We start from the raw sequence: 144,179 nt of genomic DNA, 5'->3' as shown, positions 1-144,179 counted from the left end.
AGAGTTAGGATGAAACTCCACAACTAGAAAATTCCATCCAATCCCATCCCACTTGTCTCAAAAGTCCCCAATTGGCACACTACTGCAGGGACCTTGTGTAAAAGGTATAACAGCCATTTATTTCTGCTTTCCCTCTAATTCCTACAGGCATCATTCCCTGGAGTGTGTGCCTGGTTACCAGCTCTCTGCTGCCGTGCTGGCAGCTGGGACCCCCATCCCCATGGGGTTTACTCTGGGCCCAGTTATTACAGGCTCCCAGATGGATATTACTGTCACCCCAGTTTACTTTGCTCTTTGCAGAAGTCCTTTCCACCTTCAGCTCAAGACTTGGCTCATGTTTGTTGCCAGGACACAAGGGTAAAGACAAGGTCATGTAAATCAGTCATGGTGGTGAAGAAAAAGGAGGCAGACACATGTCACTCCAGCTCTGATGGCAAGCTGGGCATGCAGAAAGACAGTGAGGTTCAGCTCAGATCATAAAAAAGGGGAAAAAAAATAACATATCTCTATGCTGAGAGTTAGCAACTTCATCCTCCTCCTATGAGAGTCTACTGTGACACAATCCCTGGCTGAAGGGTAGATGAGCATATCTGCATCCTAAATTCACTGGAGTAGGTTGTGCATGGAGAGACACCAAGGATGTGATGACAGCAGGACAAATCCAGCTGGCTCTTCCTTCTCAGATCCTCGTAAGAAATGTGTCTTTCCTTGCATATGACAAGTGAAGGCTCCCCTGGCCATCTTCCCTTCTCTCCATCTCATTTCACATGCTCTTCCTCTTTGCAAGTGGAGGAGGCTGGGAGCAGGACAGTGTGAATGGGAAGACTGCCCCTGCAGCTTGCGTCTCCTCTGAACCATAAGTGAAGAGGGGTTGCAATTTCAAGGCAATTCATACACTGTGAATCGTCAAATCCCTATAGTGTGATGAAAGCTGAAGTCCCAGATCTCGTAGGTGCTCTGAAAAATTTCATCCTGTGTTTAACACTGTCCTGGGCCTCCAGAACCATGCATCTGATGAAGCAGTACAGACCCAACTGACACACCACTCTCTTCCTCAGCTTGTATACATATCCCTGCAGAATTCAAGATGACTGCATTTCATCTGAGCCCACATGGGATCACGTGAGTCACTATGTGCAAACCACAAGGACAGAGTAAGAGCCTCTCCAGAGATGTTTCTGGAAGCTTTATGACAACAAGGAAATCTCCAACAGTTTCTGAGGTCGATTCTCCCAGTAACCTTTGAAGAGCCTCTCATTTACATGCTTTAACCTTGTTTATTCAGAGAGGTCATGCAGGGGAAGGCTTGCACAGAGCAACAGCCCACAAAAAAAAAAGAAAAGAAAAAAAAAGGCAGAAAAGACAAGCAGGATGACTCTATCTTGAGATTTCATTAACATTTCCAGTGATAGACCTTCAAGTGCTCTCTCTATATAGCAGATATTTAAACTTATCAGACAATCAAGCCTTCAGGTAAGAGTGCAGCAGCTACAAGCATGGCAAGGCTGCAGAAATATTCAGCTCTTTCTGTAAATTATTGCCCCATTTTCTCACCAGCCTCCCAGCTGACTGGGAGTGTTGCTGCAGTGATATTAGCTAAGCCTGTATGCATTTATTTCATAAACACTGCATAGCCACCAGCAGAACAGGTAGAGCTCTCCAATGACATCATGAGTGGGTTTTGACTCACTAGGGCTAGAGTTATTTGTGGCTCTCCTCAAAATGTTTGCTGATAAACAAGCAAAATAACTGAAACCTTTCTGTTTATTTTCCTTGCTATGTACTGCCAATTAGAGATTAATAGATAATTGCCATCTTTAATGAGATAGTGACTATGAGTGATACTGGTGGTGAGCTTTTGATGGCAGACTGTAAAGGGAAGACCATACACCTATGCTGGGTGAGTTGTGCTACCACAAACCTAAGAAATTAAGAGACCTGTAGGTTTATAATTCATAAGCTGTGAAGAGGTGGAGAAGTGCTTAGCAGATCCTGCTCCATGTAGCCATCAATACACTGCATAGCCAAGTCTAACCAGGGACCCTCAGTACCAGCAGTGATGGTATCTGCTTTCCTCTCTCCATTAGTGCTGCAGGTACAGTCTTCTGGTTTGAAGGGAGAAGTGGCTGCACAGAAGATTTCTTTAATGGCAGAAACACTTCTGCAGCTTTGACTGAAGGACCTGTGCCTAAAGGAGTGGACTTTTTTAACTGCACTTTTGGGCATCTGAACACAATTAAGACTCATTAGTTGTGCCCCAGAGGAACAGCTGCTTGCACACAGCTATTCAGGGCAAAGAGGGCTACGTATGCAGGGGCTAACCTATGGCTAATACACTGCCTCAGCAGGGCAGGAATCACCCTGAATTATTCATCAGTCTGTTCAAGCTGGCCAAAAAAATGTTGGTTTTTTTTTTTGTTATGGATGATTCTGAACCCCCTAAACTAAGCTCATTGTAAGTGAATGTCACCAACTTCTGGTAGGATAAAACAACGGTACTAGGTGGGAAGGGGATTGGAGAAGAAGGAAAGATTGTGGGTTAAGCAAGATAAATGCTCTTCAGCTCTACTTGCAATATAGAGAAATTTTGAAGGAAATGCCCTGCAGCATTGAAAATCTAGTATTGAAAACATAAACACTTTTATTCTAGGCTTTAGGCAGGAAGGGATCTGCGGGGGGTCTTTCGTCCAGCCTCTCACTTAAAGCAGGGTCAGCTTCAGACGTGGCTCAGGAAAGAAAGGCATCTTGAATCCCACCACAACCAAATCAAGAGTATGCTGCTTTGAGTGCAGGGGAGCCTTTTACATGAAAGCAGTATGACTGTATATTCCTATCAAGCATGTTCTCATTTAGCACATGCAACTATTCCCACTAACTTAAGCCCAAGATTGGCTAGCTGGGAGATTTTTTCAGGATAGAGCTGCCTAGCTGCTCTTTTGCTCTTTCCAAAGCAAATGACAGGGAACAGGTTTGGCATAGGAGACAGGTACATTCTCACGTTCATAAAAGGGAAAAGTGATACTACCATCTTTTTTTCTTCTCTCCATCTGCTGAGCAGTTCTTGGTCAAGAATTAAACATATTTTGGAAGCTGAGAGCCTTAATATGTTCCACACATGAGATGACAGGGAAGGCAGCCTTGGCTGAGAGTGTCAGAAGAAATAAATCTATAGCTGTCCCTTTTCAGTAAGCTAATACATTACCTTTGGAAACAGGCTATTTGAGAGCTGGTTGCCATTGATTTCATCTGCAGTTGATTTTGTCTAAGTTATCAGCAGTGATATAATATGCACAGACCCTGTTTGGTGGTCAGAGGGGTTGAGGGCAAACCTAAATTTAAATCCAGCTGTCTGGCATCCTCCTTTGGGAGAAGAGTGTTCCTGATATCACAGGCTGGGGTTTTAATCAATGCTATCGTGCGAAAAGCAGAAAAAGAACCTTAAGGGAGAATTGTTACACTTGTGGAAAGGATGACAGACTATGTGCTGTATGCACTGGGTGACATGTGCCAACCTTGTGCTTAATGGACAGCACTGGTGAGCCTGAGCTCCAGGTCTTACTCATTATTATTAATTTTTCTTTTTACAGAAGGGAGAGGGAAATATTTCCCACACTGGCTCCCTACCATCATGCAGTTCTGACTTATCATGCTCTGCAGCAAGCATGCCAAGATTGGAGGAGTCTTTCTGTTCACTTTCTCTCTCCTCTGCCTGTGGGTGGTCTCCCAGGAGCAGTGGGGATGCAGCAGCTGCTCAGCTACACCAGTGCTGTGCTGACAAACTCAGCACTGCAGCTGGACAGGTTGCTCTGGAGGGGCATACTTCTAGTATCTGGGCTGAATCCCATGTAGTTTGAAACAGGTTTGTCTAGCCTGGTTTGATTTTTTTGGCCCAAAGAGCTGAGACGCAGGTGCATTTGACCAAGGGGTGTTCTTGGTGGGCAGGTGGTTCCCACCAGCTGTTGGAGGTGGCTTAGGAGACATTCAGATCTTTCTGAAAATATCTTGCAGCTCAGAGCAGCCTCCCCTGCCACCCTGTTTTCACACTGTACCCCTGCACAATGGCACTGAGAGTGTAGAAGAGGGCAGCTCTGCTCTGCCTCTGCATGCTGGGTGCGGGAGGTGCAAGGAGCCAGGGAGATGGCTGGCTTCCCCGATGAGCACATCAGTCCTGGGTGGTTGGTGGTACAAACCTGCCACCCTAGCTCAGACTGGCCTGAGCAGCTGGACAAGGGCCCCTTGACTTGCCTTCTGAGCCTTATGCTAGGCAGTCTTCTTCTGAAGAAAGGTAATAACCTGACAACAGTGTGGTTACAAACCAAGGTGTCACTGTTTGCCTAGTTTAAAAGTTGGGGAATGGGCAAATGAAAGCCTTCTGCGCTGGGGTAGGCAACAGCATCAGGAGCAGACACATGCCCGCCAGACCCTGGGTAGTGCCCGCTGCCCTGGACCAGGCTGCCTCTTCTCTCTGAGATGTCAGAAGGACAGCAGAGGCACTCCATCCTCACTGGTGTTGGGTAAACCTGCAGTGAACAGAGTCAAGGGTGAGACATTTATCCAGTGAACCTGTGAGATTTACTCTCTGGGTTTCCCCTCCACCCCTGGTGCAATTGGTCTTGTTGCTGCATCCATATATGAGATGGAATAAGGTTGGACCAGTGTTTCAGATGTTGCTGTTTGTGATCCTAGTTAGGCCCTTTGCAGTCCCCCATCACACACACGTGCATACGCAAGCACACTTTTTGCGTGTGCAAGAATGCATTTGCAGTAAATAACAATGTGTGTCCAGAGAAGGGCAATGAAGCTGGTGAAGGGTCTGGAGCACAGGCCTTATGAGGAGCGGCTGAGGGAACTGGGGTCGTTTAGCCTGAAGAAGAGGAGGCTGAGGGGAGACCTTATTGCTCTCTACAACTACCTGAAAGGAGGTTGTAGTGAGGTGGGTGTTGGTTCTTCTCCCAAGTAGTTAGCGATAGGACAAGAGGAAATGGGCTCAAGCTGCGCCAGGGGAGGTTTAGGTTGGATATTAGGAGAAATGTCTTTACTGAAAGAGTGGTCAAGCATTGGAACAGGCTGCCCAGAGAGGTGGTGGAGTCACCATCCCTGGAGGTGTTCAAAAAACAGGTAGATGTGGCACTTGGGGACATTGTTTAGTAGGCATGGTGGTGTTGGGTTGATGGTTGGACTGATGATCTTAGAGGTCCTTTCCAATCTTAATGATTCCTAGTTTTTACTTTCATTATAAATAATCCAGCCACCAAGCCAGGAAACATGAAATTACTACCCTACCTTAATTGGTTTAGTGGTGGACTTGGTAGTGTTAGGTTAATGGTTGGACATGATGATCTTAAAGGTCTTTTCCAACCTAAACAATTCTGTGGTTCTATGATTCTATGTTTACTTGTCTGTATATCCACAGTGAATTTCAGTACACTCCCCTAGATTCCCTCTCACACCTACCCCGCCAGGATGCTGCTGACCACTTTTAACCAAGCAAAACAGCTGAAGTGTAGAACAGGACACACTGTTCCACTGACCCTAAAATCTGTGCCTGAATAAATTGCATGAATATGACTGTTATACATGACAAAGTGTTCAGATGTTGGGCAGAGAGGTAAATTCATCAAATAAGTTGCTAAAAAAAAACCAACCTTGTTCAGCTCTAATAAGAATCCTAAAACTCTGATATTTCTACTGCCTTCCAAAGAGCTCATATCCTCTGGTTTTGCACACAAGAAATCTTCTGCAGGTGATTTCTACCACAGACTACAACCAGCTGTAGCCTAGCCTTATTTTCTTTTCAAGTTTTAATCAGGAAAGAGTGGAACCAATCCATTGAGTGAAGACTTCTGGTAACATAATTCGTTAACCGAGGTCCTTTGTCTTCTTAAATTCAAAAATGTTACACTTCCTAAGCCCTTAAATGGATACAAAATTAAGTTATCTATCTTTGAGGGCTGTTCTGGTGCTGGCATGCTGGATTTTTCAGAAAGCTTATCTGTAACACCAGGACAATCTGCCACTTAAAATGCAACAGCAGGGATATTTTATTTTCTCATGCTTGGTCTGAAATCAGAGGTGTTCTTAATTAATTTTTAAAATGCTCTTTTAAAAGGCTCTAAAGTAATTAGAAGAATGACAGGTGATGTTCTATATTACCAGTGCCAAATATGATTTGGACAAACTGTCGCTAGAAAATGTCTCTGACAATTCAAAGTCCTCCAAAATCTATTATTAAAACTCTTCGGGCTTTTTCTTTTTCTTTTTTTTTTTTTTTTTTCCCCTTGTCAGCCACAATGCTAAGCATAATGTCAGATCTAGCAAAATACACATTACTGAGGAGGGTTCTGTTGTGTTTTATTCTCTTCTCTGGCATTGGGAACTTCTGGGATATATGGGTTGTAGACAGTGTCACCAGTCACAAAGCAGCATGATTCCTGGGCAATCAATTTCCTCTAGCACAGCTGATCTAAAGTAGTGTATCAGTCTTCCCCCTTGTCTCTCCTATTTCTGTTTCCAGTTTGCAGAGTGATATAGTAAGGCTTTCCAGCCAGTCCAGCATCTCATTGCTCTCAGCTCTGGCATCAGCCCAGGGTCTCATCCAGGTGAGTCTGGAAAATTGCTGAAAGTCTTCTGAAACTTTTGAAACTGTGGTTTCCAAAGGGCATTTTGGATGTTGCGGAAAAAATCTCGATAACCCCAAAAATGGAGGGGAAAAAAAAATGTTTTAGTGTAACACAAAGCAAATGTACATTATTCTTTCAGGCTTTTCTTCATTTAGGGGGTGTGTCCTTGTTTCAAACCTGTCCATTCAGAGCTAAGCATTTTATTCTGGTCTGCAGCCCCGTCTCATAACCTTGAGCCCCAGGACTATTTTCAGACTATGCCTGGAACAAGCAAACCCATTTCCATCCTTTGAACCCCTCCGCCAAATTTTCTTCTTTTTTGGCTGGCATTCTACAAATAACCTCCTACTCTTCCATCATCTCCCAGCTCTCCCTCCAGTTAAGTTCATGCTAATAAACTGAAAAACAAGCAGGGGATGTGGTCCCTGCTCAGCTGTTCTGCAGTGACTGGGTTTTAATTGCTCTGGGTCACCTTTTGCTTTCTATCCCCAGGCCAGGAGTCACAGCAGTTTTAACATAGGGTGCTCTTCTTCTAATAGACTGGATGTTTTCCATCCATACATGTCTTTTCCCCTTCACAAATTCTGACACCAGCTGAGATTTCCACACATCCCCAACTCCACATCAGAGAGGATGCAATTGCTAGCATGCCTCCCCAGTAAAGCTCATACAGGGGTGGCGAGGGAATGCGATCGTGGCCTGGCCCAAGCTACAGCCAACCTATGCTAGGGTCTGCCTTTTGCAAGCTGGAGGGCCACCATGAGCTAGCACCCAGGTGGGCTAGAGCATGGCTTTGTACAAAACCCTCCTGCCTTGGTTTGGTTAGGTGTTGCCAGGGATGGAGCCAGGGTCTTGGTATGACTGGTTCTGTTAAAATATACAACGCAAAAACAGCACCTTAACTGTTTAGCTTTTGGTGGCTGAACCCTGCAGTAATTTGATGACCTTGTGGCAGCAGGGGCTTTATTCCTTTGACGGCACCTCCAGGAGCCAGTGACACTTTTGTGTCACCAGCTTGCTGAGCACATGGGGCACAGCCAGACCAGTGAAGGGCTATACTGGTGGGCTTTGTGTCTCACACTTGGGTGTCTCTCAGGGACACCCCCTTTCATCACCTCAGTGTCATACAGTTGTGTGGTTGCCTTCAGCCCAGGGAAAGTAGATGTCTTCTTGGAGCACTGGAAGTTGCTGCTGCTCACCACCTGCACATGTGGATTGTCCCATGAGGCTGTCCCATGGAGAAGGGTAAGGAATAAGCTTATGAGAGAGTTAGAGAGAGGTTTGCCCTAAAAATAAGTTAGTCATGGAAAGGGGAAGCACAGGGGTGTAGAAGAGGGGTTGAGAGCCCTGGAGGGAGAGAGCTGGAGGGGAGTTGTATGCAGCAGCAGTCCAGGTGGCTGCAGGATGTGAAAATCCTCCCACTGCTCAGATTTGCCTAGCAACTCTTTTCTTGGCTGCCAGCGTTGCTGGTGTTTTGCCATACAGATGCAGCTTCCATCTGATGGGGAACAGAGGAGAAGGGGGTTGTAGGAACACATCCCCACTCTTGGGAGATCTGTGCCTCGTGCCTTGCAAAGAGGCTGCAATGAAGGTGTTGACACAGTGGTTGTCCCTGGCTGCTCATGGTATGGTGTCTGCGACCTTGTAAGTGATGGCTCTTTTACAATCCTGCAATGCTCAGAAGCAAGTGTCAACTAGGAGCCCAGTTTTATGTACTAACAGTGTCCTTCACCATTGTGAACACAGGGATATGGCAGAATGTCATCTGCATAGTTCTCTAGTTATAAACACAAACAGCAAAAACCACTAGCCGTAGAAAAGTGCTGGTGGAACTAAACTGTTTTGACCTTGTTTTATCTCTGGTCACAGCAGGGTTAAAATCTACTTTTTGACCTACTTGCAAATCTTCAGCACTTCTGAGAGTCAAATAGTCTTATACTCTGACCCAATGGCACAAATCCCCCAGTTTTTGTGCCTCATGAGTAATAGGTTAAGTAGTACAGGGTCCTCTCAGAGACTGAATTGTCCTCTTCCCCATGAGGAAAAGTCCTGAATCAGAGACAGAGACAAATCTCTTTGGCAGCAATGGTGACAGGAAAGGATGCTGACACCAGACCCCGAGGTTGGTATTCAAAGACAGCTGTGGGGTAGGTCTAAGAAAAAAAAGGAAAGGCAGCTGCTGGGAAGGGGAGGAGAAGGTCTGGGGTTGTATGGCAGGGCCTGGAGTGGAGTGATGTCTGGTTTACAGGGCTGAGGAGGTGAAAAGTGGGAAGAGAAAAGGTTTGAAAGGGACCCCAGAAGCAGTGCAGTTCATAGGCAATGGGAGATCACAGAAAGGAGCAATGTAGGTGGTTTTGTGTAGGATGAAAGTTTCCATGGGGTGTGTTGGAGGGAATTTGTACCCAGAGTCTCTGGTCCTCTCTTCCCTCTTCAGTTGTGTTTCACTGGAGCTAACAGTGCTTTGACCACAGCCCCAGGCCCTTTCAGCATCTCTTCTTCTCTCCACTCCTTTGATCTGCTTTGCCTGGAGAGCTTTTCCATCTCCTTGTCAACTTGTGCTCTTTGCTCTGTGGTGAAGCTGCCACAAGCCCCAGTGAAATCCTTTCAGGCACGGTGGGTATCTTTTCTGACTGCAGCATTTCCCAACAGATGCAGCATTTGCAAGAGGCAAGCTGAGGAGGCATTTCCAGTCAACAAAGAAGAGAGACAAATGTCAGTGTCAAGGCCTGGGCTGCTCAGCAGCCTCCACACAAAGGGAATTGCAGGGATCTCTCCATCCTGGTCACTTCTGTGGCCCATGTGATGGGCCTAGCTTCATGGACTCCCAGTGCTGGTGGGAAGGGACATCCACTGGTCTCTAGTCCAACCTCTCTCTTGGAGCAGAAATATCACAAAGGTATGAACCTGCTGGTGATTTTGCTCTCCAGTGTCCATAAACAAAGCAATAAACAGTGAAGCAGAGCACCTTGCTGGAGCTCCATGCTGCATGGGCTTCAGTAGCTTCCCTGGGAGGAACATGTGTGAGAAGCAGCACCAACCAGCATTTATGATTTCCCCAGGGAACAGGACAAGAGCAAAGGTGTTTGGAGTCGGACACTCTCTCTTCAACTTCCATCAGCATTATGCACACACACAGTATTCAAGGCAAAGCTGCTATGAGTTTAAAGAGAGCACCAAGCCCCTCTTTCCAAAGTGCACCTCTTTCATCCTTTCACAGGAGGAATTTGACACGTCTCATCAGGAGGCCATAGTTTTGAAAATATGTTGTGCTGAAGGCCTTGTAATATATTACCCTTGTAATATTTTGGACCGAGGACAGAACTTGTGGCCTACAGACCACAACTCAGTCAATGGGGGGAGACACATCTCAGTGAAGCCCATCAGAGCAGCATGATCTACCCTCCAAAATAGTCTCCATGACTGAGAAGGAAAGGGACATCAAACAACAGTTTACTTCTCAGCAGCTTAGCAGCAGATACGCTGAGACATGGATCATCTTCAGACATAAAGTGTCCTTGCAGTTCTGTTTGAATTGCGCCCCCCAAGTTGCTGAAACCAGCTAAAAAGCTTAAAAAAACATGCTTAACTGTTATTTAGCAGAGTTAGCTTCAGCTCAGCAAAGAGTCCCCATGCACCAGCTGAAGGCCGTCCTCTGAGTGCACCATTGATTGCACAAATGCTCTCAGGGAGGCTCTGAAACTTGGCTGGATCCTTCTGTCACGAGAATAAGGTGGGCTAAAATGTAGTCTGCTGGAGACAGTAATGCTCCCCCAGTGGCCAGGCCAAAGTTACACACACAAGGGGATTATTTTCTTGAAAAAGAAGAAAAAAAAACGCAAGCAACCCAGGAAGTTGAAAGAATCAGCCAAGAATTGGAAAAGCTGGTCTGGAAAGAGGCTGAGAAAACGTGACTTTCTTTAACCCAGGAAGGAGGTGAGGGCAGCAAAACATGACCTGCTCATGAAGAGCCCCAAGACCATTGGGACTCGCTTGTGGGCAGAAGTAGCAAGGTAGATGTCAGCAGTTCCCAAGAGGGAGGGAGTTTTATAAAGAGTTCAACAGTTAGTGTTCAGATAACTGGAGGTTTCAAAGCGGTATCAGACTTCTTTCCTTCAGAATATACTGCAAGACAGTCCAAACTCATCTCTTCTTTGTTGAAAACTGTCAGTTTAAGCTTTGTCTTGCTTTATATTCCTGACTGGAACAGCATGCAAATGCAATTCCCAGAGTATTCATTTAAAATACAGTTTTGAAAAGGCAATTTTGTGGTAGATCTATTTTTTATTTTAAGGTTTCCCTTCTCAGGGAAACACAATGTTCCTGAGTACTACCAGAATTACCTAAGAAGCTCTGATAAATTTTTAAATTCAAAATTGCTGAATGCGGCTTCTAGATCATACAGATCTGAAACAGTTATTGTACATGAAAAAGTTTCTGCTTATACTACAAGGAAAGCCTGGCAAAGTATACTACAACCAAGAGACATTTGGATGTAGGGAAGATCACCTTCACCCCACAATGCATTTCTGTCAAAATAGCACTGAATAATTTTACTAAATAGTAAAACCTTTTGGATTTAGTGATCTGGTCTTGAGGAAGCTTATCCATGCTTTCTATCCGGAAGATTTGTAGCAATAGGCCATATATGTCATAATGATTTTGGCATCTATTGATAGCCCTACAACATGACAAATTTAGGAACAGTGAGCCTGCAAAATCTTTCTGTGCATTGCAGCTTTTTGTAGGAAATTGGTCCATTTGTGTTTCTCCATCTTTATGTAGCAGAAAATAGGAAAACTCACTGCAGTTCCTCTCCTCTTTCATCTGTTCAGGGAACCAGACCTCCAAGCAGATAACCTCCAGCTCTGAGCCAGTTTGAGGCACTTTGAAAAGTCATTGCACAAAGAAACTGGATAAGAGAATGGAGGAGTGAAAAGATTGCCATGTGTTAAAAAACCTGCTTGTGAAAGGGACTAGAAATACAGCATGAGCAACTCTTTACAGTGGTTTAATTAGCAAAGGGTTTCTATCTATATATTCTATCTATAATAAGTTTTAAACCTATGTCACATCAAAGAAAGGAAAGAACTGATAAAAGGCTCTCTGAGCTAGCCTGCTCTCTGCTACTGAAACCAGACTATAGCTGGGAGTTATGGTCCCCTGTTTTTTCATTTAAACTGACACCATTTACACTGTTTTTCCATGTGTTATGTACTGTGACTGCCCATGGTGCTCTGTGTGATTACACGTTATGACTATTACGAGCCACCAAACCCTATTACCTGCTGTTGCACGAAGGCAGAGTAACTTCCTCATGTAGTAAAAAATACTGAGAAAAACACATAGTGCACATTTCTGAGAGAATTTCAGAAAGGTTTAAGAGAGCAGGAAGATTTTGTTTAAGGATTTAGCTTTATCTGACAACCAAGCTGTAATATTAAATCCTCCTGAAATCTGCCATCAAAAATTCAAGGCTGGGTATTATTAGAATTGCTAATCTTGGCAATTGTTGAGAGAGGCATGGGAGTTTGACATCTTGCCCTGGTTAAGGGAAAGATACTAATACACAGCTGGTCTAAGAAGCAGGAGAAGCTGTTCTAGTTAACACCATGTGGTATGCATCGTGACCTAAAGAGAAAGAAAGCCTGTTTCCATGTTATATCCAAAAAGCTTGCAGGCTGCCAAAACTGCTTCTGTACAGTTAAATTTAAGGAGTTAAAGGCAAAAATCCAACAATAAAAGTGCAGGGGTTTTCTCTCTTAGTTCCTAGATTAATTCTAAGACAAGCTGTTTCTTTGTGAAGGGCCACATTCATCTGAAAACACATCGGCAATGTCATTGCCTATCTACAGGATGCTGAGGTCTGGGTAATGATTTGAGCCATTTGTTTCTTGCTTCTTCCTATGATAGAGTTTGCACCTGCACTGGCCAGCCCCCAGGGAGCCAAAAGAGAGAATCTGTCCAATAGTCATTGCTTGAGTCAATGTGCAGCTGAGTTTCAGAGGAAGGCTTGGAAGGGAAGCAACAAAGGAGAGGCAGCAATGTTCCTTTTCACCTGCAAGCTGGACCAAACAGTTTTCTTGCTCTCTGGATAGTCAGCATACAGGGAAATTTTCCATTTGCTAAGGAGGTAGGTACATGGTGAGGTGACTAGACTTGCATGTCCTTGTGGGGCAGATCTTGGTGCAGTGCCCCGTCTGCCCACAGGAATAGCATGTGCCTTTGGGCCTTGGATGCTGTCCTTGCCCTGCTTCTCTCCTGCAGCACGCACCTTTGAGCTCACCTGTTCCTCCTAAAGCCATAATACACCCCAAAGCACATCCAAAGGGCTACATGACCCTGATTTTCCTGTGTGTCCATGGGCTGCTTACCATCACCAGCTGCTGTGACAAGGTAAAAGCCATGAGAAGCCCAGCAAGCCCCATCCCTCCTTGTTATTTGTGTCTCTCTCCCCTTGCCTCTCTACAAACCAGCCTTTCATGAGAATGCAGGCCCTGGTCTGCTCCTCTCCACTTGATGCTTCCTTCCCCCACTCCTTTCCAGAGCCCTTTTTCCACTTGAGCACTGTGATTTCTCCTTGCTTAAAAATGTGGCTCAGAGAGCTGTCTCTGTGAGGGTTGGCAGCTGACTGGCACAGCTGCTGGTGGGAGTTGGGCTTGCCTATCACTGAGTAAGACTGATGGGAGCTGCAAAACCCAGTAATCCCATGGCAGATAAGATTAAAAATTTCTCCACCTCCTTTCTACAGCAAGGGCCTTCTCTGTATCACTTTAATGCAACGGCTTTTGAATGTTCTGTATGACTGTAAGGCATTCAGTCCATTATCTGCTATTAAAAAAAAAAAAAAAAAGCAGAGACTGCATTGCTGGCTTTTAATTGCTTAAACAGTTTTCCAGCAGTCAGATCTGGCCTTGGTGCAACTCTTGTTCTGCTTGTGTAAGACCTTCCCACTCTACAGTCATTTCTCACCTCGATTATTTAATGTACCCTTTTTGCTTGTAGTGGATTACATTATCCCAATCCTGCCATAAGAGAAAAATGTTCTTCCTTGCAGTGCTAATTAGCAGCCATGGTTGGCTGCTCCCAGCAGAGTGGACCTTCCTTTGTCTGCAAAAGTCTTAAAACAGTAGAGAAAGTGAAATACTTTGTGTTAAAAAGCTGAAAATTTGCCATGTTAGATTCCCCACCTCTGTGTCTGGCAAGAAGAGCTTAACATGGATGTTTCTGATTGCAGCTGAAAAAGAATTGCTGGCGGCCATTCCTTGCTGTTGCTTTGTTCCATGGGTTTGCAATGGAGGGGCTGGTGGATGGCAGCACATGTGGGAAATGTGAACGGATTATCCATCTGTGGCTCTGGTGGGATGGGAACACCAGTGAGAGGGGGCTGACATCTCCTGTCTGGGAAAGCTCTCCCATACAGCTGATCGGCACTACTTTTGCCACCTTCTGTAATGCACCTTCACAGAGAAGCAGCAGTCATGGTAGTTTCTGTTAAAATGAACAAGGTCCTGTCCTGCCAGAACAAGCTAAAGAAGAGGTTAAACACAGTTTCCCATGGAAAATGAACTCATTGGGATGCTGAAATCTGAGCCTTTATAGGGACATGATGGGTCCAGAGACAACCAAGCCTGTCAATTCCTTCCAAGGGCTGATACAGGCAGGCTTATATGTCACAACAGCAACTTGCACTAGGGTCATATCTGAAGCAATTGTGTTTGTACGTTGTCTGTTATAATCCTCAGTCTCTAAAATGAAGCCTGATTTTTTGTTTGGTTTGGTTTTTTTTTAATATGCTATTGACAAGTCAGCTAACACAAACCACATGAGAGGGTGTCCTGGTTTCGGCTGGGATAGAGTTAATTTTCTTCCTAACAGCAGGCATAGTGCTGTGTTTTGGATTTAGTAGGAGAAGAATGTTGATAACAGGCTGATGTTTTTAGTTGTTGCTGAGTACTGCTTATGCTAGTCAAGGACTTTTTCAGCTTCCCATGCTCTGCCAGGCGCACAAGAAACTGGGAGGGGGCACAGCCAGAATAGTTGATCCAAACTGACCAAAGGGCTATTCCATACCATATGACGTCATGCTCAGTATATAAACTGGGGGGGGTTGGCCGGGGAGCAGCGATCGCTGCTCGGGAACTGTCTGGGTATCGGTCGGCGGGTGGTGAGCAATTGCATTGTGCATCACTTGCTTCGTGTATCATTATTATTATTATCATTATTATACTGTTACTATTAGCATTACTATTTTACTTTATTTCAATTATTAAACTGTTCTTATCTCAGCCCAGGAGTGTTTCTCACTCTTACTCCTCCAATTCTCTCCCCCCATCCCATCGGGGTAGGGGGAGTGAGCGAGCGGCTGCGTGGTGCTTAGTTGCTGGCTGGGGCTAAACCACGACAGTCCTTGGCTAAACCACGACAGAGGGAGTACTTTAATACAATAAGGCCATTCTGATTGCTGCCACATCTCATCAATGACTAGCTGTCCTGCTATTGTGACTCCAATTTCACAGCTCCCATTTGCACTCTCTCTGGTTAATCGCTGCCATTTTTAGCTTGCTGGTGCTAATTGGTAATTTATTGCGGCTCTATCCACAATAGATGGACACTGATTTCATCTCACCACCAATGCTTCTACCCCACTGCCTCTCTGTGATGGACTGGTAAAACTAAAGTCAATGAGAATGAAGTTTGAAGCTGGTTTGAGATCAGAATCATGGCTGTAATTGATTCAGTTTAATTGTGGTGTCTCAGCCTCCCGAAGTCAGTGCTTCCATTCACTGTTACCACCTTAAAGGATGCACAAGGGTGTCCCGCCCCAGCTCTATGGTAGCTACACCTGAGAGACCAAAGTAGCACAGAACTGCAGTCCCCCCCTACAGCTCAGGAAGAGGAGAGCAACTGCCTCACAGCAGACCCACCTGTGTCTATCACCAGCAGAGGCTGCGAGAGGATGCCTAGAGAGACTAGCAGACTAAGAAGAGAGCAGGGACCTGTGCCACTCTCTGACCCTCCATAGGGAAAAAAAACCTGTCCACACCAGAGTCCGGGACCATCAGTGACTATAACAAATGCACTTAGTCCCAGAAAACACATGTCCGAGGCCAGCATCCAAAGGGGTATCAGGCTCTACTACACCTGGAAGTACAAAGAAAAGTGTCATGGCTGTGTGGTTACAGCTGCAATGGCTTGATCATGCAAGCAGAATGAGGCTCTGTAGGGACAGATAATATCTTCTATTAGCTTGAGTGACATCATTGGGGAAAAGACCTTGCATTAGCCACTAATTAACACCTTTTATGTACCTGGTGGCCCTGGAGGCCAGCATACTTGCTTGTCCCCAGCAAAGTTACAGCAGAAGACAGCAGGCCATGGACCTAGAATCATAGAATCATTTAGGTTGGAAAGGACCTTTAAGATCATGAGTCCAACCATTAACCTAACACTGCCAAGTCCACCACTAAACCATGTCCCTAAGCATGACATCTACATGTCTTTTAAATACCTCCAGGGATGGTGACTCAATCACTTCCCTGGGAAGTCTCTTCCAATGCTTGACAACCGGCTCAGTGAAGAAATTTTTCCTAATATCCAACCTAAACCTCTGCTGGCATAACTTGAGGCTGTTTCCTCTTGGCCTATCACTTGCTACTTGGGAGAAGAGACCAACACCCACCTCACTACAACCTCCTTTCAAGTGGCTGTGGAGAGTGATAAGATCTCCCGAGTCATCTTTTCTCCAGGCTAAACAACCCCAGTTCCCTCAGCCGCGCCTCATAAGACTTGTGCTCCAGACCCTTCACCAGCTTCGTTGCCCTTCTTTGGACATGCTCCAGCATGCCTTTCTTGTAGTGAGGGGCTCAAAACAACACAGCACTGCTGCACTTGGAGCATTAGCAGAGGCTGACACTGCCCCTGTGTGCGGTGACACTGAGACCTGGAGGGGCAAAGCTGGGCTGGCCATGTGTCCGTGTGCCACCAAGAATGTACGTGGGCTGCACTGGCTACAGACGGCTGTGGTGTGGCTCATGCAAGTGCGGATTTGCTGCAAGCCCTATCAGCTGTTCTGAGTTAAGAGGAGTGATGGCACAGAGCTGAACCTCATGTGTTTGGGGGCTGTAAATCTCTTACAGGGCCCTAGGAAATGAGGGGGCCAAGGAGGAAGCAAGATCCTGCACTGGAAGAACATTGTGTAAACAAACCTTTCAGCCCCAGACCAAGCCATTTGTGACCCTGCAGCTGCATACTCGTATGTCACAGGGGGAGAGCGCTGTGGGACATGTTCCATGTACCTTGGAGGTCTTAGCAGCGACCTGAGGGCTTCTGGGGAGATGCAATACTTCTCTGCTCACCATCCCACTTCCTTCTGCCACCCAAGGCCCCTCACCTGCATGCTGAGTCCCAGGTAATTCCTGCATCCTCAGTGTGTGCAGGCCTGAGAGGATCACTCTTCCTTATGCATTTTCTGTAGGTAGAAAATTGCTTTTTTTTTGGCAAACCCAGGGGGCTTCTTGGATCATACCGCTCCATATGAGTTTAGCACTCTGTCAAATATGCAATTGGTAAATTAATACAAAATTAATACAAAATTGGTAAATTATTGCAAAATCTTGTGATTTGCAAGAGGAATCTGCACGGGCTCAGTCAGCTCCAAGGAAAGCAAGACTGAAGCCAGTAGCTTAGAGCAAGAGGAGTTACAGCCCTTGCCTAGAAAAGGAGTATACCAGATTCTTCTAGCTCTGATGGGTTGGCAAGCCTCTCCTGCATTGACACCATGATTTCAAAACAGCACACCCAATATGCTGCAGCTGTGTACGTTACAGACAGTGTTTGCAGCTCAGCAAAGATGCACTGAGTAGGCTTCCATCTAACTTCTAGGTGCTCAGCCAAGCACTTACCAGGAGTAAAATTGCAGGCTGGATGCTGACTGTAAATCAGAGTTCAATTGCACCTCTAGGTTCTCAGAAGAGCAACTGGTTGTTTTATGCTGTTAGGTTTTGCTTGGTCTTCAATGCTGCAAGAGCCCAAATTAATGTAAACAATAATAATATCAAGATCTAGCTGCCAACATTAGCTTGTTACTGGTAGAATACTTCCTAGGCCAAAAGGAAAGGAACTGGGACCTGTATTTACCATTGTAAGATCCAGGCTTAAAACATAAAGGAGACTGGATGTAGCAATAGAAGCTATCTCTGTTTCCAACTCAGAGATGTAATTCAGTTAAATTACAGTTTCAGCCCCTTGCCCTTCCTAGAGGTAGTCCACTGGGAGAACTAAAAAAAATCAGCATATTCATCCCTAAGCACAGAAGAATAGCTCCAACAGATGGTGAGCCTGCAGACGGAGAGTGAAAATGTCGAGGAGCCAGGGGAGGGAGGGGAGCAAGCAAGACCCAAGATGAGATGAGCTGGGAGGGCAGTCTGCTGCTGAACTGGCTAGTTACAAGACAAGCCTAGTTATTGCAGCAGATTTATCCCCTGCTAGTGAAGGCATGCAGCTCCCTGCTGCCCAGGAACCTGGGCTTTCTTTTGGATGAGCTGAGCTGGGGGCCTTGGAGGAGCTCCCCCTGTCCCACGCTACTGCACAGCCACAAGCTGGTGGTCTCCACAGCGGGAGCCTCATAGAGGAGATGGTCAGATCCTGCTGCAGGGATCTGCAGCAGTCTGGGCCCCTTATGTTATTTTCCCACTATTTTCCACAACAAAGAAAGAAAATGAGCAAATCCTATGTGGTTTTGTCTCAGTTGGTAATGTTCTCACTCAATAGCATTTCCGAGAGAGAGAGACTGAGCAAGGACCTCTGTCAGTGAATCAGAAAATTAATATCTTCCCCTCTGTATATCTTAAATTTTCATCTTAGCATTTTGCTGTTAGCATTTTTCCATGTTGACAGCTATATTGCTGGAACACTTCTAGTAGATACCTGAGCACTTTGGAAAAACCCTCCTGGCCACATAGCTCTTAAAATATGTCCAACTTTTCTAACTAGTGGAGTGGTTTGTTAAAGTAGATGGAGAATTTCTTTAAAGAGCAGGGAAGGAAATAATAATAATAATAATAATGATTGGGGAAAAAAATCTTGGAATGTGCCAAGGTCAGGCCACCTGATCAAATCTGACCTTAGATAAGACAGAGAAATATCAGGCATTCTAAAAATAATAGAGTTCAAATACCCGGGGCAGTCACTCATTACACCTTTCCTGTAGTTCCCCCTAAGAATGGAAGAAATGTGTGACCCTGAGTTACCTGACACTTAATTTCAAAGCATGCTGAAATCCAGGGGAATCTCTAACTGCCTTCTTAAATGGCCTGATATATTACTCTTGACAGAGGAGTAATTACAATACACAGGTGGCTACTCATCCATGCGTACGGTAGGCTATGCCCAGAGCTCAGGGTCTTTCAGAGCAGAAATTATTCAAATGTCCCTGGAGCCGCTGGGAATGCGTACTCTATGGAAAGTCAATTAAATTTGTTTCCTACATCTTTTGGTCACCCATCAGCAGCCCTAAACTTTAGTAATGTGGAACTTTACAGTCTATGTCATAGCCTCCAAGCAAGGTAGCTTCAGTCTGTCAGCCTCGTGGACACACACATGGGGCAGAGTCCTTGTGCCTCCAGCACAAGGTGGGCTTATGTGTGCTCACCTGCCTCAATATGACTTGTTCCTATCGTGTATAAAATGCACCCTGGCAGCAGAAAGTCTACTGAGATAAATTTCAGATGTGTTGCCCATGGAGCAAATACCTGCCCATCACTATGACACATACTCCCATGTAATATGTAGTGATCTAGATGTGGCTGTGCATGAGGCCACCACTAGCAAAGTGCATCACTGAATGTGATGTCCAGAGTCTCACTGAGAAGCCGAGAAGCTGAGCTTCTCTCTTTCATTAGGAGAAGCAGTGCTGGACCCTTGGCAGCAGCCAGAGAAGCCAAATGACCTATGGTTGCCTAGCAAACATTTCTGCACATCACAGCCTATTTGTACACATTGAGCATGACTGTTTCCAAAGAGATGCCATCTGGAATAAGAACAGGCAACTTCAAGCATGTATTTGAGCATTCAGACAAATTTAGAAAGCAGACAGGAATGTGGAAGTTAACATTCAGATATTTCCTAAGCTTGTATACCTAGAAGCCAAATGATCCAGCTAAACAGATTGTGCCCTATTAGATCAAAATAGTGCATTGACAAAAGCTTAGCCCACAAGATGTCACCTGGATCATTGTTAGGCAGCAGTGTGTCCATTGGCTGTGGATATTCTCCCTGCATTCTTAATAAAAACATTAATGCCTTGCTACCTTCCTTGCCCATCCCAGCTAGATTTCAAGGGAAAAGGGATTAGTTTCATGGGAGGACAAACAGCACGTTGAGACAGTGGGCTCTTTGCATTTGGAGTGGTCTTTTGCCCTGGGGTGCTTCTGTGCTAACACAACACAAGACACAGTGAGGTCCTCATTCACCTCTGGATAACCTAGATAACTAACTATGATAATCTACAAGCTCTTTGAAAACAACAGATACGTGAGCTAAAGTCAAAATCTATTAACCTGATTCTCAAGTAGACTAAAGCCATTTTAAGCCGCTATGGCAATGGAAAGGGCTTCATAATTACAGCAAATTATATTCATAGTAGCGTCAGGGAAATGTTCTTAGACCTTTCTTCATCAAGTTAATTGATGGACATTTAACTTAAGATATTAAACATCATTGCAAAGACTACAATAGATTCTCCTTCCTTGTATATTCACAGCTGCAAACTAAGCTGACGTCTAGTTTTCTCAATTTGTGGACCCTTAGACATTTTCCAGTGCAAGTGCATTTAAGCTTCCTGGCAATGGACTTGTTCTTTTTTGCAGATCTTTCAGAGCTGCCTGGTGCTTACAGGCAGCAAAACACTGCTCTGGTGTGAAAGGGGAAGAGTTGGCAGTCTTGTTCAGAGAGAAAGGCTAAAGAACATAAACTTTTCAAGGACACCTTGCATAGCAGAGGAATGTGGTTTTGGTGTATTTATTCAAATTTATAATGCATTTGTCGTCATGGTACCTAAGCATTACATTAATGGGTTTAAAACAAGAGCAGTGGCCTGAGGCTGTCATTTAAACCTACTCCACAGAGTATGCATTCCCAGTGGCTCCAGGCTCTGAAGGCTGAGGTGGGATGGGGGAGATGGAGCGGTGCACAGAGATTTAGAAATGGCATTAAAAAATCAAGGAGACGCTTTTAAGTCATTCACAGCCAGATGCTGCCCCTCTTTTGCCAAAGCCAGGTTTACTTGCTGCATGCAGTACCATGTGGTCCCCCCTCAAATCTCTAACTCAGTAGAGTAGGCCTAGCCCTCATTGAGCAGTGCCAGGAAGAGACAGACATAAATTGGGATGTATTCTCATGGGAGCACAGGTGGGAACTTCCTTATACCCCATTCCCACTCCAAGTACCCTGTGGCAGTTCAGGATTTGTCAACACAAGCAAACCATTCTAGGCCTCTTTCTACTAAGTTAAAAGAGTGGGAAAAGAAAAAGGAAAGCCTGTCCATGATGGTTTATGGTGCTGCTGTTCCAGGTGAAGAGATGTTTGCATGTATCTATGGTAAGATACAGGCTCCCAGCCAGGGACCTCCAGCACCCCAGCCAGACCAGGTACAAGAGCACAGTGCATCAGCCATGCTTGAAGAAGAGATTTTTCTGAGTGAATTTAGATCTAGGAGAATGAGCTGGCAGCCTCAGATGTCAATGTTCTGCTTTTCTGGGGCTCACATTGCAGCTACTGATTGGAGGCCTGCAAAAATGGCTTGTGCTTCTGTGCAAAGAGTTGTGGCATGGGTCTCTTGGTCCTGGCATTGCTCACCACTGCCTTTGGGTGCCCTGTGTTTGGAGGGGAGGGGCAGACACTACCGTGATGAAGCACAGTGCCATTAGGGCCTTTCACCCATCTTCCTCCCACCCCCCAGCTTGCCCCTTGCTGGGTGTCTCCCCACTTCCTTAGCTTTCCAGTTCTGCTCCTCCTCCACAGCTGGGGCATGGGGCATCATGCAGTGGGACCCGCTTTCCCCACAGCACTTGGCTAGCCAAATGCATCTGCATCACTCATTTCTTTTGCACTGGTCTCAAGAATCTGCTATTGGGTCAAGCAATCCCAAGATGCTGCCGGAAACATTAGCCTTTTCTTCCCCCATTCAGAAAAAAATGTTTCAGCATTTGTATCCCCTGAAGGCTGCATGCACTAAATCCAGTCACCCCATGCCCCTCTTCTCAATAATTGGAGCAGAACAAGCTCTCTTTCCTCATGAAGTACCATGTCCAGCCGCTGGCCAAGTTTTATTGTCCTTCTCTGGATTTTCTCCAGCTTTTCAGCAGCCTTCAAAGAAGCACATATCTGAGCCTGGCACACAAGCTGCTCAGGGCCAGCCTCCTCAGCACAGCTGGTGCACTACTACTGCTCCCTGGCACAGCCAAAGGTGGCAATGTCCCTCTTGACCACAGCATCCCAGCAATGCCCCCTCACCCCTCCTGGTTCTGTGTCCCTCACTAGCAGAGGGACTTGGAAATTAGGTCAAACTTTTTTTTTTCCCTTCTGAAAATGCTTGTGGATCTAAACTGCATAGAAAAAGACTGGAACCAGAGAAAACAGAGCATTTCTATGTGACACAGATTTTAAAAAAGAAGCAGCTCCCCCTCCCCCAATTCCTCCACCTTTCTCCTTTCATGTAAATAAAGTTGTATGTGATCCTTTGATTAATTCGGGTTTGATATGACTGCAGCAATACCTGATATTCTTCATTTGGACTAATGTATTCCATAATCCACAGTCCATTACATTGTTTAGGCAGTGAAACCACAATGTGACTTTTGCACAGCCACACCTTCAAGGCAGTTGAAAGAATTTGGGGGGAGGAATTCATCTTCCAGAAGCAATGTTGAAATGCTGCCTTTTCTTTCCACTTCATAATTAAATTAAGTATTGAAGCATTAGCATTTCCTACATGGTGGAAACTGTCTGTCCAGCCCTAATTAAAATGCACTTCTTTGAATGGGATATACTTACTGTGCAAGTTAACTAAATGGCCCATTGTTTTTATTATGTACTCTATTATCCATTTATATTATACATACATGTATCTGATTATATGTAGTTCTTGGTAGTCTCCTGTTCATCTGAAATTGTTATCAGCATTGATAACACCACTAAATAGCAGTGAGTTATACTCGTCATGTAGCCAGGTTGTAATCCTTTTAGCACAGTCTTTGTGCTTTCTCCTAAACTCTCCACTCCCGCACCAAAGCCCCACAGGCTACAGCATTGCCCACAGCTCAGGCAGCAGGCACCCAGCCCTTTTGAATTTTGGGGTGAAGGTTATTTGTGCCTGCTGGGTGGTGTCTGGGGATAGCAGGGACATTGTTGCACCCCCACTCCTGCTGAGCAGTGGCCAAGTGGCTTCCAGAAGTTTGAGGAGGAAAATAATAAATAGAGTTGAAAAATCTGCCTGAATATCAAAAAAGGCATGTGCTTTGTGTGCCAAGTATGGGTGCCTCTCCTAGTTGACACAACCGAATGCAACGCCTCTGAGTGCTGGCTGCGGCTTTTGCAATAGTAATAAAATGATTCGGTGGTATTAAAAACTTTTGATTAGAGCAGAGGTTTCTCAAGTGTTAATGAACTCTTCTGGAGGAATCTGTTCTGTTCAAAGGTGGAGATGGAGCTTGCTCTGCTTCCTGCCTCCTGTTCAGCCTCCTTGGCTTTCCTAGCAGAATGGGATTCGTGACCCTGAGAATGCTGCAGTGAGGGCTCTGGCAGGAGTGTCCCCACAAGCTTACTGCAGGGAGGGCTCCAGCTTTGCCCTGCAACATCACTGTGTTTGATGTCACATAGAGAAATGTTTTTCTTTCACTTCATTTTTTGCAGAAATTAATTTGTCAAGCTGCAAGGGAAATAGTTGCATTTAATGTGGTAAGCCTCAGGAAGGGGAGCGGTCTTGGGAAATAGGCTCATACTGGGCTTAAATTTCAGCTCTCCCTTAAGAGCCTCTTTAAAAGTCAGCACTGCATTTCAACCCTCTCTCCTGCTCTCCTGCTATACTGCGTTCCAACATTGCTTATGGCAGGGCCCTTCTGCAGTGCAGCATCATGTCTAGGCATGTGATACAGGGCCTGAGCAAGCCCAAGGCACCCTCAGGACAGAGCTTGCCCCATGCTTGCCACCCCTCTCCCACCCCCATAGCATGGTCCTTCTCTCCAGAGGAGAAAAACTTTGTCCATTGAAGTGAGATCTCACTTGGTAGTGTAGGTTAATGGTTGGACTGGATGATCTTAAAGGTCTTTTCCAACCTAAACGATTCTATGATTCTATGATTCAGCCTGGCTTTCTGGCCTCCCTCAGGCAGGAGGAAGGGATGTGGAGCACCCCCAAAAAGCTGAAGATCTGGGCTTGCGGACTTAAATGCCACTGCCCCTCCACAACCCAACAGTATGAGGCATGCCATACCTTCTCCATCCCTCAGTCCCTCCTGCTCCTGTCCTCCACCTAGCTTACTCCTGGACCCACAGCATCCTGGCTGGCACCGCAGCGAAGGGCAGGACTGTGCTCACTGCCTTTGGCTGTGCTGCCTGGCAGAAGTGATTTAACTCAAAGATTGTTTGTTTGTGCTTCTCCTAGGCAGTGTTTGGGATCACAATCAAAAGTGTAGAACTAACGGGGGTGGGGGGGGGGGTGTGGAAATCAACGAGCAGCATTTCAAAATTATAGATTATTTTCTATTTTATTGTTCACATCAGAACCTACATGTCTGTTCTGCTGTGAATACTAATCAGTTTTAATATGAAGCATCAGTCATAGCAAAGATCTGCTACAAAAAATATCTCTGCATGCAGCAACAATTCTTCAATCTTAATGAAGTCTTGCACAGGAAAGCTGTTCCCCTGCTGCCCAGCCAAGAGCAGGGAGGTGGAGGTGAACTCTAGATTGCAAGCCCCAATAAACTGGACTTTTTTACATTCATTGCTGGATCAGGCAGGTGCATGGATGTAGCTAATGGGCTTTCAGCAATCCCTGCTGATTTCGAAAGCCTGGAGAAAAGTCCCTGCATCCCAACACAGGTGTTACTTCTACCTCTGAATATACCTTCCTCAAATATTATTACAATTGTGCAGAAGATGCGTAGTTGGGGGTAAAATCCACTTTGTGCTTGGTGCTATCTAGGCACAGCAGAGAGATGGGCCTTGCCTCAAGGCAGTGGGGTCATTTTAGGTACTTTTGTAGTATAATGTTGCCCAAGTATAATGTGTTCAGAAGGGTCGTAGCTCTCATGACAAAACAAAATGTTCAGGGTTTTTTTGAGGGCACTCATTATATCCTGGGGGCTGAAGGTCCCAGACAAGGAATCCATAAACAGAAAGCCAGTGTTTTCCTCTTTCTCCTCTACTGCTCCTCCTGGTAAGGACTGCTGTACCCTTATACCTACATCAGGGCTGCTTCCAGGGTCAATGCTGGGGAGGGGGCCCTGCAAATCTTTCCACCAAGATGAAAGACACTGATGGGTCTTTATCTCAATGAAATGGTGTTTGCAGCCTTCTTTACCACAGATAGTAGTTGCACAAGAAACCTTTGCGATGGGAAAGAACCTCTCTTTTGAGCAGCCAGCTAAACCTCTTGAAAATGGCACGTGGACACAGGAACTTCTCTTACAGACCTTCTCTTTTTGAAAGGGCATCTCAGGACTGCACTGCTTTTACGGGGAAGAATTTTTTCTCATTTCCAGTTGTAACTTTCCTTGTCCCTATCCTTCCACTGTGCATCCCTGAGATATCCCCCTTCAGACAACTGATGACAGCAGTTCTCTTCCCTAGACAAAAGAAACCCATGATGTGCTCCAGCCCCTTGATCGCCTTAGTTGTCCCTTGCTAGATAAGTCTTATCCTGGAGAACCCAAAACTGTGCACCATATTCCAGGTACAGCCTCAATATGATGTTAAGTGCAGATTTTCTTCTCCTTAGCCAGAACAATCCCAGTACCTGTCCTGCACATTAATGAAACTGCACCAACAAAAGTTGTGGGACAGCAGAGAAATGGGATGGCTCATTGGAACTCATTTTTGTATTTTGATTGGAAACACTTGTTTTCAGTCTTCTAGACAAAGAGCAGATGGGGAATCCAGCAGGGCAAACTTCCAGTTTCCTAATGCAGTGTTGCGTTCCCATCTGGGCTGGAAGGCATGTCCTATGAGGAGTGGCTAAGGACTCTGGGTCTTGTCTAGTTTGGAGAAAAGGAGGCTGAGGGTGACCTCATTGCTCTCTACAGCTTCCTGAGGAGGAGAAGTGGAGAGGGAGATGCTGATCTCTTCTCCCTGGAATCCAGTGAGAGGACATGTGGGAATGGTTCAAAGCTGCACCAGGGGAGGGTTAGACTGGACATTAGGAAGCATTTCTTTACGGAGAGCATGGTCAAGCCCTGGAACAGACTTCCTAGAGAGGTGGTCGATGCCCTGTGCTTGTCAGTGTTTAAGAGGCATTTGGATAATATTCTTTAATAATATGCTTTAACTCTTGGTCAGCCCTGAATTGGTCAAGCAGGTGGACTACATGATCACTGTAGGTCCATTCCAACTGAAATTCTATTCTATTCTATTCTATTCTATTCTATTCTATTCTATTCTATTCTATTCTATTCTATTCTATTCTATTCTACTTTCTCTACAGTGCTAAGGCTTTGGAGACAGGAGAAGCATGTCTGCTGCAAACACCCAGCTATGACTGCTAATTAGCACCTCATAGATCTGCAAGGAAGGTCATTTTTCTTTTGTGAAGAAACTGGGTTAATATGAACTTTTATGAGGAAAAAGGGAGCATTAAATAATTGAGATGAGAAATAGTTGCAGTGTGGTCAGGTCTGAAGTGAGCAGAGCAGCAAAGTGTGGGAGCCATGTGGAGTGAGTTTCTTCATGCAGTTTGAAACACAGAAGAGAAGAGAGATGGTATAGGCAGCCCTGGTTTCTCTCTGAGCTAAAGAAGTTATTGGTTCAGAGAGTACCATGGCCTAAATTAAAGAGATGACTCACCCCTCTCAGTAGTTTTAAAGTATCATTGGGCTTTTTTGGTTTTTTAGAAACCATATTATCAGCTGTGTGTAGTAGGGAGTTGGGTAAGTGTAAGATGAATGTTGCTAAGAAATTCATGCACTAGGTGAAATGAACTTACTGCGGAGAGAAGAAATGAGATAGCCATCCATGAATACTGCACAGCAAACAGCATCACGTACTTTCAGACCCTCTCACACCTTCAATGGATGCATTTTGTAAAGCTCAGTCAGATGGAAAGACTTAATGTTTTTTTTGTTCTCCTCCTCAAGTCACTGTGACAAACTGAATTATCAGTCCTGGGGGCAGCAGATGAAAAATCATCCTGATTCTCTTTCTACCTTTGCTTTTGAAACTACCTGTAGTAGGTGGAAATTCCATTTTCCACTGGCCTATAAGGAGCCTTAATGCCCTATTTGCCCTGAGAGAATGTGGCCTCTCTTCCTGTCAAAAGGAGCTGAGCATAATTTCCTAACCTTTGCTCTTAACCACATGGCCATGGGGTAAAACAGATAAATAGGAAGCCTCTAGAAAAAGAAGTTAAAAAAAAAGATTGCTGTTTGGATAATGGTGGATCACTAAGGTTAATTATAATGCCTCTGTGCAATGGTTTGGAAGGTATCAGAACATGAATGCTATGGCACTGAGCTGTTTAGATAGCAGTGCTTACTTAGTGCAACACCATGTAATTGTTCAAACAAGACACGGTGGCAGGCTGTTCTACAAGAAACTACCTTTATTAAGAAATTGCTTTCATTAGCCGCATTTTCTCTACCACCAAAAGATCAACTCCATTAAACAGCTAATTTCTCTTAGCCCTCTTTGTCAGGTTTGATGGGGGTCAGAAAATATTTCTATCAATCCTCTCTCACCAAATGTTTCACAAAGTCACATCTGTTCTCTTCTGTTCAGTGTTGTTTTATTTGGAGGGTGGTCAGTTAAAAAAAAAAAAAGAAAGAAAAAGCAAAGACTTTAAAATTTTAATCAAAAATCATGCAAGGAAACACTGTTTTGAAATTGTGTTCAAAAATAAATAATTTCTTAGAGGAGCAAGGAAAACTGCAGGACCCGATGAAAGCAGATATGAAGTGATACAACAGGGAAGGAACAGTCCTATCTTCATGTATAAAGTTATAGTTATGGGTTGACAGCTGGCTGTTACTACTTGGGAGGGAGAGACCTGATGGGCATACTAGAAACAAGACATGAAAGTGTCAGCTTAATGCATGGTAGTTGAAAGAACAAATCAAGCATTTGTAAAATTTGTATAAAGAAAGGAATATGAGGAGTGGCTGAGGTCACTTGGTTTGTTCAGCTTGGAGAAGAGAAGGCTGAGGGGTGTCCTCATCACAGTCTACAACTTCCTCAAGGGGGGCAGCAGATGGGGAGGTGATTATCTCCTCTCTCTGGTGACCTGATAGGACACGAGGAAATGGAATGAAGCTGTGTCAGGGGAAGTTCAAATTGGACATTAGGAAAAAGTTCTTCACTGAGAGGGTGGTCAGTCACTGGAACAGATTCCCCACAGAAGTGGTCACAGCACCAAGCCTGTGAGAGTTCAAGGAGCATCTGGATGATGCTCTTAGTTATATGGTGTAGTCCTGTGAAGAGCAGGGAGTTGGACTCAGTGATCCTTATGGGTTCCTTCCAACTCAAGATATTCTATGATTTGATGATTCTAAGACAGAGGTAGAGCAGGTAACAAAATCACTGAGCCTTAGTCATACCAAAATCAGTGGCTGAAATGGGACAAGTCCCTGACTATAAATTTGGCAATTCCTCCAGTGCTATACTGCAGCAAGCAGAGACAAGAACTGAGATGCTCAAGAGACACCCTGTTGCTTGTGATGGGGTTACTTTCCCAAGGCAAGAATGCAGAGGATGAGCTGCCCTGGGGGGAGCTGGGGTCTCACCAGTGCCTCCAATGGGAGCAGGCACTGTAAGAAGAGCAGAAACTGACACTGAGGTACCACCCAAGACCCTGAGCCTTGCCATTTGGGAAGTGATGTACAAGGTTTGCTCCCCAGCTTGCCTCCTGCACTGGCTCCCCTGTGACTCTAAGAAGGCCAAACTGGAAGAAGTGGCTTGGTTTTTTTCTAAGGAACATTTGGTACACCTGCATCTTGGCCAGGTAATCACTTCATTCTCCTTGCTGTCAGCTGAAATGATCTTCTGGTTCTCCAAGAGTTTGTACTGTTCCCCATGAGCAAAGCCAGGATGGAGACGAGGGAGGGAACACTGTTCTGTGCTCCTTGCAATGGAAGCAGGAATGGGCTGTCCCCTTGCACTGATAGCCTGGAAGCAGCCATTTCAGGGTATGGCAGTGTCTTCACTGGGAAAGAGAGGCCTTTCTGTTTAGTTATAGCCTTCCAGCAGTTCTGGTGGGAAGGGACACTGACGGTTTCCAGTCCAACCCCCTGCTGTCACCAGCACTAGGCCCAGACAAATTCTGAAAATCTCCAGGGATGGAGATCCCTGACTCTGATAAGCTGTTCCAGGGCTAAATTAAGAATCCTAGGACAAAGCAAGACTACTGAATTCTTACCTATAACCCAAGGCTGAACTTAGGTGTGCACCGAGAGAGGAAAAATGCCCACCTGTTCTGTCCAGCAGGACTTATTATTAAGATATTTTGGATATTATCTGTCATAGCCTAGAAAAAACCCCACCCCTTGTCTGCCATCGGCTAGGGTTGACTTTGCAGTTCTGGCAAGTTTTACTTGCAGCCAACTTCAGACTGAATTCCAGGTGTCTTTCTACCCTAAGAGCAAAGTAATGCTTAGATGCTGGATTGGATGACATGAGATTTGAGGTTGTGATTTCAGGCTGATTTTAAGAGAGTGTGGATGCAGCTGAACTTGGAGGCATTGTGTCAGCTTAGTACAGCCAGCCCTGCTTGAACATGCTTGCTCTGTCAGGAACCTTTCTCCCTAGAAACTGACACTGCTCCTTCTTGCTTGTGCTTCATATTGCCCCCAAAGCAGGTAGAAAACAGCAGTTCCTACAGAAATTCTGGTTGCTTTTGCGTGGGAAAACAGGGCAGTGTCCCTCTGGGTGTGAACTTCTGTTTGTTACCCAACCATGGACTACCACCTAGATCACTTATGTTGGAAAATCACATGGGTGTTTGGGGTTCTGGGGGAGGTTGCAGGGGGTGGTTTCAGCATGCTGACTCCTGTACCAGCATTTTTCTGACAGTAAAGTGCTCTTGCTGGGCACAGCCAGCCGTGCCTCTCTCAGCTTTCCACAGGGACAGAGGGTTTGCTGGTCTCTGCAGAATTTTTTTTTTTTTATTTTTGTTATTGTGGTGCCCAGAGCTGGGCCAATGAGGCAGGAAAGCTCCTGACTTATTTGAAGGAACCTGTTAGACAAGCATTTCTCTATCTGGGAATGAAACCAGTGTGGAATCTTAACAGCCCACTCGTTCAAAGCAGGGCTATCTGCACTTCAAACTGTTCATGGTGTGGGGAACACTCTGAGCTCCACAGCTCCAGAATATGCCTCTAGCTGGCTTGATAAGATGTGACCAGCAATGTCCCACCCCTAGCTGCTGCTTGGTGTGTACCACTCATCCCAGCCTCCTGGGAAAATGCAACATGTTGTTGATGGCCATGCGGCAGCTGCCAGCCTTGCTGCATTTTCCAATGTACAAGTGGAGGTGGAGCCAAACACCTCTGCACATACCTGTCCAAATTCTAAAAAGTTCTGTGACTCCCCAGTGTTGGTGGGAGGCATCTGGCTGCCTCTGGAGCAGGAATACTTGTGTCCCAAGCTCAGTTTTATGGAGTTATCTGACAATCATTACTATCTGCAGGTTGGTTTGTAGGATAGAAGCCAGCAGGGAGAGGGCATTAAAACATTCTGACAGATGCTAAAACTATGCTGGAGTAGTGTGGCCAGCTAGGACTGGCTGACCCTCCCTACCAAACAAAGATAAAAGTTGCTGAACTAGCTGCGAACTGGCAGTATCGTTTTTATAACTGACCTCCCAACCAAGAAGGGCAAGCTGGGGAAAAACATACTTCCATTCATTCAGGCAGCACTGAATATATTGAAGGAATTTCAGTCTATTAATGGCTTTTGTCATCTGGGAAAGAGGTTGAATTCATGCAACAAATTATTCAGAACAAATTCTTTGCCAGACTCTCATTATGAGCTCTACAAAACAGAGGAGTTGAAACATCAGATACAATTAACTTCATGTTATAAAACCCTTTTGGGATGTAAAGACTAGACCCTGCCAGCCGTACTGTACTTTAAGGGCCTGATTGCTGATGATTTTAATAGGAACCTATGGCTACTCAGCCTGTGTATGTCTGCATGTAGCAAAATCCATGAAAATCCTATGAGATATTGTCCAGGATATGTCTGAGGAACAAAGCAACACCCCAGGCCAATGCAAGCAGAATTCAAGTGTGAGTTTTGAATAGGACTAAGCATTCCTCAGTGTAGTGAAATATCAAGCTCATAAGCATTAGCACTGGAAAGGATTTTCAAAATGTGTTGCAGCTAGCAGGATTTTGCTGAGAGCAAAGGTAGACCAACACCAGTCGTCTTTCCTAATTGGATCCTTAATTACAAGGTCTTTGCTCAATGCAGTTAATAAATCTCTTCAGGACAAGACACTGTGAGAACATGCAGTCTGCTCAGCACAACATGGGGTCTGTGGCCAGAGCAGCAGTCCACAACCTGTAGGGTGAAGAAAGTGCAATTGGTTCATAAGTATCAGAAAGCAACAAATCAGATTCAGCTGACACAAAAATGTCCTATGTCTATGCCATTTCACCAGATTGCTCACAGCAGCTCAGAAAATGTTGATCTTGCCTTTTTTAAAGCACTGCATTGGATTTTTAATGCAAATTTATATTCCTGTCAACTTGTAGTTTTTAGCCCTGTTTCAGCTAAACTTCATTGGCCAATGTGAAATGTATTTTTAACTTTTAGGGACCTCAGTTAAAAACAAAAATAGTAATGGAAATTGTTTCTTTTTCTTAACTGCCAGGGAAATGAAAAAACAATTAGTTGCACAGCTCTGGATAGAAGCAATGGGAGAATAAAGGGAGGATGAGTCCTGCAGCTGAGTAGAAAGTATTTCTTGAAGCATTTTGGAAGGTAAAGTTCATCGTAAGTGCTCAGAGCAAAATACCGTGTATTCCCAAGGAAAATATATGTTGGGCATTTCCAGTATTTATAGCTATCATTTATTCAGAAAGAAGCTTTTAGTGCTCTTAAGGTAAATGCTGATCTTAGAATAATTCCATTTAATTAACCAAACCCGAAACAATGTTTGCATTAGCAACTAGCAAAAGAGAGACTCAGATCACTGTGATTATTCCCTGAAATCTCACACGAAATAAACTTAATAACATCTGTCATGTCTTCGGCTAGAGAAGAAAAAAACATTAAAGGAAAAAAACAAGAGGGAACCTGCTGAGATAGGGGCCTTAGGCATAATTCCTCTAGACTTATTTTCTTTTTTCTAAAAAAGCAACTATAATGATGACCCTTAGAATAACCTACAGTGATGATTCAGATACACAGGCTGTAAACAGCTGGGATCAGATTTTACATCCTCTATACATTGCAATGTGGGACAAATGCTCTGTAAAACACCACTTATAACTACTGTTAATAAACAGCCATCACTTTGCACTTTCAGTGCAGGGCTTGTTCAAGAAATAGCTGAGACCATGGCTGTGATGTAACTGCAGCTAACAGCCTTAGAAAAAGGAAGGTTCCAAAAGGTATTGCTTTGTTTTCTCAAGTATCAGAAGTACCCAACATAGGCAACTCATGGAAATAAGAAGTGGAAGAGCAAGCTAAAATAAGGAGGAGGTCAGTGTGGCTGGGACCAAATGGTGCATCCCCAAGCTCTAATGGAATTTAGGAATAAAATCGGCTGTTAAGAAGGGTCCAGTTGATGCAGCTTTTGCAAATGCAGACTAGGTTTTGCAACCAATAACACTGTGATCATGGCAGCAAAAAACCTGTGCAATTGTCAAACCTAAATTACTTGCACTATGTAAAAGTGAGGAATGTAAGTCTCCCTACATTGGACAGACTGAATGTGGAACTGGGGTTGTCACTTTTCTTGGGAACCAAAGTCCTAAGAAGCAGCTCCTGTGGTTGTGCACGTGGACTGATGTATGTGTGCTGTGTTTGGGCGGATATTGAAAGGAAAGTAGAAATGGAAGCACTGAAATCCATGTTAAGAGGCAGAAGTAGTTTTGGACCAGGATCAAAGTGAATGGAAAGGAAAAAAAAGAAAGGCTCCATGATTGCTGGAGCAGTCAAGAACAGCAAATGTCAAGAATTAGGGTTTTTTTCCTTAATCTCACTGAGATGCCTTTTTCCCTGTGGAAAGTCACTGTGACACTTTTAAACAGGGGTAGGAGGGCAAGGGCATGGAAATTGGGTGACTTTCAATGAGATGCCCTGTGATGTCAGCTGTTTCCTGGGCTGCCTCCTCTCATGATGGCTCTGCTACATTTTAATTGAGTACAGGCCTACCAGGGTCAGGCAAATGACCAAACCAAGGGAACAGATACAAGCATTCTTGCAGAAGCGCCTGGTGTCAGGCACACATTAAAATCAGCAGGACATTTGTTTTAACATCTGCAGAAGTCTTAACTATCACTTCTAGTTGAATCTGGGGGTTTGCTTAATTACACTAAGCAGATTAATGCAGAGATTTGCAGGAGAAAGCGGTTGCTTGCCCTTAACAAGTGAGAGGTGCAGTAAGGACTTCTGTGCAGGTGAGACAGTGGCTGATGAGTTAGTGGGTGCCCCAAGAAACTCACCGGTACCCTTGCAGAATTTGAGGTCCAGCATTTAGCTCCTCAGCATTTGTAATTCTCTGGATGGAGCCAGGTGCCCATATCCACACCTGATGTATAAACCCGCCCTTCAGGTTTTTACACTGGTACAATTAAAATGGAAATTTTAAATTATAGTTCAAACAGGCATGCTTTCCAGCCATTTCCAATCTGTCATAGGGGAAATAACCACAGGAGATGGGATCCGTAGGGATTTGGCCTGGGATAAACTCTGGCTCAATAAAATATATAACAGGAAACAACATTAAAGGAAAATGATTGCCACTGCAAAAATCAATACTCAGGATTTAGCAGGAACAGATTTAATGTTGCCTGTGCGAACTTTATTGTACCTCTCCCCCGCCCCAACAGCTGTGGATTGCAATGTCATGAACTGCTTTTTCCTACAGTGGTAATGTCTCTCTCATGGAGGAAATGTGATTTTTTTTTTTTAATTATCATAGAATCATAGAATCATAGAATCATTTAGGTTGGAAAAGACCTTTAAGATCATCCAGTCCAACCGTTAACCTAACATTACCAAGTCCACCACTAAACCAATTAAGGTAGGGTAGCAATTTCATGTTTCCTGGCTTGGTGGCTGGATTATTTATAATGAAGGTAAAAACTAGGAATCATTAAGATTGGAAAGGACCTCTAAGATCATCAGTCCAATCATCAACCCAACACCACCATGCCTACTAAACCATGTCCCCAAGTGCCACATCTACCTGTTTTTTGAACACTTCCAGGGATGGTGACTCCACCACCTCTCTGGGCAGCCTGTTCCAATGCTTGACCACTCTTTCCGTGAAGAAATTTTTCCTAATTTCCAGCCTAAACCTCCCCTGGCACAGCTTGAGCCCATTTCCTCTTGTCCTATCGCTAACTGCTTGGGAGAAGAGACCAACACCCACCTCACTACAACCTCCTTTCAGGTAGCTGTAGAGAGCGATAAGGTCTCCCCTCAGCCTCCTCTTCTCTAGGCTAAACAATCCCAGTTCCCTCAGCCGCTTCTTGGAAGGCCTGTGCTCCAGCCCCTTCACCAGCTTTGTTGCCCTTCTCTGAATGTGCTCCAGCACCTCAGTGTCTTTCTTGTACTGAGGGGCCCAAAACTGGACACAGGATTCCAGGTGTGGCCTCACTAGCGCCCAGTACAGGGGGACAATCACTTGCCTGCTCCTGCTGGCCACACTATTCCTGATACAAGCCAGGGTGCTGTTGGCCTTCTTGGCCACCTGGGCATAGTATTGCGTAATATTATTAATAATAATTAATAATAATTAATAAATAATAATAAATACTATTAAACTGTAATATATTGTTAATGTGAATTCCTGCCAAGCAGCCTGGATGACAAATGCTGGGAACCTGAGAGTGGCTGTGTAACATTGTTTGTGACACTCAAACTGTAACAGTTTGTGTGCTGTTTAATTTTCTTTGGATGTAGCAGAAAACAGTAAGCAGCATTTGCAATATACAGTACATGGTGCCTGGTGTTACTGAGACAGAGAGAGGACTAATTCTAGACTAGAGCCTGTTGAGATTAGTGCCTTCAAGAAGGGAGTCTGCAAATGACCAAAATATGGCACTGTATCGTGATATCTCATGCACCCTTCATGCAGGGACTACCACAGGATGAGCATCCATGAGAGAGGAGGGTCTGGCAGCGTGGTGGCAACTGGCAGAGGGGCAGGTTGGTGCAGGCAGCTGCTTCCATCTTCTGCACCAAGCCCTAGGAGCACATGGGCTCCCAAGTGACCAGCGCTGGGGCCCAGCAGAGATGGGGATGTCAAGGAAAATGGAAAATTGATCTCAGTGGTGTGACAGCAGGTGTTGCTCGCAGCGTGCTTAGCTCCTGTCTTCAGTCCAGTGCTCACATCTGGTGCAACCATGTTGGTTGGATTCCCAGCTGGCTTTGCTTGGCACACCACTATTCTTATTGGTGAAATTGGGTGGGTTTTACACCAACCATGGACCCCAGCCCCACCTGTGGCCAGGAGGAATGGACCCAGGTTCATTTCACTTGGTCAAGGCACTAACACACAGCTGTTGCCAGCTCACTGAGTAGTTGCTGTTCATCACAGGATTTGCTGGTTGGAAGCCAGGTGGTCTGCACATTCATGTTGGATGCATTGCGTTATCTAGTATGCATGTGTGTGTGTATTATACATACTAAATTGCACAAATGCACAATTGCAATAATATAATAATATATTTATATTATTGTCCTGGTTTTGGCTGGGATGGAGTTAATTTCCTTCCTAGTAGCAGGCATAGTGCTGTGTTTTGGATTTAGCATGAGAATAATGTTGATAACGCACTGATGTTTTTTAGTTGTTGCTAAGTACTGCTTATGCTAGTCAAGGACTTTTCAGCTTCCCGTGCTCTGCCAGGTGCACAAGAAACTGGGAGGGGGCACAGCCAGAATAGTTGATCCAAACTGACCAAAGGGCTATTCCATACCATATGACGTCATGCTCAGTATATAAACTGGGGGGGGTTGGCCGGGGAGCAGTGATGGCTGCTCGGGAACTGGCTGGGTATCGGTCAGTGGGTAGTGAGCAATTGCATTGTGCATCACTTGCTTTGTATATTACTAGTATCATTATTATATTGTTATTATTATCATTACCATTTTACTTTATTTCAATTATTAAACTGTTCTTACCTCAACCCAGGGGTGTTTCTCACTCTTACTCCTCCAATTCTCTCCCCCATCCCATCGGGGTAGGGGGAGTGAGCGAGTGGCTGCGTGGTGCTTAGTTGCTGGCTGGGGCTAAACCACGACAGCGACCTACTGAAGTGACGTGAGCCACAGCCAATCACAAGCCAAACAGGAGGCAACTGTGCTGTCATGGATAAGGCACGCCTCACACGGATGTATCACAGGCAGTTGTCCTCCTTGCATGTGTATAGTCAATGGGGTTTTGCTATTTGCTCTGACTCAGCTGTGGGCTGGAGAGCTGTGTCTGAGCTGGGGCATTCATCATGGAAGGGATATAGGCCTGCTGGAGAGAGTCCCAGGGAAGGCGTGAGGTGGTTTCCAGGTCTGAGGCCTAGGAAATGTGCGCTATGACAGAAAGCAAAAAAAAAGCAGGGCTTGACTTTATTTAACCTATCCTGGAATTTGCCTTCTCTGTCACCAGCTCAACTGGGCTTGCAGTCTGCCCTGGAGACTGCACAGTAGTGATAAGCATAAATATTTTAACATTTCATGTTAATGAAATTGACTACCATGTGCCCTAAAGATAATAGCCATCGAGCTGTCAGTTAGAACATTTTAGGTGCGAACTAATGCATTTTCCCCTGCAGCAGTTTCCCTCTGTGAGAACAGTGATATTATTAAAGTTTGCCCAGAGAGCATTTTAGCAGCTCATTAAACAGAGCTGCATATTTTGTGTAGCATTAAAGTAATTCACTTACTAATTAACTAAATGCATGATAAGACATTTTAACTAATATTGCTTTTCTCGTGCGAGTGCTTTTCATTCATCTCAATTTAGTGTCCTCCTATCTGATAGCATGACAGGGTGGGGGCAGTCTGTGAAGCCACTGCATGCCCCTAACAGGCTTTTCACTTGAGCATGTCCGGTCCTCCTCCAAAGCAACCATTCAGCTCTGCACCAGACTTGCCAGCCTTCTCCCTCTTGTCTCCATCCTACTCATTCCAAATAGCAATGTTGATATTTCTCCACATTTTTCCCTCCTCTTTTGGACTTCTGTGTTTCTCCTCCTGTGTCCATAGGTGCCCTGTAGTCCCTCCCTTCATGCCGCTGCTGCTTCTCTCTTTGTCAAGGGCTGTTTGGGTAGCTTTGCTGCCCTATGGGTCAACCCACGTCCCACAGCGGCTCTACCAGGTGCTTTTGCTCCCTGGTGCTGTTGGATGGCAGAGCTAGAGCTGCTCTCTGCTGTGCAATGGCCTCAGGCACAGGGGAGCTTTGTTGGTGGCCCACATTACTGGGCACCCTGGGACCTGTTGGTATTGTATTTGTCATTCCTTGCTGTTGCGTCAAGAGAGGCTTTGGAAGGTACCCAATTTATCGTTATAAGTCCAGTCACGTTCAGTGCACAGAGCTATCATGATTACGGATTCACAAATAATGTAGGCACCTTTCGTCTAGTCGTGCTGCATGAACTGTCATGGCCACACTTAAAGCATCTGGTTGTGTTCAATGACCACCATCACGCTAGACCAATAAATCAAAGCAATTTATTAAAGCAACAGACACACAGGTTCTTTGGATTACCAGTGATAAATTCACTGACTGCAAGGCACATGCAAATACCAAAGCTTTGGATAGTACAGATGCATCAAAAGACCTAAAGCGACTCTATAGAGGTTTCTAAGTTTCGCGCGGGGGGGGGGGGTGGGGTGGGGGTGCACTTGGTATAACCAAGTGTTAGATTCTTACCCAAAGGCGTCCCGATGGGGGGGAAGAGAGGCTCAGCCCGTCGACTGATCCCAGAGGTCAGAGTAGTACACAATGGTATCTTCCCTAACATCCCCTCTCTCTTAGGCCAATTTATAGTACTTTTACCTTTCAGGTGGAGCTTGAGGGACTCTAGTCATACATACTTTTTTTACGATTGGTGTAAAACTTTCTCGCTTCGTTTTAAAGGTACAGGCTCAGAAAAATTCAGAGCGCAGGCTCAGTGAGGAGTGGTCTCACCTTAGAGGTGGGTAGGTTTTGGGATGGAGGTGTGTTTTGGTATTATAATGATATTATAATGAGCAAAGTTTACCAAAAGGACAGCATTTTGTCAAAATCATGACTGTTTGTTGGCTCAGGGTATCAATTATGCAGCTTATCGGTGCCGTGGTCCTCTTCTGAGTCCTTTATCACAGAGCTTGGCCGTGGTGTCTTCACACCACTCCTCCCTCTGGGCAACTCCCCTTAGAGCCAGTGCACCAGGCTCCCCTGACGTTGCCGACATCCAAGGTTGCAGGCTTAGGGAACTCCCTGTGGGATAGATTCCTGGCATCCAGCCGCATTTCATCTGGACAGCTCCTTCAATGCTGTGCCTTTCTTGAAATTGTAAATCTAAGTCTAATGTCTAAGTCACCTCCAGCAATTACTCCACACTTGCCCTGCTCCGCTGCTGTGCTCAGCTCCTTGAATCCCCAGCATTATAAATGCAATTGCAATGGCCTAGTTATCACATGCACATGCATGGCACAGGACAGGGAGATGCATCTTTGATATCCATCCAGCTCACAGTGCTTGCTGCGGGTGGTCACCAAGACCTACATTGAGAAAAGGAATAGTGAAAAAGTCTTATGCTACATAGCCATGTGTTTTCTGCCCTTATGAGTGAGCAGGTCTGTTCTGAAGCTTTTCCAAGGCTGGGATGGGGTCGGAGAGTCCCCACCTGAGTCCATAACTGGAATCTTTGCAGGTCTTACTTAGTGCATGGCAGGTTTTTGTGCAGCCTGGATCCTGTCATCCAGTGCCAGGAAGGAGCTCCTGCACCCCCCTTCCTCCTTGAGCCAGCATCTGGCCAGATGAGCATTGTAGTGGCTCTTCTGGAGTGGCTATGGCATTCCTTTTGCACCCTGAGGCAGGGTGACCCCAGGGAGACCTCAGGGCTCTCAGCTTGCTCAGGGCAGGTCCTGGTAGTGGGCATCAATGCGGTGCTGCAGCTCCTCTGGCAATGGGAAGCAGCAGGTCTGCTGCAAGGAGACAGCTCTGGGATAGTCTTTTGCTAGGCCAGCAGCTTGCAGACAGTCTATCAGGACACAGAGCCATGGACTGTGGGGTGAGCTAGGCCATTCCTGCAGTCAGGTTTTTGCTGAGCAGCCAGATCTCAGGTGACCCCTTTGCTCAGCACATGGGAAAATCTGTAGCAGATTCAGGGAGGTGCTATATATGCAGAGTTTGCATCCTTGCCCTCGATGGGAAAAAAAAAAGGATTCAGCATTATCTGCAGAGCAGCCACCATGCATCAACGTCATAATTTCACTTCTGTTGTTCATAAATGGTGATATGATTTTGTTTTTCCTAACAAGTAATGCGACATAGGGCATCCACTGAAAAAAATGGGGTACTTTATTACACCACAATGTCTAACATTCCTAAAGATATCTGGGATATTCTGGAACATTTTGGCCTCATCCCAGAGTAATTCAAATAGTTTTCTTTTGTTCACTTCCACCAGTACAGAGCATGTGTGATGTTTGTAAGGGAGATGGAAAACTCCTGGATCAACCCACTTTTCCTTACAAATAGTTTGCTATCGACTAGCATCTCTTCGCCTTGTTAGTACAATGTAGCCTGCAAAGTTCAGTGTTAAATAGAAAACAGAGCAAGGTGAGGAGCTTGCCTCATCTTCATTTAGTGTAATTTCGCTGCTAGACTTCCCTCACTGGATTCTGAAATGGTGTTTTTTGTGTTGGTGATGGGCTGTAATGGGATCCCACAAGAGGCTCTTATGTCACTGCTTAATGTGCTGCTGAGCAGGAATCTGGGAAAATGCTGACCATTATCTTTTTAGGCACTTGCAGCACCAGACTGGCAGTGGAGTGCTGCTGATAGACACATAGAATCATAGAATGCTTTGGGTTGCATCTTTGAAATACCTCTAGAGTCAAAGTCTGCCACCCACAAATGAACAGGGCATTCAAGGGATTATCACTAGCAGCCTTTCTCTGCTAAACAGCTTACTGAATTTCAATATTGTCAACTGGGAGTGGGCATACTGGATAATATGAATATTAACAAACTTTTTTTTTTTTTTTCACAGTCCCCAAGGTATTATTTTTCCTTTTTTTTAATGTAAGGAAGGTACTGTGTAACTATGGAAACCTTCCAACTCACTTCATCCAGGTTTGGGGGGAGGGAGGCAGGGGCAGAGAAAATGGAGAGGAGATGCTTTTTTCTTTGGCAGGTTTCCCACAACTCCTAGATCCCACAAAAACAAAACATGGGTTGTCTTAGGGGAAGGCATTTCTCTTGTTCTGCGCAATGTAATATAAATTTGAACACAGTCAAATTCTCCATCTTGGTCTTTATGTCCTGGATCCTTCCACCCACCTGGCTGAGCCTGGGGTTTCAGTGCCTGGATGCTGCACAACTCACCATCCATGCAGGAAGGAAAGAGTGGGAAGAGAATCAGAAGGAGAATCAGAAGCATGGGGACTTGTAGAGGCTCCTACAGCCTTGCTGGTGGACTGCTATGGCAGGAGCAGAAATAGGAATCTGTTCCCTGCTCATTACCATCTCAGGCTGTACATCCATTTGTGCATTCTTGCTTTCATCCCAAGGACAGAGCTTTTGTCTTGCCCTTCCCTGTGAGAGTGTCAGTAGTGGAAACTGTGCAGCCCCTGCCTGCTCTTTGGGCAAAGGGCGTGGTGGGAGAAGATGAAGGCACTGCCAGGCTAGGCAGGGTAAGCAGCACTTCTATCCCAAGGCAGGGCAAATTTGCCCCTACAGCACTAATCTGCAATGCATGGAGAAAAGCCTCCTTTGATTCAGGAGACTCCAGGTGTTAGTAAGACCAGAAGTAAAATATCCTGGGAGTACAATTACAGAAACTAAAAGTGAGCAAAGGCAAAGGCGCTGCTGTATTGTACTTCTTTTCTGAGCTCTATCAGCAATTAGGATGGAAGGTAGTGCAGGCCCAGGATCCAGGGATTAATGCCTGGTTATGATCCAAAGATTGTAAGATCAAAAATCATTACAGCCTGGTTATGATCAAGGAGTAGTGCTCACACCAGCTATCACGCAATATACTATTTGGCACACTGGTACCACAGCTCTGGCCAGTGAAAACTTTAGCCCAAACCCTCCTGCTTAGGTGGAATATGAAGGTATCAAAGAAAAATAATAATAATAGAAAAAAGGTTAAAAATTTTAAAACTGCATAAAAACTTGAAAAAATTGTACAGAGAAAGCAGTCAATAAAAATGAGACATTACAATGTGTGCATGGCTAGGATTGGCAGGGTTTAAGAAAACAAGAAAGGTGGTCTATGAGAGCAGTGAGTAAAAGAGACATTGTAGTGATCAAGTATACTGAATTACTATGGAATTTATTATATACAGTGGAGAAAAGGCACATTCACTCAAACTGCATATTTGCCTTGCCTGTCTTTGGAATGGATCAGGAGATTGTTCATGTATCAGAGCAAGAGGAAATATTTTGTGTTTATTACAGACAAACACATTTTCATCAGTAGGCCCCAACACAGGTCCAAAAACAATGGCTGAGGGGACAGTCCAGCTCACTGAGGTTCATTCTTAACTAATAAAAGAATAATTTCAATTGGAAGGAAAGCAATTTTGCCCAGGACCTCAGGAGCTCATCTAGTCCAACTCCTCCCAACACAAGCAAACACTCTCAGAGTGGTTCCAGCTAGATCTGGTTCCTGCAGGAGCAAATCTGGAAACAGTGGATGAGTTTCCAGAGTCTGGGATGTGCTAACATTTTGCATGTATGCAGATGGTGAGTGGAATGACCTTGCAAGTGCTATCAGATGTAGCAAAAATAATGGAGAGACAAAGAGGAGATTGGGGTAATGTGGATGAGATTAATAATTAGTTGCTGTCAAGAGGGTCTTCTGGGAAGCAAGTTTGACGTGGATTTTATTTTTATGAGAGGAAATAGGTTTGCTTGGCAACTGCAAGCATTTACATGGACCAACCATACTTTGGCTTTGGGAGCACAGCTAAGTTCGCTACAGCATTTCTGTGAGACAGAATGTGTGAGCCAGCCTGTGCTGCACACACCTTGAGTGCGTCAAATGACAAGAGTGAGGAGGGACCTTAATGCAGGCTGAATGAGAGTGCTACTCCCTGCTTACCCTGAAGCATTTACATCCCTGAACAGCTGATACAAATCAATCTCATACAGGTGCAGAGAGATCCACAGCTTAAATAAACCGAGGCAAAATAGGGAACCTCTGGAGATTGCTAGGGATCTTGTACTGAGTATTTGCTGCTTTCAGGCAGGAACCTGTTCCCATCTGAATATGGTAGTGATCACCTCAAGTGCTTCCAGAGCTGTATGAGGCCAGAACTAGACAGATGTATGCCCCATCTCTGCCTTAGAGATCATCTAGTAAGGAGTGCTTAAACTCAAGCAAAAGGTCTGATGTTGATTTCAAAATAGCATCACACAATAGATATCTGAGATCCTCATGCCCTTACCTTTTGCTTACTCTGGCTCCAGCTGCTTCCTGTAGCAACAGTCTCCATTTCATCAGCTAGCTCAAATTATTTTAGGAGGTGAGAGGGATGGTCTATTTTCCTTATGATGCTTGCACTGTTCATCACTGCCAGGTCATGGTTTTCCCCATGTTTTTCTGGGCTATCACCAGCACTATAAATGTTTTGCCAGTTCTGCATGGGAGGCCTATAGTTCAAAAACTTCTTGTGAACCTGTTATAGGTCAACACCTGCCAGTCTCACAATGTCTGGAGCAGGTTTTTGCTAGCAGCTTGGATAACTCATTTTTCTACTCCTTTGTTGTTCCTGGCTGGTCTGGTGATTAAACCAACCTTAAAGAATGCATTCTCTTCAGGATAAATTTAAACAGAGCAATGCTTTAAACTTCTCAGCAGTGTTCATTTCTTTTTATTTCACTCTTGGGATATAGCAGAAGGTGTACTGGGTTTGAAGCTAGTGTTATATTTAAATAACCCTTGGAGTCTTTAAAGTTTTAAGTCTCCAGCATTAACATATTTTTGTGTTTGTAATTTTCTGTGCTGCAATGGATGTCTGGGACTGCCTCATTCATAGGAAGCAAAGGAAGATTCTCAAAACAATTTTTCATACGCATTTTTTACTGATGGTCAATAGGGTTGGGACACCTGGTTCTTTATAAGGCCTTTGAGACCTCTGTAATCAATCCTGATCTCCACCTCCTGATGTTTGTCACAGAAAGACTCAGTCTAAGGGTTTATCTTCTCCTACCCTGATAGGGAACAGCTATTCCTCCATATGCCTTTCATTCACACACTGAAGACAACATATCAGGCAAAAATAAAATAAAACCCCAGCTTTTGCTCTCAGCTTCCCAAAAGCAAAAGGCACTCAGTTCATTTCCCTTGGCAAGGAATTTCTAGTTTCTGAAGTCAAGTGTTCAGCTTCATACCCTTGCAAGGATATATATGATAACATTTTCTCAATGTCTGTCCAAAAAAAGAGAACAAAACTCCCTGTTTGTTTCTGGAGCATGACCACGCAATGACTAGGACTTTTTTTCATGGTGGTTGTTTCTTCTGGAAATCCTTTGAAATGGCCTGAAGGTAGAGACTGAACAAAGATCTCTGCACAGATTTGCTATTGCTTGGAAATAGGATGCTTGAGGACATGATGTGCCTTCATCAGGAAAGACCTCTTTTCTTTGCTAAATGACAAATAGTCACACCATAGGCCATCTGGCCTAAAGACCATACTTTCTTGCCAACGTTTATCCTGCACTTCAAGCTCTGAAGCTCCTAAAATGTTAGCTCCAGTTAATGGTCTTGAACTGCTCCATGGCACCTATGCCATGGGACTCCATGGGCACTTATACCCCTCTACCATTTCTTCCCTTGTAAAATGGAGGCATTTGCACATCCTGATTGGTTGCAAAGACCTGCATCAACTGCAGACCATGGACTTGATATATTGTACTTGATTTGGCTATTATCAACTTAGCGTTTTTCCCTCTGAGGCTGAAGCATCCTTTGTTGGGCAAATCAGACAGGGTTTCCCTAAGGCAGGAGGAAGGAGGTAAAGCAGTGTGGTCAATGTAATCTGTGGGGTTAATGGGGCTATGCCATTTACCATCAATGAAAGATTTGACTCTCTGTGCTAATAGCAATCCATGGGTAGTGTTCTGGAACAGGGTACCCCAAACATGCTGTTAAAAAACCATATCTTTCAATTATTTTCAAATGATCAAGCAACTTATCTTATTACTCATTATTATTTTATTAGACACTGCAAAAAAAGTATTACTTTAACTGACTTTGGAGTTCCAATGAAATTTTTCAACATGGAAATTAAACCTCTTTCTTAGGAGACTGTAGCTCCTCTTCCTTGGGCTTCCAAACCCTCTTCTTTTTTTCCCTAAGTCCTGTACAAATGTAAAGTTTCTGCCTTGTACTTTGGCTCTTTTTTGGAAAGACAGCATTGGCCTCAGCGGTGATTTCTTGTTGTGGGCATGCAGGAGGTGCTGCTGTTAGTTCAGCTGCCTGGACAGCATTGTCCACGACTAGGCCAGACATCACCTTGGCCTTTGGGCCCTCATCAGTGGGTTGGACTGTTCATAGGTCAGGATCTGTCACATGAATGTTGAGGAGCAGAAAAGGACTTGGCTTCAGGAAAATATAGTGTGTCACATGCTTTGCTTTCTTCTCCTTAAGTGTGCCATCTCAGGCTGCTGCTGAAATCTTCATTTGTTGATGGAATATTTCAACAGCTTCTTTAGAATGATGCCAAGCAAGCAGAAAATCAAAGCATGCATTATGTATGTGAAGATACTTGTTCTCAATTTTTGTACAATTGCTTAGATCAAATCTTGACAGGATGTGGCTGTGAAGTTGTTCCACTGATTTCCCATCAGTCTTTAATTGCCTAGACATCCCAGCCCATGAAAACATATCACAGTATCAGCCCAGCCAGGGTCTCTCCAGGAGTACTACCTCATGGTTTGGGTAAACCAGCATTAGAGATAAATTGGAAAACACAGATAAGTAGGGAGCAATAAAAAGAAGGAGGAACACATCAGCAGACTGTGTTAGAAATGTTGCAGCTTTCTGGCCCTGCTGTGAATCTTCCCCAGTCCATTTCATTGCAGACAGGTGACTCATGGGAGCCCATCTCACCAGCCTCCTCTCCCAGAGCCAGCTGCTAGGCTTTTTGGCAGCTTTCATCCATGGCTGTGTTTGATTGTGGGGATGTAAGTACCTTGTGCACGCCTGGGCTATGACTTCCTAAGTATTTCCTAACCACATGTCCCAGGCTGCATCCAGCCCTGTGGTTGACCTAGGCTGGTTGTCAGGTGACCACCAAGCCACTCTAGCACTCCCCCTTCTCAACAGGACAGGGAGAGAAAAATACAATGAAAAGCTTATGGGTTGAGATAAGGACAGGGAGATCACTTACCAATTACCATCACAGGCAAAACAGACTGGACTTGTGGAAATTAAATTTATTGCCAATTAATAACAGAGTAGGATAATAAGAAATAAGAACAAATCTAAAAACACCTTCGCCCCACCCCTCCCTTAGTCCCAGGCTCAATTTCTTTTCTAACCTCCTTCCCTGAGCAGCCCAGGGGGACAGGGAATAGGGGTTGCAGTCAGTTCATAACACTTTGTCGCTCCTTCCTCCTCATGCTTTTCCCCTGTTCCAGTGTGTAACCCATGGGATACAGTCCTTCCTGATCCTCTTCAACGTGGGTCCTTCCTACAGGCTGCAGTACTTCATGACCTGCTCCAGTGTGGATCCTTTCCATGGGGTGCAGTCCTTCAGGAACAGACTGCTCCAGTGTGGGTTCCCAGCAGGGTCACAAGTCATGCCAGAAAACCTGCTCCAGCGTGGGCTCTTCTCCACAGGCCACAGGTCCTGCCAGAAGCCTGCTCCAGCGTGGGCTCTCCACAGGGCATATCTACCTGTTCCAGCATGGGGTCCGCCATGGGCTGCAGGTGGATATCTGCTCCACTGTGGACCTCCATGGGCTGCAGGGGGACAACCTGCCTCAAACAATGGTCCTCTCCATGGGCTGCAGAGGCATCTCTGCTCTAGCACCTGGAACATCTCCTCCTTCTCCTCCTTCTTCACTGATCTTGGTGTCTGTGGAGTTGTTTCACTCACATTTTCTCACTCCTCTCTACCAGCTGCTGTTGCGCAGCATTTTTTATCTTTTCATAAATATGTTATCACAGAGGCGCTACCAACGTCACTGATGGGCTCAGTTTTGGCCAGCAGCTGGAACTGGCTTCTGGTGTCTTCTCACAGAAGCCATCCCTGCAGCCTCTCCCCTACCAAAACCTTGCCACATAAACCCAGTACAGGCCCTATTAAGTCCCTGAGAGTGAGCACCACTTAAGTGGTGGGGGTGGCCGAGTCCCAGAGGCACCCAGACAGCTGCTGTTCCTGTTAACACTTTCCCTGGGTGCTCCCAGGAGCAAGAGACAGAAAGACTTTTTGCCTGTTCTGCAGGGAGTTGGAGGTGCTGAAGTCAGGGTAGCTTTTCACGTCCTCTTTTACAGCATGATCATGCTTACTTACCATGCCCAAGAAAGAAGGGTCTGAGATTGCCCTCCAGATGCTGGGATGTCTGAAGCAGAGACTACAGACCAGACTCACATTTATTCTGCCTATGTTTATTCTGTATTTCAGACCCTGGCATAAAGCAGCTCAGCTGCCCTGGCCCAGGTCATCTCCACCAGTTCATAGGACCTGCAGACAGGCAGTGGGTTTTTTTTATTATTTTTTGAGTGTTGCATTAATTTTAAATTTCCTCATACTCTGACATGTCAGGGAAGGAAGCAAGAAAATCTCATCACCTCTTTTCTCTAGAAATGTAGTTTAAAGGGGAGATGACAGTATGTTTTACTCTTTTAAAAGTTCTCTCAAGCAAAAGGAATATTTATTTTGTGCCTGAAAACATCCATTTTCTGAGCCATAGCTTCCAGTCTCTGTTATTCATAATGTGTTCTTTGGCTTCTTGACATTACCTAAGGATGTCCCAGTCCCTGGCAACATGTCACTTACTAGGACTGATTTCTACAGACTCTAAGTGGCTTCTGGGAGGGCACTGGGGTCCTCCTCAAGAAGACAAGGCAGCCTGGCTCCCATTGTTGCTGTGAGAGAAGTAGTCCCGCAGTACCAGCCCTTAGCGTTCCAGCCTCTTCATTTTGTGCAACTAATGGGGGCAGCTGACACGAGAGTTGACTTTTTGCTTCGTTCTTCACTACATTTCCTATCTCATGAATGAGCCTTTGGTGCATAAGTCGACCGGGGTGTTGCTTAGACAAGTCATGCAGATAGGAAGCAACTGAACGTAAGATGCTTGGCTGCCAGATGGCAGGACAGCCCTGGACAACAGCCCAAAAGATGATGATCTTTGTGTCACTAAGTTCCCCAGCTCATAATGCATCCTTGCCACCAGCACAGGAAAGAGGCAAAAACAAGTGACTAAGTGCAGGCTGGGTGAGAACACTTTAAGCTGTCTTTACCTGCTGGCACTGTGTCACCTGTATTCCCAGCACTGACTGCTAGAGCTTATTTAACAATGTTGCTTATTATGCAAGAGAAGGCTGTCCTGAGGATCCTGGAGTCATTGCAAAACTTGAGATACTGCAGGTAAATAAATAATCTGTTGGTCTGGCATGCATCATTAAACCATATCAATAAAAGATGTGTATGGGGTGACACAACAACAAACACTGCATTACTTGCTGCTACTTCCTTAAGTACAGTATTTCAAAAGAAATAAAACAAAGACCCCAAATAGTCAAAGTAGCAATTCCAATTTTGACCCTGTAGATTCAGCACTGGTAGCGAATGCCTTTGTCCTATACAGAATTTCTGCCTGCCTTTGGGGTAATTGATATCTTTCAGGATGACTAGTATTGAAGTTGCCTGTTCTGTTCTTTGTTGTTTATACTCATGTGCCAGACAGAGGCAGGGATCTGAGCCTGCAAACAAAAGCTTTCAGCTTTATTTCATTTCCTGCCACCATGTGACAACGGCCTTAGCAAGACAATCTTTGCAAGAGGAGATTGGAAGATGTGAGTGTCCAGCTTAACTGCAGCTGCTATTCCTGTATGATTTCTCACTGCACCCTCTATTTCACATCAGCCCTCGGGTAAGTCAAGTGCTGAACGCTTGTAGTGAAGCCTGGTGCGACAGACTCCCTGTGAGTTCCTGCTCTTGGAGCCTGCTCATGCCAGCACAATAGTGACGATGGATTTGTGCTAAGACCCTGGACTGGTCAAATGTGCTGTCACTGCACTAACACTGCCAGAGCCAGTGTCCATGTCCCCCAACCATGCTGCCAGTATGGAGTCCAGCAGCAGCTCTTCAGAGCCGGAGTCCACTGTGCATCTGAGTGCTAGCAGCTGTTTTTTGGAGATAGCAGCCTTCTGCTTAGCAAATGATCCATGTAAGACAGGTGGAGCACAGTTTGTTACTGCCAGCAATGGGAAGAAGAACACATAAATAATGTGAAGAGTTGAACAGTTGCTTTGTTTACTACTCCTGTATCTCTGGCTGCTGCCATACAGAAATCAACTATGATGCATTTGATGCCAGGTGGCAATAATACTTAGATCTCAGTGGAAATGTGTATTTCTTTAGAAGATGGAGCAGTACTGTCAGATGAACATTACCCTGGCTGAGAGGTATCTTTGAGCAGCCTTCTGGGCCTGCCAGACCCTGCTTTACATATATATGTTTATTGCTCTGTATAACTGATTGAGTAATTTTCTGATTGCACAGCCTTCAAACCAGGTGCCTGGCAGTAAACATCTATTTCAAGAGGCATGTATACTACCTTCTGTCCTGCCTGGAATTCCGTATACCTTAATGGAGCTGGCCACAGGAAAGTGTCAATCCATTTCCAGCTTTCACTTTGGCAGGTTATCGATGTGTAGCTTGTAACACTGTACCTCAGCAACACTAGAGAAATGATGGCAGTAGTCACATTAACCTTTTCAATCGGCTACATGCTGGTTTCACATTGCTCTGCTAAGAGCTTCTCAGTGGCTTTTGGGACTCACAGATGACATCTCAAAACAATTAAATACTAAGGAACGTCATTGCTGGAAGACTCATAACAGCAATGGCAGAAATACGCAGGCACCTTCAGAACTGCAAGTCTGTTTATGACCTTTCTTTTGGCTTCGTTAGCAATACCACTGTGCAATTAATTGCATGTTAAAGTTATGAAAGGCCAGTGCACCTGCTCATTTCCCTGCTTGACTCTGAGCACAATGAGCAGTTGCAAGGTCCATGCTGACCACCTATGTATCAAAAGTGGAAGAGTAACCAGGCAGAGCAAGCAGCAATTGCTCTAGATATGTATGTTGGTGTAATTTTGTATTGGAAAGAAGCAAGGGTTTCCCCTGGTGCCAACATCACATAATGTTGTTAGATGCAGCATCACTACAGCTGCTATAACTTTGTCATGCATATACCTGATAGTGTGGACACCTGGGACTCACATGTCACCTCCTCCATAAAACTGATGCTTATGTATGCCCAAATAATAAGAAAAGTCAAGCACCCAGAACTGTTGAAGAAAACAAGTGATCAACCAAGTGTGAGACCCATGGACTAAAAAAAGAGGGGGAGAGGCAGAGAAGTGGAGAGAGAATACTGACCAGGCCAGGAATGTTTCTGACTACAATTCAGTGAGCGGGTGTACTAAACACCCACTGAAGATTTCAAATTACTGAAATCTGTCTGTTTTCAGCAGCTGTGCAGCATCTCTAGATCAGCAAAGAGCTGTATTGTCTTTGTCACTCTCTTTGGCAGCTGACCTTTGGTCCCAGAGATACGATTCTGTAGCAATACTGGGGTTTTACAGCATGGGAGCCTCCACAGACTGGCACGGCAAAGGAGGAAATGAAACCATGCAAACTGCAGGCGGGAGCAGAAGGGTAGCATCTGCGAAGCGAATACCTGATTTTGCTGGCGCGGAGCAAAGGAGTGACCGCCTGGGAGATGGTGTGCCACAGTTACTCCTGACTGGCGGAGGAGAAACACGAGGTTTTGGCAGAAACCCTGAAAACACTGTGGTAGTAAAAGGCAGCAGCAATCTGGCACACCCTCATGCCCTCATGGATACTGCTGATGGCCTTGCTCTGGCATCTTTAATGACACCTTCCTGAAACAGGATCCTTGATGGTGCTCATCAGTCCCCAACATAGAATCATAGAATCGTTTAGGTTGGAAAAGACCTTTAAGATCATCCAGTCCAACCATTAACCTAACATTACCAAGTCCACACATGTACAAAAGCAAACCATTAAAGTGCAGGTTTCCATGGAGAATGTATTATGCTTTCTCCTGGCAACCCTCCCACAGGCAATGCTGGCAACTGGCTATTGTGTTTACAGAGCCAGGCTGATTTGGCCCTTAGCAAGGAAGCTGAGAATAGGGCACCTCCCATGTGCCACAAAGGCCTGACATCAAGGTAGGCATCTGGGCTGAAAGCTTCCTGGTTCCTTACTATCCAGTGGCCCAGGCAGGTAAGAAGGGTACAAAAGCTTATATCTCCTCTACGTGGGGGTGTTTTACTGTTCCCTGGCATGCAGCTGTTTCCACCACACCTGGGTGATCTTCCTACTCCTTTTTAAAAATGCATTTCTTAGCCTTAGTTGCTAAACAGCTAAATACTCCTGAGGCTTACACATTATAAGGCCACCCACAACTGCCTGTACCGTCTCACCTCACCTTGAGCCCTGGGAGCAAGGTCTGCCTGATTTTCCCTGGGACAGCGGAGTGTCTATGCCAAACAGCCAGTTCTGCTATTTTGGAAACTGGCTTATCAGAAACTGTTGAAGACACCAGCCTCTTCCCTGCTGAAGCTGACCCAAAGCGAGTGAAGTCCTTCTGACTCCACTAGGTCTGAGAGCTCCTCCTCTTTAGAGATGTTTCTTCTTGCACATCAGAAGTTCCTACCAAGGAGGAGCCAAAGCAGTGTAATGCATTTTGTTGACATTACTTTTACAGTGGGAAAGCATACACTGGGGAGTAACTTTAAACAACAGAGATTTACAGGCAATGAGCCAGGCAAAAAAACAGTGTTTATGTTATCAGTTCTTAAAAATTATCAGTCTTGCTGAAACAAATGAGCTAGATAGATTGAGACTTTGCTATTATTCAAAGATAGGAAAACCCTAATCAAAATCACATCTCTGAAATTTTTGTCTGCTGGCATTAGAGTACACTATTTGTCCTTCATTGGAGCAGGCAGCCTGCCTTTGAATGGTCTATTATCAGTCTGCATTGCTGTCCCTCCCCATGGCAGCACTGTTCACACATCAATGACTAATACTGGTTCAAATCTGTTTTACCACCAAGTAAAAGTTACCACTGGTGAAAAAATTGGAGCAAATAGGGTTTGCTCCAAAATGTAAATGACAGCATGACCAGACAGTAGGCTTACTGTAATTGTTTTCAGTTGTGGTAGGTTATCAGATATGAAGGGATTTTTCTCTACCCTGAGATAGCAAAGAAATAGCTGATAACATCACTTTGTTGAAAGTATTCCAGTGCTGGACAGACCAGATATGTGTCTCACAGGAGCGCAGTGGGATACTAAAAGCTCCAGGCTGCCTGATGGATACCTGTGGAGTGGGACTTTTTCCACCTTAGCTTCTTGCCACAGGGAGAATGGTGGCTGCACCATGATGTTTTAACAATCAGTTATTCCCCCTTCTGGGCTGATCACCCTTCTGGTTCCTTTTCCCCACCACGCGTATATCCTTTCCTGCCTGCCACGACAGTGCCATGCTGGTGCGCTAACCAGGTGCTACCAACGGCTCAGATCATCTGCTTTCTCTCTAGCTTACGGCATCACCCACACCACCACAGCAACCAAGCACTAGCACTAGGTGCTTTCCTGGGGCTCCAGCCCCAAGACAAAGACTTTTGCAGGCTACTTGGGCCTCTGTGGAGCTCAGGGCACATAGGAAGACTTAGCATGCTATTTCCAGTTCTAGGGAAAGAACTTTGGGTTCAACCAGGTAAGATAATCACTGTTCAGAGCTAATGGAACCAGATTTTTTCAAGAAGGTCTAAGTGATACCCCCAGTCCCCAAACCCATTCTGAGTCGGTTCAGAATTTTGTTAAATTTTCAGACTTGGAAGGTTTTGCTCCAAGACGATTTAGCCTTTGGGGAAGTCTTGTCTTAAAATGTAGGTCCCTTTTTAGAAGGGGGGTGGGTAGGGTGTGTGTGTAGGACTAATTGTAATAAACAACTCTCACAAAGGAGGAAATTTGTCCTCTTTGAGTTGGATCTTGAAGCTGAATGACCAGTAGTGAACTCCAGGAACTGGCTTTCAGGATTGCATATTACTTTTTCTCCATCTTTTGCAGTCTGTGCAGCATACTGAGAGACTGGCTACTGCATAAACCAATTCCCATTGACACAAGACAAAACACAGTCACCTCTGCACTGCTGGCATTGACCCGCTGCAGCAGTGTGACAAGGTACAGTTGCTAAACAGCCATTTCACTGGCTGCAATTTTTTTTCAATGTAACAAATTTGTACAAGGCGAATTCTTTCTCTCCAGTAAATGATGCGCAGAAAGTGGCATTTCCATTAGATCACCCAGTACATAAATAAAAAAGAGAGTTTAATTCTCTACATGACACAATTACTCCCAAAAGGAAGAACTGGAAAGAAATACTGCAGTGAACATATCTGCAGGAATTTATGAGAGACTAATTGGTTTTTATCCTTAGTGACACTGTCAGGGTTACATCCTGAAATATGTGGTATCTTAATGCTGTGAGAATGGGCATATTTAAAGTGCCTGAAGGTAAGATAAAAAAATCTGTTTAAAAGATTATGACTTGCATCAATTTTCTGCCAGCAGCTGGTCTGTCAGCACACTACAGGAAATTCTTCTTTACAGCTTCTCAGTGTATTTTTTTCCATAAGGTACAAAGCAGTCATTGTGTTACATGCTGAATGTATGACAAATACTTGAACACGTTGCAGATTGTGTGCTTCTGCTCACTAATGCAAATTAAGCTATTTGTTATCACTGTAGTCTTTAAATCTGGAACTAGTACATCAGGAAGAAGAATAGTAATGCAGTATATGAAAATGCCTGTATTGCAGAAGACAGCAGTCAGACCAGTAAATCCACTGGCTTTGCCCCACAGGAGGGAGGAAAATAAGCAGTGGGAAAGCTGCTGTGAATCATTTCCAGCAGTTTTCACTGCCCCAAAAACTGTTCTGAAAAAGCAAGCATTCATCCCCTAGCATTCTGCCTTTTCATTCTTGGTATAATAATGCCTTATAGCCACAGTGGTAGGCACCATGCAGGAGACTAGGAGATGGCTCCTGCCTGAAGAGTACACCAAAGGGTACAAGGTGCATACAGCACGCTGAACTGCCAGGTCTTGTTATTACACTTGCTCTGTGAGCGAGTTCAGGGTCTTGAGCAGTTCCTAAAGAGCATTTGGTTCAGTTCAGGGGAGTAACAGAGCTGTAAGCTGTATTTGACAGCATTATTGTCAGGCACACTGGAGCATCATAAGCCACAGCCAAAGTTCATCTGTGAATGAAACAGCTTCTGGGGGAGTTCACCTGCCCCTTTGGATCAAATGGCCACCAGCATTCACAGAACAGCAAGGATGCCTTGGCTGCCACTCTAACCAGCAATGCAGAGCCGCTAGGAAAAAGCCGTCAGTGAGAAGACACCTCATCTAACAGAGCCCCCACCCACTAGGAGCACCGCAAAGCCCACTGCACCTCAGCTGTGTGAAAGGGGAACGCAACCACCGGGAAAGGGATCACAACTCCTAGGAAAGCCGTATGAGCTGCAGGCAGAGCTGCCGTCCTGTTCATGCGAGCTTTGGTTTTGGGCTGAGGCCGGCACCAGCCCCAGCGTAGCACCGCACCGCACCGGTGAGCCCCCAGCTGCATCCATAGCCCACCCCGACAGCTGCCGGCACCGGCGGCTGCGAGGGCAGGAAGCGCAGGCACCAGCGGGCGGCTGTTGAGTTCAGCTCCCTGCCGGGACGGACGGCGAGAGGTCGCCAGTGCGCGCTGCCCGCTCAGCTGCCGTCCCGGTGCCCAGAGCCGCCACCGCCCCTGGGTGGAGAGGCAGTCCCACGCCGGCAGCGGGCAGCGACCGTTGGGGTCCTGCGATGGGTCTTTGTTGCGGGGCTGTTCGGCCGCTTCCCTGTTGGGCTGTTAGCTGTGCAGCCGCTCGCGAGAAGGGGCCTGGACGGTGGGAGCATTTCAGTAAGGCTTCAGCCGGGTGTCAGCCGTTGGTTTTCGCCGCTCAGCCCTGGTTTTCCCTCGAGCCGTTCGCTCGCTGCCTTTGCTTTCTCATCAGGCAGTGCGCGGGGCAGCTAAGTACGGTGGCCGGGAGCGGGGGAAGGGGCCAGTATGGCGGCGGCGGTGGTGGCGATCGGCCGGGCGTGCACCTTTGGTGCCTTCCGAGTGGCGTGGCGAGGTGATGAGGGAGGGCATGGTACTGGGGGTGCCTCCTCGGGGAGGGGAGGCGGTCATTGCTCGCGGGCCCATCTCCCGTGGCAACGGTCCGGTCTGGACAGTCGCCGCGGGAGGCAGGGCCCCGAGCGGGTCCCCGCAGTCTGGGGCGGGGTGCACGTATATACATACATGTGTATGCACGTACGCGTGGGAGGTGGGTACGCTGTGTCCCTGTCGCGTTCCCGTAGATCTGGGGCATGACCTGGTAAGAGCTCTTGGTGGTAAGAGCAGAGCCTGTTCCCCTTGCGGCCTGCTGCCTGCCTGCTGTGGGGTTACACCGGCAGGGCTGCTGGGGGACAGAGGCAGATCAAGAGTGTGTCTGTGCTTCAGAGGCGGCTGGTCGTTGTTATACGTGGGTGCATAGAATGCATGTGTATATTTGCATTTTATAAGCCCTTGCACTGATTTTCCTTCCATTGTGTTAATTCCAGTGTGGAAAAAGTGCTTTGCTGTTTGTTGGACTCGGCTCCATCTGTGAGACTTGACAATGGTTACTGTGGCACAATGTTAAATGGCTAGTGATTAACTCGAAAACAGCACATGGAAAAGCAGGGGCTGCTCTGTATGTGCATGGATCAGAACACACCACAGCTGGATACATTCCCTTGTCTGCTCAATCCTTCTGGGTCCTACAAGAGCTAGATATGAATTCTGTTTTATATCTGAACAATGGTAATGGGATTTTCTAAACAAATGGTATTTTTTTTTTAAAGCCTGTATTTTTGCTAGGTAGTGTGAAACTAGTTGCTCTTGCATGTGTTATTCTTCTCCAGGACAGGAAGTGTGATAAATACCTTATGAAATAACTAGCTTTACACTTGCATTGTCATCAGTGGACAAGGTTGCTGTTGTCACTGCTTAGCAGTTTCCATATTTCTTTATTCACATGCACTAAACATGTACTTCATAAATGGGCTTTAGGCATGCAGATCTTGCTCATCATTACAGGGTTTGGGGCAGGCCAGCTGTGCCTTTGGAAACCTATATCAGTCATCTGTTACCCCATCAGAGTAACATGGGCAGTAATGTATGCCTTAAGATAATGGAGCGAGGTGTTTGCTTTTTAGTTCAAATATTTTTTCCTTCCCATTCTTCCTACCTTTCTCCTCGTACCTCTTTCTGGACATTTTTAATTCATAGGAATCTAAGTTTGTTCTCTAGACTTCTTTAATTCTTCAGTAGCCATTTCTTTCTGGATTTTAACCCTCTGCAGTCACTTGTCAAAACTCAGATGCATTATTTTTCCCAGTAGAGGTTAAAGTATACTTAAGAGGAAGGGAGAACAGGTATATTTTTTCCACTAAGGATCAGAGTTGACTTCGGATCTGTCTTTCAAAAATTGTGGTTAGAAAATTGGGAAAGTTGTCTTTTGATATATGAGAAATAATACTGTATAACTGAAAACTTGTGCTGTCTGGCATTTTCTGACTATATAGTTAAGTTTGATACAGGTTTGGTTTTTTTTTACCTGCATCCTTCTCAGAAGAGAACATGAAAGTCTTTTCATTATACAGTGTTTTTAAGCAGTGAATACTACTGAGGTTTTGACACAAACTTAAGGCAGTGTAGGTGTAACTATTGCAGTGCCAGGGGTACCTCAGCCTTTCGTATTGCTAAGTGCCCTCCATTTGCAACTTTGCTGTCTGCCTTGCAGCAGCTCTATGCCCTTTCACCCACACTACTCTGGCACTGTAGCAGAGCCTTTGGGGCAGTATTTTCCCCTTGTTCTCATGCTGTTGTCCTTATGGCCTTGCAGCTGTGAATCCCAATAGTGTTTGGTGGGTTCTCCTGGGTAGCAACTGGCAGGAGCAGGAAAAACTTCTTTTCTTCCCTTTGTTTTCCTCTGGGTTTTAGGTTTTGGACTCAGTAGGGCAGGGAATTATGTGGGTTTGGGGATTTTTTTTGCCATGTCTTCCTCCTCCCTCCTTTGTCCGCTGCAATTCAGAGACCAAACCAGAGAAGGCTGTGACATGCCTTCATAGTGCTTAACAGCCAGCCAGCCTGCATGTATCCAGTGAGGAGTCTAAAAGGGTCCTGATGAAAAGTATATAAGTACTGTGGAGAACTTCTATGGGGGGAAATAATCTGCAGCACTGGAGACTGCCTTGGGACACGTTATGTCTTTCTGTCTCCTTTTTGTTTTCACTTTTCTTCCAAAGTGACTTCCATTGTTAGAGTAATAGTATGCCACCAGCTATGCACCCCGCTAATAAGTTGTGGTGAACCTGTCTCAGAATACTTTATACAGCCTAGGTAGCTTGTATGCACTTAAGTTCTAGGCAAAAGCCATAATGAACTACATTAATGTCTGTGTGTTCTCCAGGGAAAGCTGGCGACTGAGGTGGGAAGAAAGGCCAGATTACATTGGTAAGAGTATTGGTATGAGGACACCTGGAAGCTGGGCATGTTTTTTGCTTTCAGCAGAGGATGTCCCTTCTTTCTCCCCCATCAAAGGCAAAATAAAGTTCTCTAGCTTTTTTAGCTTCTATGGTCCTCTAAAAACTTCCTTGCCTCCACTCCTAAAAAAAAAAAATCTAAGCACTTAATGAATTTCTGGTTTCTTTTCTTCCTCAGGGCAATCTATAATGAAGTGATGCCCATTCTGTAGTCAAACTGCAATTAAAGCTTGAGCATTTAGGGAGGTTTGAAAGCACGCCAGTGGTGTTTCCTTGGTGGAGGGAAACATTTTCACTGTCTAGTCCCAGAGTATATGCTAAAAAAAAAAAAAAAAAAAAAAGGCCAGGGAAAGTAAAAGGCTGCAACTGCTCCTAAATAATTTATTAAAATAATCTGTGTCTTTTCAGGTGCGGCTCTTTCTGATTTGATCACCTTTGTTTTCCATGCTTAGCCCAGGTAGATAGTGACCCTTTCCATGTGCTGTGATTTTAAATGCATGGTTTTTAGCTTGAGAAATTAAGTTCTTCACATCCAAACTTTTCCAAGGTAGCTGGAGGGTGTTTTAAAACACAGTTTGTATCAGTGCAAAGATTTCATTACTACATGGGCCTTTCTTGAGCACTTATGAGATGAAATGAAAAAAAATAGTAACAATTCTGAAGTGTCTTCCCTGTTCTGTTTTTTTGTATGAGTGCATTATTTCTGTGCATAAAAGCTTCATTTGAATAAAAAGCAGCAAGCAAAATGTTAAACAGGAAAAACAGGCAAAAAAAACCCCTTCATTGCCCATTAGAGGCTAAGTTAATAGCACTTGATATCTTCAGAACTGCAATTTGGAATTTAATCAGAACATCTCTGTTTTCCTGTATGTAAACCTTTTGAGAACATCGTGATTATTTCAGCCTAGAGCTTCCCATTTGTATGTCTGGAATTATACTTCGGCAATTTTTTCAAAGTTCTGATTATAACCACACAATAAGCATCTTGATGGCTCTTTTTTAAAGGTTTATTTACAGTGCAGTTCTCGCTGCTGAAACCAACTTCATGTAGTGTTTCTACCTCTCAGGTACAGAACTGAATAAGAACAGTTTTCAGTATTTAATTCCTGTGGAAAACAAAAATTACAGGAGTAGAGGGGATTATTAAATTATTGCAAATTGTTTAAAAAAAATAAAATTAGCACTCAGGCTTGCTGAATACTGCATTCGCTAGTAAAGTAAATATGTGGGTGTTCAGCATGCTTGCTGTCGTTCAGAATGTTAGGTGATATAGCAAGGAAATGGCAATGCATGCCAATTTTGGGCATTGTGTGTGGTGACTGATGCTGCACCCTGTGCATAAATCTGCTAAAGGTGGCATGTTAAACCAGTATGTAACTGAAATAAAGGTTAGGAGAGTTGTAATGAAATGGGTACAGTAAAGTACTGGACTTGTATATGAACTGTGGTGAGTGTTAGAAAGAAAACTGTTAGGCATTTAAAGTTTGCAGAAATAAGACTGTTAACCTGTTAGGTTTACTTTCCCACCTATCTTGAGATTCATTCTTCTGTTGCATCTTGTGAGAAGAATGAAATGGTTTTATAATGGTTTTGTTAAGTGAATTTTTAGTGCTGAATATACGTATATTTATACTTGTATAAAATGTTGTATTTAGCCAGTGAAGGACAACATTTAAAAATGAGTGCAGGGTTTTAATTGTAATGTTTATAGCAGGGAAGTAAGTATCACTGAGGAGTTATTTTTATGTTAGTGCAGAGCATGACTTACATATAGTAAGCATGCTTTTTTTTTTCCCCCCTGCTTTGTTGACCTGTCTTTTGCTGGTGGCAAGACATCAGTCCAGCATTCATGACATGTCTTTTTTTTTTTTACAAACGATTCAGTTTTGAATAGCTTATTGTAAGAGACATTTTAGATTTTGAATAAAAATACCATTACTTATGTTTGGAGGATGTATAGGGAATGGTAGATGTGATGCATTAACTGTACATACTTGCATGTCAAAATGCTGTTTTATTGACATGTGACATTTCAAACTGTTTACATTCTGTAAATATTTTTATTCTTTGCTCTCCTTTCAAAGTGTCTATTCCCTTGGTAGCAGTATGTGCACAGAAGTGTGTGGGTATACTTTATTAAATACCAGCACTCAGTGTTTCAGACTTTGGGAATTATGTGGGTTTGGGGATTTTTTTTGCCATGTCTTCCTCCTCCCTCCTTTGTCCGCTGCAATTCAGAGACCAAAACAGTCTCATCTCCCAGTGTCCTGAATATGGTCAACACAGCCCCTGGGCTTTCCTAGACATATAATTTTGATTGCCAGCTCAGAACTGGTATTCTCTCGCTGCCACTCTTAAAAGTATAAATCGCTCTCACTTTAAGAAAGATTGAATCGTTAAAGAAAATAGGAGATTTGTCACTGGTTTCAGTGAAGCCAGGATGTCACCCTGGGCTTTAACAACTTCTGTTATGAATTGTAATAGTCGGATGTTGTAGTACTTTTTAAAAATAACTTTGGATCACCAGACTTCTTCAGATCAGTTGAAGGTCTTCTGACCTTTTTCTGTCACATCACTGTTTATTTGGCTGCTTCTTTTTCTGACATTTGAATTTTTCTCCTCTTCTGTGCCCCAGCCATTCTGTCAGAATTTTATTTCTGCAGCAGCTATTCATCTGATTCCACTGTCTCTTGATGCTTCTTATTCTTGTCATTTTGTCCTGACTTTATTGCCTCTTTATGGACTTTTTTCAGATTTCCATCATAATTTCAAAAGGAGATGGTATTTAGAATGTGGAACTTTTTTTTTGCTAATGAAAGTAGGAGCAAAACAAACAATCAAAAGCAAATTGCATTGCAAGTATTTTTGATAATGAAGTAAACTGTCTAATAGTCTTACATTTTGTTTTCCAAATGAATCTATTGTTTCTTAGGCAGAGAATTTGGAATAGGCTTTTGTATTACAGAACTGTGAAAGAAACCAAAACCTCTGCTGCTAGAAGTGCAGATGACGAACTTAAACAAAGCAGTGACTTTCTCACTGTAATGTTTTAACGTACGTTTGAGCCTGGCCCAGTCAATTAGTGTTGCTCCTGATGTTCTGAATGCTGACCAGTTATTTATGTCGTTTTAGCTAACAAATTGTTGCTCCAATAGATAACTCAAAGTGAAGGTCTGCAGAGCCAGTTTAACAAACAAGATATGAGGAGCACTTAGATGGCAAGGCAGGGAAGCTAAATCAATTCTTTGCATCATTATTCACTGGAAAAAGAAACGAGATTTCCATGTGGTACCCCTTGGTGGTGATGGTGGTGAGACTTAGCGGATATTTCTGAAATTAAAATAACTGTGAAAGAGGTTATGGGACAAATCTGCAGGATGATCATTAGCAGAATAGGAAACTATTCACAAAAGAATTCTAAGAGAACTCCAGGATGAAAAAGATGAATTACTAGTAAGAGTGTGTAACCTCCCCTTTGAAATTGCTTTGGTACCTGAAGAGTGGAAAGGGGTAAATCTTTTAAAAAATGGTTGCAGAATAAATGTCAGTAAAAAGATTGTGCTAGCCTTTAGTAATGGAAAATTCAACCTTACAATTCTCTTAGTGCTTGGGTGTGTTTGTTGTTTTTTCTGAGAGACTCAGTAGGATAACAGTGATCCAGTTAAAGCACTACATGCATGATGTCCAAATAGCTTTCAGCAGAGTCCCTCACCACAGACTTTTAAGTTCAGCAGGTGTGGAATATGAGAGGAGGTCCTGGTGTGTTTAAATAATTCGCTGAAAGGTAGGGAAGAGTGTTGGAGCTCTTCTGTCAGAGGGAGATCACCAGTGGAGTTCCATAAACATCTGTACTGGATAGCATGTTTATAAGCTCACTTGAAAAGGGGTTGAGCAGCAAGGTAATTAATCTTTGTGGCAGTACTAAGTTATTTGAAGTAGAAGAGAAAGACTCACTGGAGAGTTACTGAAGACTGAGTGAATGGGCAATAAAATGGTGAATGAATTACAATGTAGATAAATATAAAGTGATGAAGTTCTAAATCCCTTCATAGCCAAAAGACTAAATCACAACTGGAGAAGACTGATGCAAAAGGGAGAAGGGCCAGCAGAAATACCATAGCAACAGCTTAGTAGGCTGGGACTTGTCAACCTGGAAAAAAGCTTCCTGGGGAAGTATCAGAGAAGTCCACTAGATCACATGTGGAGTGGATAGGAATTGACTTTCTCTTCCAATCGGACAACTAGGCCATGGAGGTAATAAAAGACAGGCTGAAAATAGTAGTAGTAATAATAATAAAGGCATCTGGTTTATTATGTGGTGAGTAGTTAGATGTATGGAACTCCTTACCAAGGAGTGTTGTGGATGCAAGATGTCTACATGGTTCTGAGGAAATCACCTGTACTGACAGTAGTCAGAGACTGAGAAAATACAAAGGACGACAGTATTGTATGTATTTGCTCACTTTTTACTCTTCCCCAGGCAGCTGTTTATAGTGCTTACTGGAGACAGAATACTGAGCTGCTTAGGCTGCTAGCCTAAACCAGTGCATCCATTCATAAATGTTCAGATTTTTTTCTCATTTTTCTCAAAAAGGTGTTAAGAACTAGGAGTTACTAAGCCTTTGTATTAGAAGAAGCTTGTTATCAATAGATGTGCTCGTGTATGTGAAAAGAACGTTTATAAGCCAACAGGAAGTATATGAAGTGGGGAAAAGTGTGCCAAGTCATGTTTGAGGTATGACAAAATTTGTAAATGTGTGAAGAAGATCGGATTAGATTTTGCAAGTTATTTTGAAGCAATTTCCAGCTGTAGGCAATTAAAGGGTGCAACAAGGGAAATTATAATTACTGCCACACAGCGCAATTTTAAATTAGATGTAGATACATGATGTTATTTTTAAAAAAATAACTTCTTTAATTACATGCTGTTCCAAAAAATAGACTAATACCTCATGTAATTTTTGTGAAAATTATTCTCAGGTGAACTGTTAATTTAATCTTGTAGATTAACAGTTTGTCATTAAATGCTTATTAAAAAACACAAAACAGCTCAAAAATTGTGTGTGCTTATAGAGTTATCACCTACATTGTCTATGTAGTTCATATTAGGAGTGACTGCTAGTTCAGTAGCAGTTTGAAGTGAAAGGAAGCGTTTGAGTAGTGACTAGCATATTGTTTGTATGTGTCTCATACTGTGACTCAGTGATATGTTCTGAATTCTCCATAAATTTAGCCAGATATTTAAGAATCTTCTAATCCTATTTTTTGCTTTTTTGTTTCTAGACTGCTTTTTATTTTGTGAAAATTAATAGTTTTTCACAAAATTTTCATAATAGAGTTTTTTTATCAACTTTTAACTTTTCATAGGAATAAATGACAGTAACTTTACATTTTATGACTACTTTGAAAGGAATTTTTTAGAACTTTTTAGAACTGCTACATTACCCCAGTTAAGTGAACTGATTATTATTTGCCTAGAAAGAGCTATTGTCCTGACTTCAAAAAATGGATTGTTTTTTTATTGATACTGGATGGTAACAGAACATGACTAAAGTCATGCTTATTTTCTGCTTCTAAAATCTAGCTGAAAAGATTGAATTTAAATGTAGTTTAGGAAGAAGTAGATTTTAAAATCTTTTTACATTTTATTATCATTTTCTGAATAACATGTTGAATAATTTATTTCAAGAGAGTATAGCCCTTCTTAGTTTGTTGAATATGCACACTGTTTGGATTGATTGATTATATAAGTAGGAAAAATACAGATTGATTGCTTCTGAAGAACCACCTCTCTGTGGTGGTCAATAAATGATAGTATATGTTGCTTTCATTGTTGTAGGTAAGCACCTGAGCCTTAGCAGCTATAACATGCTCCCTTTGGGTAACAGAATAGTAATGTTTCTGCATAGCTGAGCCACCTGGCAGAAAATACACCACCATGTGTCCTATATTGAAGTAATCTGCTCTGGAGATTATAAGAGCATGTGTAATTGGCTAGCTTTGTAATAAGCAAATCTGGAGGGCCATGGGGAAGGAGGTACTTCTGGAGGTATGTTCTCCTTTCAGGAGGCCAGAGTAAGTCAGGTTTGTGAATTCACAGAATCACAGGATAGTTGAGGTTGGAAGCCTCTGGAGATCACCTAGTTCACCTTCCCTGCTCAGAGGAGGGTCAACTAGAGTAGATTACCCAGTGCCATGTTCAGCTGAGATTTAAAAAAATAAAAAAAAAAAAAATTATGGTCAGATGGAATTTTGTATTTTTAAATTTATGCTTGTTGTCACTTGGCACCAATGAGAAGAGCCTGGCTCAGTCTTTTTATCATCCCTTCAGATATTCATATACATAGGTAAGATCCCTCCTGAGCTTGTTTTTTTCCAGGCTAAATGGTCCCAGCGCTCTTGGACTCTCCTCTTATGAGAAATACTCCAGTCTCTTAATCATCTTCATGACCCTTCGCTGGACTTTCTCATTGAATCATAGAATATCTGAAGTTGGAAGGGACTCATAAGGATCAAGTCCAACTCCCTGTTCCTCTCAGGACTACCTAGAACTAAACCATATGACTAAGAGCATTGTCCAGACATTCCTTGAACTCTGTACAGGCTTGGTGCCATGACCACTTTTGTGGCGAGCCTGTTCAAGTGACTGACCACCCTCTCAGTGAAGAACCTTTTCCTAATGTCCAGTTCTCTATTATGTCCACGTCTCTCTTGTACTGGGGAGCCCAGAACTGGACACAGTGCTCCAGGTGTGTCTCACTAGTGCTGAGTATAGAGGGCAAGGATCACCTCCTTCAGCCCACTGGCAACAGTTCTCCTAATGCAGCCCAGGATGGTGTTGGCCTTTTTTGCTGCAAGGGCACATTGCTGGCTGATGGTCAACTTGGTGGCCACCGGGATCTGCCAAGCTACTTTCCAGCTGTTCAGCCCCCAGGATGTATTGGTGCATGTGGTTCCTCCCCAGGTGCAGGACTTTGCACTTGCCCTTGTTGAACTTCATGAGGTTCCTGTCAGCCCATTTCTCCAGCCTGTCAGGGTCCCTCTGTATGGCAGCACAACCCTGTGGTGCATCAGCTACTCCTCCCAGCTTTGTATCATCAGCAAACTTGCTGAGGGTACACTCTGCCCCACCATCCAGATCATTAATGAAGATATTGAACAGGATTATTGGGCTGATTTCAGATTTGGTTTTCATAGCACATAGTATTTAATGATGTATTTATGTATTGCTTTTGATTGTGGCCAGGAACATTATTGTATTATGTTTTGCTGCTAGAACAATATTTCTACTTTTTGAAGGTGCATTCTCATTCTATCAGCAATATGTTAGAAACCTTCTAGCCACTTTCTTTGTGACATTTTCTATTGCAGTATTCCCCACCCCAGCAACTTGCTTTATGCTTCAAGACAGAAGGTTCAAGTCTGATTCCCTTTGGAAACTAAGCTGTATGAGTAAATATTACTGCTTTTCCTTCTGGTGTGTATATTTGCAGGAAATGCTGTTTTAAAGAAGAAAATGTCCTGTGTATAAAGACCTTTCTGTCTTCATTCTCAGGGTCTGCTTCTCTGCCAGTGAAAGGGAGTTGCTGTTCTAGCCTGGCATGGGCTTTCCAGGCACGGTGTTCCATCTCTGCCCCCTGGAATGTGACTGTCGAGCAATGCAGACAAAGCAGTTTCTTCAATATGTGTAAGTCTCGAATTGGATTAAAATTATTCTCTGTAGTAAACAGAAGAAGGAAAGAAAATTTTGCTTTGGAGCGATACAGTCATTAAAATCTATGTATAGTAACTTTTTGTTACTCTAGTTACATATCTCCTAAAATTATAGTTACAACTATTGACAGAAGTGCATGCACAATGACAGTTTATTATCTTTTAATAGCAAGTAAGGGTTTGACTTATGTCACAGTGAATCCATCTAATACATGTCATTGTATGGAAGGGGGAAACACCTTCCCCTCTGTTTCCTAGTCCTTTATTGAGAATATACATTGTGTGTTTATTTTCCAAATGATTTTTGAGCCACAGGCAAGACATACTGTTCAGGCTGTGCTGTCTCAAAAGTGAAATAACTAAAATGCAATGTGTTAAACAAAAAATGTTGATAATGTTCTGCTAATTGTCTGGCCAGCTGCAGTATTTTCCTCCAGTCCTGAAAGGTATTACAGACATGCTTAACATAATTGAGAAATTACGGCTGTTTGAATTCACGCTTGGGACTGTGAACTGAGATAGCTGAGGGGCCATTCCACCTGTTTTGCGGTTCCTTACCCTGTCCCATAGCGGAAAAGAAGAAATAGTAAGAATGTAATCTTTGGAGGAGATAACTGCAGTGGTTTGAGAGTCAAAGTTCTCTGTCTATAATCCATAGAATTCCTATTCTTCTCAACATGGGAGTGGCAGAATACTGTATTTGCTTTATTTACATTTGCTAAAGAAATGAGGTTTAAGCAGTCACGCTGGCTGTCTGTTCGTTTTACCTAGTAAACTTTGACCGTTCACTGATTTCAGACAACTGAGGATAGAGAGGTCTCAAAAGGCTGCAGTATGAACAAGAGGCTCTGCCTGGGAAAGGTTTTCTAATGATGCCAACTGCAGGAAAAATTAGTTTAGAACTTTTTCTTAGGCACCCAAGCAGTCACAGAATAAGAATATGTAAGAAGCTTAGCACTGTTATTTTGTTTATCTTAAATTTAAAATGTAGCACTGCAAGTGATTGCAACATGATTACAATTTGTAGGTTAGATGTTTTCTTAATTATGCTTACGTTTGTATTCAAAAAGTCTAGATGAGGTCTGTTTTACCAGGAATTTTGCCAGCTGTCTTGTTAGATGGCTTAAGTAAAAATGTTTGTTGTGATGGCATCCCCATTGTTTGACTTAATAAAATTTTAAACAAGTTTGCCTAAATAAGGCAAACTACCTAAAACTATTGGCTTAATTAATAAGATGTAACGACTTGGAGGAATTTAAGTGTACCTCCTTTAAGTGTTCAGGAGAGACAGTAGCCATCAGATTTGGAAGACTGAAGGTTTTATATTTCAAAGTACAGTTATTCTAAGGACAGTTTCTCTTACAGAAGACAAAAATAAGGTCTTCAAAATTCAAATGAAGTAGATATTAACAGTGTAAATCACTCATATCCTGTAGCAATGCAGTTGCTTCAGAACTGGTAACATTAAAAATGCAGACACAACCATTTTATGTGAAACAATTTTCAAGTGAAATGTCAAGCAAATGACAGTCCTTTGTGTCTGAGAAAGGTGACCATACTTTTCTATCTCATTAGTGAAGGTTTACTTCTCTTCTTTCATACTTTTAAAAATATTAACATGCTCTTGTTAGTAGGGTCATCTGTACCTTCACTATTAAAAACAATTTAACTCATTTAAATGGCAGGGATCGCAATTATCCTAGACAGTCTGTGATCCTTATCCAGACAGCCGTCTCCTGCAACTGTAACAGAAACATACACAGGGGTTTATTCTTGTCCAATGACATATTTCAGTGAGTTTGTAATGAAGTAATTTGAAATGATCTTGTTATTCCAGGCTTAGCTTCTGTCCCTCCCTCCTTTCCCCTTTCCACCCTCCCCACTATGGGAAGCAGTTCAGTATCCTTTTACTTAACAATTTCACATGCTTATTTAGAGGTGTGGAAGGGCCTGAGGTTTTTCAGATCATACTTAAAAAATAAATAATTTCCTCTGAGAAGTCTTACCTCCTTTTCCAGTGTGTCTCAGTAGACCTGGTACTTGCAGATAATGTCTTGCTTGTGCCTGTTTCAGTGCAACTCTTGTCTGAGAGGATAGGGCAGATCTGTTTTCCTTACCTCTCAGTACATTTACATGCTCTTATGTGCAGGCACACAGGCTGGGAAGTCCCACCAATCCAGACTTTCTGAACATATCCTTAAGCTTCAGTTGTTGAGAAACATTGATAGAAAGTGCTATATGTTCAATGGAAGACGTATGTATCTATCTGACCTGTAGATGCGGAAAATGTGAGATATAGACCATTTTAATTTTGATAGCCAGCGAATTGGGTTGAAATACATGAGCTGTCATTCCTGAAGGCAGCAGAGGCACACAGATGCATCATGAATACTGAAACGATTTGGCTGTCTCCCAGCCATAGGATTTATCTTTGACCCCAATCATCCATACCAGCAAGCATAATTTTCTCAACATCCGTTGCATATCCGAGTGTATATGAGAATAAAGAACTTTTATTTGATACTGGAACTATATAAAAATTATGCTTTCCTACTCACAGTATTAATTCCATTAGCTACCCTTGGGAACAAATTAAAAGAACTTAATTTCTCTGTTGCTAGGTGATATTTCCTCTTAGGTCAGAATACAGAATAAGGAATATGATGATTTTTCAGAGGTTATAGAACTAGATTGTAACAATCAAGGGAGAATCATTTAAACCAACAATTTAAAATCAGAGTAGCACATTTTGTCTCTAGAGGTTTTGCTTACTGGAAGCAGTTGTACTCAGTATAAATCTATGTGTTTGTGTTCTTTATGGGAAACATCAGTTCCTGAAAGCCTGCTCCTTAATTACATTTTATATTACATTTTTGTAGTCTATGTGAGTTTTCTTTGGATTAAATTGTTCATTTTTTCTGCTGTTCCTAACTTAGGAATCAGAGTGAAAATATGATTTTGTTTATTCATTTTTAAAAGAATTTTTCTTTAAGTATGAACACTGCAGATAAATAATTATTGAGTTACTGCTTGTCGTTGTCAGTAGTAACATATGAAGAGGTTTGATGTTTCGGCGTTAAGGATGTAAAGAGCTCCAAATATACAACTGCTTTTTGGGTTTTTTTTTTTTCCCGAGTTTTTTTCCCTGAGGGGGATGCCAGTGTGTGCATGTGTGTTGAAGAATAGTTGGTTAATTGTTTTTAGTCAGAAAAAGAGGAGTGACTATTAAATGCCTTACAGTTACTTGTGCCTAATGGGGGGACTATTTTATTGCATTTGAATTTGTTACTGTGCAGTGTTAACTTTTTTGAAGGCACTTGGCTTCTGGTTTCTATTTTGTTTTGAGGAAGTGAACCACACCAAAAGTGTTTAGTTTGCAAACTTCACTGAAATCGCTGTTCTCCATATACATCTGGTGACAATTAGGCCAGCTTCGTAATACTTATTATTAAAAAAAAAAAGCTGCAAATGAAAGCTCTAATAATCAAAGCAACCTTCAAAAGATAGTAGCATGTACAACAGCATTATCAGTTAAGGTCCTAGTTTTTTAGTAAGATGTTATGAAGGAAAAATACAATTTCTCAGATGTTTGTCAGGATAATTTACAGCAGTTTCTGTTCTTTGTTTAAACTAACAAGTTTTTAATCTGTTAATGACCAGGTTTGTAGCTGGGTTTATTCAGGATTTGAATTGTGATTAACCTGAAAATCCCATGTCTGCAATTTCCTGCTGATGTTGTGCTAAATTGCCAGTTTTAAAAATTGTAACGACAAGTGCACTGTGAAAGTGTGTTCAAGGTTTGCAGTTGAGTGGAGTTATTCACTGTGTCTGTTTACCAGTATGAATGCATCTTTCAGAATAATATTTTCCAGCTCCAGAGGTTTGGTTGTAGTATCATAGAAGCATAGAATCGTTTAGGTTGGGAAAGACCTTTAAGACCATCCAGTCCAACCATTAACCAACACTACCAAGTCCACACTAAACCAATCAAGGGTAGACTAGACTAAACCATGTCCCAAAGTGCCACATCTACCCATTTTTTGAACACTTCCAGGGATGGTGACTCCCACCTCTCTGGGCAGCCTGTTCCAATGCTTGACTACCCTTTCCATGAACAAATTTTTCCTAATTTCCAACCTAAACCTCCCCTGGCGCAGCTTGAGCCCATTTCCTCTCGTCCTATCGCTAACTACGTGGGAGAAGAGACCAACACCCATCTCACTACAACCTCCTTTCAGGTAGCTGTAGAGAGCGATAAGGTCTCCCCTCAGCCTCCTCTTCTCCAGGCTAAACAACCCCAGTTCCCTCAGCCGCTCCTCATAAGACTTGCTCTCTGGACCCTTCACCAGCTTTGTTGCCCTTCTCTGTACACGATCCAGCAACTCAATGTCCTTCTTGTATTGAGGGGCCCAAAACTGGACACAGTATTCCAGGTGTGGCTTCACCAGTGCCGAGTACAGGGGAACAAGCACTTGCCTGCTCCTGCTGGCCACACTATTCTTGATACAAGCCAGGATACTGTTGGCCTTCTTGAGCACCTGGGCACACTGCTGGCTCATGTTCAGCTGGCTGTCGACCAACACCCCCAGGTCCTTTTCAGCCAGGCAGCTTTCCAGCCACTCTTCCCCGAGCCTGTAGCGTTGCATGGGGTTGTTGTGACCCAAGTGCAGGACCCGGCACTTGGCCTTGTTAAACCTCATACAGCTGGCCTCGGCCCATCGGTCCAGCCTGTCCAGGTCCCCCTGCAGGGCCATCCTACCCTCCAGCAGATCGACACTCCCACCTAGTTTGGTGCCACCTGCAAACTTACTGAGGCTGCACTCAATCCCCTCGTCCAGATCGCTGATAAAGATATTAAACAAGGCTGGCCCCAAAACAGAGCCCTGGGGAACACCGCTCATGACTGGTCACCAACTGGACTTAACTCCGTTCACCACAACTCTCTGGGTTTGGCCACCCAGCCAGTTTTTTAACCCAGCAAAGAGTACACCTGCCTAGGCCATGAGCTGCCAGCTTCCCAAGGAGAATATTATGGGAGACTGTGTCAAAGGCTTTGCTAAAGTCCAGGTAGATGACATCCACAGCCTTTCCATCATCTACCAGGTGGATCACCAGGTCATAGATGGAGATCAGGTTGGTCAAGCAGGACCTGGTTGGGTGGTCTATAACAGACTCCCAGGAGGATGTCTGCCTTGTTGGCCTTCCCCCTCATCCTTACCCATAAGCACTCAACCTTATCATCATGATCTTTGAGCTCTATACAATCAAAACACTCCCTAACATACAGAGCCACCCCACTGCCTCTCCTTCCTTGCCTATCCCTTCTGAAGAGCTTATAGCCATCCAGTGCAGCACTCCAGTCATGAGAGCCATCCCACCATATTTCTGTGATGGTGACTAAGTCATAGCTATCCTGCTGCAGCAATAGCTTCCAGCCCCTCCTGTTTGTTGCCCATGCTGTGTGCATTGGTGTAGATGCACTTGAGCTGGGCTATTGATTTCACCCCCAACACTGGCATGCCGCCCTTAGGCTCCTCTCTAGTGAGCCTGGTTATATCCCCTTCCTGCTTTGAACCTAGTTTAAAGCCCTCTCGATGAGCCCTGCCAACTCATGAGTGAGAATCCTTTTTCCCCTTTGAGACAGCTGAACTCCATCTGTTGCCAGCAGGCCTGGTGCTGTGTAAACCTCCCCATGATCAAAAAAACCAAAATTCCACTGATGGCACCTCTGAGCTACATGTTAATCAGGTGAGTTTTCCTGTTCCTTTCAATATACTTCCCTGCCACTGACAGGATTGAGGAAAACACTACCTGTGCTCCTGACCCTTCAACCAATTGCCCCAGTGCCCTGAAGGTCCCTTTTGATTGCTTTTGGACTCCTCTCTGCAACCTCATCACTGCCAACCTGCATAACCAATAGCAGGGAATAATCAGAGGGCCATACCAGACCAGGGAGTTTCCTAGTAACGTCTCTAACCTGGGCCCCAGGGAGGCAGCAGACTTCCCTGTGGGATGGGTCTAGTCGGCATATTGGGCCCTCAGTTCCCCACGGAAGGGAATTGCCTATGACAATTACCCTCCTTTTTTTTTTTTTTTTTTTTTTTCCTAACAGAGGCAGTCATAATGCATGGGGCTGACTGACTCGCCCTAGGCAACCCCCTGGATGGACCTTCACCTACACTCTCATTTGCCTGGCAAGTTCCAGAGCCCCATATCTGTTGTGTAAGGGCAACTGGGAAGGTGAGGGAGGCCGGGAGGGGATTCACCTGCCACCCCGAGCAGAGACCTGTTTCCGTTCCCCCCATCTCTTAGGTCCCCTCCCTCTGCTTGGTGGCAAGTGGGTAGGGGATCCTCTGCTTCTTGTGGAGCCTCCATCTGCTGCCTTGGCCTCAGGGATGGTAGGGTGTTGCTCCACCAATCTATCTCCCTCTCACACTCCCTGATACTCCTTAACCTTTCCACTTCCTCTTTCAGCTCTGCCACCAGGCTGGGCAGATCATTCACCTGGTCACACCATTTGTATATATATTTTATATATTGTATTTTTTTATATATATTATATTTTATGCTGTCCATATGCTGCTTTGTTTCCTTATAAAACTATATTGAATCAGAAACAGTCTGAGGTTTTGGCTAATTATATAGACAAAATTGAAGCTTCAGGAAGCTATAGTTATACAAGGAGAGAGGAGAACTAATGGAAGATAAACCACATACATACTGTAAATTACTGTGAATTTTTCAGGCTGTCTTTGATTCTAGTTAAAGCTTAAGATCAGAGTCTCAGAAATTAAAGAGAGATACCTACTGTTCTCAAGATTACTGTGCCTAGCAGGAGAAAAAGTGTTTCAGAAGTCCAGATGAACTTCCCACCATAACAGTGTACTGTGCACAGCTAGAGAGCATCATTCTTGTTTAGGTGCTGCAGCACTGAGGCCTATGCTGTCTCTTAAGTACATCTTCACTATAGTGAGTGATCCTTAAATGTCTTGAATGGTGCACTTGCGGAATCAACTTAATGTCTAGTGCCACATTAACTGTTGAAATACTGTAAACAACTACATGTTGAATGTACAGTTGCAGAATTTTTACAAGAGATACGCAGTTGAAATGCTGCCCACAACCTGTCAGAAGAAAAGAAGCATTGCTTTTAGAGTGAAGAGTTCTGTTGGCCACTTGGAAACAAGCTCAATGTGCAGAGTGTTTGTCTGTTCTCCAATTTCTCTAAATAATTTTTTTTTTCTGAATTGGCATATTTGTCTTGCTCTTCAGTAATTGGTTCTGGGCATCTGGTGATTGCGTAGTAGCCATGAAGTTATAAAAACCCCACTTGTTTAGCATGGAAATCATGAATGGAACCCAAAGTGCCAAACTTAATACATAGAAGCATCTTATTGGGACATTTTGTAGTTTGACATGATTTAAACACTGGTTCCTAAAAAAATTGTAATTGTAATTTTTAATTATTTCCCATAATGGAAATGTACATAACTTACAAAGTGTTAGAAAGATTAATTTCCTGAGATCATCAGCAACATGCAGCTTAAACAAAGCACACCACTTCCAATTTTACAGTGATACAGCACCCTGGCATGTGACTGAGGATTCATTTAGTGGTGTGCTTCACCAGAACTAGCAGGTTTATGCATCAATCAGTTCTATCAAAAGGTAGCTGTTACGGGATGTGTAGCTTTACCAGAAGTTTGAGAGTTTTGATAAGATTTCTGAACAGCATTTTGGTCATTGCTGTCTTCCATTTTACAAACAGAAGAAGCGTCTGAGCATAGTTCTCTTTGGCTTTGGAGCCTTAATAATTGGTTTTCATTAAATTGGTGAAAGAATGCCAAAATGTTGTTGTGGTCTGTTATCAAAAATAACAGAAGTATAGGTGAAAAGTTAATGCTTTTTGAAACCCATCAACGGTTTAAAAAGAAAAATTAACTGCCATTGTGCTTTCCAGGCTTTTTGAAGAAAGCTGTCATTTTACAAGGGGAGCCTAATGTTTAGAACTCCTGTAGGCTATTTTAGTTTGCTCTGATGAGACAGGGTTGCAGTTGTCTTTTTTTGGAGAGATCATAAACCCCAGTTTAATTGGAATAATCCAGCTCTGCCTGTACCTCAGTGATGAGACTGCAGTGGAGTTGTCACTGAGAACTTGTGTAAAGTTAAAAGTGAGTAGATTACTGTGTTCACCTTAATACTTGTATTAGATACTAGCTCTGTAATCGAAGTGTTATAAAGATTAACCATTATCTTTCTGGACTTCCAGCACATCCTGCTTTAGAAGGATGACTTAATACTAATTGTTCATGAACACTGACAGAATGACCTCTCTCTCAAGGCTTTGCCTGTTCAGAACAAATACTGAAATGCAATTCTCAGTAGTGAATAATTTGTTTATAAGCTGTCTGGAACATAAACAGACTTTTCACTGTCTAATATACAGTTACATAGTTGTTATGAGAGATGTACATCCTTAAAATGTTAGCCATAACAGTAGACTTTTGAAAGTACAGCCATGTCAGAGAACAGAAGAGTGGGTAAGGATTTGTTTTTTATGTCTTATATAACGACATCTTGTTCTACAACTGGAACCTCTAAGAGGTGAAGCTGTACAAGTAAGTGACATTGTCTTCCCTATTGTCATCCTGTTTCAGCTATACCTAGAGACCAGCTCTGAGGGTAGGCCCATTATTTGTTTTTCATACCTGTTTAATGCTTGGCCTATTCTTAATCAGTCCTCAGTGCTTCCGTTTGTGATGAGGTGATAGAAACATGTGTGCTTTCTCAGAACTTATGGGGTCCATACTGTTTTTTTCAGAAATATCTTTCAAAACCAACAGATACTGAATATGAAGACTATACCTTACAGTAGTGTCTTAGAGGAGTAAGTTAAAAATGAACTTCTAGAACATGAGAAAAACCTTGCCTCATCAGACCAAACATCTATCTAACTGAGCATCCTGTCTCCAACAGCAGCTCATGCTATGGGAAGAAAATAAGAATTGGATGAGCATGTAGGGATGCTTCCTTAGAAAAACCTCACAACCTTCAGTGATTTGTGATACGGAATTTTTTGAATTTATAGCTCTAGGTGGCTTTTTCTTCTATGAATTTGTTTGGCTGCTTTAGAACCCATACAAATAATCTGAAAAGAGTGCATTCTCTTTTCTGTAGATGGGTAAGCATGTGTTTGTCAGAGAAGACAAGGTCAAGAAGATGCCCTCTGCACTTGAGTATAGTGAGGTTTGTGGGGCTTGGTTCCTAGAGGAATTGATTTTTAAGCCTTTGACCTGCATCTGAGATAAAATGCTCATTGTGGTCAGTAAGCAGCTGAATCTAGACTGTGTAATTTATCATGCAATTTGTAATAGAATATGTAAGCAACACATTCCCTTTGCAGATGCTTTTTCATGTTTCATGTGTGTCAAGTATTTTTTCCAAATCCTGGTTTTTTTGGAGATGGTGGCAAAACAGTTGGTGTCTGGAGAAGGAAAGAGGTTAAAATACCATACCTTTTTAGAATTCATCTGCTAATAAAAGTATGTATGCCAAACTGAAACCTGGAAGAGAATGTTAGTGATTGAAAAGACCTTACTAAGTTCCTTCAGGTAATACAGATGCATCAATGTAATGGCATTAGTGGGCCAGTACATTGAAAGAAGCATGTTTGCTATAACATGTTCATTAGTCTTTTTATTATGTCATTAATATTAATGTCTTTGGATCTCTGCTACTGTGCTGCCACAAGGCTATTTGTCATCAAAAAACTTAAGGAAAATTTGCTTGTAAGTGGAAGAAATGAGCCTACTTAGCTGTTTTACAAAGTTAATTCTTTCTTCTCCTTTTACTCCCTTCAGTTTTCCAACTTACTGCTATTTGTCTGTCTTTGTAGTTTATATTCTAAGCAAGCTGTGAACTCATCTTGCAGGAGGCAAAGGAATCTGCTTTTAATCTTAGTTTATCAGGATCTAGAATACTGTTTTCTGATAAGGTATAGAGCAAGTCTTTTTGGTAATAGTGTTACCTATAATTTAAAATAACTCCCAAAACACACAAAGTATGTTTAGAGAGGAGATACTGCTTTATTCTGCGCAGGGTGCAAGGTGGAATATTTCCACAAATCAAGCACACCTACTGAAGTTCATTTTGACATTTATCCATGGCAGTTAACACACCAGGCCTATCTAATACATAATGGTAGCACTGTCTAGGCATCCTCTTCTTACATTGGTCTGTATCTTTTCTGCTTAATTTTAAAGCGACAGTGTGATTTTTAATTCATTGCGCATGCTCCAAAGGATTGGGGGGGTAGCCCTTTTGTTCCTCAATTGGGTTGGTGGTTGCAATCTCCCCTTGCGGGAATTACGTTTTCCCCAGTTCCCCTGCTTTGGCAATCGCCCAATTTCTCAGCATCTCCTGGGGCAAGATGTTCCCTTTTATCACTGCCTACCTCACATTTGTGGCCTTCCCTTATCATTACAACCTTCTTTGTAGCAGGATGTTTCCATTGTCGGTCCTTGAAGTTGTACAGATTTGTATGGTTTTGAGGTACCTATTAGTGAGGCATGCATTGCTAATACCATCTTATCTGGCCTACGCATTATTTACTACCTTGAATATTCTAAAATTCTCATGTGTTAGTTTCCACTCCTAAATGTGATCCTTTCTTAACTACTAACAACTCCTGCACTATTTCCATTTCATCCAAGAAAAATATATATGTTTGAGGTAACAATAGTTATGAGTTTCTGAGGTGTGGTCTAGTATTCATCTTCCTCTGAAGTAAGCACTAGGGTTTCTGAAATTCAGGGATAGTATAAAAAGACACAAAACCAAATCCTTTTCAAAATATTACAAACATCTTATATGTAGATTAAGCAAAATGGAGTGGCGTCATACAAACTTACTAGTAGCAGTTGTTAGCAATCGGCTTGCATAAAGCATGCTTTCAGCAAAATTCAGTAGTGTATCTGTTTCTAGGCCATAAAATAAAATCTTATATATGACACATTTTTTCTTTTTTCAGTTAGTAGCTATGTGCTTTTCAGTAACTGACTAGAAATGTGTGGTGGCTTTTATGACTGGGTCTGGTTTAGCTCTGGAGGAATGCATGCAGCTTCCCATTTTACAAAGGCAAAATAAAGGTAAGGCCACAAATCACTAAGAGACTGCATACCTACTGTACTGTCTTCATTGTAGAGCATTTCTGCAAATGTGAAAAGCAGTACAGCAATCCTCATTTCTGTTTGGCATTCTTTCCTTCACTACAAGACATTTCTCCTGCGTATGTATATGCTCTCCAATCATCCTGGTGCTTTTTGCTGCCATTCAGATTTTTATTTTCTTTGCTGTGTTGTCCGTCTGTTGTAAGCAATGACCCCACCATTGTAATCTTCTTGACTGCAGCCTATCCCTTCCATTTTCCATTCTTGTCACTTCGTCTTAAAACCAGTGTGATATCTGCAGTCTTATAAAGAACTCTCAGCTCTGTAGCCTGTAGGCTTCTGATGTGTTTCATTAAATTCGGCTGCTTTCCAAACACATGATGATATTATTATAGACTGATTAGGTGAACTGCACTTTGGTACCAAATATGATGTTTTCCTCTGGTTCTAATTCTGTAAGAATTTGTGTAGTGCTTGAGGCCAAGACTTAACTCAGTCTGACCTCATCTTGCTGGATCTGTTGGCATTGACTGGTCTCCTTTGTTACAAAACAATCTCCTTACTCTGTGACATTTGCTGCTTTCCTCTACTGGAATTAACTGATCTTACCGTACAGCTATTTAGAATACAGCTCAAAGTGCTGGGCTTTTTTTGAGTGTATTACCAGCTCGAGAGCTCCCTGTTCTTGTCTTTCAGCTGCTTGTTGCTGCCCCTCTGGCAGACTCCTTTATAGCTGTTATGACCCTTTGTGAGACCACACAAACTGCAGTAGATGGGGAACTGTTTCAGCTTACAAATAAACTTGCAAAGAAAAATGTAAATACCTTTATTCTAATTCCATGTTTCCAGGCTAGCAGGATTATAATAAAAAAAAGAAATTGCTAGTTACACAGTTTTCTGAATAACCTAAGAAGCTTAACATGATTGATCGTCAGCCTTCCAACTCATGCAACAGTCCCACTTTAGAATGTGAACATGCATTGCTTACTTACCACCAGTCTTTTTCTACACTGAACCTTAATGCAGTGTTATCTTAGGGTAGCATTCACTACTTGTAGACAGTCTAGTACCTATCACAGTTTGGCTTTTATTGAAAGTAACATGCTGGGTCAGCAAATGAAGTTTTTCTGTCCGAGTTCTGTGCGGCTGAAGATTTTTTTTTTTATTTTAGTTTAGTTTTTGCATCTAGCACACAGCTACATGCATCAGTTTGTTGTAATCGGCTGGAATTTTTTTAGTGGCTGACAGTTCACACTGGTTTCAAGCCATTTGATACAGTTACTGTTTGTGGGATTTTTTAACCATAAAGCCCTGGACATTAGGGTTCACTTGAATGTCTAGAAAAGAGAGTGTAATTTCAGCCAGACATTTCTTTTTTACAGGGACTAAAGCCTACCCAGGAGCAAATACAATTCTTACCTCACAGCATGTAAGAAGTGTGATAAACGTTGCTGTTATGTGCAATCCATGGGCATTTCTCCTTGTCTATACTACACAATTTCCACTTGTCTGTAATACAGATGAAATCTGTATTACATACTTTGGCTTATTGTACTATTCATACAATATGTTATTTGGGTATGTAGTGACTTTCTAGGCCATTCTGCTCTTGCTCATCTTGAGGGAATGCTATTTGTAGCTTCGAGGACTTGTAGCATTGCGTGTCTTTCGTTGTATGCTTGCTTTCCAATGTACTGAGTTTGATTACTTGATTCAGGATTGTACTTCTCAAAAAAGAATCACAGTTATGCATCCCACTTTGAAAAGGATTTTTGACTGAAAAGATGGGCATGATATCTTTGGAAGAGCCACCTTGACATTATATACAAACTTATTCAATACAAAAATAAACCTGGGCAATTAGCAGTACCTCTAGAAATCCTGGATAGCTCCTGTCCCTCACCGTGTTGTCAACATAGCAGTTCCAATGCTTTTGCCAGCCTGTGGGACAGGATCTCTCACATGCATTAATCTAACAAGGATGGATTGCTGTTGGGAAACTGTAGCGATTGGAGCATAGTTATTTTAATTCCCCTGTTTAAAAGTGTTCACTGAGTTTTTTTGTCTACTTTAAATAAACAAAATCAGTGTCTAATCAGAGAAAACAAGAGATTTAAACTGCCATAGTAACATTGCCCCTGGGTGAAACATATAATAGCATTGATCTGCAAATATAACAATGGTGACACTTGTGTATTCTGTGGTGATAGCCTTCTTGTTTGGAGTAACAGGATGAAATATTGTCTGTGGTGTCTTCTTCACATCCTCAGTTTCATTTTGGTGTAGTTTGTTTTTGTCTAAGTTATGAGGCTATCCTGTATTTCCATCATTTGGACAAACAGTTGTTTGACATTCACTACCAAATATGTGCTTCCTAAGTCATGCTGTCATATGTTGGGTGAAACATCTTAAGACAGTGGATGTCCTGTGCACAAGCACTGAGTGAGGAGGCCTGACCAAAACCTGAGCTCTGTGATGAGGCTGTTTAAAGTGTCTTACACTCCTTCTTCCTTACATTCCTTTTGCATTTATACAGGCAATAAGGGAGACCTTGTATTTTGTCAGAACATGAGAACAACAGCAGATTTATGTCGTCAGTTAACTTCTTGTGTTTTGTGGCTTTTTAAAGCAGGCTAACCCTTACGTATTTTTAGCAGTGATTCAAGTTGATTATCATTGATATTTGTCCTTGGATAAGTGCTTACAGGTGTTGCTGCTCTGAGTTACTAATGAATGATTTTCTTTTAATGACCTGGGAATTAATACGTTACTGGTTAGGAGTGTTTGCCTTTAAATCAATTTTGAAAATCCTTTTAAAAACCATGTGCCTGGCTGTGTGCCTATCTGATTGCAATCGTTAGGAGTAGAAGCACATCTCTGCACCAGGTACATATACACAGAGTAGGAAATCACTTTCTTAGCAAGGCAGTGTGAGAGACTGAAAGAGTTAATGTCTCGCACATTGTGGTGAAGCAGGTTAAGGTCTCAATGCTGACAAAGTCTGCATAGCACTACAGGTGAGAAGCTGATTGCTGGGACCGCAGATCAGAGGATGTGCAGTTTTGCCTTGCAACTCACCACATGTGACCAGAGGTCGTGCAGAGTTCATTTGAAGAAGGGGCTCACGACCACCCGAAAGACCCCCTCGCGACCACCCCCCATCCCCCAGAGTGATGGCCAAGCAGAAGATAAAGAACTTTCTGGAACAAGAACTATGTGGGTCCTCTGGGAGGCGGGACTGGAGGCAGCGACTAGCCTATAAAAGACACAACTTTGCAGCCTCCACGCTGCTGCTGCTCCAGACCTGCCTGCCCAGACCAGAGTCGGCACTGCCGGCGCAGCTGGTGGCCCTGTGCTCCAAGAGCAGTGCGCCCACCACTGCAGGACTGCCACGTTTACCACCGACATCGTGCGGTCCTAGGGTGGTGATCTCTCTCTCCCCCCCACCTTTTCTTTTCTTGTTTTTCCTTACCTCTTATAAGTATTTCACTTAGAACTTACATTGCCTGTCGTTGCTCTTTCCTGGTTCAGGTTGCCTACCATTACACTTTCCAAGTTCAGGTTGTTTTTTTGCCATCAGTAAAGTGTTTAATCAATTGTTTGGTGTTGTTTCACCTTAATTTAGCCCAAGGGAATCACAGAACCACCATGATCCTCCCTGGGCAGCCCAGTTTGGGTTGTGACAGGCAGTAATCCTACAGTTTAAATCCCAACAAAGATCAAACAACGGTTAACATTTTAAGGTTGGGTTTTTGTTTTAATTTCCAATATAAACTGTACTTGTACATTACTTACGAAAGCTTTTTTATTTCAGTGACAGCTGATGAGCTATGGAAAGGAGCTTTGGCAGAGACTGGTGTGGGAGTAAAGAAAGGAAGAGGAAAGAGAAGGAAGAAAAAGCTAAGGAAGAATCTCAATAAAGGCCAGGAGATTGGTGAAGGTAGATTAACAAATAAGGGGCTGAAGACATGGCTTAACCATTTTGTGTATAGTGTTTCTTGATTTAATAAATTAACAAATTGCTGTTAATTTCTGTGGTGTCAGAACTGCTTGAGATATTTTTGTCTTTTAAAAAAAATCCTGATATGGTTGTTTAATGTTGTTCTTGGTTTCTAAATATAAATTCTGTATCATAAAACACACTTGAAATATGTGAGAACCTTCCATTTTATTGCATTTTTCCAGTGTGCAGAGTTTTGGTCCTAATTTGGTATAAAATATAATTTTTTTTTTCTGTTATTTTTAAGGACGTTCTGGTTTCCTCTGGCCTGGTCTTAATGCTCCTGTGATACAAAGTGGTAGAGTCCAGGCAGTTACTCAACGAAAAAAAGAAGAACGAGAGAGAATTCAGTCTGAAATTGTTCAGCAGAGAGATACATGGGAGAAGAAAAGAAAAATAAAAATTAAGAGAGAGGGAGGATGGAGTGGAAAGTGTTGGGGAGGTGTCATCCTGGATCCTCCTGACCCAGGTCCTAATGGAGGTAAGAAAACTGAATATCTGTCTTAGCCTTACTTAGCCTTTCTGGTAAGGGACTCAGAGAAAGTGAGATCTAGACTTCTCCTGTGGTTGAAAATTGATTTTTATACTTCTGTCTAATATGCCTATACATGAAGCAAGGCCAAGCTTTGTTAACACAAGTTAAATCACTCCTTAGTTTAATAAAGCTGTTAGACTATTGCATTATAGACTGTATGATATTATACTGTATTATAGACTACTGTATTATGTTGTAGACTGTTATAGGAGTCTTGAAGTATGGAAGTATTTTTCTGTGCTCAACATCTGTTGTCTTGAATATGAAGTATAGCCATGGGTTTTTTGTAGTTTCTTAAAGGATCCTGTGGGATAAATCAGGCTTTTTTTCTAGTTCATATTACAAAATATGGTTCAAGATAATGTAGTTTGAAGGTAGCTAATAGAAGTTATTTATTTATTTATTTGCTGCCTAGTTAAATATCATAGTAAAACTAGAGGTCCTATACATAGAGTGGAGGGGTGACCTTAACTTTTTTTACAATGCTGTTATTCAGACCACTAGAAATTCTATAGTAGCTTTGTTTAACATGTAGAAGTCTAATCCTTTTCAACTAATTAAATGTGAAAATGAGTTGTTACTCATATTGAGCTGAGTTTTTCTTGTGAAGCACTTAATGATGCTTGTATGTTTATTGTGATCTTTCTGTAGGCTTTTATAAGTAGGATGAGCTGAGAAAGATGTTCCTAGCACTGTTGTTTCAGGCTTGTTGCAGACTCTGGTCATTCTAACAGTTAAGCTTGTTCACGTTTTCGGAGCTGTCTTTGTCCAGCAAAATGATCTCCCAGTGCAAGCTTGGATCTTGGAAGATATGTTGCAGCAAGTCAACATAAATGGGAAATTACATGCATGGAATCACAATTACATTGTTGTCTGATCTTCTTGCAGTCCCCTTTGCTTCCCAGTCTGCCTGGTGCTTTGTTTATTAATTTCTTTCTGTCTGTGAATATTTTCTGGTTACATTTTATTGGACTTCAGTGAAAAATTCCAACATGCTTAAAACCAAGCCATAAGGTAGTGAGAGCATTGTCTTTCCAGTGTGATCTAATGCCTCTGTGTGTGTAGACTGAAGTTACGCTGGCATTTTTGTAGCTTTCTGCTTTATAAATTCACGCTGTTGTTATCTTCTACTTCTCTGTTCACTTCCCAGGTTTTCCTTTCCTGTAGCTGGTACAGTTGATTTTGTAGCTTCTGTTGCTGTAGTGTCCAAGATATGTTGTTTCTGTCAAATTTACCTTGTGAATTTATTTATTATTTGAAGTGGCTCTGTTGTTTTGTTTTATCCTCCCACTCCCCTTTCTGGGATTTCACAGAAATAGGTATCAATAAATACTTGCAATTTCTTTGAATCCCTGTTCATTGCCTAATACAAGTTTCAGAATATTTTGAACAATATTAGAGAATAGTTTGGCCATGATAGAAGTGACCCATTTGGTGATTTACCTTTTTATTTTTTAACCATTTGCAGCCTTTGCTCAGTGTATATGGAATTTGGGGTTCATTTACAGTTTTAGAGCAGTATTATTCTATTTAAGGAAGAAGGGAGTTTACACTGCCATCCAGTGAAAACCCAAAACACACTGCAGATAGTTATTTTTCATAGCATTCCTGCAGTTGAAAAGAAATAGGAAAAATATCAGATATAATTTAACAAAAATGCTTCAATGTAAGTGGTGAGTTGCAGTGATTTCCAAAAGGAAGTTTCAGATGTAATTTGGAGAGGATATATAGCTTAGCTTGTGATCAAAATATTCAACAGATTCTGAGGATGTCTCAGTTTTTCTATCAGCTTTGCTTTCTGTGTGATGTTCAGACAAAGCAGTTAAATTTCTATGTCTTGCTTTACCATTAAAAAACAAGATGATTTTTCTTCTGTTGTGTTGATGTGGGTATTTAGGTTGGACAGTCTTTGGAGACTGTTTCCATCTTAGTTCCATGCATGTATGGTACTCAAAAAGATGAGGTATTGATTGCAGTTGGAGGTTGGGGTCCCTAATAGAGCACAATGAATCTATTTAACATTTGTCATCTCTTAACAGGAGCTGTGTTGTGATTATAACAAGAGTAGTATTACACTTTCTGGGAAGTTACCGTTTTAACTGGATTTTTTTTAAGCTAGTTTTCTTCACATATGTTGATTTTACGGAAGAAATGAAAAAAACCCCTATGCTTTATAAATAAGAGCTATATGCTGGTTTTTCACTGACCTTATTCTAAAAGAGATTGAATGAATGGAGTCAAGTAAAAAAAAACATATTTGAGGCCTTTTTAAAAGGAAGCAACTAAGAAAGCTGACTTGAGATAATGTTTGTTCAAATTATTGTTACATATTCTCCTTACTGCTGAGATTAATTTATAAATTACGGTTACATAAAAATTGTGTCCTTTTTAAATTATACCATCCACAGGGAGCTGTGCTGATAGGTAATGTAATAACCTATTTTTCTCCCAACAGAAACTTACGAAGATTTTGAAACAAGAGTCATTGAGGTAAGCATTACAAATCTTTTCAAGGACTTTAAATCACTATTTTATATTGAGCTTGCAATTATTTAACTAGTCTTTGCTAAGTCAATCTTAGAGCCATAGGAATTAGTCTGGCATTCTGTTTCAACTGCATGACATAATCTGTCATTCTTTTCACCGGGGCCTTGTCTTCTCTGTTGAGCAAATAATACTGGAGTCAAACGTGGTTTTGAGCAACTCTGAAATGGTAAATGCCTGCAGATAAAGCTGTAATAGCTCACATAGAACCATAATAAGGAACCTAGTTAAGTGTTAGGGTTATTTCTCAGACAAAACTACCAGTAGGAAGTTGTATAATTCTGTGTGTAAAAATAAATAATTAATTAAACGGGGGGAGCGGCGGCACAGGACAGAGAGTGAGTGCGATGAAGATCCCATTTTGTGTGCCTCTCAAGTAATAGCATACGCACTTGTCCTGGATGTCTTAACCTATGATATTTGTATCTTTTGGGAAAAATACTCTGACAGAATTTCCCATTCATAGTTTTATATCCACTTTGTGCTTACTGATACAGTAACAATGATGGTTATGACTGGACTAAAGCAAGTCTTGTTTCCACCCTCATTTCTAAACAAATTGTATTGGATCATCTCACTTTAAAAATATCTATCAATCAAAACTAGTAACTGACAAAAGATGTCTGTGTTTTGGTATTTTCCTTGTCTCTGTTTTTTAGTAAATAAGATCTAATATAAGCTGTAAATTCTGCTATGTTTATTTGCACATAATAAGGTTGACTCCCACATGCTCGTCTCACAAACTTACTCCTGGTTGGACTCCATAGAATTATTCTCTGTACTCTTGAACTCTGTGACTGGCTGACTAGGGCTTCTTAATGGAAGTGTGGAATATTTTAAAGAACAGCATACGTGCTGAAATGCATTTGTCGTGGTTTAGCCCCAGCCAGCAACTAAGCACCACGCAGCCGCTCGCTCACTCCCCCTACCCCGATGGGATGGGGGAGAGAATCGGAGGAGTAAGAGTGAGAAACACTCCTGGGTTGAGATAAGAACAGTTGAATAATTGAAATAAAGTAAAATACTAATGCTAATAGTAACAGTATAATAATTATAGTAATAATAATGATACACGAAGCAAGTGATGCACAATGCAATTGCTCACCACCCGCCAACCAATACCCAGACAGTTCCCGAGCAGCGATCGCTGCTCCCTGGCCACCCCCCCCCAGTTTATATACTGAGCATGACGTCATATGGTATGGAATAGCCCTTTGGTCAGTTTGGATCAACTATTCTGGCTGTGCCCCCTCCCAGTTTCTTGTGCGCCTGGCAGAGCATGGGAAGCTGAAAAAGTCCTTGACTAGCATAAGCAGTACTCAGCAACAACTAAAAACATCAGCATGTTATCAACATTCTTCTCCTACTAAATCCAAAACACAGCACTATGCCTGCTGCTAGGAAGAAAATTAACTCTATCCCAGCCGAAACCAGGACAGCATTCTTCATGTCCTAGGTGTTTAATAAAATCAGTGAATCACCTTAGAATAATTTTGTTGTGGTAAGTTAAGAAGCTACAGAGATTTAAAAATACTTCATCTCTTACATTTTATGACATTGTCACCTTTTTTAAACATACAATAGCTTTCAAATGTGTAAAAGGTTGTATGCAATCCCTTGGTTGGTATGAAGTGATATTAGCTGACTACTAAATCCATGTCACTCAAGATATTTGTTGACTGACAGCAAAACTTCAAGCTAAAGGGTAGGGTCCTTAATGCTACCAAAAAAGTTCTTTAGTGACCCAAATTCTTAATGATTTCAACAGAAACACCACTTAGAATGTGGTCAGAGAAGATACTTACTTCAAATATGATAAAGGTGTATTTTACTCCGAAAACAAGGTAATCCATCGGTAATAATTTTTTACTGGTATAATGTAAAATGTTAGTACTGTAGATATGTGGACCCATGTTACTTCTCTATGGAAAAGCCATTACTTAAGAAGGCAACTTGCAACTCATTCCAAAGCAGACCATTAACAATTAGTTCTATGCACACCCACACTATCGCAAGATATTTTGAGCTTCCCATTTATCTTACTAGTTTTTCTTTCATTTCAAATACATTAGTTGCTATGGAAACCATAGAGCTAGTATAAGCATTGTTGGGGGGAATCATGACTTCAGAAATAAATCGATTTCTTGTGACTTACTTGCTCCCAGTCCAGAATCAGGTGATGTACAGCATCCAGAAAGGGAACAGCTCTGGAAGTGAGAACAATTATTTGCTCTCTATCCTTGCATGTTCCCTTCTCTTCTACTTGCACTGTAATTTTAGTGAGGCTTGTGGTAGCAGTGGCCAAGTAATTTCTAACTCTATCTGTGTCCAGAATTTTTTTTTTTTTTTTTAAGACAACTAAAATATCAAATTTATTTATTTACTTAAATACCTAATGTATTAAAAGGACTTAATATTTGCTAAAATGATTGATCCATTAGAAAGCAAAACCCTCTACGGTGTGGCAAATTGACCACTTCCAGGTGGGGACATCAGAAAGCCCCCAGATAAGATTTGGCCAAGTCTTTCTTGTTCATAAGTATTGATCTTATTGGTGAAGGAGAAGGGACTGGGAGAAATTCAGTGTTACTTGCAGCACTTTTTGGTGGGGTGAGATCTTAGCGCCATGTTCAGCTCCTTGTGCCCTGAAGCCCACCTCACCAGTCTGTGGAGCCCCACAAAGCACAAAACTGTGTCTGTGACTCTTCAGGTCAACTGCAGGGTGGAGGAAGGCATCCTTGTGGAGCGTTCTGCAGAGGTGGTTGTGAGAGAGTGCTGCCATTCTGGAAACAGCTGCTGTAAAGTAACTTCCTTTGTATAATTAGGCACCCAGAGTGGAAGAATCTGAGCCTCAGGTAACTGCCACTGAACTCGGACAGACCAAATGAATTCCAAAGGACTTTTTGTCAAAATTTGGATTGTGCTTTGCTAAATTAAATTAAACCTTGTTATACAAATACTGTGGTACATAAATCAACCCAGTAGCTTTGTGTAAAGTAATGAGAATCATTGAATCATATCTTGAGTTGGAAGGGACCCCTAACAATAATCGAGTCCCATCCCTGCTCCTTGCAGGACTACCTAAAACTAAACCATATGACTAAGAGCATCATCCAGATGCTCCTTGAACTCTTACAGGCTTGGTGCCATGACCACTTCTGTGGGGAACCTGTTCCAGTGACTGACCACCCTCTCAGCGAAGAACCTTTTCCTAATGTCCAGTTTGAACTTTCCCTGATGCAGCTTCATTCCATTTCCTTGTGTCCTATCACTGGTCACCAGAGAGAGGAGATAATCACCTCCCCATCTGCTGCCCCCCTTGAGGAAGCTGTAGACTGCAATGAGGTCACCCCTCAGCCTTCTCTTCTCCAAGCTGAACAAACCAAGTGACCTCAGCTGCTCCTCATAAGTGTCACCCTTGAGACCTTTCACCATCTTGGTCACCCTCCTCTGGACACAGTCTAATAGTTTGATGTCCTTCTTATAGTTGAGGTGCCCAAAACTGCACACAGTACTTGAGGTAGGGGCGCACCAGTTCAGTGCAGAGTGGGACAATTACCTCCCTTGACTGGCTGGCTATGCTGTGCTTGATGCATCCCAGGACATGGTTGGCCCTTTTGGCTGCCAGGGCACGCTGTTGACTCATCTTCAGCTTGCCATCAACCCAAACCCCCAGATCTCTTTCCATGGGGCTGTCTCCAGGCTCTCATCCCCCAATCTGTAGTCTATCAAGATCTCTCTGTAAGGCCTCTCTACCCTCAAGGGAGTCCACAGTTCCTCCTACTTTAGTATAGTTGGCAAACTTAGTGTACGTTTGACTTCTGCATCTAGATAATTTATAAAAACATTGGAGAGTGCTGGCCCTAAAATTGAGCCCTGGGGAGCCCCACTGGTGACTGGCTGACAGCCTGATACAACCCCATTTACTGTAACTCTTTGAGTCTGACCCATCAGCCAATTGTTCACCCAATGTACTATGGACATGTCTAGCTGTATGCTGGACACTTTGTCCAGAAGGATACTGTGAGAGAGTGTATGAAAAGCTTTACTAAATCCAGAAAACCCACATCTGCTGGCTTCCCTTGGTCAACTAGATGGGTGACCTTGTCATGAAACAAAATTAAGTTAGGACAGGACTTTCCCCTTGTGAACCTGTGTTGGCTATAACCAGTTGTGTAAGTCTGTCATTTTAGAACAGTCTCATGTTACTTTCTTACCTACAGATGAAATTGCTTATTAGATTTATGTATGTTTCAGGACTGTCATCAGAACTTTCATTTGCAATTAATATTTAACTGCTTTATTATTGAAAAAACTATACTAGTCTAGCTGCTGCTTTGAAAGATACTTTCTCATTTCTAACCATAATCTGAGAGCCAAGGTATTAACCTGAGTCAATACACATTCTGTGAGAGATGCATATCAGGTCTCTTTGCTTAATATGAATGTTGACACCCTTTTATCACTATAAAATAAAGTGACTCTCCATTGAGTTGTTATGCAATCTTAAATAGGTAGAGATGACTGTTCATCACTTTACTCTTGTCATTACTACAGCTTCTCTTACGAAACAGGTCTGTGAAACACTGCCTGTATTTTTAGCCAAAATTATGTTGTACCTGTGTCCAGACAAGGTATTTGTTCCAAAGCATCTGTGTTTGAGTTTCTGTTTAGTTTCACTCACAGCATATCATCTTTTGTTCCACTACCAAAGTTCACTAGTGATCCCCTTTCTGGAAGGGATCACACTCTGTCTGTCTGCTACCATGTGCTGTCACATACTGTTGGAACAGCTGTTTTTCCTTCCTGCAAATCCTTTTTAAATCCTTTGCCTGACAAAACTAGCAAGGAATAACATGTTCTTAATTAGTAAGATACACTTGAAAACAGTTATTCTGTCTCAAGATTTTGCATTGTGGTCATCATAAAATCTCATAACTGGATTTTAATTGCTTTGAGACTGCAACTTTCTTCTGTACTGCATAACTCTAAGCAAGCTGTAGATGCCAAATATTTTCTTGCCAGACATTATGTCTGATTGCATCTTTCTTGGAACATGGCCAAACATAGAATCGTAGAATTGTTTAGGTTGGAAAAGACCTTTAAGATCATCCAGTCCAACCATTAACCTAACATTACCAAGTCCACACTAAACCAATTAAGGGTAGACTAGACTAAACCATGTCCTGAAGTGCCACGTCTACCCGAACATCTCCCTTTCTGAGACAGGAAAAGGTGAACCAGTCCCTTGGCAATAAAATCAGAGCTGCTGCCTGAAGAACCATGAAATCAAGTGTTTACTTGGTTTGGAGGGAAAGGAAAAGGTTGCCCTTTAAATGGGATTGTAGTCAAAGAGGGAAGGAGAAGGCCATGGCCCAGTCCAGAACAGAATCAAATGTATGGAGCGGAGAAGCCCTGTGTCTGCCAGTTTTGCAGGGTTCATTGCAACACAAGGCTGCATAGGCTTAGGAGTAGGATGCGAAATGTGCAAGAGGCGTTAAAGCTATGTCAGTACCTAGTTTCCATCACTGTCTCTTCTGAGAAAAAAGCAGATACTTCATGTTAGGGAAATAAATAATACAATTTAATAATAATACTCTTACATGGTGCCTTATTTAGAGGCTTAGAATAAAAGGTAGAACCAGAAGTACTGAATATCAGCTGTGAAACACATCTTCCATGTGGAGACAAGAAACAGTTTTCTGTCCTTTTGTTATTAGCTCTCAACTCCCTATCATTGTTTGTGGCACCTGTCTTTTTAATGGTGGTCAAGTGCCTTTTGCTTTAAATTGTTTTGCCATTTCTTGGTGAGGTACTTTCCTTAAAGAAATGTTTTATTCAGAAATTATTTCCACCAGCATTTGAGAATTTTAGTGTTGTATTTGATGTGATAATAGGAGTCTATCCATTGTCTTAATTGAAATATATGTGGCCAGAGTAGGTAACATATTTGCCAGAATTAAAATAAAATACCTTTTAAATGTCCTTGAGTAACTAATAAACAGTGTGTATAGGGTGCAAGAGTAAGAACAAAGATAATATAACCTAGAGCAGCATTCATTTCTTTTAAACTGTGTACAAGCATAACGTATTGGAAAGTGAGTTACTTTAAGTCTATTTAATTGGGAGAGAGGGATTATGAGAAACAGTTCTTTAAACAGAATAGCCTGATTTGCAACAGCTCCTTGTCTGTAACTTAAAAGAATAATCAGATGAGTCAGAAGTTGAGTTGACTGACAGCTCTATTCCAGAAAAGCCTCTGAGGGTTCTCTTCTGTCCTGATAAATGAGAAAATAGGTTTATTTGTCCTTGATTATCTTCCTGCATTTTGCTGTGATGACCATCAGTTGGGAATCCATGCAGCGGCTTGAATGATTTCTAGATTAATCAATCCTATGTATCAAAATCCTTGCTTGTTGCAGTAGTTTTTTTAACTTCCGAGACATGGAAAATGATGTTGTATTGTAATGTCAGACTGGGTAATTAAAAGTCATGAGTTGGTTTATATATTTTAAAAAATCCTCTGAAGGGGAAAGTAGTAAGCTGTTTTACATGTCTGCTGTGATAAGGATAAGAAGCAATAGATTTAAATAATGAGCAAGGGAAATTTGGTTGTAAAGAATGAGTTGCAAATGGAAAGTTGAATACTAGAATGGATTGTCTGGGAGTATATGGGATGTCTGTCACTGGAGGTTTTTAAAAACAAGTTAGATAAATCTGTCAAGGGTGTGGGGAGACAAAATTGGTAACTTTCTAAACCATTTTCCTATGATGCTTTAAGACTTTTCAGGTGCATTTCATTTGATCTGTAGGTATCTTTGTGCACTCAGCTTTAATAATTTTGCTACCTATAAAGTAAAATAAGGTTAGGGCAGACTTATCTTCAAAGATACGCACTCAGCTCTCAAGGAGTATTCATCTGGCACTATCATGAGGTGAAAGTAGATCTGTACCATTCTCAGTATATGGGAGAGGAGTGCTTTCCTCCTTGGCAGCAGCTGGGAGTAGTCTGTAATCTAGTCCATATTTTTTATTTTTATATATATATATATATATATATTTATCTGCAGCAGTTGAACTGTTCTCTTTCTGTTCCGGATGCATTTGAGAACAATGCTCTCCTCTTGGAACTTCCAGAGGGCTCTAGCAAATGTCCTACCTGAGTTAAAAATATATTTCTTTCCTTCTCCTCATTTCTAGAGTCCCTTCTCCCCCTAAATGTAGTGAACCCCTCCATCACTGAGCTCATATTTTATTCCTCATGTTCTGTTTGCCCAGAAACAGCATTATGCAGACATTGTCTCACAGACATCTCTGCTACTCGGTGGTGTTCTTTTATGGTGACGATGAAGATGTTGAGCAAAATCATGTCCCAATACCTGCTGCTCAGAGTCATGATAACATCCTTGCAAATGAAAAATAGTTTCTTTTTCAGATTTTTTGTCAATCGTCTTTTAAACTTTTTTTTATAGACTTTTCTTTGTCTTGCTGCCTGAGTAATTTTTTACCTGAATTAAGTTCTCATTGGGTTTTGTTTTTGTTTTTTTTTTTTCATTTTTAATTTTTTAGTATTCCAGCACTTAGATCTTAAGAGTCAGATGAGTATTTGTAGAGTCCCTTCTGTTATCTTGACAAAGCTATTTTATTCTTTGGATATGATCACTATTTATTTCACAACTAAATTGCTATTTAAGATGAACTTTGACTTTTCAGCGCCTTCAACAGAATGTGTGAAGTGGTATTAGTACACACAAGAACAAATTAAATTAAAGTTAGTTTAATGAGGGGTATCTTCTTCATTAGTGAGTGTATTCAGTCTAAATCTTAAGATAATATTTATCAAAGGATCTGACCTTCACTTGCAGTCCATCTTTAATGCTCTATATGTCATGTATATTTAAGCAGACATGAATTTAAACTTGTGCAAACAAGTTCGGTATCAAGATTTTTTTCTGTTTTCTCAGGTTTCTCTAATATATTCTTGTCAGATTTGTCATTGGTGTCTAGAGATGATAAAAAATAAAATGAGTAGCAAACTTGCACTTAATGTCACAGGTGTTCTGTTGCAATAGTAAATGGGTTGCATGCTTCTATACCTTATTGCATGTGCTGGTGTGTATCTGTCTAGACTTCCCCAAAACAGCTTTTAAAGGATGGTATTGGAAAAAAAAGCTGGTGATCATATGTAAATGGATCATCTGATCCATTTACCTACCAAATTCCCATTTAATACTGTTTTATGGATTATGTTAAATGATAAATCCAACAAAAATGAACATTTACGTGAGCATTAATGAGATGTCCTGAATTGCACCATACACTTTTTACGCATTCTTATTTTAACATGCAAAATTAATCTATTATTCTCAGGTTTAAAACCACATGTGTGCAGTTTCATTTGAGATGCTGAAGAATCAGAAAAGCCTGCTCTGGTTTTTGGATCTTTTTTTGTTGTTGTTGTTGTTGTTTTTAAGTTCCTCTTAGATCAGGAGTAGCTGTACACACAGTAGATTGTTGTGGTGGGTTTTGGAAAACCCACACAATTTGTTAAAGGTCCTTCAAGTAAATGAGTTTTGGGGGTGGACTGGGCACTCTGGGCTTTGACTCTGATGTAGGAAAGACCATTTGGACCACTTAGCCTTAAGCTGTGTCTGTGTTGGAAGGCAACTTGTAATAGCTGAGTTGCATGGGCACTGCTCATAAAAGAAGTGATTTTTCTTAATGAGCCCTGCAGTTGGCAGTGCTTTGAGTTAATTGAAAGGACACCTTGCGGAGAAGTGGTGGCTGTTTTCTTACTGTGACATGTCACAACTGACAGTTTGGTTGCTACAGTAGGTATTTACTAAAGTTGGGCATTCTGTGCTGGCATAATTATTTACAGTCAAATTCATTAGATTAAACAACAAAATAAGTTGCTATGCAATGCTTCCATGTGGTATAGAAATCTGTTTCAATGCTTTGTTATATCTGGATAATAAAAAAGCTTTTAGAAACAGGCTGGGGCTCTACTGTTGTATGAGATTGCCACCAATGTGAACTGAAAGAGAAGACTGTTTCTTGCAGAAAAATAGTAGCAGCAACAAAAACTTCTATATTCAAAGCCAGCAGTGAGCCCAAGACAATTGAGTCCTACAATTTTATGATGACAGGTATGAGTTTTGAAGTAAACAGATCTTTTTTTAGTATTCTTATTTTAAATAGATGGTATACATGATGCTCTTTCTGTATGTCTTTTCCATTATCTTTATCTTCACAACAGTACAGGAGATTAAAATAATGTTTGCTGGTAAATTATACTTTTCAGCAATAAACTGAAAGCCATTTTTAAAAGACTGTCTTACGAACAAAGATACAAAAGCCCCTTTCTGTTGTGATTATGCTACTAAAAAGGCTGTGCTCCCTTGCCAAAAGAGAGAAATTGCTTATTAAAATGTTTTCTTATAATGTAGAAACAGAAAAGCTAACTCAATTTTTCCCTGCTTGTAGAATAGAGTACAGACCAGGTCAGATTTTCATGTAAACTAGGGCTACAGCTGTCATAGAGAAAAAGCTAGCTTGAATGTTAAGGGACAGAAGCAGGGACTGCATATTGGGTTGTTTCTGGCTTTCCTGTGGACTGTTGCATTATAGTAGGTGACTTGGGCTACCTGTTTCTTTCTTTCCCTGCCAACCTGAAGGCACGTTTCCTGTTTTGCTCATATATTACGCATGAGAAGAATTTCTGTGAGTAGGACTGGTGGTAGTATTTACTGTTGTTTAACATAATGTCATAATAGTGGTAATTAAAATTTACAGCTGTAGTTGACGTATGCCATTCTTATTTTAACCAGAAAGCTTCATTTTGTGTTTCATCCATCCTCAGATGAATTTTTCTTCTATTTTTCTCCAAAATCAACATAGTAACATAGTAAAAAAAGTAACCTACATGATATCCTGTGTCATGATAGTATTTGCCTTGTAGTGCAATCAAATTATAAAGTGAGACCTAGTAATCAGTAAGGCCTGAAAGCACGTAACATGAGGTTAGTGGCCCTTTGAATCTTTCACGAAGAGGGGCTTTCTATGGGAGATGATAAAGTTATAAATAACGCCCTTTGCAAAAGACAGATCTCTCTTTTTTTGTCCAACACTGAAGTTGCCCTCTGCCAGTTGTGAAAACTCTGCCTTTTGATCACTTGCTATTATGTTCATGCTTTTTTGTTTTCGTTACCTGTTTCTAATAAAGATAACTTTTCTTGAAGAATTTTGTGCAAGCATGGCCTCATTGTAGCTGGGTCAATGCACACTTTCCAGTGTCAGAATAGTTCCCTTTTTCAGCCAGATGGTTAGGATATGGTACTGTCATTTTTAAACAAAAGAAAGTTGGTTTGTGTTTGAGTGTTACATTACAGAAAGGTATAGACTGGCTAAAGAAGTTCAGGTCAGGCAGTACACTCAGTGTTTGTACAGAGAAATGGTGCAAAAGGCAGCAACATAAAGACACTGATACTATCCTCAAAGCAAAAGCTGCTCTCTGCAGATGTAAGGATACTGGTGCTTTGGTTTATATACAGAGCTTCATATGTCATGAGCTGGGTACTGGGATGTTGATATTATCTTTCTGGTCCTTGAAATACAAAACCATTTTATGCTGGTATTTTATTTGAGGGTTATCTCTCATTCTTTCTTATGTTGTAGCTAAAGCTGTATGGGGACCTTTTTCTTTTGGGTGTTTGTGTGTTTTTTGTTTGTTTTTACTTTCTAAGAGTGTGGGAAGGGAGGGAAGAAGAGAGGACAGAAGAGATCTTTTTTAACCCTTGCATAGTAAAAATAACTGACTGGTTCTTCCTTAGATAGAATGAAAGTAAATTGCATTGAGTGGATAATTGACTGGATATTCTGAAAAGCATACAGATTATATTTTCCCAGGAATTGAGTTAGTGATGAATGCTACAGAAAGCCCTTGAGAGGAAATACTTTTGTATTTCTTCAAGATAATCAAGGTAGTGTGCAGTAAATGAAGGCAGATTCTAGGCTCTCACCTAAATCTTCTCTCTCTTTTTTTGCATGTTACTTCCAGTAGTATTCTTTACAGACTTCATTCTTAGTTGAATTGACTTGAGATTGGGTATGCTTGACAGAGTTGTATCATAGTATTGGGAGTTCATATCCAAGTCCTGATGTGCCAAGACCTCATGCAAAACTTGTAATTTCTTGAAGCAGGCGGTTTCTGTCAAGTGAGTTGTTTGCTTGCTCTTCCACTGTTTTCTTCAGACATTCAGCTGGATTCACGTGTGCTTGTTTTGATTGTCTGAGACCTGTTTGGATGCAGCGTTTACCTCAATTGTTGTATTGCACTTCGGAGAAGCAAGGCTGAAGATAGCAATCGGGGAAGAAAGCAGTTTTCTGATCAGGGTCTGCACAGCTTGCATCTGATGTGGGTTGTGCTGACCATGTGCAAGGTAGTGTTAGGTGTGCTTGTCATGGTCCGTTTGCATTGCTCAAACTTACAGGGCAACATACTCTGTAAATTAAACTTTATTTTATGAACTTACTGGGAAGGAAAACAAACATCAAACAAGCACTCAGTCCCCTTTGTACTGACTAGTCTAACACGTGAATTCACTAGTTCATCACTTAAGTCATGAGGTTTCTAACTCACAAGTTCTCTAATTCATAACTCATAAATTGCAACTTGTAACTCGTGCATCTGTAGGCAAAATAGTTGCCAAACCAACAGTAAGAGTGCTCATCTTTCCTCCTCTGTCATGGTGCAGGCATCCCCTGTATCACACTGGGAAGCATGAATGCTTCAGCTGTACGGCTGCTGTTACATCCACTTCAAAATCTTTTTGAGTAAGCTGGCCTATTTATACCATCCAGCTTGGAAGTTTGGTCTGTACCATTGCCATGAGTTTGGGGATTCTGAAGAAACTGCCAGACAATCAAGTATGCAAAGATGATGGCTGCAGGGGACAGCAAGCTGCAGGTGTCAGTGGCTGTATAATGACCTTTAGCCCTTCCTGGCCATTGTGTTTGCCTCCATGCTGCCCTCACTTGGACCTAATGGAGCTGCTCCCAGCATACATCAGGCCTTAGCATTTGCTGTGTGTTAGCCAAAATCTGAGCAGGAGTGGAGTGAACAGTCACTATTCCTAGCTGGAATAGATTAGCAGAAGTTTCAAGGTTTATGTTCTTGCAGTTTAATGTTACCTATACTTACTTAATCATCTGAATCCAGCCCTTGGCAAATTCTGGGACTATAAGAATATTCCTTAATATGCAGTCTAAAACCTTCCTTTCTTTTTATAAGTCATTGGAAATTGTTTTCTAGCTGTTGTTTTTGCAAAGTGTGCAATAAAAAAGGCTTGTGAAAAGGAAATGCTGCATGAATTACAGTGTCTGAGATCCATTGTTTGACATCCTTGACTAAAAAATTATATGGTATACAGGATACTCTCTGAGTAATAATTTACTTCAAATGTGATGTTGGCTCAAAAGTACTTTTGGGGTATTCGAGCTCTAGATTTTGCTTTTAGAACTACAGGGAAGTTTTCCCTGGATGATACTGACAAGTGTCTTTAGATTGACAATGAAAATTTCAGACAGTTTTTAAGACAGTACCTGAAGCAACCTGTCACAGGAAAGAATGAGAGCTCAGAGCTGTGCACTAGAATGTATTTCTGATATTCTTGGAGTTCTCAAGAGTTTTGGTCTGCCTTTAAAGTAGACTTTAGGGATGCTACCTTCAACTGATTCTGTTGCTTAAATAATTAAATCTTTTATCTTTTTTTACCTGTCAGCCTGTATAGATGAAATAATTGGCATTTAGAACATTCAGAAGCTTTTAAGTGAATTATAATTTGTCATGATTATGGATCATCCTTTGAAAAGGAAACAAAGCCATTTCAGATGTAGTGTGGCTTTGAGCATGCATTATTATAGGGTTAATCCAAAGGATCTGTACTCAGATATGAGCTGTAGTATGAAGCCGCATTTAGACACACGATGTGTTGGTAGGGCATTTGAGCTATGTTGTTTTTCCTGGTGAGTTATAAAAGATGGAGTTTCACACATGTGACAGGGGAAAACTATCAGCACTAAACATGGTTTAGTCAGTAATTAGCCCAATCTGCAGAGAAACTATTAATTTGGATGAGAACTGCATTTGGGGTTTATCCCAGAGCTGTGATGAGTCAGCCTATATGAGAAACACCTAAAGTATGTGGTCAAAAACTTTCACCTGTTTTGCTGAGTGAGGGGTTGTCCCGGTTTCCCCTGGGATAGAGTTAATTTTCTTCCTAGTAGCTGGTATAGTGCTGTGGTTTGGACTTAGCATGAGAATATTGTCATAACACAGTGATGTTTCCCTTGTTGCTAAGCAGTGTTTATACTAAGTCAAGGACTTTTCAGCTTCCCATACTCTGCCAGCGAAGAAGTGCACAAGAAGCTGGGAGGGAGCATAGACAGGACAGCTGACCCAAACTGGCTAAAGGGATATTCCATACCATATGACGTCATGCTCAGTATATTAACTGGGGGAGCTGGCTCAGGAGCAGTGGTTGGAGACTGGCTGGGTGTTGGTCAGCGGGTAGTGAGTGGTTGCATCACTTTTCCTGGGTTTTGTTCCTTTCTCTCTCTTTTGTTGTCTTCCTTTTTGTTACAGTTTTTGTTACAGTTTATTATTATTATTATGATATTTTATTTCACTTATTGAACTGTTCTGATCTCAACCCACAAGTTTTCTTACTTTTGCCCTTCTGACCCTCCCCCCATCCCACTGGGGAGAGGGTGGGGGCTGTGTGGTGCTTGCTTGCCAACTGGGGTTAAACCACAACAGGGGTAGGACCCCAGATTATTTTCTGTATCACAGTTTCTCCACTTACTGTGTTCTTGGGAGATGGATGCACTGTGAACAGGATGGCTGGTTCTAATCTTCCTGCTTCTCAGAGGTTATAGCTACTGAATCAAATTCTTCGAGAGACAAGTACTTTATTTACTCTACTGATAGCCAAGATGGAAAGAGTACTGACTGTTAGGGTATGTGATAAAAGTCCTGTCTGACCACACACAAAGGAGTGCAGAGGCAATAGACAATAGACAATTTGACACCATCTCCCACAGCATTCTCCTAAGGAAGCTGGCAGCTCATGGCCTAGGCAGGTGTGCTCTTCGCTCAGTAAAAAATTGGCTGGGTGGCCAAACCCAGAGAGTTGTGGTGAATGGAGTTAAATCCAGTTGGCGACTGGTCAGAAGCGGTGTTCCCCAGGGCTCTGTTTTGGGGCCAGTCTTGTTTAACATCTTTATCAGCGATTTGGACGAGGGGATTGAGTGCAGCCTCAGTAAGTTTGCAGATGACACCAAATTGGGTGGGAGTGTCAATCTGTTAGAGGGTAGGATGGCCCTGCAGAGGGATCTGGACAGGCTGGATCGATGGGCCGAGGCCAGTTGTGATGTTCAAAATGGCTAAATGTCAGGTCCTGCACTTGGGTCACAACAAGCCCATGCAACGCTACAGGCTCGGAGAAGAGTGGCTGGAAAGCTGCCTGGCTGAAAAGGACCTGGGGGTGCTGGTTGACAGCCGGTTGAACATGAGCCAGCAGTGTGCCCAGGTGCCCAAGAAGGCCAACAGTATCCTGGCTTGTATCAGGAGTAGTGTGGCCAGCAGGAGCAGGGAGGTGATTGTCCCCCTGTACTTGGCACTGGTGAAGCCACACCTGGAATACTGTGTCCAGTTTTGGGCCCCTCAATACAAGAAGGACATTGAGTTGCTGGATCGTGTACAGAGAAGGGCAACAAAGCTGGTGAAGGGTCCAGAGAGCAAGTCTTACGAGGAGCGGCTGAGGGAACTGGGGTTGTTTAGCCTGGAGAAGAGGAGGCTGAGGGGAGACCTTATCGCTCTCTATAGCTACCTGAAGGGAGGTTGTAGTGAGGTGTGTGTCTCTTCTCCCACGTAGTTAGCAATAGGACGAGAGGAAATGGGCTCAAGCTGCCCCAAGGGTGGTTTAGATTGGATATTAGGAGAAATTTCTTGACAGAAAGAGTGGTCAAGCATTGGAACAGGCTGTCCAGAGAGGTGGTGGAGTCGCCATCCCTGGAGGTGTTCAATGGGATATGGTTTAGTGGGCATGATGGTGTTGGGTTGATGATTGGACTGATGATCTTAGAGGTCCTTTCCAACCTTAATGACTCCTAATTTTACTTTCATTAAAAAATAATCTAGCCACCAAGCCAGGAAACATGAAATTAATTATTACTCTGCCCTTAATTGGTTTAGTGGTGGACTTGGTAGTGTTAGGTTAACGGTTATGATCTTAAAGGTCTTTTCCAACCTAAACGTTTCTATGATTCTATGAATAGCAGGTAGAGGAACCCAAGTAACACCCTGCCAGTACTGCTCCCAGGACAATCACAGGAGAGCCATAACCGCATTGGTGGCTCATCTGCCTGGACCATAGGAGCACAGAGGCAGGCTGGGGAACCAAAATTACAGAGTTGGAGAAAAAGACACCCTGTTTGGCTCCTCCTGGGGATGTACTGGGATAGTCTCAGCCCCATGGTCCAGGGGTGACATCTATCAAGGCTCTCCAGAGCACCCCACAGTTTGAGGGTGGGTTACTGCCAAGGGGTAGGGGACACATTATAGAGCGCAGGGGAAGAGCATTTCACTGTTACAGAGGACTTATGGGATGTCTAGGGCATCACCAAAGGGAGAGCAAAGGAGGTATCTAGGCGATTTGGGGAGGAACAAGTGTGGGAAAATAGAGGGATAAGAAGGTAGAAAGGGGGGCTCACATGTAAGCAGAGCTGGTCAGCATGCTTGTCTCTCCATGACCTGTGTCTGATGAGTATAGTCTGTCCTGACTTCTTATTAAACTCAATTTCTAACTGTTTTCTTGGGCTAGGGACTCTTGTTTACTGTGTGCATATGCATGTATGGAGGGGTCTATGTGCCAGCAACTGGAGTATATATAATTTCCCACTAATGGACCTTCATCCTGGTCAGCCAGAGAGAGGAACAGGAGGAGGCTATTAGTGCTGCTTGTGTTTTGTGTAAGTACTGTTATTTCTGTTTGTGTTGACCTGCTAGGGCTTGCTGTGTATATATGCATATATGTGTTGTACAGATGTGTTTGTGCCTGCTGGGATTGCATTCCCAGCTTTCTTTAAGGGTAGATGGATAGGGAGAGCATCCCCTCCTTTAAGGGTGCATGGTTAAGGACCTTTTCAATGTAAAAAGGGGATAATAAGGGAGAAGCTATAGAAGAGAGCATACAGAGACAGAAACCTGACCAACAAACTATAAGGCAGGCAGTAATGAGAACCAAACCTGGTCAGTCATGCTAGTTGCTAAGGGTACATGGAATGTGAGAATGTTTATTTCATTAAGATTATCTGATAGAGGTCCAGTGGGATACTAAGGAGAGAGGGAAGCTGTAAGCAAAATATATGGAGACACAAACCTGACAGACAGATTTAATGGGGGCAAAGAAAAGAAACAAACCTTGTCAGTCACGCTCATTGGTTGGGGTATCAAAAAGCTGCAGGCAAACCAGTACTTTGCAATTGATAAGGATGCAAACCTGAGGGTCCAGAATGTTGGAGGGGTGTCACTGGAACGGTGCAAACTGGTGAAAGAATGTGCAGCAGAAGAGGTTGGGGAGGAACAAAGGAGGAGTAGACAGAAAGGAGGAGTATAAAAGGGGCTGGCTGTATTTAAGGTGGGGCCGGTCTGTACACTTGTTTGACTGAGCCCTGCGCCAGATCACCACGGTCTATCATATTAAATCCTTTCATAATTATCTCTCTCTCTTATCTCACTCTGTCGCATGTGTGTGTGAGGTCTGCGGGGACTAAGTGCAAGGACTTCTTGGGGGGACTGGTATTGAGTGCATACTGGGCCAGCAACTGGAGTCAGACTGGGGGTGTGGGTGGCCTGTGGTGTCAGCTACTGGAAGAAGTGAGGGTCCTATCATCAGTATTAGGAGGCACCATAGTGCTCTGGATCTAGGGAGGGTCCCACAGAGTTTGAGCCCAGAGTGCCAGCTACATGAGGGGACCAGTGGGAGTGAAATTGGTGCCAGCAACTACAATCAACCTAGGGGTGTGGGCACCCCTGACTTGTGGTGTCAGCAACCACAAGTGGGGTCTCAGCACAAGCTACTGGAGCAGGCAAGGGTCTTTGCCACCAGCCAGTGGTGCAGGAATGGTGTGTGTCCTGAAAATCAGCTACTAGGAGGGACCAGGGTGAGTAAAGGAAGTCAGGGGGTCAGTGCTGGTGCCTTGGGCAGGACTGCAGGTCAAAGCCTGTCTGCCTGGTGCCAGCTGCTGTGGAGGCAGCAGGGAGGGCAGGGTCTGTATCTTCCCCAAACCTGATGTTTGTCTGGGGGGGCGAGGTGTAATTTACTAGCAAACTTCAAGCTGGACTAGACAGCTAGTAGAAGCCTGAGGTCTGGGCATGGGGTCAAGGAAGCAGAGGACCAGTTGCTTGTATTCAGGGGGACCTGTGAATGTGGAGTGCCTTTGAGATGAGTGTGTGAGTGCTGTATGTTTACTAGTGAGGAACAAGCTGGACCAGCTGGCAAGTAGAAGATCTGTGAAGCGAGTAAGAGGGCCTGGGCAGTGGTATCAGATGGACAGAGGGGCCATGCTGGTACTTGGGGGATCTGCAAATGTGCATGTGCTTGTGAATCTAGAGAATGGTGTGTGTGGGCTTGCACTAGCAAACTTCAGTCCCTACGAGTTAGAAGAGGAGGAAGGGGACTATACTTAGGTTTTATGCAAGTTTTATATGTAGGTGCTGTTTAAGGCAGTGCCTTGTCTGTGACAGACTGTAACTGGACATGTCAGTGTCCTGCATGTGTCTCTCTAGGATACATACTCAGCTTTGCTTCCTTTTGAACCTGCAGCCACATCCCTCGGCCTGCGTGGGCTGGGCTTCAGTGCCCAGGCGGGACAAAGTCCTGGGCCCGGAGCTGTGGGAGGTGGTGTCCATTCCTGACATCCCTTAACACCTTGCCACTTGTTGGACCTGGGAGCATGGAGCTATGGCAGCCTTGCCTCTGTTGGCCTACTGAATTTGGCCCTTCCTAACACTTAACATTAAACATCAGTAGGGACTGATAAATTCACTAGCTAGCTGTTCTTGAGAAGGTCACATCTTAGTAATCATAGCAGAAGACAGATTAATTTGCCTTCTCCTGAAGCACTGCCCTTGCCACTGCCCACCATTTGCACACTTTTAGGGAGACCATATGACACCCTTGTCACTTGTCAGCCATACTAGTTCTGCCCTCCAGCTAGCTGGTGCAATTTCTGATTTTTAGGTACGGTAGGTTTAAGTTACAAGTGGGAGATGTTCTGTCACTGTGGTACAAATCTGCTCTGCCCTTGGTGCTTTTCACAGAGAAGAGAAGGCTGATACGGACATGGTTTAGCTAATATGGGCTTGATTTTTGTTTAGAAGTTTGTTACTCAGTTCTTTCGGGTAACTGGCTTCCCAAGCCTTTTAGCTATGTCCCTGAGCAGAGGCTAGGCTCTCTAGGCTCAGTTGCATGCAAGTGGTTTTCTTTCAGCACTGCATGCTGCTCTCATTTTATCTTGTCTCACCTTGTACCTTTGAGAAGTATTGGGACCAGAGGACCTTATGCCATGAGGGGATCAGCCTGTGCAGACACTCTCCTCTGCATAACAGCAGCAAAAGAATAGCAGTGTTAAGAATGTGGCCTGGAGATGGCAGGTTCCTAAAAATCATGACTAGAATATGATTTCTAGAAAGGAGGATTTTCCAAGGGTAGTCAGTTTGGTCTGTCATTCATTCTGCCTTTACAGGAACAAAACCTCTAGGGAAGTGTTGGGTTTTTACCTTTTTCTAACAGAGTGCAACAGCTGATAGGTACTTGAAATCACAATAACCTTTAGCAGCCTGTCTCTGACTGTAGCCTATTTCCACACTTTTAACTCCACCTTTGAAACAGTTGCTTGCCGTTTCTCCTCTTAATAAATATTTGAGGTAGTTTCATTTTGTATTTGAGAGATGCTGTTCTTCCCTCAGCTCTCCAAAGAAAGCTGAATTTGCATTATCACCACTGGGTAATGGATGCAGGGAAACATTCAGTTTGAGGTACACTGTGATTAAGGTTGAGCATGTATCTGCTTTCAAATGTAAAACATTGGCTTTAAATTTGGCTTGAGTGGCAATCTAGTAAATAGGGGTAATTGTGTCTTAGTTTCAGTCACTTTTCAGATGTCATGCTGTTTTAAAAGTGGCACATTGTTCATTGTGTATTAATTAATTCCAGTGCAGTTTAATGGTATGCTTTCAGCTGCATGCTTTATTTCCAAGATGGAAGGGAAGCATTGCTAAGCACACTCCAGAAGAGTACTGCTTGCTTTGATGTAAGGAGGCAGGGGGCTGTGGCAGGGAGAATTTAAGGACACTTGTTCGGCAGTCATGGCTGCCTGTGCACGTTATCAGGCTTGAAAGGCCTTCACAGTATTTCAGGAGAGATGCAATAGCACTGATTGTGATGGGTGACTGAACACATTTTCTTTCAGAGCTGCTCAGAAACAGCTGACAAGTGCAGTCTTAGGAAGGCTTCTGGAGAAGCTCATTGCATGTGTCTTTATTGCCACTTTCTGGAAAGGGAGAATAATAATTTTTTAGTAGATTCTACAAACCTCACACCCTTTATTTTTGACAAATACGCATGACAACTTCTTTTTTTTGTACAAGTACTTATTCAGATTGGCAGTGGAAGACAAAAGTATGTGCGAAGCAAAAATAGTATGCTCTTCATGCTCCTGGAGAGATCACTCTACTTCACTCTCTTTTCTTTCTTTCATTGTTATTTCGCATTTTCTGTAAACAGCCTATTTCCACAGGCACTTTCATCTTAGGGGGCTTGGTTTTTTAGCTTGTTCTTGTAAGCAATAAGATTGCAGAAAGAAAAATAGCTTGGAATAAGAAATTAGTAAAGCTCATAGTTCTTTGAAGTGCTCTCTAGAATATATGTGCACCTTGAATTTAACAGCATCTTTATTTTAATGAAAGCAAGGTGGAATTTTTCAGAAGCACTCATTCCTAATCTGTACCTAGTGATGTCACTGGAAATTTTTTTTTGTGAATTTCAGTAAGAATGTTTACATCATGACCAAGTGTTTTATAATAATCTACTTTCAGATGTATAAGGCTACAACCAGACTAGCTTACTGAAGAATTATGTATAGGGAAAAGGGAGGAGCACTTCTCAAGTCATGTATTAACAATGCATGTTTAATTTAACTGTTGTTATAATTTATGGAAATCATATTGAGGCTTCAAGAAAGTAAACCCTGATGCATTTGAGAGGAAGGGCAGAAATGAACCATGAAGTAAATTGTATCTTTTGACTGGTAATTCCAAGACACACACATTAACACAGTCAAGCAATATCCAGTATGTTATTTTATATATACTATATATTGTATTTCTGTATTTTATATATAGTTTATATATTATACAGTATATAAGTGATATATAAAAATATATGTCTATAAATAAACATACATTTTAATATATAAATAAAACCAAGAAAACCAGAACAGGAGCTAGATGGACAAAGGATCTCAGATGATATATTAGACCATTTAAAATGGAAGACTATAAAGCAGTGACTTGCCTACAGTCACTTAGGGAAGTCTGTAGCAGAGGCAGAAGTAAATTTAGATTTCCAGAATGCTAACCATAAGGCCACCTGTTTCCCCAATTGTTGTTGTGTCCCCCCACTCCAAACTAAATAGCTTTCTTGCATCTCTGCTTGAATTTCTTGCAGAGTTTCTGTGAACATTTCTAGTTCCAGGAATGAAATACCATTTTCTTCTTCCCCTCTCTTAAATGAAGTCATCTTTTTAGCAGCTGTCATCTCAGTTAATGAGACTGACTTCTGCAGTCTGCAAGTAGATTTCAGTCCAAAGTTTTAACCCATGTAAAGCTACAGCATGTCTTGAGCAATTCCTGAAAGTGCTTCTAAAATATGTTAAAATATGACGGGGACAGGGAGATATATGACTTTAAATTTTTTGTCATGTTTTTTTCATCACGATTGAAATCACAAATAAAGCTAGCAGCATTAGAGCATTATCTGTTGTGCATCTAAACACAACAGAGGGGATATTTTAATGAAACTGTACTGAGGTAACTTCTTCTGTGTCTTAGTATATGTTTTTAGGAGCCTTTAACATATTTAATAGCTTGAAGCCAGTGTTCCACTGCAGATGATGCCCATTGACAAAGACAGTATACATTGTAAGGTTTCAAACCTCTAATTCCTTTTTGGTAAACTAACTCTCTTTAAAAAAAAAAAAAAAATACAGTTGGATGTGCCATAACAAGATGCTTTGTGGTTTTTTTTCTTCAGGTGAAAAATGTGTTTTGTATGAAGGCGAAAGAAGGCAGAAAAAAATCAATACGTGCCTTAGTGGCTATTGGAAATGGTAAAGGGGCTGCAGGTATGTGTGTTTACTGTATGTAAAAGATGCCAAATTAATCATTGTTTGTAACAGGACTTCAGGAGGCATGGTGATTCAAAGGGACTTTTTATACTTTAAAAAAAAAAAAAAAGAAGAAAGAAAATTTACCCTTTTTTCCACTGGGCAATATTGAAATACCTGTAATAAGTTCAAGTTTCACCTATAAAAGTAAGCTTATAATCAAATTATGTATGTATTCATTTGGAGACTTTGTTTTGTATAAAAAAAGAAATTGGGAAAACTGGTAGTATGTGATTAGGTTTGGAGCATATATTACCCAGTGGTAAAAACATTCTTTTATTTAACTCTGGAGTGATAGAACTAACCACTGGTAGATCCTACCAGAAGGGATCATCTATGCTTTCCTGTACACACAGTTTCTTTTTACTGTAGATACTCTTTATGTTTAAAAAAAAAAAATCAAAGCCTGAAAGTATTCAGCCATGCATATCTGCATTTGTTTCACCTAGCCTTAGGCACCTAGCTGCAGAGTGTAGTTGTTTACTCTCTAGTCAAAGAAAAGAATCAGGCCCCTGTAAAAGGTGCCTGGAATTACAGGTGGGCTGACATGCACCAGGAAGTATTCACCCCCTTGTGCTGATGGTGGAAGAAAACTCAGCTGCGTGTGCTCTTCACAGAGGTGCCTGTGCTTGACTAAAATGAATCTGGGCCTCAATGGTTAGTAGAGCAGATAGTCATAAGAAAGTGGCAGTCAGTGGATGTGGATTTGTCTTTCTGGTTTTGAAAATCACTTTCATGTTGTTGGGTTTCTTGGGGTTTTATTTTCATTTGCTCTAACAGCAGTGACCGCTTTGCAGCAAAGGGCAGCATGACTGGTTGTGCATTTTACTGGGTTGTTTCCTAGCTAGTATTAGTATTTCTAGGTAGAATTAGTATAAATCTGGCTGATTTTTTTTTTTTCTTTTTTTCCTCCCTAAGTCTCAGGAGAGTCCCTTGGAAGTATTACTGGTTTTGGTTAAAAAGGGCTTGCTTAAAAAGGGTAGTCTCAGCTAGCATCTTGTTTCAGAAATTCGTAATGAATCTGTCAAATCAGAAGACCCTAAATTTCCTTCTGATTCAGCCTCTTTAGGAAACTTTCTTACTTTATTGAAGTTAATAATTAAAAAAAAATCCACTTTATGGGCTTCCTACAAATACTATATTTACACTTTTAAGGAAAAACAGAATACTTGGGGTCCTTTGAGTCCAATCTCATAGTAAATTCAGTGATCTGCAGCTTGACCCTTTGTAGGCCTTCTCTATTATGATTCTTTATAACAGTCTCTTCAGCAAGCAATGTGAAGTCTAACCATAGAAATGCTGGCTTTCTCCATTATGACTCTTTGTAATGGTCTCTTCAGGAAGCAATTTGAAGTCTAACCATAGAAAAGCTGTCTATGGCATAAAGTGAATAGGACAAATCAAAAGAAACGTAAAATTATGAAGGATCTTTCAATATGAGTTGTGAAAAGAGACCTTTTCCCCTTTCTTTCTCAGGAAAGACTGGAGAAAGAATACTGGTCAGAGGCATTAAGTTTAGTTGTGATTTCCTTGTAACGGAACTCTAAGCACGGTTACGCATGCAGTGTAGTGATAACCAATCTATCTCTAGAAGCAATCAAACCATCTCAGTGCAGCATCTAACTTGGATTAACTAGCTGTGGATCCCAACTGATATCATGGTACTGCTTCATATGTTAGTGTCCTGGTTTCAGCTGGGATAGAGTTAATTTTCTTCCTAGTAGCTGGGCATAGTGCTGTGTTTTGGATTTAGTAGGAGAAGAATGCTGATAACACACTGATGTTTTAGTTGTTGCTAAGTACTGCTTATGCTAGTCAAGGACTTCTCAGCTTCCCATGCTCTGCCAGGTACACAAGAAACTGGGAGGGGGCACAGCCAGAATAGTTGATCCAAACTGACCAAAGGGCTATTCCATACCATATGACGTCATGCTCAGTATATAAGCTGCAGGGAGTTGGCCAGGGGGCAGCGATGGCTGCTCGGGAACTGTCTGGGTATCAGTTGGCAGGTGGTGAGCAATTGCATTGTGCATCACTTGCTTTGTATATTATTATTATTATCATCATCATCATCATTATCATTATTGTATTGTTATTATTATCATTACCATTTTACTTTATTTCAATTATTAAACTGTTCTTATCTCACACCACGAGTTTTCTCACTCTTACTCCTCTAATTCTCTCCCCCATCCCATCGGGGTAGGGGGAGTGAGCGAGTGGCTGCGTGGTGCTTAGTTGCTGGCTGGGGTTAAACCACGACAGTTAGTAAGATCACTCACAGCAAAGATATAGATGACTGATACTTGGCATGTTGTGCCATGTTCGTCTCCCCAGAAGATTGGAAAATGCTGCAATAAGTAATGACAATTCTTTCTTCAAGTGAAGTGTTTAGCAATCTTGGCCAGAAGAGCCTTTGAGTTGGTCAGAATTGGTCTTTACAAAATGAGGAGAATAGAATTCACTCTATTGCAGCTTTTTACGGGGCTGTATGCAAAGTAAGAAGTTGCAAGAAAAATTCTTAGTTGAATCAGTTATGGCTGTTGATGGGAAACTCAGTGTAGAGTAGGCTGAAGTAGTTTCTGTGTTATCGTTGCAAGTTTTCTAAACGAGCAGGTCCTATATAAAAAAAAAAAAAAACAACAACCCAACCACCAGCCAACCAAAGGAAAACAGACAAGGCCAGACAGGGATGACAAGCGTATATTAGTACTCCAGGCAATGGTATAGCCAGGTATTTGTATATTGGATATTACTGGATATATAATACTTAACAATATTACATATTGGTAAAGGAAAAGGAGACATTCCATGATGTGGTCATGGAATCACTGTCACTGTCTTTTTAAAAACAAAAACAAAACAAAAAAAAAACCCAACTGTCACTGTCTTTTCAAAAAATCTGTAAAGGCTAGCAGATATTCGCAGAAAAGTGTATTTTCTCTTAAAGAATTTCTGTTGCATTTTGTCAGTTAAAAAAATTATTTGGCACCCTTCATTTGATAGTACATGCTCTGCTTTTCATAGCCAGCTTTTGGGATGGGTCAGATTCCAAGACAGAACTAAAAATGATAATGCTGATACCACTTAATTGAAAAGGCATCCATAAAGGAACTGCAGCCAACCTGTACAGCAATGAGTTTCTTGCAGGTTTCCAGTTCTGTTATTGAGGAAATTTTTTATCTTTCACTCAGTTTTCAAATACCAGGAGTTAAAGACTTTTTTTTTTTTTGCTTGCATGGTAAGGTTTTTTAAAGAAGCACCCTTGAATGTGCTAAGTTTTTTCTTCATAAGGAGATAGTTTTCATGCATTCTCTTGTGGATACAAACTGATGTACATTAAAATTCCCGTTAGACCTCAAATGGACTTAGGGATAAGACAGCTGTGCAGAATTAAAAGAAGAATCAGCTACAAAAATAGAAAGTGAATAGCTGTGAAGTAAATAATCCAATTAATAGAAGATTCCTACCTGTATCAGGAGGTAGGAATATGGCATGTATTGTATTGGTGACAGTACAGGAAATTGCATTTGCATTGCTATATTGCTCTAGTAAAGAAAATCCTGCTTTCAATACATATGCAGAGCATCCACCTTTTGGATGTAAATAGTCTCTTTTTATTATGAGCTGAATAGATATCCCTGATGACAGGATGTATGTGGGAGCTTTAGTAAGACAACTGTATTTCTGGTCAACTACAGTTTTGCAGAACTTCATTTATGTGAAAGCTTCAAGTCCAGATATGTTCCTCAAGCTGAATTTTAATAGCAGTTTGGAGGGGAGGAAAACTTATATAGAGAGGAAGGTGTGGTTCTTCAGCAGAAAGATAGGTTACTCTGAAAAAATTCTTCCTCCATCTTCTTTGAAAAGTTTTTTCATGAAACTTTAATCCATATGTGCTGAATGAATGTATTGAGGTTGCCCAGGTGACCTAATTTTTGGCATTTTCTAATCTATTGCATGACTTCACAGTATTAATATACTGCTATTTTGCTCTCTGTGTGTTTTTAAAGAATAGCACAGCTTCCTTGCATTTTCTCGTGCAGGAGTTAGAAGGTGACAGAGACCTCTGGGTGCATGGTATGCACACAGGAAAAGCTGTCTTAAGAGGTAGCTGATAGCAGATACGACCCTTGACTGTCATCATCTTTCACAGCAGCCTCCAGGCTTGCGGTCACATTGTCTTTGCTTGTAGCACCACAACAGTCAGGATGGTACTTCTTTCTCTTCCAGCCCATTTCTCCTGTAATGTCGGCATGAAACTGAGTCAGTGTTGGCCAATGTGTCCAGTCCCATTGATATTTGGATTAGGCTTTTAGATACAGGTACCCACAACCCTAGCTGACACAACAGAAACATCAAAGGACCAAAAAATTTAGATCATCTGATTTGAAGTTAAATTGTTTTAATTCAATCTACCTTGACATTGTTGGACTGCAGAGTTTGTAAAAACATCCTGTTATTCATTCTATACAGTCAGTTGATGCCCTGCTCCGAGCTGACTGCAAATACTCTGAGACTGCTGTGAAATCTGTTCATCGCTACCAAGTTCGCCTGGAAAATAGGAGTAGGTCCAAAGGTTCAGAGAGAATTACGTAGCAGTTTGTAAACTGGCAGCATGTTTTTTCTCTGTTCTACATGCATGCATTTTTTGCAAATGCACTCTTCTGTTAAACCTGATTTTCATATTCTCTATTTTGCTAATAAAAACCCAGTCGTATTCTTTGTTTCTAGGGTCTTAGAGCTACTCTTTGTACAGACGTAGTTGATACATCTGCATCAGCTTCCTTTTTTTTTTTTTTCTTCTTCCTTCCCTTCTTTCTTTTTAAGCAGAAGACTGGACTTTTTTTTGGCTGAAACAGTCACCAGTGTTCAATTGCTTTGAACAAGTTTGGACAAATCACAAAAGAAATAACATAAGCCTTATTTGTTTTCATTTGACAACAAGTAATTGGCATCCAATTGTTAGGTATTCATAACTCCCAAACTGTTACTGTCTATGGTTTCTGTGGTTTTCTCTGGACCATTTTCTGAGTACGAGCTCTACAATTGAGTGGAAATAACAGGTACTAAACGTGGTTGTGAAGTTCTCTGGTTTTTCCCTTTTGCTTTCTGAAGGTCCTGCCTCATGTATTTCTTAGTAATAAAATTACTGTCTTCTGTCTTGCAGGTTTTGCAATGGGAAAAGCAGGTGACAGGATGAATGCTTTACGGAAAGTATGTTGATTGAGTTATTTGTTGCTTGACGACAAACACAAATAGTTCATACCTACATTTTTTTTAAATAATCAGTGTGTTTTGTAGTCTATGCAAAGAATTAAGTCCATGTACATGATCTGTCCATCTTGATGCAAATAATCATAGAACCATAGAATCATTGAGGTTGGAAAAGACCTTTAAGATCATTGACTCCAACCATTAACCTAACTACACCACTAAACTGTGTCCCTAAGCACCACATCTGCATGGCTTTTGAATACCTCCAGGGATGGTGACTCAACCACTTCCCTGGGCAGCCTGTTCCAGTGCTTGATAACCCTTTTCTGTGAAGAAATTTTTCCTAATATCCAATCTAAACCTCCCCTGATGCAACTTGAGGCCATTTCCTCTTGTCCTATCACTTGCTACTTGGGGGAAGAGACCAACACCCACCTCACTGTGACCTCCCGATAAGGTCTTCCCTGAGCCTCCTTTTCTCCAGGCTAAACAATCCCAGTTCCCTCAGCCACTCCTCATAAGACTTGTTCTCCAGACCCTTCACCAGCTTCATTGCTCTTCTTTGGACATGTATGATGAGGTTGCCCTGCAGTGAGATTCCATTAATGGACTCTTTATTAATTCTTTCTACTCCCTTTTCTATGGCCTATACCTATCTGCCCTTGCTCACTTGTTTCCAATATCTATATAGCATACAATCTGCTTATACAGTTAGCATGTAGGAATTTTTCTTTTACACATGCATAATGACCTTATTAAGGCTCCTTTAGACTTCAAAATGTTACTTGTCCATCTGCATTAATCTAGTTTGTGTTGTAATGCTCAACTAAGCTATCAAAGTAGCAATGCTAAAATAAACGAAGTTTGATAAAGTTGTTACTATATTGACAAATCTTTTTAAATATTAAATCTGTTAGGAGAAAGCAGTTCTTTAAAGAGAACATTTTGAACATTTTCATTTCCAAAAAGTAAATGTTTTAGATGTGGCAAACCTGTTTTCCGAAGTTTTCTTTCTTGCTTTTTTTCCTGTCTAGTTAACTGAAAATGGTAAATTTCAAATACTTTGCAGAAAAATTGAAGAAAAAATGTTTTCTGCTTTTATTCCCTAGGCAAAGAATAAAGCAATACGCTGCTTACATTTTATAGAGCTATATCAGAACCATACAAGTAAGTATTACGATTCTTTTAGACTCCTCCTTTAACTTTCAATAAGGACTGAATATACCAACAAGAACTAGTTACAACTAGTTACAAAACATAAAAAGATGTTAACTAAAACCTTTCTGACCTGATGCATTGTTGTCCTGATTTCAACTGGGATAGAGTTAATTTTCTTCCTAGTAGCTGGCATAGTGCAGTGTTTTGGATTTAGTATGAGAAGAATGTTGATAACACACTGATGTTTTAGTTGTTGCTAAGTAGTGCTTGCACTAAGTCAAGGACTCTTCAGCTTCTCATGCCCTACTGACTGAGAAGGCTGGAGATGCACAAGAACCTGTGAGGGGGCACAGCCAGGACAACTAACCCAAACTGGCCAAAGGGATTTTCCATACCACATGATGTCATGCTCAATATATAAACTAAGGGAGAGCTGGCCAGGGGGCCACTGCTCAGGGACAGGCTGGGCATCAGTTGGCAGGTGGTGAGCAACTGCATCATGCATCACTTAGTATCATAGAATCGTCTAGGTTGGAAAAGACCTTTAAGATCATCCAGTCCAACCATTAACCTAACATTACCAAGTCCACACTAACCAATCAAGGGTACACTAGACTAAACCATGTCCTGAAGTGCCACGTCTACCCATTTTTTGAATGCTTCCAGGGATGGTGACTCCACCACCTCTCTGGGCCAGCCTGTTCCAATGCTTGACTACCCTTTCCATGAAGAAATTTTTCCTAATATCCAATCTAAACCTCCCCTGGCACAGCTTGAGCCCATTTCCTCTCATCCTATCGCTAACTACTTGGGAGAAGAGACTGACACCCATCTCACTACAACCTCCTTTCAGGTAGTTGTAGAGAGCAATAAGGTCTCCCCTCAGCCTCCTCTTCTCCAGGCTAAACAACCCCAGTTCCCTCAGCCGCTCCTCATAAGGCCTGTGCTCCAAACCCTTCACCAGCTTTGTTGCCCTTCTCTGGACACACTTCAGCACCTCAATGTCTTTTTTGTATTGAGGGGCCCAAAACTGGACACAGTATTCCAGGTGCAGCCTCACCAGCGCCGAGTACAGGGGAACAAGCACTTGCCTGCTCCTGCTGGCCACACCATTCCTGATACAAGCCAGGATGCTCTTGGCCTTCTTGGGCACCTGGGCACACTGCTGGCTCATGTTCAGCTGGCCTGTCAACCAGCACCCCCAGGTCCTTTTCAGCCAGGCAGCTTTCCAGCCACTCTTCCCCAATCCTGTAGCGTTTGGTGCATGGGGTTGTTGTGACCGAAGTGTAGGACCTGGCACTTGGCCTTGTTGAATCTCATACTTGCTTTGTATATTCTTTTTTTTATTATTATTACTACTACTATTGTTGTTGTTATTATTGTTATTACTGTTTCATTTTATGTCAATTATTAAACTGTTCTTATCTCAACCCATGATTTTTCTCACTTTCACTCTTCCAATTGTCTCCCCCATCCCACCAGGGCAGGGGAGTAAGCAAGCGGCTGTGTAGTGCTTAGTTGTCAGCTTGGTTTTAAACCACAACAATCGTATTATTATTCTTTGTGCATTATTTTGTTTCATCAGCATGCTGTATGAAATCATAGCCCCAGGCTGTTTTAGATAGTGTTAATGTCAGAGTACATAGTCTGTCAGTCCCTGTGTAAAATAAGTCACCATTACCTGGAATGAATATGTGATTTACTCTTTACTTTCACTCAGGTTTGTATCAACAGTTCTAGGAAGGTCCATGAAGAAAAGTTAAAATAATACAAGATGTTGCTGTTAAAATAGTGAGAGATTTATCTCCCTTCTAGACTCCTGCCTTTGCCGTATTTAAAATTTGGATACTTAATGCATAATATTTCAGGCTCTTTCAAAATGGGGATGGGGGGGAGGGGGGGTAGCAGCAAGATTAGATCTCTGCTGGGACAATTTGAGTTAAGAAAGTCAGATCCTGTCTGGACATCTCTTCTTTACAGTGAACTCCTCTGTGCTTTTCTCCTTTGTATGTCAGAGGTGATTTCCTGTTGACTCAATCCATGTATGCTGACAAAGCCCAGCAGCTGGCGAGAATGTGGGCTGGAGAAGTCAGTCTGATGTTTCATGGTAGCTTTCTGTTACAAGTCCTCTCTGATGTCAGACATGGTACCAGTATACAAAATACTCAGTTATCTTTCAGAAAAATTTTGAAAGATAGTACCTTACAGAGTATATGAATATTGTGTAGATAAATATTCAGCATAATAAAACTTCAGCTTACAAATACAAAACTGGAGTTATCCCCATGACTCTGTTCCTTGAGCATTATTGTTTCACACTAACAGATTGGGATTTGATTAAAAACTGGTGGTGTTTCCACCGTGCTTTCCATACTATTAACATAGAGGTCTTCTCTGAGCCATTGTGACTGCAGTGCTAGAATCCACTATGCAGAGCTACTGAATCAGATGTATATAACAGCCACCCACCACAGTATATGAGTTTGAGGTTCCTTTTGATGCAGAGAGAAGCAGGAACACTGGAGTGGTAAATAGACTGTATGGAAAATCCAAGAACGCTGAAGCCTGGGAGGAAATCTTAGGTTAAAAGCTGAATTAATAGAAAAATCTGAGTATGAGAAAGAAGGTTAAACTGTATCGTGTGAGCTCACTTCAAAGCTAAATGAGGATCATTGGAAGCATACAGAGGCTTCATATTTTTCAAGTGAATCTTGGTTTTGTATACAACTGTAACATAGTATTCACATATCTGTAAACATTCCTAATCTATGCCAGAAATTTACCTAAATTAACCCTTCTCTTTAAAGAACTCAGAGGAGAGTAAAACCAACTTCCCATTCACAGTTCTGAAGAAGAAAGGTACTGCTTAAATGTGCTAAAGCTTTTCTAGAAGGAAGAATTTAGCTGTAATGCCTTTTCTTTCTCCCCTCCAGTTTACCATGACATTACAGTGAAATTTAAAAGCACAACCATCCGCATGAAGAAGCAAAACAAAGGTAATTAAAGGTGCCTGGAAATTTTGAAGTTTTCTTAATTAGGGAATGATATTTATTTGATGCTATATTTGTGCAATGTCGTTTACTTCAGAGACAGATTATTTGGTGCTAGTCTGCCACATTTTAAATGTTGAAGATGATACATTATTTTTCATTAGAAATACGTACTGTTGATGACATGGCTTTGTTATTGTAAATTGGGGGTTGACCCTCTTACACTGGTGGGAGCTGTCTTCCTGGTTTTCTTTCATGCTTCCTAAGTGTAGTTCTTTCTGGTCTAAATTACCTAGATGTGGAAAAGTCTAATCTGATAGCACAGATGTTGGTGGCAAAGGCCTTTAGAAGAGTCCTGCAGGTTTTTCTTCCCACCATATGCCCCAGGCATGCTTTGGAGAACTGATAGGCTTGTTCCATTGTTTTTCAGTGATTTTTAATCACTGTTTTGAAGACAAGATTCAGAGGTGGTTTAGCATGCAGCAGTGGGAGTGCTTCAGATGGGAATCAGAGTGCGAGCTGCATCTGTGTGCCTGTCCTTCCTAAACCCATACTGGGATAGCGTGGGCAGATCGCCTTCCTCATCTGCCTCAGACTACCTGTGGTCATGAGCTGGAGCCAGGACAGCATCCAGCCTGCTACTTCCTCAAGACCATTACTGCTTTGTTTTCCCTAAAATCAAGCCCTCCCAGTGTGGAAACTAGAGACATTATCTACCCTGGCTTGTTGTTGTGCACCATACCAGCACAAAGACCATCTCATTACACAGTAGCAGTGTTTTCATTTCTTCCATCTTTGCAAGCTGTTCTTCACTTTGATCCCAGCTGTAGTACAGGCAAATGCTTCTTAGGTTAGATGTGAGTAGTAGTGAGTCCATGCCTGGTAGCTGTCAGCTCACAAGTCTGTTCTTCCACAAAGCTGCTGTTAAGTGATGTTAGATGTGCAGCTGTCTCCTCCAGCCGCTTCAGCCCAGGACCCTCCTGCCCAACCACTGGAGCCCAGTCTAGTGCCCAAGGACCCAGGGCCTCTGTCCAGGCTGAGGGATGAGGCTGTCACTTTCCCACGTGCAGGTTCAACCAGTAGCAAAGCTGAGTATGCGTCCCAGAGACATACGGACACACAGGACACTGACATAGCTGGCCACAGACAAGGCACTGCCTTCAACAGCACCTACATACAGGACTCACATAAACACAGACAGCCAAGTCCCCTCCTCCTCTTCAGCTGGCAGAGGTAGAAGATCACTAGTGCAGGCACATACAGCACTCTCCAGGTTCACAAGCACACACACATTTGCAGATCCCTTGATCTGCACGGCCCCTCTGTCTGCCCAGCACCAGATTCTGGGCCCTCCAACCCACTTCGCAGGTCCCCTACTCACCAGCTGCTCCAGCTTGATGCTCACTAGCCAGCACACAGGCACTCTCACACACTTGTCGCTCATGCACTCCACATTTACAAGTGCTCCCTTGATATATGAGTACGGAACCCCTGCCTGCCTGATACCCCAGCCCAGACCTGAGGTCCCCCTACTCACCAGCTAGTCCAACTTAAAGATTGCTAGTGAAAACACATGCAAACCTTATGCACAGCAGGACTGGGGAAGATACAGATGCTCTGCAGCCCCAGTAGCCACCACTAGGCAGACAGGCTGTGACTCGTGGTCCTGCTCCAGCCACTGGTGTGGGTTTGTCTAGCACTACTGTTTCTCACACCGCCTCCCAGTCCAGGTCTCCCCTGGCTTACAGTCTTACCAGTTGCAAAGTCCAGGCTGATCTTCTGGAAGTGACACCTGTAGTTTCTTGATAGTCCATCAATTAGTGGCAATGTTTGTTTCTTGTCGTTGTATCTATGTTTGTATTGCCAGGTCTGTGTCTCTGTATATTTTGTTTCTGGTTTCCCCCTTTTCCCTCAGTTTCCCAATTGACAAGGTCCCCAATCAGATAACCTCACTAGAATAAACATTCTCACACGCTCACATGCCTCTCATCAATTAGTGTGGCTGACCAGGTTTGGTTCTCATCACTGCCTCCCTTATCATTTGTTGGCCATGTTTGTGTCCCTGTATGTTCTTGTCACTCTCCTTTGACATACCCTTACAGCTACCAGGCCATTGGAAGTACTTGCAAATAAAAATACTTTCAGTCCACAGTGGTACTAAATCAGCTGTCAGTAGTTGTGAAGCATGGCAACTCGGCATGTCTAGCATGAACAGTTCTGCACCAGAAAGACACAGCACAGATTTTATCATTGAACTGGAAACTGATGGTAGGCAGTGACTGTGATCCCCTCCCAGCTTTAGCCGAAGAGATAGACAGCCCACCACACATTGTCCTTCAGTTGTGTGTGTGCTGTCTCTAATAGCTTCCACATGAATGCTGACCTTTTGAAGACACATTGCTGACTTTGCTATCCATTTCCTCACCTTCAGAGCTGTTGCAATATGTGCTTTGCCAGTCATTTACAATGACAGGGATACATCCAGAGTGACCTTGTGAACTGTTATGTTCTTAGGATTGCAGCATAAAAAAGTTTTAACATGTGAGGTAGTTTGGGGAGCTTATTAGCTTATTTGTAATGCATTGCAGTTTTCAGTGTGATCCATTTTACCTTCTAGGGTCTTTCTGTTTTGAAGACCTGCAATGATGACATGAGGTCATTTCTTTGCATGAATCTTTTGAGTTAGACCTTTATGTACAAAGATTTGATTTGACTTGTTTAGCCTAACTTTGCTTTCAGGACAGATAAAGGTAGCTGCTGTTCTACAGAAAACAGATTTAGTTTGCTGTTGAGCACTCTTAATTGGTCCTCTAATTTTAATACACAACCAGGAAACTAATTCATTTACATGGCTAGTTCTTTGTAAGTCACTTCAGTTTCCTTACAGTAAGATCTAAATTGCAAGACCATTTAATGATTAGCTTATAATAAGTCAGCAACTTGGGATAATTTTCTAGTCAGAACACTGTCGCGTTCAACTCCTTAATTCATCGGTTTCTACAACCTTTGAGTAAGCTGAAGCATTGATGCTTTGGACATACTATTTGATTTTGTGTACCTGGTATTCTTGTTCTGCACTGTCACAGTAGTAATATGAGAATATAATTATTAATGTTCAGAGTTAATGTATTTTGAAAGCATCTAAAATTTCTATGAACCTTCACAATTTTTATTAAATGACATTTTGATTCTGGGATGAGGGGGGTTTTTAATCAGTGTGACAGTAAAGTGATAGTATGGGCTCAGAAAAACCTTTACAAGTTAACAGGTGTGGAGTCAGACTGTCTTATCGTTTATATTTCTGCAGTTTTTCTGCATTTAAGGAGCTCTCAAGGTGGCAAATCAGGTAATTGGGCTATAATTTTTAAGATAACCACTTAAAAGAAACTTCAGTTTAGCCTTCAATATAATGAATGAAAAACATGCATGAAGCAGGAGTAACACAACTGAACTACACGTTTGACCATGCACGTACAAACAAATAATGCTATTACTGTTAAATGGTAAAGGAAGGTTTGCATTAGATGTTGTTATTTGCTTGTAGTGGAACATAGAATAAGACATACCTTCCCACCTCATCTGACATGTTATATTCATGAACCTCAGAAGCAAGAACAATCAGGGTCACCTTATGATTAATTTTACCTTACCGGGCTGTTGCCCTAATTTATTTCCTTTTTTTATTAGATTTGAGAAACAAACTGCCTCTCCACTATGGTTTTTTTTCCTGGGAGAGGTCCTTTTGTAGCTGATGTACTACTGTTGCCCTGTCCAGTGAGGCTTTTCCATTCAACTTACGCAGTATAAATTGCATATCACAGAATGGTTGAGGTTGGAAGGGACCTCTGGGGATTGTCTTGTCCAACTGCCTGTTCAAGCAGGGTGACACAGAGCAAGCTGCCCTTGACCATGTCCAGACAGCTTTTGAATATCTCCAAGGACAGAGACTCCACAGCCTCTAAAGGCAACATGCGCCAGTGCTTGGTCACCCTCACTGTGAAAAAGTGTTTCCTGATGTTCAGATTATACCTCCTGTGTTTCAGTTTGTGCTCATTGCCTCTTGTCCTGTCATTGGACACCACTGAAAAAAGCCTGGCTCTGTCCTCTTTGCACCCTCCCTTCAGATACTCATGTATATTGATACCCCTGAGCCTTCTCTTCTCCAGGCTAAACAGTCCCGGCTCTCTCAGCCTTTCCTGATATAAGAAATGCTCTAGTTCCTTAATCATCTTCATGGCGCCTTTGCTGGACTCTCTCCAGTATGTCCATAGCTGTCTTGTACTGGGGAGCCCCAGTGCTCCAGGTGTGTCTCGCTAGTGCTGAGTATAGAGGGCAAAGATCACCTCCTTCAGCCCACTGGCAACAGTTCTCCTAATGCAGCCCAGGATGGTGTTGGCCTTTTTTGCTGCAAGGGCACATTGCTGGCTGATGGTCAACTTGGTGGCCACCGGGATCTGCCAAGCTACTTTCCAGCTGTTCAGCCCCCAGGATGTATTGGTGCATGTGGTTCCTCCCCAGGTGCAGGACTTTGCACTTGCCCTTGTTGAACTTCATGAGGTTCCTGTCAGCCCATTTCTCCAGCCTGTCAGGGTCCCTCTGTATGGCAGCACAACCCTGTGGTGCATCAGCTACTCCTCCCAGCTTTGTATCATCAGCAAACTTGCTGAGGGTACACTCTGCCCCACCATCCAGATCATTAATGAAGATACTGAACACAGTTGGGCCCAGTATTGACCCCTGGGGTACACCACTAGTTACTGGCCTCTGGAGTTCATGCCACTGATTACCATGCTCTGGGCCCAGTTGTTCAGCCAGTTTTCTATCCACCTTATTGTCTGCTCATCCAGCCCATACTTCATCACCTTCTCTGTGAGAATCTTATGGGAGATAGTGTCAAAAGCGTTACTGAGGTCAAGACATAATATCCACAGCTTTCCATTTCATCACAGAAGGTTATACCATTGGTCAAGCGTGACTTCCCCCGGTGAATCCATGCTGACTACTCCTGATCACTTTCTTGTACGTCATGTGCCTGGAAATGGTTTCTAGGATTGGTTGTTGCATCAGCTTCTCAGGGATCTAGGTGAGGCTGACTAGCCTGTAGTTCCCTGCATCCTCCAGTACGTCAGCCTTTTCCAAGTCCTATGTCACCAGGTCCCCTGCCCCATTCAGCAGTGATCCCACATTTTTCCTAGTCTTCCTTCTGCCACTTAGATACTTACAGAACCCCTTCTTTCCACCTTTGACATGCCTTGCCAGATCGGGCTTTGGCTTTCCTAACTGCATCTCTGTGTGCTCAGTGTCTCTGTAGTTCTTCTCAAGTTACCTGTGACTGCTTCCATCTTCTTTTTATGTTTGAGTTTTCCCAGGAGTATCTCATTCATCCATGCAGGCCTCCTGGCATTTTTGCCTGACTTCCTGCTTGTTAGGATGAACAGCTCCTGAGCTTGGAGGAGGTGATCCTTGAATATGACCAGCTTTCTTGGGCTCTTCTTCCCTCCAGGGCCTTATTCCACAGGACTCTTCCAAACAGATCCTTGAAGAGCCAAGGCTGCCTTCAATCTTCACATCCCTAACAAGCCCTTCCTTGTTTGTGAGTACAAGGTCCAGCAGAGCACCTTTCCTTGTTGGTTTCTTTGTCACTTGAGCCAGGAAGTTGTTGTCAATGCACTCCAGGTATCTCCTGGATTGCTTATGCCCTTCTGTATTATTTCTCCAGCATCTGTTGGGGTGCTTAAAGTCCTCCGTGAAGACCAGGGACTGTGAACGTGAGGCTCCTTCTAGTTGTCTGTAGAATGCTTTGTCCACTTGATCTTCCTGATCAGGTGTCCTTTAGCAGACAGACATGCCCTACAATGTCACCCATATTGGTCTGCTTTTTCATCCTTACCCATAAGCTCTCAGTTGGTTCATCATCCATCACCAGAGCAGAGCAGATCTCCGCGCATTGCAGCTATTTTCTCACATAAAGGGCCAACTCCAGCTCCTTGTCTTCCCAGCCTGTCCTTTCTAAAGAGCCTGTATCCCTCCACTGTAGCAGTCCATTCATGTGAGCCATCCACAATGTCTCTGCAATTTCATCAAGACCATAGACTTGCAACTGCCCACAGATCTCTTAATTTCTCATGTTTATTCTCCATGCTGCATGCATTAGTGTACAGGCATTTCAGAGAGGCATCTTAGCATGCTGATTTCCCAGGAAGCACTTTTCCGTTAACAGTGTCTTGCAGACACTTCCTTGCTTGCATGCAAATGCTGGAGGTGACCCCACTCAAGCCTTGTTCTGATGATTTTTGCTTTTCCTTTTGTTCATATCACTCCAGACCATTTGTTCATCGACCCTGTCTGTCACCCCCTCAGAGGTCTGCTGGTAACTCTTTCCCTCCTCTGTTGTTCCTAGTTTAAAGCCATCCACACCAGGTCAGCCATCCTACTGGTAAAGATACCTTTGTCCCACTTAGCAAGGTGGATCCAATCTCTCCCAAGCACACATTGATCCTCAAGCAAGGTCCTGTTGTCATAGAAACCAAAATCCTGTTGCTGACACCACCTCCACAACCAATTGTTGACCTGCATTATCAGTGCCCTTCTCTTTATGCCCTTTCCCTTTCTCAGCAGAGTTGAAGAGAACACTACCTGGGCCCCTGCCCAGGAAGGGTTGTGGTGGTTCTGTGATTCCCTTGGGCTAAATTAAGGTGAAACAACACCAAACAATCGATTAAACATTTTATTGATGGCAAAAAACCAACCTGAACTTGGAAAGCATAATGGTAGGCCACCTGAACCAGGACAGCACAATGACAGGCAATGTGGGTTCTAATTGAAATACTTATAAGAGGTAAGGAAAAAGAAGAAAAGGCAGGGGAGAGAGAGAGATCACCACCCTTGGATCCCACAATGTCGATGGTAAACATGGCAATTCTCTGGTGGTGGGTGCACTGCTCTTGGAGTGCAGGGCCACTGGCTGCACCAGCACCGGGTGGAGAGGCAGGTCTGGAACAGCAGCAGCATGGAGTCTGAGAAGTTGTGTCTTTTATAGGCTAGCTCCCGCCCCACTGAGGACCCACACGGTTCTTGTTCCACAAAGTTCTTCATCTTCTGTGTAGTCGCCACTGTGAGGGGTGTCCTGGCAATCAGCTTCTCACCTGTGGTGCTATGCAGACCCCAATTTGTCGGCATTGAGACCTTAACCTGACTCACCACAATGTGCGAGACATTAACTCTTTCAGTCTCTCACAGCCCCCATGCCCCTGACTATCGCCCCTGGAGCTCTGTAGTTGCTTTTGATACTCTCCAGCTTGCTCCTGGCAGTATCATTGGTGCCCTCATAGAAGAACAGCAAGGGGTAATAGAGGGTTGGACAAGCTTCAGCAGTCTCTCCCCGCCATCTGGAATCCAGGCCCCTGGCAAGCAGCAAACTTCTCTAGACGACAGGTCAGGTCAGCAGATGGGTGCCTCTTCTCCACAGCAGGGAGTTGCCCACTGCTATCAGTGACTGTTTCCTCCCAGTGGTCTTGTATTGTTCAGGGTCAGTTGGCCCAGATACTTTGCTTGAAAACACATCTGGCTCCTCCTTAGCCTTGAGGGCAGTGAATATATTTCATAGTGGCAAGCCTTTAGGTGGAGCTGGTGCGCTCCTCTTGGTGCCAGAAGTCACTAGCTTCCATTGCTCACGCCGTTGAGCAACATTTAACACATATGAACACCATATGGAAAAACACACGTAGTGTGCATTTTGTTCTAGGCTTCAAGTGTGCTGCAGTGGGATAATTCTGTTGAACTGGTGGGGGGGAGGTTGTGGTCCATTATAATCCCCAGATCCTTTTTCTGTTGCTGTTTAGTCAGTCTCTGTTTTGTGCTTGTGCTTTTGATTTCTCAGCAAAGCATTCTGCATCTGTCTTTGTTGAATTTCAGTGTTTTGGTTTCAAACTGTCTGCAGTTTGTCAAACCTACATTGACTTCTCCTTCTGACCTGCCGTATGCTTGCAGCCTTTCCCAAGATGAGACCCTCAACGCATTTTTTTCAGTCTCTTTTCCACCATCCAAGTCATTCATGAAGATACTTGCAGGTATTAAACCATAACAAATCCACAGCAGGATCCTATCTGGAAAACACTCTTGGCCTGACAGCAGACTGCTGGTAATGGAGATACATACTTTAATGATGATTTTGCCTGGTTCTTATTTCCCTAGGTTTTTTGTGAGAGCATCATGCCGAACTGTGTCAGAATACAAGTCCAATTCTGTCACAGTAGCACCTTAGCCTTGGTAGCTTGTTGCTGCCAGTTTTGGCCAGTGCTTTATCTTGTTATCCTTTTCAGTTACACAACACATTCACATATATGTAAGTATCCTCCAAAACCCAGGAAATACTTTTCCACTTAATGAATGTTTTTCCCTGTTTTATAACTGATGGAACTAGACTGTGCATTTCCTGAAACAGGTTCGATGTCTAAGAAAAAAAATGTGCTTATGTCCAATGTGCTCTGGGCAGGAGGCATCATTGGCCTTATTAAGAAGTATAATGATAGATCAGTGTGTAAAATTTTGTAGATGAAGTGTGTTTGTGTGAAAGAGAGACTTCATTATGTGCTCATGACCTGAAAACAAGCTGTAACATTATATGTTTATGCAAAATTGTGGTTTTAGGCATGGCATAGATAAAGCTCTTGCTGATTTTACCTTAGTCCGTGACATGCTTTTGTGTTATACTCTAAGGGAAGGATTCATAGCAGCAGTGGGAGCTGCCTGCAATTTTAGAACAATCAAATTCCTTGTGGACGTACTACACAGCAAGATGTAACTTGAGGCAGGCTCTGGACTTTGTGTCTGCCACCGTTCCAGGATGCTGCTGTTTCTAGCACATGCCAGTTGGATGGAAACTACCAGGGTATTGCTTGTCTGTGCTGCAGAATATGCTACCTTTTGGAGTGTGGACAGCTCTTAATCTTCATCTCTGACTTGATTTTACAATTAAAGTACTCTGGTAGCCACATTGATACATCTCTAAGTAGTGTAAATTAGTTCCTAATGTGAATTAATAAAGGGAAATGCAAAACAATTTGTCAAATACACTTACATGGCTGTGAAGCCCAGCAGTGATACCCTGTAGCTGTAAATAATAGGTATAAGAAATGACAGTTATTCATAGTTTTCACATTAGACCATGGCATATGTAGACTGTCTTCACTTAAAGTATAAAAGGTTCCTTCTGTTTGCTGATGGCATTACAGCTGTATAGTTATGTATGCTGAAGCCTCTTGCTTTGCGAAATTACAGCTGGCAGTTTATTTCCAGTTTCTGTACATAGGATTCAGGCAGCTATCTAAACAAATGATCACAACAAAGCCTAATGTTTTAGTAGAAGAGGTAAAGTCACTGTTACACTTAAACATTCCTTTCTTGAATCATAGAATCATTTAGGTTGGAAAAGACCTTTAAGATCATCCAGTCCAACCATTAACCAACACTACCAAGTCCACACTAAACCATTTAAGGATAGGCTAGACTAAACCATGTCCCAAAGTGCCACATCTACCCGTTTTTTGAACACCTCCAGGGATGGTGACTCCACCACCTCTCTGGACAGCCTGTTCCAATGCTTGACTACCCTTTCCGTGAAGAAATTTTTCCTAATTTCCAGCCTAAACCTCCCCTGGCGCAGCTTGAGCCCATTTCCTCTCGTCCTATCGCTAACTACGTGGGAGAAGAGACCAACACCCACCTCACTACAACCTCCTTTCAGGTAGTTGTAGAGAGCGATAAGGTCTCCCCTCAGCCTCCTCTTCTCCAGGCTAAACAACCCCAGTTCCCTCAGCCGCTCCTCATAAGGCCTGTGCTCCAGACCCTTCACCAGCTTTGTTGCCCTTCTCTGGACACGCTCCAGCACCTCAATGTCTTTCTTGTATTGAGGGAATCCCTGCAAAGTGGAGAAAACCCCCATTATATAGTCAGGATTGCATATTAGACAAGTGAAAATCCAAGTTTAAAAAGTACTGTAATATGAACATGTGAATGTGAACTTAACTGAGAGTAGTCCCTTAGTGTGGATTTAAATTGGATGTCCTATTTCCAAACTCTTGTTAGTGGCTCCCCAGAAAACCTCATGTAGATTGCCCATAACAGGTTGTGTTAGTTTATAGGAAGGATACATTTTAAATACTTCTTCTGGTTACCTTTGTATCTTTCTCAGTGTGAGAAAATTTGTTACATTTAAATGACCCTATTCTCTTATATAGGCCTCATTGAATTAAACCACAGTAAGGCAGCCTGAGTGCCACAGACAAATTAAAAATGAGCACAACTTTGTCTCCACAGCTGGAGTTTGCAGTTGGAATCCTTTCCTTTTGTGTTTGGAATAAATTGTGTTCAGTGGCTGATCGGCTAGTTTGCTGGCTTCTGAGTTTCATCTATTAAACAATCTGCAGAAACCTGATTGAGATGAGATGGGAGAAAAGCAACAATAAAACTGCCAGAAATTAAATGCTTTAAGTCACTGAAAATGAAACTTTGCCTTTCAGAGGTCATTCACATGTTATTGTCTCTAAAACTTGACTTTGTCTTGTAGCATAGAAAACAGTGATTTCTCAAATGGCAGAACAAATTGCTTTGGATGGTTATAGTTTCTTTTCCAATTACAGATTAAAAGGGACATACTGGCACAATAGAACATGCAGCACTGGAATAGATTTTTTTTTTTCCTCATTTACTCAGCAGTAAGACTGTCTGCAGAGTGGACTAATCACTAACCTGGCTTTTCAGCTTTTAAGTAAGATATATTAGAATTATCACAAACCAATTTTTAAAGATTAATAGAGCTAGGCCACATGAAACAAATCTCTCTGGGGAACAAGAGAGCAAGATTAGACTCCTCAAAAAGTAACTCCTTCATTAAAATCTGGCAAGTCTAAGAAACCATTTGCAATTAATGCTAATGTACTATAATTATGCACTGGAGCTAATATAACACTCTATGATGGAGATGGATGCAGATGACACGCAAACCTCTGTTGTGTTTGTGGATCGTGAAATATGTTTGTCTCTCCTCCCCGCTCGCCTAGAAATTTCAAGTTGTTACAGTTATTAGCTTTTGTAATTTGGCCTGTGGTTTCCACAGACACACGCAAACTTTTTTCAATTATCTTATTGCTTTGAAAGCAAATGAGTGTTGCAACAGCCATTTGTTCTTTAAGCTTGATTAAAATAATTGTTTTTTCTTGAAATAGAGTATTTTCCTGTGTTTCCAATGTAGTTTTAGCTCCAAGGAGTCTGTTACCTGCTTTATTTCCATTCCCTGTCCTTCACGTTTTGCCAGTAATGTGATAACAAAGTGTAATTCATGCCAGTAGCTGGGCCAGGAGAAAGGAAGTGATGTCTCTGCACAGTACCTTGATAATCTGGGCTGTCTTACTCTCTTGATAGTGCATAGAATTCTGCTAGCTTTTGTAACCTGAAGGGGACAAGCATAACTTTTTCATGGGTGGTGGCTAGTGGCTGTTCTATTTTGCATAAACTGTGAAGCTGGTGAATTGCTGTTGCTGAGTCAGGAGGCAAGTAACAGGTTCACATTTTGGAGATCAACTGCAAACTGTGAATTTGGTGTAAGTGGGTGCAATGATGCCTTCCTCAATTTGCAGGCAGCTTCAGTCCCACTTTCACTGCTGAAAGCTTTTCTTACCAAGAGCTGAATAAAATAAAAATGTGGTAGGTTTTATTGGGCTACCCAAAGGTCTGTGAGCAGCAAGAGACACCAGTGCCAGTGGGCACTCATGCTCTTTCCCAGCAGCTCTGTGTTTATGTGTGTGAACCAGGACTTTAAAGTTAGTTTTACCATCATTAGGAGTTACTGGAGCTGTCATTCAGCAGTTGGTCACCTGAAATTGCAAAGGAAGCAGTTTTGAAGGTATGTAGGTATTACTTTTTAGAAGAGACAGTCTTGGTCAGGATTTAGATCCTCTCCCCTTGTAATGGCTTCTTTTTAATACTCTCTTAAGTAAACTTGTTACTTTGCTTCTCTGCTGATAGCAGTAATAGTAGTAGTCAACTTGGGAAGTACTACGAGTGTTATTTGTCTGCTGAGTGGGAGAAAGAAATTGCATTTTGATTGATGAATGTTCTCAGGATGGTGGTGTGTGTTTGTGGAAGAGTAAGCTGCCAGTGCTATTTCTAAGGAGTACTACCCAAACCTGTGGTACTAAACAATTCTTCACATTGCATTTTTTTATGGTTTTATGTTTTGAGTTCATAGGTGGTGACATTTTCATTTGGTTTTGCAATATGTTAAGTAAGGTGTATTTAGTATAAAAACCCCCATGATCTTTATGTTAGCGTGGCTGCAAAGACTGGGAAGAATGGTCTTCCCAGAATGGTTTTGCCATTTTTAAGATATAATGTGTTCTAACATGCTAGGTAACAAAAATAACTAAGAAGAGGTCTTAGTTCTTTTTTCTTCCTTAGCTAAGTTGTATGCTTATAAATAATCACATAATGCTAATTTTTTTTTTTCCCCCCCCAGGGCATGGTCTTCATTGCCACCGAGCTATTATCACCATCTGCAAACTAATTGGCATTAAAGACATGTATGCCAAGGTTTCTGGATCCAAAAACTTGATTAATATAACCAGAGCTCTCTTTAAAGGCTTGACAGAACAGGTAGATTGCACTCTCAGTGGTTCTATACAGTAGGCCAAGGGACAGAATGGGATTGATATTGTAATAGTTTGTGGTCAAACAGTTTATATTCTAGGCTTAAAATGAAGTAATTTTCCAAAGAGCAAACAAAATCAGCATGTGAGTAATTCCTCAGCAGTTGTATGAATTTCTCCAGTCAGCTGTATGTAACTCTACCTGTTCCACAGCCAAGTGCCTGCAGGGGACATCTGAATTTCTGTGCTTTCATTAGTAATATTTTTGGTGACATCTGAAAAATTATGGGCAGAGGACAGGGATCTTGTTAGGTCCTGCAGGGAGGAAATTAGAAAAGCAAAAGTCCAGCTAGAACTCAATCTGGCCAGTGCTGTAAAAGACAATAAAAAATGCTTTTATACATACATCAGCAATAAAAGGAGAGCCAAGGAGGATCTCCATTCTTTGCTGGATGTGGGGGGGAACATTGTCACCGAGGACAAGGAAAAGGCTGAAGTACTTAATGCCTTCTTTGCCTTTGTGTTTAACAGCCAGACCAGTCATCCCCAGGGTACTCAGGCCCTTGAGCAAGAGGATAGGGATAGGGACCAGAATGGAGCCCACATAGTCCAGGAGGAAGCAGTTAATGACCTGCTACGCCACCTGGACGCTCACAAGTCTATGGGGCCAGGTGGGATCCACCCGAGAGTACTGAGGGAGCTGGCAGAGGAGCTCACCAAGCCACTCTCCATCATCTGTCAGCAGTCCTGGTTAACAGGGGAGGTCCCTGAGGACTGGAGGCTTGCCAATGTGACGCCCATCTACAAGAAGGGCCGGAAGGAGGACCTGGGGAACTACAGGCCTGTCTGCCTGACCTCAGTGCCGGGGAAGATTATGGAGAGGTTCATCTTGAGCGAACTCCACAGGCAAGTACAGGTCAACCAGGGGATCAGACCCAGCCAGCATGGGTTCGTGAAAGGCAGGTCCTGCTTGACCAAGCTGATCTCCTTCTATGACCTGGTGAGCCGCCTGGTAGATGATGGAAAGGCTGTGGATGTCATCTACCTGGACTTTAGCAAAGCTTTTGACACCGTCTCGCATAATATCCTCCTCGGGAAGCTGGCAGCTCACGGCTTGGACGGGCATACTCTTCGCTGGGTAAAGAACTGGTTGGGTGGCCGAGCCCAGAGAGTAGTGGTAAATGGTGTTAAGTCCAGTTAGCAGCCGGTCACGAGCAGTGTTCCCCAGGGCTCTGTTTTAGGGCCAGCCTTGTTCAATATCTTTATCAATGATCTGGATGAGGGGATCGAGTGTGCCCTCAGTAAGTTTGCAGGTGGCACCAAGTTGGGTGGGAGTGTCGATCTGCTGGAGGGTAGGATGGCCCTGCAGAGGGACCTGGACAGGCTGGACCGATGGGCCGAGGCCAACTGTATGAGGTTTAACAAGGCCAAGTGCCAGGTCCTGCACTTGGGTCACAACAACCCCATGCAACGCTACAGGCTTGGGGAAGAGTGGCTGGAAAGCTGCCTGGCCGAAAAGGACCTGGGGGTGTTGGTAGATAGCCGGCTGAACATGAGCCAGCAGTGTGCCCAGGTGCCCAAGAAGGCCAAGAGCATCCTGGCTTGTATCAGGAATAGTGTGGCCAGCAGGAGCAGGGAGGTGATTGTCCCCCTGTACTCGGCGCTGGTGAGGCCGCGCCTGGAACACTGTGTCCAGTTTTGGGCCCCTCAATACAAAAAAGACATTGAGGTGCTGAAGTGTGTCCAGAGAAGGGCAACAAAGCTGGTGAAGGGTCTGGAGCACAGGCCTTATGAGGAGCAGCTGAGGGAACTGGGGTTGTTTAGCCTGGAGAAGAGGAGGCTGAGGGGAGACCTTATCGCTCTCTACAGCTACCTGAAAGGAGGTTGTAGTGAGGTGGGTGTTGGTCTCTTCTCCCACGTAGTTAGCGATAGGACGAGAGGAAATGGGCTCAAGCTGCGCCAGGGGAGGTTTAGGCTGGAAATTAGGAAAAATTTCTTCATGGAAAGGGTAGTCAAGCATTGGAACAGGCTGCCCAGAGAGGTGGTGGAGTCACCATCCCTGGAGGTGTTCAAAAAACGGGTAGATGTGGCACTTTGGGACATGGTTTAGTCTAGTCTACCCTTGATTGGTTTAGGTGGGCTTGGTAGTGTAGGTTAATGGTTGGACTGGATGATCTTAAAGGTCTTTTCCAACCTAGACGATTCTATGATTCTATGACATTGTAATGCTAGTATATCTGCAGTCTATCTACCTGAATTCCTGCTGCTTATGCAATTAGCTCGTTTGAAACCCATGAGGATGAGCCTGATGAGTCATTTAATTTATGCAGTGTTTAAACTGTTTATTAGTAAATTACTTTTGTTTTTCCTATCCCATATACCATGTAGATTTTGACCTGAAGTAAACTAACATCATGCATCATTGCTTTGATTGTCTTTTCTCTTTCCTACTCCCAGGAGACTCACCAGCAGTTAGCGAACCAGAAGAATCTTTATGTAGTGGAGTTCCGGGAGGAACAGGGCCCTCTGCCCATCGTTGTGGCACTGCCTGAGGGGACTGTCCGCGAGGATCCTGAGCCTGAAGATGAGGTTCCAGACACAAAGCTGGAATGGAGTGAGGTGAAAGAAGCTCAGGGAATGAAGAAATCTCCTTGGGCGAATGTCAGACGGACAGCATGGTAAAAGGTTCAGTCCCTCTGTCTATTCTGTTCAGAGATGAAACTGGGAAAGTCCAGCCCAAATGGACAGCTTATCCAGGCTTACATTTCAGAAGAGGGCACCAGTAGTGCTCTCATGCCATTCATATTGCTGTTCCCATTGCTACCATTCAGTAACACTGTTTGCTTTCCCACAGTTCTTCTGACCACTGTTCAGCTAGGGACATTCAGACGGAAACAGCCAATGAACATGACTTTGACTTCAAGCATGTATTTACTCGATTCCTGAAGATGATGTTTAATCAACAGACCCCATGTTTCTTTCACAAGCTCTTGGGAAACTACTGAAAAGATAAGATTGTGAAAGCAATAAAGAATCCTCAGAATGAGTTCAGTGTGAGTTTGTTGGAGTCTTTTTTGCAAAATGCCAATGTCTGGGAGATCTTGAAGCAAGCAGCTGTAGTGGGAGTTAATGTGTGCATGTTGTGTGCACTCTCCATCTGCCTCCCTAGGCTCACTCATTATGGTGGGGGAACTGTGAAATCAGAAGGTAGAAGTTGTGTGTCTTCTGGTGGGCGGGAAGGGGGGCAAGGTCATGGTGGGCAACAGCTGGAGTTGTGCAAACACTATTCGTGCAAGTGGGGGAGTTCCCCAAATGAGGCAGAGCCCAAATATCTGAGGACAGCCACCCTGGTCTCCTGTGGGATTTTGCAGTGTTTTGACTGGCATTGGAAGTCCAGCCCAAAACTTGCAAATCCAGCCTTTCTTACAGTACTAGCCTCTGCACATGTGCTGGGATAAGACCTAATTTTATCTTCTGCCAGTTTGGTACTGAGCATAATAGAGTCTTGGACCCTACCCAGAACTCGGAAAGTGCTACAGCTGACGGAGGATTAAAGGAGAAAGAGAAAGTCCACACCAGCCTCTGACCAGAGATGGAATAAACCCCTTCATGTAGCAGATCTCCAGCTGAAGCACACAGAGGTACGTGCTAGATGCTAGATTAACTCACTGGTTGGAGGATCCATCACCCAAGTCCCACCAGAAGATAAACAGACTCTGCGTCCACATGCTAGGACACAATGCTCTGCCTCACAACTCCATGTTTTTGTCTTGGGCATGGCAAAAGAAACAGTGGAACTGAACCCAAACAGGATTGCAAAGTGTTCAGTTTGCAAACTGTCTTGTAAGCAGCATATGAAACTACTGTTCAAGAATGTGTGCTCACATTTAGCTTGCATCTTACTGTTGAGCAAAATCAAGAATGAATAAACCTGGGCTAAAGGAATCAAATCTTGTTGGATTGAGATGACCTTCAGTTTGCCTCTCTCAGTGCAGAAACAGTGAGCTGAAGTGAGTTGGCTCTGCCAGTGACCCAAAACAGCCTCAGCTTGGGTAGTAGAGAGAGCCTAAAGTGACTAACTGGATCAGCTGTTTGTCATTTGCTTCCCTGTGTTGCAGTGAGCAGGTGGATCATGCCAGCATTTCCTCTCTTCTCAGAATCGGGAATATAGTGTGTGTCCGTAGCAGGTGATTGGATCCACACTTGGAGATGTCTTGCTGCTTCCTTGCACTCTGTTCTTGCATTTCCTCTCCCAACACATGGAGAAGCCCCCCATATTCTGGCCTAAGAATGGTGATGGTGGCACAGGAGATCATACAAGGCCACTGCTGCACAAAAATTAGGGATGTGGGTGATGTCAAGGTCTCCAGCAATGCCCCATCTGCATAGTGGGATGAGATGGCAGAATTGGGCAGGCCCTTGTATGATCTTGGGAAGGGCTGAAGAAAGACGAGCTGTAGGGACAGGTCCTTAGCCAGCAGCACCCAGTGCAGAGCAAGTTGTAAAGTCCATTTCTCCCCAGCTGACCTGGACCTGAACACTGTTCCTTGTGCAACCCAAACAGATCTCACACCACATTTTCCCAGCTCATGAGGTGCATAGGCCATCACTCTGCACAAGGGTCCCAGCCTGTCTTTTGTGAGTAGAGATCTGCAGACAGACATCTCCCTTGAACCCTCCTTGGTTACTCAGTAATTTCTGTTCTCACTGCTAGTGCAGGGTAAAACAACACATTGTTCTCAGTGGATCTTTTCTCCATCAGCCAAAGCACTGGGAAGTGTCTTGATTTCTAGCTGGTGCCTCCAAGAGAATCCACACAAACTTTACAGGTCCACCTTGTGTGCTAGTAGAAATGAGGAGCTGCAAGGTAAGGAAGTGGTAGGGTAAATGTCATTTGCCTTTTCAGAACTTACAGAAAGTAATGTAGTAACCACCAATCTCCCTCTTTCCCCAAGGTCTGCACAATAGCTATACTTGCATCTGCTCCCATGAGGGTCTTCAGGACTTCTGAAGACTCTGCCTTCCTTCTGCTCTCTGGATGAGGTTTAGGGCTCTCAGACCCACAGGACAATAACTCATGTTTGAGCATTTCCATGAATCAGGCATTTCCATTTGTATCCTCAAATCAAAGTGGGGTTTCAGTGCTTGATTCTGTTAGCACAAGGGAGACCAAGGAGCAGGAGGGGGCTGCGGTCTCGGTGCAAAGATCAGAGGTGGGGAATGGACCGGAGCTGGGTCAGGAGAGGGGGAGGCAGACCAAGCCAGCCATGAATCACTCTGCCACAGACCCACATGGAGCTTTGATCCCTCCATAGAAGTAATCTTTTGTGGGTTTCCTGTTTTCACAAGTTTGTTCATATTAATATAGACACTTGTATAGATGTTTTACCCAGCATACAGTTTGCTCATCACTCGCACATAAAGCTGACTGTAGAATGAGAAACATCAGAAACTCCTGCATTTTCCATGGAGCTGGCCATAATTTTCTATTAAGTTTCTTTGCTTTCAGACAGAGCAAATTCTTCTGCAATTCAGGAGAAGGTGGAAGTGCTTCTAACTCATTGCATAACTGGAGGCAAGGTATCCAATATACAAATATTTGTGGAACAGCTAACATTGCAGTTAAGAAGCTATTTAATTAAGCAAGAGCAACCAAGATTACAACTGAACATATTTAATGAATGATATGTCTGTAATCTTGCTTTTATCACAGGAGCTGAGGTTTTGACTGCCTTCAAGTGGATAGTTTGTTTTAACTAAAGTCTCATTACCTGCTCTCTAGAGTAGGTGGCTGCAGACCTCCTTGTTTTGCTGAGGAAGCTGGAGGAGAAGAGCAGAGATGGCAACTCTAGTTACACTACCAGTTGAAAGCTGGTAGTGGATGTGGAGATGCACCAGTTTTAACAGTGTGATGGGACTTGTAAATGCTCTGAAAAAAGGGCTGATTTGTGGCTTTTTAAATGGGCTGCTCCATCTAGGTACATCTGCGAGGGACGGGGAGGATGAATGAAATGTCATGAGGAGGATGCTGTTGGAGATCAGGTGCCAGTCTGGGGGTGGATCTGGAAATGTCTGAGCAAATGCAGAGTCTGGTATGGAGCAGCCCCATATATTGGACCGGGCTAGCAGCAGCTCTGCAGGCAAGAACTGCGGGTGCCTTGTGGTCAACAAACTGCAAGGGCCAACTGTGTGCAAGCAGCACTTAGCAGAGCTGTGTCACATTTTGGGGAGCCATGCTAATATGCAATTAACCCCAGACAAGTGTATCTACAGGAGAGGGATCAAGCCTGTAGTGTTCATCATGCCCAATGTTTCTAGTGGGGTGACAGCAAATTCTCAGGTTAATGCTATCCTCAGGGCTTTCTGTGGGTACGAGACGTGGTGCACATATGGTAGATGGTTTGTAGGTCCTGGGAGATTCTCTGAGCTCTGGGCAGCATCTTTCCCTTCAGAAGCATTGAGGTGTGCCATTTTCCAGGTAGCTACCTTGGGCTGCCCAGCTTCCAGGGCATGTGGGTCTTCATGGCTGTATTGAGACCATGCAGCCCTCCTGGGCATGATGGGCAATGGAGACCTCAGAGTGCTTTTTTCATTTTCTTTTCCTCTTTTTTCTCTTCTTTCCACCACGCAGGGAACATGCATATTGCTGCAACTCACCTAGCACCTGACGGGTGCACTTCAGCAGCCTGGTGCAACAAAGCCACACCTCACTGTGTCCCTGTCCTATGGTGGGGCCCAGCAGCTCTGTGCCAAGCAGGGACATTCATTCACATGCAAGCTGTTCAGCTGCATGGGCTTGAAGTTGGGGCCGCACTGGGAGGGTTTCAAAGTTGCAGCACTGCTTTGTACCAGTTCATTTGGATGCTCTTGACCCTGTGGTGGCCCTTCTCTCTGCCCAGCCCTCCCCAGGCAAAGACTTGGCCCAGGTTACATTGCCATGTCCACAACCTTGTCTCAGGCCACTCCCCAGCTGCACTGGGGCTGATGAGCACTCCATGCCAGCAGCACCTGCCTGTTTTTTTCCAGTGCTGGTTTACAGCAAGGTTATGCTAATGCTGGGGCAGAGGAGGGGGAATATCTCAGCAAACCAGGTGGGGCCAGAAGGAAAGGGACAAGCAGGTGAACTAGTGCAGCCTGGTGTAAACTGGTGTGTGGCAGGGAAGGGAGAAGCAAAGGGCAAGGCAGAAAGAATTGGGGAGGAGAGATGGGAGCCCTGCCAAGCTATACGCTGCAGACATGATGGCCACAAGGCATAGGGATGTGAATGTGAGGGGACAGACAGCTTGGTGCAGAGATGCTGCCCACACCTGGGTGCAGAAGGTGGACAGAGATATCGCATTCCAGGGTATGACCACAAATGTCTGCCTTTGTAAAGAGACCCAAACAGAAAGGTGTCTTTGTGTTTTAATACTAAATTCAGGGGCGTTAATAGAAGCAGGGCAAATCTGGGCACCAAACCCTGCCCCCACCCCCCACCCCCCCCCATGATGTGATGTTGAAACAAGTTCAACAGGTAGGTGCATGTTAAACCTTCAGAACGAAGCACCATTGTCCAAAGCATCTGTGAGTTCCCTCTGCTCTGAAAAGGGGTTTCTTTTTCCACCTCTGTTGCAATCAGTTTGCTTTTGTCACACTAACACAAGCAAAACATGTCAGGCTGGTTTTCAGCAAGGAAAAAAAAACCAAGAAAAAAAAACCCAAATGTTTTCCTCACATTTAAATTAAAAAGCTTCAACCCAAACCGATGGTCACAGATCAAAAGTCCACCTGGATCTGAAGCAACAGAGGTGTCTCCAAGTAAACTTTTATTTCCCTTTCATTCTCCAGTCCTTGTTATTATCCTGGAACTTCAGCCTCAAAATGGAAGCATTTTTTGCCTCACAAGCTGGAAGGGCTCATTTGGTACCACTGTTTGTTAGGAACCTCTAACATGTGAAAACACCCCTTCTTGGGTGTAAACCCCATTTAAATTAATTCATTGTCGTGGTTTAAGTCCAGCCAGCAACTAAGCACCACACAGCCACTGGCTTACTCCCCCACCATGGGATGGGGGAGAGAATCAGAAGGGTAAAAGTGAGAAAACTCGTACAATGAGATAAAGACAGTTTAATAGGTAAAGCAAAAGCTGCACACATGAGCAAAGCAAAATAAGGAATTAATTCATGACTACCTATCAGCAGGCAGGTGTTCAGCCATCTCCAGGAAAGCAGGGCTCCATCACGCATAACGGTTACTTGGGAAGACAAACGCCATCACTCCCAATGTCCCCTCTTCCTCCTTCTTTCCCACAGTTTTTATTCTGAGCATGACATCATATGGTCTGGAACATCCCTTTGGTCAGTGGGGGTCAGCTGTCCCAGCTGTGTCCCCTCCAAACTTCTTGTACACCCCCAGCCTACTCACTGGTGGGGTGGGGTGAGAAGCAGAAAAGGCCTTGACTCTGAGTAAGCACTGCTCAGCAGTAGCTAAAGCATCCCTGGATTATCAACATTGTATTTTCAGCACAAATCCAAAATAGCCCCATACTAGCTACTATGAAGAAAATTAACTCTACCCCAGCCAAAACCAGCACACTCACTCAAGTTAACACTGGAGTAATTTGAGCATTCAGATGAACATCATCACTGAGATTAACCTGAGTTTGTTTAGTCCCTGGCTACAGAACCCCACAGACTCCCCTTGCAGAAAAGCCCTCTCATTCATGCCCACATCTGTGCCTCCTCCTTAGGCATTGGCCTCTTACAGTGCAGTGCTCCTGAGGCTGTACAGGGCTGTGTACCTGTGCGCAGCAAAGGGAAAAATTACTTGTCTATTTGCAAAATCACAGCAAACCCATCTTTATTAGTGGTCTATGTGAGAGCAGCCATGCACCAAAGACAAGACTTGATTGCCTCTGCTTATTCAAGATATTATTCTAATCATCCATACAATTGTCCTACAGTCTACCATGCACCTTCTAAGTTGTATTTTGTAGGGGGATTAAAGACAGCGGTAATTCCTAGCATTATGGTTGTGCCTCATAAGTCAGCAATGCCCTTCAGGGGTTGCAATAACTCATATTGCCCCTGAGGCAAGTTAAATATTGGCCCCATTTCTCATCGTACGTCAGAGATGGCATTTCCAGAAATTGCATTAAAATGTTCTTTTGGCACAGCAGGTTTAGGGAGGGAAACAGGCTTACATGGATGGGCGGCAATTAAAATGGCCCGGTTTCATACTCATGCTCCTTAGTGCTTGTTGTTCAGGCTTCCCCTAATAGCAATAACAACCCTGGAGGCATAAAGGTGTGGTTCGGGGAGATTTTAGCACTTTGAACCCAACTATATTACTCTTTTTAAAGCTGAATGTTTTTCTATTTGGGCCCCAATTACCAGCATCAAACTGTACCCAACCCAGAAAAGACTGAAGGGAAACATTGGGCCAGGATATAGCTTTCTCTGGCAGGCTCTTTATCTTCATTGCCATGGTCCCACATAAAAAGCTCCTTTTTTAATAGTATATACATTAAAAAACAAAACCCAAACCCAGCCTGGAAACTGCAGTCATTGAACAACTTTTGTGTTCATGGGGTGAGCACAAGACACACTTGCAAGAGGAGGCTCTTAGGATGATTTCCATTGCAGGAGCGAGTACACCTTATGGATCACATACATCAGGGTAGCTAAGAATGCAAATACCTACAATGGAAAAACACATCAGCCAGTTAACTTTTTATTATATGGTATGAGTTCCTGCACTGAGAAAACACATAATGATATATTACATTTCTATTGACTCTTGCATGTTTGGAGACATTTATGTGTAGTAGGACTGGGACTAGTTTCTCTCCCTGCTCCCTGAATGTGGAAGATTTGCCCTTGAGGCCACTCCACAGTCTCCTCCTCACCTTCCTTCCCCTGCTTGCCAGGCACTCACCACAGCAGCAATGTTCTCCTGGTAGATGGTCATTATCAGAGGGTTGGTAGGCAACAAGCTGATGTTATAGTTGAAGTAGGCTTCCAACACAGCAGCACTGAGGTAGAATAGAGCTGCTATCTCCTGGCAGATGACATCCTAAGAAACAAGGATAACAGTCATTTCCAAGCACACTGCGAAGGGTAAAAGAAAGGAACCCACACAAGCAAGCCCCAGCCCACAATTTGGAGTGCAGTAGCAGCAAAGGAGACAATTGTCTACCAGTGATATCAGGGAGGGGAGAGGCCCTGATGTTCGTTGCATCCACTTACCAAGGTGACCCAGGAGCTGCTGCCTCCATGCACCCCACAGATGTAGAGGCACAGGAGGGTGGTGGACATGACGAAGCAGAACACAGAGACAAACATCACCCAGCCTTGCAAGATGCATGATGGGACCTTTGAGGATGCCACCATGTCCTGGTTTCAGCTGGGATAGAGTTAATTTTCTTCCTAGTAGCAGGCATAGTGCTGTCTTTTGGATTTAGTAGAAGAATGTTGATAACACACTGATGTTTTTAGTTGTTGCTAAGTACTGCTTATGCTAGTCAAGGATTTTTCAGCTTCCCATGCTCTGCCAGGTACACAAGAAACTGGGAGGGGGCACAGCCAGAATAGTTGATCCAAACTGACCAAAGGGCTATTCCATACCATATGACATCATGCTCAGTATATAAACTGGGGGGGGTTGGCCGGGGAGCAGCGATCGCTGCTCGGGAACTGTCTGGGTATCGGTTGGTGGGTGGTGAGCAATTGCATTGTGCATCACTTGCTTTGTATATTATTATTGTTATTATCATTATTATATTGTTATTATTATCATTGCTATTTTACTTTATTTCAATTATTCAACTGTTCTTATCTCAACCCAGGAGTGTTTCTCACTCTTACTCCTCCGATTCTCTCCCCCATCCCATCGGGGTAGGGGGAGTGAGCGAGTGGCTGCGTGGTGCTTAGTTGCTGGCTGGGGCTAAACCACGACACACCAGGATCCAGACAAGGCCCCCAAAGGTGTGCAGGTGAAAGTGGGAGAGAAGGCGAGCATGAGATAAATTGGCTTCCCCAGAGCACAGCCAAAAGCCATGCACACCTCTGGCACTAGCACTGCACATGGCAATAACCCAGGGACACCTCTGAGTTCTTCCCAGCCTCCACTTGAAACCGGGTATTTAGCTGGGAGCATGAGTCTCTGATCTTGACCCAAAAAAAGCCTTGCTGTAGCCCCACCTCCTGGTGTCACTGCCATTCACACCCTCCCCACATCAGTGTGCTGAGGAGGCTGGTTCAGACATTTTTGAATGCTACTTTTGATGAAGACAGCATGTTTGCTTCACACCCAGCGTGGCAGATCCATGAAAGGAGTGGTGTCAAACCCAGCTCACCTGCACAAACAGCACAGACACGTGGCCTCATGAAGGCCACAGACATGGCCTTAATGAAGGCCACATGCAAATGTCACCCTAAAAGGAGACAGAATAGGTTGAAGAGAGGTAATATGGCCAGTTTTACTCTCTGAGGTAAGGGAAATAAGTTTGAGGCTCCCAGCTCCTCCTAGGAAGCAGAGCTTATATTGCTTCTCCAGCTGTGTGGGTCATCCTGCAAGGTACCAGCTGCTGGTCTGGTAGCAGGTGGGACCCCATTCTTCTCAGCCAGCCTTGGGAGTTTGCTATGGGTTTTCTGGTGGGAAACACAAGAACAGCTATGTCTATGCTCCATCCTTTCTCCACCAGCAGATTCCTACACAAGAGGATGAGAGCACAATGTCCAATGTTGCAGAGTGTCTGACCTGCAAGTGGTGTCTCTGCACTAAAATGCACTCAGCAGCTTTTCTCTGCTACTAATCAGCCCAGTTGTTTCTCGAACCTGTGCAAAGTTAAGTCTATGCAGTTTCCTATGTGGGTTCAGCTGAGGAGCTCCTCATCACTGTGTGGAGACCAGTGCTGCTGTGAGGACCTATCCCTCATCACCAGTTGGTCTGGTGATGTACTCATATGAATCATGGTAATTCCATTTCTTTGGAGGCATTTTACAAGTGGGAAGAAAGTTTCTGATTTATGACACTCAGAAAATGTCACATGATCTTTGTCACCCCACATTTGTAGGAAAGTTCATTGGTTACATTATGTAAATTGGTACATTAAATCAATGATGCGGTTGAGACCTTGCAAATATCTGAGTGAAAACAGGTCATTCAAAGTGCTGCTGTTTTGGTTCCTCTTGTAACAACCAAAGGCAGACACATGAACACTAATCTAGTCCCTGTAATAACTCATGTAGTGACACCATGAGTGCATTGCAGCTAAAGATCCTGGAGAAATCCTCACAGTTGCTCCATTAAAATCCAACACAGTTGGGGTGAGATACCAGGTTGGGGGAAGAAGTCTCACTTCTCATTTCTTACCGCTCTCCATCTCTCCTTTCTGCAGGATGCGATATCTCACTCAGGCAAGTATGTTTGATGTGGTTTGATTACTGACTTTGGTTCCACAGACTCATAAAAATTAGGAAAGGGTCAAGAGGTTTTCAATAACAACCCACAGCAGGCTGGGGACAGCAGTCTAAGAAAAACTTACCTTTTAAATGGCCTTTTACAAAGCAAACATATCTGTTTTCAGTTTGTTTCAGCTTTTCCACATAGGCCTGGCTATCCATATACACAGAAAGCTCTTCAGATAAAACAGATTACAAGAATTCAACCCAGCCTCACAGAATAAAAATTATCATCATTAATCATCACATCCAGATGTGGAAATCATCTGAGCTGCAGGCAGGAACTTCTGGGATTTTTGCAACTGTCTTAGCATTTCAAATGCCAAATTTTTTTTGTAGCTACCATATCAACCCACTGCAGGCAACCTCAGATTCCACTAAGGACTAAGAAACTCTTTATCTTTCTGAATGCTGTGATTCAAGGCAGCTGCCTCCTTTGTACACAGCAGAGATAATACAGCTGAGCAACCTAGAACTGTTTCTCTGTCACCTCTTGAGACAGAGAAATACAGTTACACAGCATTCTGCTTTCTTGAGGGTGGTTCCCAAGCCTTTAGGAGGCACATTTCTAGATCTTACCCAAACCAAATGGCACAGTACTTATTTTTGTCTCATTAAGCAAGCTGCCTTGCCAAATCCCCTGGAGACAGGAATTACAAACAAACAGTTCAAGGCACAGCCGGTACCATAAGCATGCTGGGGCCAACAGTACGCTCAGCACTAGGACTAACACAACCCAGTAGCAGGGGTGGCTGGCCAGTGTCTGCCCAGCCAGAAGCTCCACAGGGATTTTGCACCCTCCTTCATGCAGCTGCAGGAAACCTGGACCTCAGTCTCAGGGCCTGGGCAGAGACCAAGTCACCAGAGCATATTTGGAGGAGCTGAAGCAAAACCTTTCTCCACACATTGATAATGCCTGCTTTAACCTAATTCCTCTTTGCTTGACTGCTATCACTAGGAGAATGTTGTAAATCCCAGGAGTGTGGACTGAGTTGTGTGACAGGGAAGGATTTGGTCCCAGAGGGCAAAGTTGAAGTTTTTAGCATGAAATAATTTGAGTGCCATCCTGCAACACTCAGCCAAACCCCTCAATGCTGGATGAAAGTGCTCAAGTTTTGGAAAAAGCCTCTCAAACTGTTGTGCGAAGAGCAGGTTTCATGGGTAGGGACAGGGAACACAGGAAAAAGGTTCTAGTTGAAACTTGCCATATTTCAGTCAGTGCTCACAGCAAAGGTTTTTAATCACCTGTGCCAAATCCCTTAAGATTATGATCTTCTCCTGCTCTTTGAAATTAAAATACAGGAAGGAGTTACAAAATGTTTGTTCACCCACTGTTGCCCACACACCCAGGTCCAGCACTCTGCACTTCCAGCTCAGGAACATTGCAGCTGAGCAGCACATCTTCAGCAGCCTATGCTCTTTACCACTGTGAACAATTACCTCAGCTAACCTTTACCTCCTGCTTTAAGCAAGCAATTTATCCTCTCCCTGTATGAGCTGTTAAAATCATCTTCCAATTAATTAATTGGCTCAATTTGGCAACCTAATTTAAACCCACCAGCAACCCCTTCAACTTTGTTAGGCAGGAAATTACAAAAGGTTTTCAGAGGTACCACAGAAATCCCCTTCAGACTAAGGGGAGAGCTTCAGAGCCCCCAGCTCAGGGCTTGTGGTTTTCTTTGAGAGTGAGCTAGGCATCAGGGGCTGCCCCCAGACCCTTGTGGCTCAGGGACCTGACGTGGGTCCTGAACCACATGCTTTCTGTCAGGTCTCATCCCTCAGACACCTGCAGCATGAAGTGTGCTGGATGCCCCACAAGCACCATCTGCCCTCCCCAGGGAAAAGCCAGCACTCACGATTTCAGGAATGAAGAGCACGTCTGGGAAAGTTGTCAGGACAGCCAGGCCACTGGGCAAAGAAGTGGCAGAAGTTGCCGAGGACATTGCGAGCTTCTCCCACAGTGACCATCAGCCACTCTGATTCTAGCTGCCAGAGGTACCTGCCAAATGCAGCCTCCTCCCTTCCTCCCTCCTTCTCTCCCTCTCTCTCTTTTCCTCCTTCCCCCCGGCTTCTTCCTGCTCTTCATTCTTCCCTCCCTCCTTCCTGCTGGCAGGTGAAGGAAGCAGTGAATGGCACAGGTGTGGCCAAACCCTGTGACCAGGGGTTAGTTGGTGTCTGATGGGAACTACATGAAGGTTTTCAGGAGATGTGGGCAGCCCTGAGACATTTTAAGCAGAGCTGTCTCTACACAAGCTGATCACACAGGGCAAGTTCCTGGGCAGTGGTGTGTGGCACTGGCTTACATCTGAGGGCAGTAAGGAAGACCTGTACCTATCCAGCTGGGCAGCCTCTCATCCCCTTCATTTGCACAGTAAGTCAGCTTGTCCCCCACCCACATGAACTGGCCACAGCAGCGGGCACAAGGGCAGCCGGCAGCCAGGGTGTGCCAGTTACTGGCAAACAGCAGGGCTAAGAAAGTCTCACAGTCAGAAATGCATCCCAAGACAAGGATAGTCGAATTGCAGGGTGAACCACTTCCATCATCTCAGAAGACTGGATATGCCAAGGTAACAAAAATTACCTAAAATAATGAGATTTCCCAAGCCATTTGGCTTCCTTTTTTTGCTTTTTTTTCAAAGTCTGGAGCCCATGGGAGTGAGTCATTCCTCTCTCCATAACACGGAGTGGTTACTGCTTTTGAACATGCTCGCTTGGATAACCAGTAAAACCACACAATTCTGGAAGCTAAGGCCAAAGACGTGAAACATCAGGAAAATAAAAAGACCAATGTGGCAATGCGCATTGCTGTGGACAAGCAACCCATGGAAGAAGTGCCCATTTCAGCCAGGCCCTATATATGGTGCTTGCCCTTCTGCAGCTGCTTCCATGCACAAGGCTTTGGTGCAGGGTCTGGAGCAGGATGTAGGACTGCCTTGTTCCCAGCCTGACATGCCCGGCACATGCAGCTCTGATAACTGCCACTGTCAGCTCTGGCCCAGAGCCTCCAGCCAGTCATCTCACAGCTGCAACGGGGCGCACATTCAGTCATTGTTGGTTTGTTTTTCGTGACTACAGTAGCTGATGTCCCAGCCCTAGGGCAGGAATAGGGTGCCCTCGGCAGCACTGAGTGTGGTGGCAAGGCTACATGAGCCAGCTACGTTGGAATAATGGTGGCATCTGCACCGTTGGTGCAGATCCTTCTAGCTGGGAGCACAATGGGTTCTTTTTGCAGCAGGCTGGCAGGCAGGAGCAAATGGGGAGAGCTCTGCAGGGAGGAAAGGAATAAACATCTGCCCTGAATCCAAAGGACACAGAGATGCTGGGGGAATCAAGTGCAGGAAAGCAAGACAGTGTGAAAACTTTCCCTTACAGAGGAAACAGTGGGACAGATAGCTGGAGGAGGCTGCAAAATCAGAAAAATTGGACAAATGCTTTTAATAAGCAGACTAAGTGAGGGCCGTGGTCCCCACTTCAGAGACCTCCCCACCTTATTTTATACAACGTGCACAAGAATGTGACCAGAAGGAGAAGGATCTTCTGGCATGTGCCTGAGCCCAGGTGGTTTGGAGTATGAAACCTGTCTGAAAAACAACCATCGCTAGGACTTGCTATAAGCATTGCAAGGACAATGAGCACCTGCAAAGTCCCTGTACAGCCTTGGCAGAACATGCCAGACAGGCTCCAGGGGTGCTTGAAGAGGCCTGAGGGGGTAGGTGAGGGTTAGGTGGTAGAGCAAACCCCAGTGTTGGTGGGGCTGTGAAGGGTTGTGATGGATAACCCTTACTGAGACCTTGAATGCACCTTTTTTTTTCCCCTGAATAGTTCATTGAAGCAAGACAATTTAAGTGGATAATTCTATGGGTTTTGTTTCTGATGACTTTTTCTCACTTAAATGCAAAGTCCATGCTGACCACCTCCTGCCACAAGTAGCACACAGGGGAGTCATGACTTCTTCCAAGGTTGGAGAGTGTTTTTGCTGTATCCACCTAATTTCCTGCTTCTTTAGTGAGATTTCATGTGCCATAATATGTGTATACAGAGGTATACAGATGTATAAAAACTTAGACCTAAATGGCAGACATATTAACCAGTCAGCAAACAGGTAGAGCAGAATGCAGTGGGAGTGTAGGCACAGAGCTGCACAGAGGCAACTCCAGAGGGAGTCTAGGTGTCTCTGTAAGGGGAAGAGCTGAAGCTACGTAGCCCTCCCATTCCTGGGACCACAGGACTGTCAGTGGTGGGCATGAGGAGCGAGCAACTGTGTTCTGAGAGACAGGGACACCAGTGCTCAGTTTGGTTCAGCAGGGCTGAGTAAGGTTGGGAGAACCCCTTCTTTGCTTGTTATTAGAATATAATTTCTTGAAGGTATGGCTTCTCCTATTTTGTTTCATGACCTCCTCTGTTGATTGGAAAGCAGCATGTTACTAAAAGCAACTATCCAAACTGCTGGGAGTTGCCACACCATTGCAAACGTTTGGCCTGGTTTTGTTGGTGGCTCTCAGTACAAGTTTTCTTAGAATGGGTCTGTAGCAGTTGATTTTCCCCTAATAGATCAGCTTTTTAACAAAACCAGTCAAAAATCAATCAAACCAGAAAAAAAGTCTATTTGAATTCTGGCAAGTTTCTTAGAAAGTTAACTTCATCCTCTTAGCAGAAGAGGTAGATGAAGCGCATGACAAGGAGTATCACAATTTAAGCTTAAGAAACTCTAACAGACTTAGTTCTGGGAGTGAGTGTGAGGATTTTAGGAATCTAAATGTCTCCTTGGGGAACAGTCTCTGTACCAGTGTCTTTCCTTCTAGTGGTACACACAAAACAAAGTTCGGGTTCACTTCGTCTGGTTACTTAAAGCTAAAACCTACACCTTTTGAAGAATGATTGCACTGTCAAATGCTCCACCTGTCTGATGAAAAGACACTGCTACAGCTTGAATATTTGACCATAACCTTCACAATGAATTGCCAGGGAACAAACTCCAGGCTGAGAATGAATGACGACTTTATTTCACAAACTGGATCTGAATGGTGAATAGAGTGAACTGAAGCATTTGCAGACAAATGACAAGCAAAACATGTCATGAATATATGCTTTATATAAATTATTTTGAATGCTTTTCCTTCATCTGTGCAAGCAAATAGAGAGACAGTTCATCTGCACAGCTGAGGCAGTGATT

The 144,179-nt window shown here is 43.1% G+C and overlaps 2 protein-coding genes across 4 annotated transcripts; one reads left to right on the top strand and one right to left on the bottom strand.

Moving 5' to 3' along the window:
- Positions 1-54,583: 54,583 nt before the first annotated feature.
- Positions 54,584-129,589, top strand: MRPS5 (mitochondrial ribosomal protein S5). Its single transcript, XM_075707836.1, has 11 exons — positions 54,584-54,650; positions 64,640-64,771; positions 79,780-79,905; positions 80,213-80,446; positions 82,956-82,990; positions 104,422-104,512; positions 109,725-109,771; positions 110,881-110,938; positions 113,863-113,925; positions 126,434-126,570; positions 129,021-129,589. The coding sequence occupies exons 1-11, from the start codon at positions 54,584-54,586 to the stop codon at positions 129,243-129,245; spliced, it is 1,215 nt and encodes a 404-aa protein (XP_075563951.1). The 3' UTR covers positions 129,246-129,589.
- Positions 129,590-136,165: 6,576 nt separating this feature from the next.
- Positions 136,166-140,949, bottom strand: MAL (mal, T cell differentiation protein (MAL blood group)). 3 transcript variants are annotated; one of them, XM_009484308.1, is made up of 5 exons: positions 140,861-140,949; positions 137,503-137,527; positions 136,790-136,936; positions 136,479-136,616; positions 136,166-136,240 (listed from the first exon to the last, which is right to left on the bottom strand). In XM_009484308.1, the coding sequence occupies exons 1-5, from the start codon at positions 140,947-140,949 to the stop codon at positions 136,166-136,168; spliced, it is 474 nt and encodes a 157-aa protein (XP_009482583.1). The 3 variants fall into 3 exon arrangements, with proteins under 3 accessions (XP_009482583.1, XP_009482584.1, XP_009482585.1); XM_009484309.1 differs by lacking the exon at positions 136,479-136,616; XM_009484310.1 differs by lacking the exons at positions 136,479-136,616; positions 136,790-136,936; positions 137,503-137,527 and having other exon boundaries at positions 140,863-140,949.
- Positions 140,950-144,179: the final 3,230 nt, after the last annotated feature.

Source organism: Pelecanus crispus, chromosome 3 (genome assembly GCF_030463565.1).
Source record: "Pelecanus crispus isolate bPelCri1 chromosome 3, bPelCri1.pri, whole genome shotgun sequence".
Taxonomy (NCBI): domain Eukaryota; kingdom Metazoa; phylum Chordata; class Aves; order Pelecaniformes; family Pelecanidae; genus Pelecanus; species Pelecanus crispus.
Note: the sequence above shows the minus strand (reverse complement) of the source record. Positions and strands in the feature narration are given on the sequence as shown.

Excerpts from the sequence above, each read along its gene's own strand:
- MAL (XM_009484308.1), bottom strand. The coding sequence starts at position 140,949 with ATGTCCTCGGCAACTTCTGCCACTTCTTTGCCCAGTGGCCTGGCTGTC. Across the intron at positions 137,528-140,860 it reads CTCTTCATTCCTGAAATCGT|CTTTGGGGGCCTTGTCTGGA; the intron begins GAGTGCTGGCTT and ends TCACCTGCACAC. Across the intron at positions 136,937-137,502 it reads GGGGCCTTGTCTGGATCCTG|GACATGGTGGCATCCTCAAA; the intron begins GTGTGTCGTGGT and ends AGCTGAAACCAG.
- MRPS5 (XM_075707836.1), top strand. The coding sequence starts at position 54,584 with ATGGCGGCGGCGGTGGTGGCGATCGGCCGGGCGTGCACCTTTGGTGCC. Across the intron at positions 82,991-104,421 it reads TTGAAACAAGAGTCATTGAG|GTGAAAAATGTGTTTTGTAT; the intron begins GTAAGCATTACA and ends TTTTTTCTTCAG. Across the intron at positions 126,571-129,020 it reads TTAAAGGCTTGACAGAACAG|GAGACTCACCAGCAGTTAGC; the intron begins GTAGATTGCACT and ends TCCTACTCCCAG.